Source organism: Acartia tonsa, chromosome 5, assembly GCF_053477335.1.
Source record: "Acartia tonsa isolate MP-2025a chromosome 5, ASM5347733v1, whole genome shotgun sequence".
Taxonomy (NCBI): Eukaryota; Metazoa; Arthropoda; class Copepoda; order Calanoida; family Acartiidae; genus Acartia; species Acartia tonsa.
In genome coordinates this window covers 31060361-31204539 of record NC_137264.1, presented here as the reverse complement: position 1 = coordinate 31204539, position 144179 = coordinate 31060361, and the positions used below count along the sequence as shown (strand labels likewise).

General features: G+C 33.5%; 6 protein-coding genes and 1 long non-coding RNA gene across 15 annotated transcripts; 5 read left to right on the top strand and 2 right to left on the bottom strand.

Annotated features, from left to right (window-relative positions):
- Positions 1 to 33145: 33145 nt before the first annotated feature.
- Positions 33146 to 35711, bottom strand: LOC145320309 (uncharacterized). The gene is made up of 4 exons (XR_013880154.1): positions 35603 to 35711; positions 34809 to 34877; positions 34307 to 34376; positions 33146 to 33506 (listed from the first exon to the last, which is right to left on the bottom strand). It is a non-coding gene; the product is annotated as an uncharacterized LOC145320309 (long non-coding RNA).
- Positions 35712 to 42474: 6763 nt separating this feature from the next.
- Positions 42475 to 71883, top strand: bbc (choline/ethanolaminephosphotransferase 1 bbc). 7 transcript variants are annotated; one of them, XM_080161295.1, is made up of 15 exons: positions 42475 to 42620; positions 42993 to 43161; positions 44738 to 44844; positions 45221 to 45278; positions 46033 to 46087; positions 47674 to 47786; positions 62066 to 62139; positions 62484 to 62541; positions 67770 to 67850; positions 68753 to 68865; positions 69398 to 69488; positions 69646 to 69714; positions 70271 to 70349; positions 71133 to 71306; positions 71541 to 71883. In XM_080161295.1, exons 1-14 carry the CDS (start codon positions 42502 to 42504, stop codon positions 71171 to 71173), a joined length of 1227 nt encoding a protein of 408 aa, XP_080017421.1. In that variant the 5' UTR covers positions 42475 to 42501; the 3' UTR covers positions 71174 to 71306; positions 71541 to 71883. The 7 variants fall into 7 exon arrangements, with proteins under 7 accessions (XP_080017421.1, XP_080017420.1, XP_080017417.1 ...); XM_080161294.1 differs by lacking the exons at positions 62066 to 62139; positions 62484 to 62541 and adding an exon at positions 60876 to 61013 and having other exon boundaries at positions 71853 to 71883; XM_080161291.1 differs by lacking the exons at positions 62066 to 62139; positions 62484 to 62541 and adding an exon at positions 60876 to 61013 and having other exon boundaries at positions 71675 to 71883.
- LOC145319862 (uncharacterized) lies at positions 48604 to 59670 on the bottom strand. The gene is made up of 9 exons (XM_080162266.1): positions 59239 to 59670; positions 58905 to 59023; positions 58732 to 58798; positions 58386 to 58590; positions 49712 to 58182; positions 49378 to 49496; positions 49205 to 49271; positions 48859 to 49063; positions 48604 to 48655 (listed from the first exon to the last, which is right to left on the bottom strand). Exon 5 carries the CDS (start codon positions 58016 to 58018, stop codon positions 50933 to 50935), a length of 7086 nt encoding a protein of 2361 aa, XP_080018392.1. The 5' UTR covers positions 58019 to 58182; positions 58386 to 58590; positions 58732 to 58798; positions 58905 to 59023; positions 59239 to 59670; the 3' UTR covers positions 48604 to 48655; positions 48859 to 49063; positions 49205 to 49271; positions 49378 to 49496; positions 49712 to 50932.
- A 1804-nt stretch (positions 71884 to 73687) lies between the features above and the next one.
- Positions 73688 to 103405, top strand: Pgk (phosphoglycerate kinase). 2 transcript variants are annotated; one of them, XM_080161288.1, is made up of 14 exons: positions 74096 to 76963; positions 77590 to 77692; positions 78170 to 78270; positions 79762 to 79807; positions 79942 to 79991; positions 80681 to 80776; positions 81172 to 81258; positions 98189 to 98285; positions 98844 to 98951; positions 99282 to 99449; positions 99973 to 100061; positions 100666 to 100766; positions 101994 to 102092; positions 102930 to 103405. In XM_080161288.1, exons 1-14 carry the CDS (start codon positions 76899 to 76901, stop codon positions 102968 to 102970), a joined length of 1251 nt encoding a protein of 416 aa, XP_080017414.1. In that variant the 5' UTR covers positions 74096 to 76898; the 3' UTR covers positions 102971 to 103405. The 2 variants fall into 2 exon arrangements, with proteins under 2 accessions (XP_080017413.1, XP_080017414.1); XM_080161287.1 differs by lacking the exon at positions 79942 to 79991 and having other exon boundaries at positions 73688 to 76963; positions 79762 to 79857.
- Positions 103406 to 105966: 2561 nt separating this feature from the next.
- LOC145320308 (uncharacterized) lies at positions 105967 to 112844 on the top strand. The gene is made up of 11 exons (XM_080162722.1): positions 105967 to 106077; positions 107199 to 107262; positions 107838 to 107947; positions 108255 to 108339; positions 108756 to 108822; positions 109182 to 109227; positions 110425 to 110490; positions 111272 to 111310; positions 111526 to 111557; positions 111958 to 112027; positions 112734 to 112844. Exons 1-11 carry the CDS (start codon positions 106000 to 106002, stop codon positions 112836 to 112838), a joined length of 762 nt encoding a protein of 253 aa, XP_080018848.1. The 5' UTR covers positions 105967 to 105999; the 3' UTR covers positions 112839 to 112844.
- Positions 112845 to 113343: 499 nt separating this feature from the next.
- Positions 113344 to 118634, top strand: LOC145320103 (uncharacterized). The gene is made up of 9 exons (XM_080162544.1): positions 113344 to 113390; positions 113565 to 113628; positions 114015 to 114105; positions 114746 to 114787; positions 115253 to 115297; positions 116237 to 116290; positions 116868 to 116925; positions 117983 to 118076; positions 118463 to 118634. The coding sequence occupies exons 1-9, from the start codon at positions 113348 to 113350 to the stop codon at positions 118632 to 118634; spliced, it is 663 nt and encodes a 220-aa protein (XP_080018670.1). The 5' UTR covers positions 113344 to 113347.
- A 3782-nt stretch (positions 118635 to 122416) lies between these two features.
- Positions 122417 to 143744, top strand: LOC145320307 (uncharacterized). Of its 2 annotated transcripts, none has more exons than XM_080162721.1 (14): positions 122417 to 122514; positions 122977 to 123047; positions 135993 to 136071; positions 136487 to 136564; positions 138406 to 138447; positions 138995 to 139052; positions 139594 to 139663; positions 140116 to 140189; positions 140280 to 140390; positions 141380 to 141474; positions 141875 to 141980; positions 142253 to 142300; positions 142386 to 142441; positions 143347 to 143744. In XM_080162721.1, exons 1-14 carry the CDS (start codon positions 122424 to 122426, stop codon positions 143457 to 143459), a joined length of 1092 nt encoding a protein of 363 aa, XP_080018847.1. In that variant the 5' UTR covers positions 122417 to 122423; the 3' UTR covers positions 143460 to 143744. The 2 variants fall into 2 exon arrangements, with proteins under 2 accessions (XP_080018847.1, XP_080018846.1); XM_080162720.1 differs by lacking the exon at positions 143347 to 143744 and adding an exon at positions 143065 to 143292.
- The last annotated feature ends 435 nt before the right edge of the window (positions 143745 to 144179 follow it).

Genomic DNA, 144179 nt, shown 5'->3' with positions numbered 1-144179 from the left:
CGAAGTTATATCAAAATATAGGGATCTATAGACAATGATTGATAAATTGATATACATTTCCAATGATGACACACAAAGTTACCCCTTCTGTAGTCCCCAAAGCTGTTAAGCCATCGCACAAGAAAACGCTATTTTAATCCTAGGGGACTAGTGTAATAAACAGCAAAATGTCCTCTTTCTCTCTCTATGCTGGTTTCCAAAGTCTTATAATAACGTTTTCTTATTCTTTGGCTTAACAACTTTGGGGATTTTCAATTTTGATTGGTTAGTTTAACCACTGCTATTACCTAACCATTCAAAATCCAATAAAAGTCCCCAAAGTTAAAAGCCAGCGAATAAGAAAACATTATCATAAAACTTTGGGGACTAGTGTAATAAACAGCCCATTGTCCCCCTCTCTCTCTGCTAGTTCCCAAAGCTCTATAATAACGTTTTCTTATTCGTTGGCTTAACAACTTTGGGGAATTTTACTGAATTTTCAATTTTGATTGGTTGGTTTAACAACTACTATACTTAATAACCTAACCATTCAAAATCCAATAAAAGTCCCCAAAGTTGTTTAGCCAGCGAATAAGAAAACTTCATCTTAAAACTTTGCAGACTAGTGTAATAAACAGCCCATTGTCCCCCCTTATTCTCTGCTATTTCCTGATAATTCATTTATATTACAAGGAGGGACAGGACACAGAGAGGTAACATAAAATAGATCTTAAAATAGAACTTCAGATAAAGTTGTTATAAAACTTTGGGTGCCAGTAATTTACAGTCCAATGGCACCTTCTTCGTTGTTTTTGCTCAAAGATACACATCATCTAATATATTTTAAGTAATACAGCCCCCCCCCCTCCCCTCCTCCTTATCTAACCTTGCCTAGTTTCAGTGCTCAACAAGGTACTTCAAGTGAAAGCGTTAATGTTTTTTTTTAAGCATTGATGTATGTTTTTTCTTGTTTTTACTTCACATTAGATTTTTTTACCAGGAATCTTAAGGAATAAGACAATGGACGATAAATTGATGAAAATTTTCCCATTTACGAAAGGAAATAAATAAATCATTGGTCAAAAAGTTTTGACACAGGCTCAGCAATTTTTGAACCAAGCAATCAAAATTCGATATAAGTTATTAAGCTGACCAATTGGGCTGTTTATTACACGAAAGTTTTATTATAACGTTCATATTTTTTGAGGACTTTTATTAAAATTTGATTGGTTGGTTTAGCCTATAGGTGTCCCACACCTCAAGAAAATAGTTATAAACCTTCCCGGGAGTCGGGACCTATGAGAAGCTACCCTGTTAAGAAGAACCCGATAGGTTCAGCGGTTAGCGAGATCCTTCGTTACAAACAAACAGACAAACAAACAAACAGACATCGTTCTACGTTGTATGGATAGTGTCCAAACGTGCACCCCTAATTGTAATCTATAGAAGGGGTAATTTTGTTAACCATCATTGAGGATGTACATCAATCAATCTCTCATTGTCTTATCCCTTTAGATTTCTGCGATAATAAAATTTGGGTATGGTCCCATTTGTGGCAAGTGGTGTTTCGTCGTATTTTTAAAAGCAAAGCTCTCTATATTTAGGGTCAGTCAGTCCGTCTGTCCGTCCGTCCATACATACGGAACGGATAGCTTTTTTGTTAATTTGGGCATGTTAGAATTGTCCTATCGATTTCAAACTATGCATGGGGATTTCTGTAATAGTTAGGTACGACTTAGAAAGCGCAGCAACTCTATAATCATTACCAGAACGTCCGTACGTACATTTTAAACATGTTGAGTTTTTTACTTTTTTAACAACAAATTTTTATGTGATCTAATTATCCGATTGATCTGATTTTTGTATATTGATTCCTGGGACAATCCTATTGAATAAAGTAATAAGCGATTTTTGTCTGTCCCGAAGGATCTCGCTAACCGCTGAACCGATATTGTTCTCCTTTACAGTGAAGCTTCTTATAGGTCCTTGGAAGGTTTTAAACTATTTTTTGGGAGGGTGTCTTCAGCCCCCCCCCCAATTTTTTTTTTTACTTTTTTTAAAATCAGATTTATAATGGGATGAGGTCGACTTTTCCTCCTCCTACCTTAAGTGCCCCTAGAGGCTTCTAGGGGGCGTAGCCGCTAGTAGTAAAATAAAGTACAATATCATAAGCGAAGTAACTCTATAATAAAGTCCTAAAAACATAAGTATGTCCATAAACATTATCCTGTATCAAGCAGTTTTTCAACAAGTTTATACATATATTTTCTAATTATCCAGTTTTGACCCTATACAAGTGTTAATGTCCGTTTGTCCTACCATTTTAGTGCTTTGCTTTTATGAATATTGTCATCCTTGTTATATATTAGATTTTGACAGGTTACGTTAGCTAGGTTAAGTTGGGTTAGGTCAGTGGCGCGACAAAAAAAGTTTGAGTATGGGGAATGCTTTTACCTATAATCAGGCACAACTAAGGGATTAATAATGGTGATAAATAAAGTTACCCCTATTGTGGATTTAAATTTTTAATTGAATTGATTGAAGTTTGGGCACAACCAGTTTGAAACGTGCATGGTCTTCTCACTCCTTTTATATAATTTACAGTCCAATGTTCCCTCCTTCCCTGGGTATATATCTAAATAATGCTTTTAATCCAGTTAAAATAAAACAGATCGTGTTAATACCAACTTTTTAAGGATAGTAAAATAAAAAAAAATATTATGAGATTAATTCCAGTATAGTTGGCTTTAAGGTCCGAAGGCCTAGGCTATCAAAACAAGTAAAATGTTTTTTCTTTAAAATTAAACTAGCGGCTTCGCCCAAAGAGGTTTGATCAAACCAATTTTTCGTAATTTAGGTTTTAAAAAATAAATCTAAAAAAATATTTCTTTATTTATAAACCTTCCCGGGACCTATTTGAAGCTACCTTGTAAAGGAGAACCCGATCGGTTCAGCGGTTAGCGAGATCCTTCGCTACAAACAAACAAACAGACAAACAGACACACAGACAAACAGACAGACATCGTTCTACTTTGTATTATAGATATCTATTGAAAGTTGTCTATAAAACGACACTACACATTATTTTATAAGTATGGCTCAGAACCTGCAGAAATTAAAAGTTTACGATGCCATATTGGAATAGTTATTTATTGCATCGTATTATCAACAGCTTTTCAACTAAATTAATATTAATATTGAATCATATAATGTAAAGCCCTACCCTATATCAATTCACCAAGTTGAACAGGTTATAAAACTTTGGGTACAAGTGTAATTTACGGTCCAATGGCACATCCCTTCTTGTTTGCTCAAACAAATGCATCATAAAAACGTTTTGAGAAATAAAGCCAAACATTAACCCATTTACTAATTTAAAACAAGGAAATTTAAATAACAAAATGATTTGCTCATGAAAAAAATTTAAAAGGGTGGGGTCAAAATAGGTAAACAAGGATGACAACATCCATAAAAGCGAAGCTCTGAAAAGGTGTGATAAATGAACATTAACACTTTTAGAGTGTGAGAACTAAATAATCAGAATATAAATGTTTAAAAGTAGAAACAAAATTTTGAGTAAATTTGTTGAAAAACTGCTTAAATACAGAATAATGTTTAATGACATACCTACATTTTTATAGATGCTACGCTTACAAAATTGTACGTTGTTGTCCTAGGAATCAGTATTCCAAAAATCAGATCAATCAAATAATTATACAACACAAAAATTTGCTGTTTAGAATGGACGTACGGACATTCAGGTAACAATTATAGAGTTCCTACGATTTCTAAAGTCTACCTATCTACCACAAGAATCACCATACAAATTTTGAAATTGATAGAAAAATATTGACGTGCCTATTTTAATTTAATTTAATTTAATGCATAATTTAAATTAACACTCAAAATATTCTTAAAAGTATATGTCCGTCTGTCTGTCCGTCAGTTTGTCTGTCTGTGACTGTCCATCTGTTTATGTCTGTATGCCTGTCAATACCTTTTCGTTAATTTAGGCATGTTAGAGTTGTCCTTTAAATTTCAGAGGTTTCCGGGTTTTATTGCTCAACAAGGTACCCTGAGTGAAAGCGCCAATTTTAATTGGGATAAAACAATGAATGTTTAATTGAAATACATCCCCAATGATGATAATAGTTATATATTACATCGTATTATAGACAGCATTCCGCGGATAGTAAATTTAAAAATTAAAAGATTAATTACAGTTTTTTTAACCCTGAGGGGCCGAAGTCCTGGGCTTACAAATCTGGCATTGATTTTATGTTTTTTCATTTTAATATTCATATAAAATTGTCTAGAATACATTACACATTTTTCCAGTATGGCTTTGAACCGGTTCTAATCCCGCGGATATTAATCGGTTTCAAAGTCATACTGAAAATAAAATCACCCCTATTGTAGATTAAAATTATTGATTGGACAATACTTGTCTGGAACCAACCAATCAAAATTAAATAAAAAGTACCCAAAGTTTTTATACTAAATTTAGGCGCGGATGGGAATAAAACTTTGGGTACCTTTGAAAATACAGTCCAGTGTACTCTCCCTCCTTGGATAAAAATGTAATTTACTGCTCAATGATCCCTACATCCCTGGGTTTGGTGTGTCTACAAAAAGTCAGTGTCCAAACTTTTCCACCAATTATTTTAATCTACAAAAGGGGTCCTGTTTTATAATTGTAATTGCGCATATTGTAAACAGTTATCGCGCAAGTAAGTTTATGTTTTTGATAATTGTTTACAATATAATACATTTTTTTTCAGTATGACTCAAGCCTATTAAATCAAGAGGGAAAAATTAGATTCGTAGCCACACTGAAATAGTTATTTATAGCATCGTATTATAAACACTAAACAGCTTCCCGTGGAATTAAAAATGTACAATTGTAAGAGTAAAAATATTATAAAAATAATGCATAGAAAAACTTATATTATACGATATATTAAATGATTTTTCAGTCTGACTTAGAACTGGTTGTAATCCAGCGAATATCAATTGGTTTTGAAGCCATAATGAACAGTATTTTACTAGTCATACTAAACCCCTACCTTATTTATACACATTGCAATTTCCCTCCCTCCCTTGGTATATATAAACAAACAGGGATGGAACAATTGACGAAAATGTTATGAACTTAAATCTGTCAATAATATAATTGGACAGAAAGAAAATGAGAGTAGAAATATCCAAGGAGGGAGGGGTCATTGGGCTGTTTATTTCACTAGTCCCAAAAGTTTTATAATAAAGTTATCTTATTCGTTGGCTTAACAACTTTGGGGACTTTAATGAATTTTGATTAGTTGGTTGCATGATTAAGTTAAGTGTCTAAACGTTTTAAACTCTAGTTGTAATCTACTTGTAAGTTGTAATTTTGTGTATTATCAATGGAGATGTACATCAATTTGTCGGTCATTGTCTTATCCCTTTAGATCCCTGATAAATATCAGAAAAACAAGGATGAAAACATTCATAAAAATCAAAGCTCTGTACTGAACAATTGTAGAGTGTCAGAACTAAATAAGCATGATACTGTTTAAAGACATAATTACATTTTTAGGACTAGATTATAGAGACGCTTGGAAACCGATTAATGTCCGCTGGATTAGAACCGGTTTTCAGTATTACTAAATTATGTATAGAATCGCATTACAGAAATTTTTCCTTTAGATAAACAGTATATATATAAAAAGCTGTTAAATACATATGATAGATAATATAAGAATTACCTTTACCAAAATTAAGTCCAGCTATGCATCATGATGAAAGACAAGGAACAGAGAGGGGCGAAATTTCTGGCTTCTATTTTGAATCTCACTATGAATTTACTTTTGTTTGAAATAAATGCGAATTTATAAACTTTGCCTCTAAAAAAAGATAAATAATATACATGTATTTCATATACATTTATCTTTAATGAAAAGCACCGTTTACAATATATATATATATTGATTATAACTTTATATCTCACATTATATTTAAACTGTACTTGTATTTATATTCACGCAAGAAATCGACGTTCTTTCTTCTTGCAAAGATAAAACGAAACTAAACCATTCAACAGCGCTGGCCGTACCGTGCCGTGTTGTGCTGACCGTAACGGACTGTCCCGCCCTCAAAGCTATTTGCTGCACACCCTTTATACCATCAAACATACGATATATGATACATATTACACAAATTTTTTTGTGGAGGCAAAACTCATAAAAGTAGTCATTTTACGGCATTCTTAAATAAATGTAACTTTGTAAAACTTACCAGACCGGACCATAATTGGCTTTTATGGCATCCGCCTAGGACGCGCCATCAAGGCGGAAGCGGTGTTTTTCTATGGCGAAAAAGACATTTGAACATTTTTAACTTCTAAAAGTGGTCTTGAGCGTCATTTTTCGAACATGACATAAAAATACTTTTTCCCTGAACTTTTAAGGCCCAACAAAAGTTGTCATTAGTAGCATCCACCTAGGACGCACCATTACGGCGGTAGTGGGAGGAACGATTTTTTAGTCTTAAGAAAAAATTAATATAATTTAGAGTAAAAGGCAACCAAATTATTTTTGTGCTTCTAATTGATCTATTTAAAATCTTTCCCTAGTAATCTCTCCCCCCGATTTACACATGAAAAATTAAATTGTTCACCTAATTGTGCCATTTTCTAGGTAAATTACTGATCAGCCATATAAATATAAAATGCTTACTTGTGTCAGCATTCTACAACAATATTGTCTGACCTATCCTTAGACATTTATAGTAAAAGTTGCTCATTTCAAAAGAATTGAAGAACAAGTATTATTTGGTTTATAAGCCAAACAAGCATTAATTTATATAGATTGCCTATATATGATATTCCTATAAAAAAATATGATTTGGTAAATAAGTCAAACAAATATTAATTTGAAATGATGATTATTAGTAATTTATCAATAAACAATATTATTTGGTATATAAGCCAAACAAACAAAATTATCAGGAGGTCTGTGTGTCATTCTGTGACCGTGTGTCAGAGCATTTGAACCAATGTGGTTATCCTTTACAATGAATATTATCAAAGGTTTAGGAAATGTTATAACTAATGGTTATAAAACTTTAGGTACTCATTCCCTACTTTGAGTACTCAACTCAGTGCGACATCAGGATGTAACCACATTAGCGAGGCTGGCCTCATGGACTAAAACAATGATAACCCTGACAGCAGATGACTCAACCGAGAATCTTGCAGGAAAGTACAGAGCAGGATCTTTAAATCATTTAGTGGTGAGCCGGATCAGGGTGCACTAGAGGTGATCCAGATTGGTGCACCCAATATTGATCTTTAAATCAAAATGGTGTTAGCAATCTGGCTTAGCAAGTGGATCACCTCTGGTGCACTGGTTACACTCGTTTGGTATAGCCACTGAGCCGGATCAGGGTGAGCCGTATTTGATAAATTGATATTTTTTCAATTAGTTTTATACTGGTACCCAAAATTTTATTCTGATATCCAAATTTTTATACTGGTACCCAAAGTTTTATACTGGTATCCAAACTTTATTCTTGTACCCAAAGTTTTATACTGGTACCAAAATTTTATACTGCTACCCAAAATTTTATACTGGTACCCAAAGTTTTATACTGGTACCCAAAGTTTTATACTAGTACTCGAAGTTTTATACTGGTACCCAAAGTTTTATACTGGTACCCAAAGTTTTATACTAGTACCCAAAATTTTAGTCTGGTACCCAAAGTTTTTTAATGGTACCCAGAGTTTAGTTTATTGATCATTTGGAGATTTTGGTTTTTTGGGGGTGAGTCAAAAAAAAGTATTTAAAGATCAATATTTTATTGAGTGTCGCCAGCGACCTGGCAACATCGAGCCAAAAATCTTTTAAAGATCAATGTTTTTTAGCAGTGGCTAACCTCCGATCACCTTTGGCGCACCCCGATCTGGCTCACCACTAAAATAATTCAAAAATCCAGCTCATTAAATTTTGTCAGGGAGATAGGGGACATTGGGCTGTTAATTACACTGGCACCAAAGTTTTATAATAACATTTTCTCATTCATTGGTTTAACAACTTTGAAGACTTTTAAAATATTAAGATTGGTTGAGTGTTGAAATGTTTCAACCACTAATTTTAATCTACAGAAGTGGTAATTTTGTGTGCCATCATTGGTTATGTACATATATTTATTGGTCATTGTCTTATCCCCTTGGATCATTTCATATAATGCTATTTTGTTCAGGGATCTAAAGGGATAAGACAAGGGATAATAAATTGTTGCTGTATATCCCCAATGATGATACACAAAATTAACCCATCTTTAGAATGAAATAAGTGGTTGAAATGATTGAACACTCAACTTTATGAACCAACCAATAAAGATACAATAAATATCCCAAAAGTTGGCATGCCAACAAACAAGGAAACGTTATTATGAAACTTTGGGGAGTAGAGTTTTAAAAAGCCCATGGTTCCTTTCCCTCCCTGTTTTTTGTTTTATACTAGCGGCTACTCCCCTAGAAACCTTTAATGGGGAAGGGGTAAACCATATTGTTTCAGCGGTTAAAGATGTTTCTTTGTATTAACAGACAAACTGACACTCTTATATAGACATCCTGTTACTTTTAAAAAGAAGAAACAAATATATGAATTGTTACTTTCAATATAAAGATTACCATTACCATTACCTCATAGGGGCGGGATTCCCCTTTAATTTGAGGGATTATTTAGAGAAAATAGAGCATCATCCACCTGTTATGGGATGCGATACTCTAACACTAAAGAATATTAGGTTAAGTAACATCCATCAGACAACCAACACTTTAATTGCACGCCATTGTCTGAGAATTCCTAACTGTGCATGTTAGTTTGTTGCACCTGTTTATGAGCCAAGGCATTCTCCCTGCTCTTACTATTTATGTTCTGCACCTGACAGAGCAGCTGTAGGAACCATTTTAAATGTCTATAGTTATGTTGGCCTGAGATTCAAACCTATCACCTCCCCAGTGGAAAGCAGAAGTGCTATTTGTTGAGCCACAATTGCAGTTACTTCAATAGATAGATAGTAAAGTTTAAGTTTTAAAAGGAAAACTAAAAATTTATATAGTTGGAGAAAAAAATGTTGCATTGTATCTTTTTAGATTTTTCTATTTTTTTAGATTTTTTTAGATATTCACATTTGTGATTATACGAGCATTTTGATAGGTTTGCCATTATTGTGGTTTAAAATAAACAATAAAGATTTTAAGCTTTCATACTAAAACACCAAATTTTAGAGTAGCTGCGTGAAAAATGCTGTTTGAGTAAAACTGATTTTTCAAGAGAAAGAACTTTTGAAATACATATTTAAAGCTTGGCCAACAAAAAATTGTGAAAAAGAAAAACGGGGAAAATCAACCCGCCTAAATGTACAATTTCTAAAAACGAATTATTTGGATAAAGCATTCTTTTTAGGCACAGAAAACATAGAATTTTACCATAATTATCTCTAATACAAAAAAATATAAATATTTTGGTGATAACACTTTTGCCTTTAGGAAGAAGTGTTTTGAAAGAGAGAGAGAGAGAAAGAGAGAGGAAGAGAAGTAAGGGGGGAGGATTAATTTAATACATAAGTATTGCTTTGAAACCAACAAATATCCTGTTGATTGGAACCAGCTCTAAGCCATCATGAATAATTATGTAAGGCATTGTTTAATATCCAGGTTTGCTATAATTAAGATTTAGCCCATGCCTTTAATCTTATAATTGCACATTTATATTTGAAGAAATCTGTTGTAATCAGTGCGATAATTGAATAATACAAACTTGATACAAAAAAAGATTTACTACTACTAGATAATCAATCCCATAATAAGTAGATTTTAGACATCGTAATATCCCTAAACAACCTTAATCTTCAGCTAAATTCCAATATTCAAAGTTGTATTAATGAAATATTGTAAAAATACCTGGCAAATTGATTACTCTCAATTTAATTTTTATTGTGGTATGATTGTGTCTACATTTTATTCCTATTCCTCAAATTAAGTGATTGGGGATTTAGACATCCTACATTTATTATCACATTAAACCTTTGAATATGCAACAGATAAAATATAAGGAATCAATGAAAGATTTTGCTTATTTGGCTTATATACCAAATCATGCTATTTTTGATAAATTACTTATAAGCAATCAATGAAAGTTCACAGTGGGATCAAATGACAAATACCTGGACATTAAGAGTAGACAAAAGTAAACTTCAATAAATAGGCTTGTTTTTGAAGTAATGATGTAATTTCTTTTGCTTTAACTCGTAAATAACTTAAATTTTGCTCCTGTTAACTTCTAATTTGCATTTGGTAAGTATGTCTGGCTGTTTTGGGGGAGCGAAGCTACCCTATTTTTAGAAAATCTATAAACCTTCATAACTTAAGTTAGGATAGGAATATTTTAACAAAATCAACGTCTATGTAAATATTTCTTCAATGCAAACAATGTTTGTAAACAAGAATATAGCGCCAGGTGCACCCAGTTTGAGTCCCGGCATTTCTAGGTAGGTCCAGAATAAGTAAAATAGGAGACTTGTAAGGCATGTTTTCAAATATTTTTTTTACAGATATAAACAACAAAAACATAATTTTCAAAACACTATTGATTTTGTACTAATACCTTATTTCTAAGTGTAATTATGTTCATTTAAAGTTTGTATAAGAATATACACATAATTACTTATATTATTTTCTCTCAGAAAACGTATATTGCTCTCTCTCTCTCTCACGCATATATTAGGTTTTGCAAGTATTATAAAAAATCCCCCAAATTGAATTTCTGCTGGAACAAAATGAAAACATGAAATTTAGCAAATTTAATTGCTAAAATAAAAGATTTATAGGTCATGTTTATCTAACAACTTCTTTATTCCTTAAATGTCCATTAAAACCGTAGGAACGGCAAAAATAGTTAAAAATCATGCTATTGGCGGCAAATAACGGCAAAACGGTTCACCAGAGGCAACTAATGCAGAAATAAAGAAAGATCCGCCTCAAAAATATTGCAGAGATGGCTTTGGGCTCTAAAATGACTCCTTCCCCCTCTAACAGGGATAATTTAAAGTTAACAAGAACAAAATTGTTCAAGTCATGCAAAATAAAATGCTTAAACTGTTTTTAACCTATTTTTTTATCATATATCAAAAATATACTATGACACCAGTAGAATCAGACTGCAGAGCCCAAATTTGAATTAAGTCCCCAATAAACTTTTTTTGGGGGATTTAAAAATCAATTTTATATGTTGCTGTGATCATTTTGATGGAAGCAAAAGCATTTTTTAGTTTGGGGTTAAATTGTTTCTTACAGAACAATTTGATGTGATTCAGATTATATCAATACAATAATAAAAACTCTACTCTGTTCGATGCAAATAATTTTTTTCTAAAACAATAATTTATATAGAAGAAATTTAACATTAAAATAAAACATATTATTCTGAAGTCTGAACCAATTAAAAGTCTTGTTTCATTTCAGTTTTTTACAATTCAAAAAAGAGTGTTTTCACAAAGTGACTTATTTCCAATGTAGTTAAATAATTTTTATTTAATTAAAATGAAAAGAATGAAAACTATACACATAAAAGATACATGCTTTTTAAAAATATTTTAAAAAATAAGTTTGAATAATCTTATATTTTATCATATTTGTATATTTTACAAAAAAAAATTTGTTGTATTGCGTAAACGTTTGTTGTCATCTTTTACTATTTAACCCTTTTCAGCCAATTTTTTTGTGTTTTAAATAAGTGATGGAAAACAAGCACGATAAAGTTAATTCATTGATATATTGTAAAGAATTAAGTTTTTAATGAATTAATTTAGATAAAATCAAAAGACCTAATTTTACTCTATACCAGAATACTATATATATGAAGCAAAACACTCTAAAAGCTACGAATTTTACTCAAATAAAAAAAGACCTTTTGCTCTGATCAAAAAAGACCACAGCAACAGTAAAATTAATTTTTAAATCCCCTCAAAAAAGTTTATTGGGGACTTAATTCAAATTTAGGCTCTGCAGTTTAATTCTACTGGTGTCATAGTATATTTTTGATATATGTTTTAAAAATAGGTTAAAAACAGTTTAATTACTCAAAAACAGCCGGGAGGGCGCACATAGTGAAAACTGTTTTATACACAATACATGTTGCATATTAATATTATTATTGCAAAAACCGCGCCCTACTGGCCGTTTTTGGTTAAATGGAGAAATCTGATTTTTTGGGGTTAAAAAACTGTATATTTTTGTTGAAATTTTCTCACAAAATGTCAATTTACACCCCCAAAAAAATATTTGTGAAAATTTTTTCTTTAATTAGAGATTTGTACAGGTATCTGAAAAGTACCTTAACCAAAAAATATCTTTATAAGATGAACATAAATGTATTTTTTATGGCTTTTAAAAAAGTGGGTAAAAAAATCTGGAAAATCATGAAAACTGACAAGAAGTTTTTCACTACCCTTTTTAAAAATGGCATAAATCCACCAAAAATTAATATTTTTAATTTATAATTTTATGTTTCCAAAATACTAAATTATCGTCAATAAGTAAGACGAATGGTTAATGGACCCAACATGTAAAATCCTCAGAATGAAAAACTCAAGGCATCAAACTTTTAAATTTATTAAACGTTTCGAGGGCAAAACTGCCCTCATCATCAGGAACTAAACAAAAAAATAGCAATTAAAATTTATCAAAATATGCATTTTAAGTCAATTATTACTTAATATATGTTTTATAGGCATTTTTACATATAAAAAAAAGAATTAAAATTCCCTATGGTTACACATTAATAACAAATAAAGTGAATAAATAAGATATATGTTTATACAAGGTTAATTAAATGCAAAGTAGGGCAGTTTAAATATCAAAATAGAATTAAATTTTATATAAAATCTTACTTTTTTTCGTCCATGTACATTATTAACAAAACACAAATTGAAACTGGCAAATTTTTGATTGATTTTTTGTAAATTTTTTGAAAGTTGGACTGTCAAATTAAACAAGTTATTAAATCATTTGCTCTAGAAAAAACTTCAGTATAGGTGCAGCTTTGCAGATCAGTCTTTAAGTAAAAGTTTGACCAAGAAAATTTTTTTAAAAAAAGATGAGCAAATGTAACCAAACAAAACAAAAAAAAAATTTTATTGCAACTAGCAAAAAGGTACATAAAATTGTCATGAATTTATATTTAAACCATGTTCAACTGTCTCCTTTTCTCTTATCCAATATTTTTCTCTGATATCCAACAGAGTTTTATCTTTTTTGTGGAGTTTTTCAAAAGGGGTAAAAACCATGTCTGACCATGAATGGTTTCTACTGTTAAAATGTTTGGCAACTGGCTTTGAGATTTTTTTGTTTAAAATATCCGAAGAATGAGCATTAAATCTAACCGAGGCAGCATTAGAAGTTTGTCCAACATATTGCATTGGACATTGTTTACACTGAATAGAATAAATTACAAAATTATCTGAACATTTAATATTTGACTTGATTGGGTACTTTTTTTTAGAAAAACTGGCAACATGTTCAGAAATATTTTGACTACGATTACACAGGTTACAACCAATATCTCTTATGCTACATTTAAAGAATCCATTTCTTTCTCTTAAGTTGTATCTCTGAGTAGGATATAACTTGGCTCGAATTAGGTGTTCACCTAAATTTCTTGCTCTTTTATATCCTATCATTGGCATCAGAGGAAAAGTTTTTTTAAAAACTGGATCTTTACTTGCTAAAGAGAAATGTTTTTTCATAGAATTAGATACAGAATCAATACAAGGGTCATATGTTAAACAAAACACAGGTCTACTGTTACTTTTTACATGAACAACTTTTTGTAAGGCTTGTGTGCGAGAAATAATCTTTACTTTCTCAAAAGCATGTTTTATAACTTTAGAGTTATATCCACGAATTAATAAATTACATTCAAGTTCTTTTAATCTAATTACAAAGTTATCATTTGAAGAACAAATTCGTTTTAGTCTATAGGCTAAGCTGTAAGGAATATTTTTGGTAACAAATGGTGCATGTGCACTTTGAGGCTTTAAATAGGTTACACGATCTGATCCCTTTACAAAAAGGTCAGTTTCAAATTTATTATTTTCATTTATCCAAATATTACAGTCTAAAAAATCAACAGATCTGGGCCTAATATTTAAAATAGGAAAATTTTCAACAATAAATTGGCCATTTAAATTATCGTCAAGTAGTACATATTTATATAAAATAAAGGTGCCAATTCTTTCCTTCCTGTAAGCAGTTTATGAAAAAAAGAAAAGATTTGGCTGATATAAGCCAAATAAGCAATAAATGTGATAGATTGCTTATAAGTTATTAATAAAAAAATTGCATGATTTGGTATATAAGCCAAATGAACCATAATTTTCATTAATTACTTACAAGTAGTTTATAAAAAAATAGCATGATTTGGTATATAAGCCAAATAAGCATTTATTGTGATTGATTGCTTGTAAGTGATCTATGAAAAAATAGCATGATTTGGTATATAAGCCAAATAAGCAATAAATGTGATTGATTGCTTATAAGTAATTTATTAATATATTGGATGATTTGGTATATAAGCCAAATAAGCAATAAATGTGATTGATTGCTTATAAGTAATTTATCAAAAAAATGCATGATTTGGTATATAAGCCAAATAATAAATAATTTTCATTGATTACTTATAAGTAGTTTGTTAAAAAATTGCATGATTTGATATATAAGCCAAATAAGCAATAAATGTGATTGATTGCTTGAAAGTAATTTATCAAGAAATTGCATGATTTGGTTTATAAGCCAAATAAGCATTCATTGTGATTGATAGCTTATAAGATATTTATCAAAAAATGCATGATTTGGTATATAAGTCAAATAAGCAATAATTTTCATTGATTACTTATAAGTAATTTATAACAAAATTGCATGATTTGGTATATAAGCCAAATAAGCAATAAATGTGATTGATTGCTTGTAAGTAATTTATCAAAAAATTGCATGATTTGGTATATAAGCCAAATAAGCATTTATTGTGATTGATTGCTTGTAAGTGATATATGAAAAAATAGCATGATTTGGTACATAAGCCAAATAAGCAATAATTTTCATTGATTACTTATAAGTAATTTATCAAAAATTTGGATGATTTGATACATAAACAAATAAGCATTTATTGTAGTTGATTGCTTATAAGAAATTTATCAAAAACTAGCAAGATTTGATACATAAGCCGAATAAGAAATAATTTTCATTGATTAGTAGTTTGTTAAAAAAATGCATTATTTGGTATATAAGCCAAATAAGCAATAAATGTGATTGATTGCTTATAGGTTATTCATTTTAAAAATGCAAGATTTGGTATTTAAGCTAAATAAGCATTTATTGGATTAATTACTTATTTATTACATTTATTGCTTATTTGGCTTATATACCAAATCATCCAATTTCTTTATAAATATCTTATAAGCAATCAATCACAATAAATGCTTATTTGGCTTATATACTAAATCATACAATTTTTTGATAAATTACTTACAAGCAATCAATGAAAATGATTGCTTATTTGGCTTATATACCAAATCATGCAATTTTTTGATAAATTGCTTATAAGTAATCAATCACAATAAATGCTTATTTGGCTTATATACCAAATCATGCAATTTTTTGATAGATTACTTACAAGCAATCAATGAAAATGATTGCTTATTTGGCTTATATACCAAATCATGCTATTTTTTCATAAATTACTTATAAGCAATCAATGAAAATGATTGCTTATTTGGCTTATATACCAAATCATGCTATTTTTTCATAAATTACTTATAGGCAATCAATGAAAATGATTGCTTATTTGGCTTATATACCAAATCATGCTATTTTTTTATAAATTACTTACAAGCAGTCAATCACAATAAATGCTTATTTTGCTTATATACAAAATCATCCTATTTTTTGATAAATTACTTATAAGTAATTATTCACAATAAATGCTTATTTGGCTTGTATACCAAATAATGCAATTTATTGATAGATTACTTATAAGCAATCAATCACAACAAATCTTTATTTGGCTTGTATACCAAATTATGCAATTTTTTGATAGATTACTTATAAGCAATCAATCACATTTAGTGCGTATTTGGCTTATATACCTAATCATGCAATTTTTTGAAAAATTACTTACAAGCAATTAATTACAATAAATGCTTATTTGGCTTATATACCAAATCATGCTATTTTTTCATAAATCACTTACAAGCAATCAATCACAATAAATGCTTATTTGGCTTATATACCAAATCATACAATTTTTTGATATATTACTTAAAAGCAATCAATGAAAATGCAAATTACTTATAAGTAATCAATCACAATAAATGCTTATTTGGCTTATATACCAAATCATGCAATTTTTTGATAGATTACTTATAAGCAATTGATCACAATAAATGCTTATTTGGCTTATATACCAAATCATGCAATTTTTTGATAGATTACTTATAAGCAATCAATCACATTTATTGCTTATTTGGCTTATATACCAAATCATACAATTTTTTGATAGATTACTTATAAGCAATCAATCACAATAAATGCTTATTTGGCTTATATACCAAATCATCCAATTTGTTGATAAATTACTTACAAGCAATCAATTACAATAAATGCTTATTTGGCTTATCTACCAAATCATGCAATTTTTGGATAAATTACTTATAAGCAATCAATCACATTTGTTGCTTATTTGGCTTATATCAGCCAAATCTTCTCTTTTTTTCATAAACTGCTTACAGGAAGGAAGGGATTAATTATTACTCCTCCTTCTTTTTCTTCACTTCAACTTATATAAGCCACTTTTACTGTAAATGACTGAGTATTTATTTACTCCACCCTCTTTTATCTCACAAGTAAGACCAAATTGTTGTAGAATGCTGATATAAGTAAGCAATTAGTATTCGTTATGGCTTATCAGTAATTTACCACAAAAATGGCACAATGGCACATTTAAGTAAGCCAAAAAAAATGTTAATTGCTTACTTACACGTTTTGAGATTACTAGGGAAGAATTGTTTTTAGTAAGAAACACATCTCACACACAATGCCTTTATTTAAAAAAATGAATGTCCTTCCTTTACATGAATCAGCTAATTATTTGAAATTATTATTTATGTATGATTTTATAAACAGTAAGCTACCAAGTTCCTTTCAAGGTACATGGCTTCGCCGTAATCAATTACATACCAGAAATCTTAGAAACTCTAATATGTTTGATGTTAAAAAACCGAAGTTTAAATCTATTGAAAGATTTCCTAAGTATCATTTTCAAGAATTATGGAATAACCATTGTAATAATGATTTATTAACCCACAATCAATCAAGAAAAAAATTTATAAAAAATCTAAAAGAATCTTTGTTATCAAGCTTAACTTTAGTGTGTAACAACCCATTATGTCAAGAATGTAGATAAAATTTTATTTCTTTTCAATATTGTTTGAAATCTGATAAATCAATCAAAATCTATTTGTTGAAATGTTTTTTTAAAATTTCTATTATTGCAATAATGGTGTGAGACTTGTATGCCCTAATCAATCCTTCCTATTATCATTCTTTCCTCTCCAATATGATTTTATTTATTGCTTATTATCTTTTTTCTATTTTTTTGTCTTATCTATATGGCCTGTATGAAAACAATGTGTGAATACACATTACTGCATACTTCCTAGTTTTTAGGAAACTGCCATTTAGGAAGAAATTTTTTTTTATAAATTAACCATATCAATAAAATTTGACTGTATATATAAATGTATATAATATTCATTTAATTCATTTATTATTTTGTTGTTTTTTTTTCTATGTATGTACACCCAAGAATAATAAATCTAATCTAAAAGATTAATAGTCGAAGATAGGTCGATGGAAGAAAAAAAGATTAATAGTCGGGGATAGGTCAATGGAAGAAAAAAAGGTTAATAGTGGGGGATAGGTCAATGGAAGAAAAAAAGGTTAATAGTGGGGGATAGGTCAATGGAAGAAAAAAAGGTTAATATTCAGAGATATGTCAATGGAAGAAAAAAGTTTAATATTCAGGGATAAGACAATGGAAGAATAGGGTTAATATTCAAGGATGAGATGAGGTAGAATATAATTTTTTAGGTGGTGCCTGCACCACCGATTCACTAGTTATATCAATACCAAGAACATACTACACAGAAAAAGTAAACATTTTAACCACAATTAAAATCAATAAAACAAGGATGACATTTGACAACATCCATAAAAGCAAAACTCTGAAACGATATGACCTACGAACATTAACTCTTGTAGAGTGTCAGAACTGAATATACAAAATATAAATATATAAGTTTTGACAAAATTTTACGTAAATTTGTTGCAAAACTTCTTAAATACAGAATTCTGTTTAAGGACATACTGACATTTTAAGAACTTTATTATAGAGATGCTTCGCTCATAATATTGTTCCTTATGTAATGGGAATCACTACTCTAAAAATCAGATCAATCGGATGATTATATCACATAAAAGATTATTGTTAAAAAAGTTTAAAAATCAAGATGTTTAAAATCGACGTACGAACATTCTGAAAACGATTATAGAGTTGCTACGCTTTCTAAACCTTACTACTACAGGAATTATAATGCAAGGTTTGAAATCGAGTAAATTTAGACACCCCTCATAAACCAAAATCGAAGGGGTTGTGAGCTTTACAGACAACTATAGGGGTTTTATTTTATTTTCAGGGAGGTGTATAAAACCCACTACAAGAGTCCTTTGATTGGTATATCAACGCGCGAATCGCACAATTCTTAATGCAAGTTTGAAATTGAAAACCCCCTTATATTAAGGAGGTAAATATAGGGGGCTGGACTGGACACCTTAATTTTGCCGGTTGTGTGGAAATCTACCTATTAGAATTTTTTCTGTTGTTTTCATAGGAATAATGCACAGGGGGAGATCTAATTACTACTTCTCAGATATAAAAACACGACAATTCCTTATAATAAAGGGATACTGTACCTTTAAATTTCATCTGACTATATATCATAATCCTAATCATTGATTTAAAAAAAAAACTTTGAATAATTTTTTTTATAAATTATGTATATTCCAAACCTAAAATGTTAAACCATTAAAATTTTGACTTAACTACTAACAAACCGGATATAATAAAATTATTTACATAAAAGTGTTATTTTACTGTACAATTATCAATTTTATGTATATCTTGCTTACGCCCCTAATTGGAAAATTGCTGAGTAAAGCAAATATTGTAAAACAATATATTTTTGGCATTACAAGACCTCAAGCAATCATAATAATAGTTGTTTATCGGATCGTATTATAAACAGCTTTCTGCTGATATAAAAATGTAAAATTAAAGATTAAAATAAAGTTTTTTTAGTCTCAAGATGCCCGAGGCTCGGTCTGAAAAAACTGGTTTGAATCATACGATTGATGAACATTTCTATATTCGTAGAAAACTGGATATAATACGATGGTATACATAATTTTTCAGTATGGCTGAGAACCGGTTCTAATCCACCGGATATTAATCGGTTTCGAAGCGATACTGGAATATACATTATATGCAAAATAGAAAATATTATTAAATTTGTAAAACATCTTTATACAGCACATTTACATTATTAAAAGCGAGGCTACTCTTCATTTAAGGGCAAACTTCCATACGTTCACAATTGATCATTGATTTAGCCATGTTAGAATTGTCAAATCGATTTAAAAATTAGCATAATGTCAGTCTTAAATATCATTTTTATTTGGCATTTTTAAAACAATTTTAAATGCTAAAACTATCCTAATCCATTGATTTTTGAAATATTGACTCCTAGAACTATTAGGAATAATTTTATATGCAGGGCACGTCTTTAAACAAGTATGGAAATGTCCATATTAAAGTAATTTTAGTGGACTTTTTGTAGTTCTATACAATGTTGAATTAATTATATCGCGTCGATACTCTAGATTTGTTAATGTTCGTCTGTATGACGGTCTTATCTGTTGAACTTCACTTTATTGATGTTATCATCCTTGTTATAAATGGCAATAAGATATTCATTTTCCAATTTTTTTAAGGAAAATAAAAAAGTGTTTAAACCAAGAGCAGTAAGATTTATATCTCAGTTAAAAAGAATTCTCTTTTGTCAATTTTTTTAGAGACAATACAAAGTCATAAAAAGTGCTTTAGATAAATTGTAATTATGCTGTTAATACAATTTATTCTACTTTAATTCTAACACAACAAAGATGACAACAGTGATAAAATCTGTAAAACAGAATGAAGGACAATCGAATAATTCCTCTTGTTGAGTGTCAGAACTTTATAAACAGAATATTAATTTGTAACTCTAAACAAAATTATACATAAATTTGTTGCAACATTGAGTAAATACAGAACTCACTCAAAAGGTCATAGATAATCTATATTGATGCTTCGCTCATAATACTGTACCTTGTTGTCCTAAGAATCATTATTTTAAAAATCAGATAAATAGGAAGATTATACCATACAAAAAAATGTTGAAAAATTGACTTTCTGGTGACGATTATAGAGGTACTACGGTTCCTAAATCCTATTTTACTGTTAAAGGAATCATCATGCAAAGTTTGAAATCGATAGAACAATTCTAACATGTTAAAATTAACGAAAAGAAATAACCGTTACGTAATGAACTACTCCAATTATAGAAAAGCTTCGCTTATAGTAATTCCTGCTGTCAAAACAACTTAAAGTTTATTCTGAAATATGCTTTTCAAACTTTGTTATGCATCACACTGAATTAATTACCCAATAACTTGGTTCTTTTAATGGATTTATAATTACTTGGATCTTACACCAGATTATCATGTACTCCAATAAAATGAAACTTGTAGCGGGCTATTATAAAACGTAAACCGGGCCCCACCACCAAATCCCCTGCCCTCCAACTGGATGAACGAACTGGCCAATAAATGACAGAGGAAATAACTACCTAAATCGGCGACTATATTTCACCTGAAAATATATCCACGCATATTCTATATCCATTGTTCAGTTTTGATTCAAAATGAATAAATTTTCTTTAAATTTTAGTTGGATGATCTCTCATTCTCTTTTCATGAATATTATATTATAAAATTACAGTTTTTTTTAAATAGAGGAATAGTTTCTTTAACGAAGAAGCATTTAACATCCAAGAACTAAACATGATATAAAATAATCTTCTTGCTGTAGTTATTAAATGTATCAAAATGTTATTCAAATTTGAAATAGAGAATAAGTAAAAATTTAAATATTTCATTTTTCATACATATTCTTCATTCGTTCGTCGATGATTTGCAATAAATAAAAATTTAAAAGATTATGAGCCATCAAGAAAAACATATTCCAAGTAAGTTTTACATACAATTGAAAGCGAATTTTTAGAAAGAAATAGTATTTTTATCATTTTATGGCTTTGGTCAATAAAAAAGATGCTCTAAATATATTGCTGGCATTTATTTACATTCGCTTTGGAAATTTCTACATATAAACTAAAAGAAGACAATGCAGCTCAAACATAACTTTTTTTTTTGTATATCAAGCAAATATAAAGCAGATTTAGATTATTGATTTCAAATTATCAATTATAATGATGTAAATATAACTATTTAAATTACAATGCATGTTGATATTATAAATGTGCTATTTATAAATTTTGCATGCGCGCAGTAATAAAGGTTCGCTTGATATGAGTTATACAATATAAAATTTTTAAAATTAAAGAATTCCAAAGAATAAATTAATTAATTTGAAAGTATACTCTGTTGTTTTCACTACTACAGCGATTACTAATGATTACTATAGTAACTAAAACACAATATACCAAAATAAGCGAGTAATATGTACAGCTTCTTTTGTGTGTTTGTGTGTGTGTGTGTGTGTGTGTGAGAGAGAGAGACTGTGAATATTAGTGTATGTGTGTGTGTGTGAGTTTAAAAAACCTCCGACGTATCAACGGAGTGTGGAGAGTAAAATACTAATTCCACATTGGTCTGGACCGATTTTCAACGTTGGTTCAAATGGTTGCGGTGCCGCCGCGTTATAAAAAGGTCGCGTGGCATAAAATGTAAATTTATTCCGGGATACAGGGATAAGGAAATGTAAGAGAAACATTTTTCTTACCAATTATCCTAATATATAAAGTCCTAATATTAAGGAAGTAAGGGTTCTTATTTTTTGTCAGGATAAAATTTCAAAAATTTAAATCACTACACCGAACTGATTGAGTTATCCTTTGTATGGAAGCTTCATATAGGTCCCAAAATGATTAAGGCTATTTCATTTTGAAAATTATCCTTAGGATGGTTAGAGGCTATTTTTCTGCTCCCTTCTTATTACTTTCAAACACATCCCCTAGAGGCTAGGGGCGCGACTGCTAGTAATTTTAAAGAAATCTCCCCTTTTTAATATTTGTAACACTGCACTGCACTGGGGGAAAATGGAGGGAAATATGAAATATCTGCTATGGCCTCCCCCCTGCATCCTTGGTATAAAAAGATTGGTTTAAAAGTTGTTTCATGAAAAAATGTCACAGTCCACTTTTAAATTTGAATGTATTGTTATATCTAAGCTGTAGAAGACTATAAAATCTTCTTTTGATGTTTATATTGTGTATATATTTAAACAAAAGAAGGTTAAATATACATTATATGTTTAGTTCAGCTCATATAATTGGTTTTATTTAAAGATATAGGACAATAGGATATTTAACCTTTTATGTTATCAAGCCCACATATAAAAGAACTTTTATAAATTTTTACAAAATGGGGTAGGGAGTATATTAATCTATCTTTTAAGTGATCTTAAGGATAAGACAATCTTTGCATAAAAGAAGCAGGATGTCTATCTGTACCTTAAGATCTCGTTAATTGCTGGACCTTTAGGTTCTCTTTGTAGTACAGTTTTTGTCCAGGAAATATTTGATGTTTAATGGGAGGGTACCTCCACCCTACCCTGACAAATTTATTTTTATATCTCCTCTTAAAACTAACTTCAAGTGCCCCTATAGGGCTCTAGAGGCGTTGCTGGTAGTCCTTATATTAAAGTAAAAGGATCTTTGTCTGTGCGTCTGTCTGTACCGAAGGATCTCGCTAACCGCTTAACCGATATGGCCACTCCTAAACGAAAAATTTATATTAATCCACAATCATGATACACAAATTTTCCCCTACCATAGATTTAAATTATTGGCAAAAGAAGTTTAGAAATTCCGTAGTAACAAAATGTATTTTTAGATGATAACTGTTTTAAATAGAATTAAACAAATCATCAAACATTTTTCCCTTTTAGCTATTTCATTATCTAAGTTGTTTTTTAGAAACAAAGTTATTGGAATTTTGGAAATTTAATATTATTTTTTTTTTACAAACAATGCTAGGCTCGGCAGCTGCTGACTGTACTTCTCCTATGACGGATGGGGACTGACTATGGCTGCAGCAACAAATTCTGAAATCGATTACAAATGAATTAATTTACTTTAGCAATTTAATTTACGCGCTTAATAAGCAATAATTAGTGCAATACAAAAGAGAGTAAGAGAAGAAAATTGGCAAATCTTCTATTTACTTAGTAATAGCTTATTTAACTACTAGCAGAAACGCTCCTTGCATCTAGGAGATCTGTATGTGAAGGAGTAAGGTGAGTAGGAAATTAACCTAAAAATAAACTTAGATAAAAGTTAAATACCCTTAAACCATCCATTGAGCTTTAAGAAGCTTTCATAAAATGGAAAACTCAATTTGTTCAGTAGTTATCAAAATCTTAAGCTACTGACAAATAAACCTTACTACTTTATATATCAGGATACTCACGGGCATATGATCAAGGGGTAAAATACCCTCCCCCCCCCCCCCCAAGATTGAAATGAAGTAAACCCCTGCAGATAAGTGATGAAAAGTGCTATTAATATAAAATCCTTCTTTATTAAAAAATTCTTAAGATTTAAAGATATTTACATCATACATGTAGCATACTTGTCTCTTTTTACCCAGGGAACTTAAGGGTTAAGACAATGGACGATTAGTTGATGTACATATTTAATGATGATAAACAAAAGTACCCCTTCTGTAGACTAATTCTATTTTTCATACATATACATATTTACACATTTATTGAAAAGTTTGGACATTGTTAGTTTAAACAAATGAATCAAGCTAATTTTGCTTTATCCCCTTCACTAAGAAATGCAATTGACAATGAGTATTTAAAAAAAATATATTTCAGAATTATACAGTAGACTTTTTCCTTTTAAATTGAGGTGAGAATGATTCCTTATTGAATGTTTTTTTTTATATATTTAATAATTTTCTTAGGGTAACCAATTAGATGTAACTATTAAAAGACTTTGGTTACCAGTTTAAAGTGATCGCGAATTTAATTTTTCAAAATGCATTTTCGTTTACCTTTTCGTATTTTTAAAGTAATTTTCAAAGTATAATGCCTTAAAAGTTCAACTAAGTTAGAAAAAAATCAGTTTAAAATGCAAAGAGTATTTCCACATGAAAATAATGTTAAAATTCGAGCATCAATTAAACTAAGAGAAAATAAACCATTTCTTCGCTTGCAGATAAAAACAAAAAAAATGATACTTAGAAAATATTTTTGTAATATATCTTTATTAATATTTGTCTTCAAACTTTCTTTAAAATGTAATGAAAAAGTTTGGTTTATTTTATAAAATCATTAACAAAATACCGCTGTGTTTATGCAGATATAGTGACAAAAGAAAAGTTGTTTAAATCTCTAGAATCAATAACATTTAAGAATTCATTTGTTTAAAAACCAAAGATCTATTATATTTGCTTTACACTTACAGCAAAAAGTTGAGTCATTTTAATAAAATATTTTCATAAAAACGACCATTCTTTTGTTCTCCCGATCATCGGAAACAAACCAAATTTTCCCAACAAAATTTACTATATTTAATCCCTAGATATTCAAAATATATTTTTTAATTTAAATTTTTGTAAAGCCTAAAATTTATATCTTTATAATTCTAATAAATGTTTTTCACTTGTTTTTGACAAAACTTTAATTTTAAAAGAAAATTGAGATATAAAATGAAAATCCAGGGCCCAAGGACTTTATTTACATTATAAACCATATGGGCATTTGTTATTGTTATTTGTTTGTACACGCGTCTGCAAAAGGTTGAAAATTTATCTAAAAACATTTCAAGGCTTAAGTTTAAAAATAAAATTGCTTAAAACTGTCCCTGGGCCTGTGTTAAACTTCCCTTCAAAGGAGAACTTAAAATAGGTTTAATAAAAATTTATAAGCTTCCGACAAAAAAAAACTTATTTCTTATTTAGTATTTAGTAGGATTATTATAATATAAAATGATGGTTGTATGCAATGTATTCTTTTACCACGGCTTCTAAGTAAACTTTTTATGATACTCTGTATAAATAACGGGAGAATGTATTCTATAACCCTAAGTACACTTTTATAAGAAAATGCTGAAACCAATTACGTCAAAACGAGATATTTTTGGGGGAGAGTGAGTGTAACGGGATGACATATAAAACTTTAAATAAATATTCAATATTTAACAAAACTACAATTTGATTTTAGAAACAAAATGAAAATGTACGACGTTTTAGCCAAGAATGTGAATCCCTTTCGAGGTACATTTTTTATTGATTAATCATATCAAATTAACTAACTATTTACGTTGCGCATCTGACACAGCAGTAGTGGGAACCATTTTTAATGTCTTTAGTTATGACGAAGTGTCAGACCGAGATTCGAACCTATTACCTTCTCAACGACGAGCAGTTGCGCTACGTGTTGAGCCACGGTTGCGGGTTATTTACGTCAAACATGTTTAAAATGAATTGACAAAACCTCTTATTTAGTGGCGTACACAGGCTTTTTTTTAGGTTCTGAGCTTATTTTTAGAGATAATGAGATGATTTTTTTTCAGAAAACTTTTTTAACATAACCAAACAAAGTAATCATTACAAATTTCAATTTGGGACTTTCCTTCTAGTGGCTAGTGGAGCAAAAGACCCCCAAACACTAAAACTTTGAGTTTTGAGCTTATTTTTTAAGATATCAACCTGTTTTTTTAAGTAAACTTTTCCAACATAACCGTACTAAGTATTCATTACAAATTTCATTTCCTTCTAGGGGCTAGTGGAGCAAAATACCCCAAAACACTAAAAATTTAGTTCTGACCTTCTTTTTAGAGATATTGAGATGATTTTTCTTCAGAAACCTTTTTAAAAATAACCAAACTAAGTAATCATTACAAATTTCATATTGGGACTTTCCTTCTAGTGGCTAGTGGAGCAAAAGACCCCCAAACACTAAAACTTTAAGTTTTGAGCTTATATTTAAAGATATCAACCTGTTTTTTTAAGTAAACTTTTCCAACAGTCTTATTTAGTGGCGTGCACAGGCTTTTTTTAGGTTCTGAGCTTATTTTTAGAGATATTGAGATGATTTTTTTTCAGAAAACTTTATTAACATAACCAAACTAAGTAATCCTTACATATTTCATTTTGGGACTCTCCTTCTAGGGGCTAGTGGAGCAAAATACCCCCAAACACTAAAAATTTAGGTTCCGAGCTTATTTTTAGAGATATTGAGATGATTTTTCTTCAGAAACCTTTTTAAAAATAACGAAACTAAGTAATCATTACAGATTTCATCTCAATATCTCTAAAAATAAGCTCAGAACTTAAATTTTTAGTGTTTGGGGGATTCTTGCCCCACTAGCCCCTAGAGGGAAAGCCCCAAAATTCAATTTTCAGACCATTGTCAAGGAGGGGAGGTGTATCCGTCCACCTTAGTTTTTTCAGGGAGTGTATCCCACTTTATTTAAAATCGGCCCAAAATTGACATTTATGTTGTTTTTAAACTATATAAATAATATTATTTTTTTTATTTAGATGATCTTGTTGACTGTGATTTCATAAAACAAACTGAAGCTTATTATTCAAAATCTAGAAGAAATAAAAACAAAGTGAGAAGTTGGAAGTGTCACTTTTTGAAAAACAAACTTTTACATCTTACGTTTCTTAGTTTCAAGTAGCGAGGGGGGGGGGGGGGGGGAGTTTTGACACATTTGCATAAACCTGGTACCTAGGCTTTATCTTTGGACTGAGAGGATAAGTTATTAGAGATAAAATCATTCTTATATGATGAATTACACGAAGTTTTAAGATTTTTTGGATAGACCTCCAGGTTCCGGAGCTGCAGGCCTCCAGGTGGTCTCTGTACAGGTAAAAATGAAAAAAAAATATTTTTTTTTTAAAGTTACAGGTCAACTTTTAAAACAAAATATGCATCTGTTTTAATATTATTTACATATTTGAAGAAAAAACATGCACATTTTGTTTTATAAGTTGATTTGTAACTTAAAAAAAAAAAAATCCATTTTTACCTGAAAAGAGACCACCTGGAGGCCTGCAGCTCCGGAACCTGGAGGTCTACCCAAAAAATCTTAAAACTTCGATAAATTTATCATATAAGAATGATTTTATCATTAATAACCTATCCTCTCAGACCAAAGATAAAGCCTAGGTACCAGGTTTACGCAAATGTGTCAAAACTTCCCCCCCCCCTTGCATGCCTATGCTTTCAGGAATTTCTCGTATTCATTCGAATCCGGTGGCTAGGAACCGGTTCTCATCAATACGAAAAAAAACTATGTCTAGCATCGTATTATAAACCGCTTTCTACGAATTTAGAAATGTACAATCATAAGATTAAAACCATTTTTTTTATCCCGTGCATTCGGCACCTTGGGGCTAAAAAAACTGGTTTTAATCTAATAATTGTACATTCTATATCAGCGGAAAGCGGTTTATAATACGATGATAGAAACAACTATTATGAACGAGAGCAATTAATTTTAAGCACATTTCTTTTTCAGTTAAATATACTAGGTTTCTTTTGGATATAGGTGAAGGGGGGGGGGGATGTTGTGACTCATACCACGACCGCCGCCATTTTTTTAAAGATACCAAAACTTGGAATAATTAGTGACCTAGCCCAAAAGATTTTACCCAATTATTCAAGGAAGTCCAAGGGGAGGGGGGTAAAGTGGTGATAACTCTCCCCCCCCCCCGAAACAAATTTGGGGTTGCCGTAGGCACCCCCAAAATTTTTTCCATTTTGCCCCCCACATTAAAAATTCATCCCTACCCTGGGGGTGCCGTAGGCACCCCCAACCATTTAGGAGGGGGTATTTATCCACCCCGAAAATTTTTTTGGGGGGGAAATACCCACCCCCATAAAAAAAATCTCAACCAAAAAAAATTTAGCGAGCTTCGCGCGCAATTTCCCTACTAAATATTTCATAATTAGCTAGGTACCTTTATAAAATTATTAAATTACCCCCCCCCCCCAAAAAAAAAAAAATTTAACCCGGGGGTAAGTTTTTTTTTTGGGGGGGGGGGGGTTGTAAATATTTACCCCTGCCATCAGATTTCAGCGGGGGGTAATTACCCCCCTCCCCAAGCAAATTTTACCCCCGTGGTAAAAATTTTGGGGGGGTAAACAAATTTTGCGGAACGCAAATATCTCTAAAACTAAGGGAGTAGCACCCAAAATAAAATTGCTGGTATGTCGTGGCATGAGTAACCACATCCCCCCCCCCCCTTTAACAAAACAAGGATGACAACATATATAAAAGCGAAGCTCAAAAATGAACATTAACATTAGTATGTCAGTTTCAGTACTTAAAGAGCAAGTTATTAATTGTATGTATAGGACATACTTACATTTTTATGACTTGACTGTAAGAACCTCCTCTTAAAACGCTGTACCTTGTTGTCATGGGAATTGTTAATCCAAAAATCAGAAAATAATTATTTAAACTAATAAGCTTTTTTGTTTGTAGCAAATAATCTTGGTCCTTTTTACAATGAAGCTTTTTATAGGGCTCGGGATAGTTTTGGGCTATTTTATTATCGTAAAAAGTCTGGATATGGTTTATGGCATTAGACTATTTTTTGGCCTACAAATATATATTGTTGCTAAAAAAAATGTTCCCAAAATTACATATTTTTATTGGACATATTATGTTTCTGGTAAGGATAATCTGAATCATACCTTACAGTTAAAGGAATCATCATGGCAATTCTCAATCAATAAGACAATTATTACATGCCTAAATGAACTATAAGATGCTAAGAGCTATCTATTACAAAGAGCTTCGTTATTGAAAAAAAATTTAAGTTTACACTAAAGATGATTTAATTCTTTGATACTAACTTTTGTGATTTATTTGTTATAGATGTATTATGTACTTATATTGGTTGATATTTTGCAGAGATTTATGTATACATATTGAACTAAGCAAAACTAAATATATCATCATTTTTTACTTTGTCAAGCCTATATGTTATTAACTAGCGGCTACCCCCCCCCCCCTAGAGGCCTCTAGTGGCACTTTAAATGTTTTTGTTTGTTAAAGTCTCTATGTTACCTCTTTATTCTTTAGTCTCCCATAAATTTTAAAAATTTTCGACTTTTTTGTCGTTTCTCTTGGGAGTGTGGTTGTACCCTCTTCCAAAATAGTTATAAACCTTCCCAGAACCCATAAGAATCTACCATGTTAAGGAGAACCCGATCGGTTCAGCGGTTAGCGAGATCTTTTGGTACAGACACACAGAAAACAAACAGACAAACAACCTGTTACTTTAGTATAAGGATTACCCAGAGAGAGAGAGAAGAGACTGTTGACTGATTATTACACTAGTCCCCGTCGTTTTAAAATTATGTTTTCCTATTTGTTAGTTTACCAACTTTGGGGACATTAGTGAATTTTAATTGTCTGGTTCATATAGTTGCGTGTTCAAATGATTTAACCAATAATTTTAATCTACAGAAGGGATAATTTTGTGAATCATCATTGGGAATTTTCATCAATTTATCAGACATTGTCTTCTCCCTTAAGATCCTTGCTCTTACATCTTTCTTTCATATGTATTTCAGTTGAGTCGATTCCCTTTTTCTAGTAAATCCTTATAATAAAGTAACAGAATGTTTGTCTGTGTGTTTGTATGTTTGTACTGAAGGATCTAGCTAACCGCTGAACTGATCGGGTTCTCCTTAACAGGGTAGCTTCTCATAGGTCCCGGGAAGGTTTTTAACTATTTTGGGGGAGTGTACCACCACCCTCTCAAGAGAAATAATTCGAAATTTTTATTTTAAGTATAGAGACTCCTACGTGTCATTGCGAGGTATCGTAGAAACTTGAACGCAACAAAAAACCAAACATTTGAAGTGCCACTAGAGGCTTCTAATGCGTAGCCGCTAGTATTTCAATAATTCATTTTGACCATGTTTGCTATTTATTTTATTAATGTTGTAATTCGTGTCATTCTATCTATTTAAAACATTAATGCAATGTTAAATGGCTTTCATCATATTTTTTTTGTTCTATTTCTAACGTAGTTTTTTAAATCTAATTTTTATCTCCAGAAACAATATCAGTATTTATATATATAAAAAAAAGTTTTAAAACACTTTACAGTGAAAACTAATTTCTTTAAATTTCTATGGATTTGATCTTTCTTTTAATTTCACCTGAAAATATCATTGAATGACTCCTTTAAATTTTGTAAACCCTAAGCTTTTGTAATTGATTTTGTTTGTATTTTTAGTGAAGATTAAAATTCCTTTCATATACATATATATTGAGTTTTTGTGTTTTGATCAATAAAATACTTAATTTGGAAAAGATTTTCTTGGTCTATACATTCTACAGTTAGGGAGTTGAATCCATTTTTATAGAAGCAGAAATATAATCTATGATTATGGTTTGGACCCTCTAAAACTGTAATCTACCCTTCCACTTTCCCCTCTCTTGGTGAAGATATCTTCAACGCCGATACGTTTTTTGAAATATAAGATTCCACTTTTGTCTCTCTTGTTGAAGATATCTTCACCAAGAGAGGCAAAAGTGGAATCTTAAATTTCAAAAATCGTATCGGCGTTGAAGATATCTTCACCAAGAGAGGGGAAAGTGGAATCTTACATTTCAAAAATCCTATCGGCGTTGAAGATATCTTCACCAAGAGAAGGGAAAGTAGAATCTTACATTTCAAAAATCGTATCGGCATTAAAGATATCTTCAACAAGAGAGGGGAAAGTGGAAAGGTAGATTACAGTTTTAGAGGGTCCAAACCATAATCATAAATTATATTTCTGCTTCTATAAAAATGGATTCAACTCCCTAACTGTTCTATACGTCAAGTTTAATATGTTGGATTAAACCTATCCAACTTCTAACTTATTAGACGTTAATAACAAGGATGAAAATATCCATAAGCAGCGTAGGAGAACAAGGATGAAAATCCATAAATGCAAAGCTCTAAAATCTGAAGGAAGGAAAAACGAACAATAACTCTTGTAGAATTTAAGAACTTACTAAGCAGAACATTAATTTCTAAGACTAAACAAAAATGTTCATAAAGGGAGGGGGAGCCTATAAGAATTCCGTAAAGGTGAGAAAAAAATTTCTCTTATATTTTCACTTGACACTTGTAAGATTTTACACTTACAATTTTTTTTTAATATTGACATGTCTGAAATATAACAAGTTTCACGTGAAAATATAAGTGAAATTTTTTTGAGAAAAAAAGTTTATCTCAGATGATTGTGAACTGTCTAATTTGGCGAAAAAAGGCAACAAAAAAAATTCAGCGGGAAACGGCGGTTTTCGGCTAGAGCGGCGGTTCCGCCGCCGTTTCTTCACGATTCCATATTGTTCTCAACAAAAGCAACTGCTGTGCCAAATTTTAGTTCTATTATTTTAAAGTCTTTAAACACACACCTTTAGGGAATTCCGTGAAAAATACAGACTTTTTGGTAAAGATTATAGAGTTTCTACGCTTTTTAGATTGTACTTAACGGATATAGGAATCGGCATGCAGAGTTTGAAATCGATAGGACAATTAAATTTCGTAAATCCTATTACATACAGTAGACAGGTTTTGTTGTCTGTTGAAAGGGATCTCAATAAAAGCTGAAAAGATTTGGTTCTCCTTTACCATTTAGCTTCTCTTAGGTCCTGGGATGGCTTATAACTTTTTTGGAGGAATGTACTACCACCCACCCAAATAAATCAGTCCTAGAAAATATTACAACCCACTGAAAATTTATTTAATTTTCATGAAAATGAGTTGAGGGGGTCGACTTATCCAAACTTACCTCAAGGGCCCTAGGGGCATAGCCGTTAGTACAGGGTAAATATAAAGGACATACTATGGTTTTAAAGATTTGATTACAGATTCCTTGCTTATAATATTATACCTTGCTGTCTTAAGAATCTTTATTCAAAAAAATAAGAAGAATAGATTAGCTAATTATATCATAAAAAAGTTTTTGTCAAAAAAGTTTAAAGTCAGCATGTACGGACTTTCTGGTAACAATTGCAATGCTTCCTAAATTGTACCTAACTGTTATATGAATCAGCATGCAAAGTTTTAAATCAACGGGACAGTTATGACATGTCTAAATTAATGAAAAGAGCTAACCATTACAGACAAATGGATGTATGACCCTTATAGAAAAGCTTTGTTTCACTTCGTATTATAGTATAAACTATCTCAACATGTCATTGAAATCTACACTGCAAATTTTAGATGAATCTTCAATAGCAGGCGAGAAAATCACATATCCTCAATAGTGCAGTGTAATGGACTGACCTTACTGATGGACAAGAAAATTAATTGCTACTTCTAAACTCGAATTCTAATATACCTGACAGGACACGTAACTTCAAAAGGCTTTTAAAAAATAAAATTCAATACAATAAAATGTATGAAAAAAGTATGTAACCCTAAACTTGATTAATCTTCTTTACTTCATCCTAAATAGTTATAAGGTGAGAAAAAAAACTAGAAAAGCAAACAACGTATAAGTACAAAATAATACTTAGAAATCAATACAAAAGGGATAGTTACACGAAATTCATTTTTATAAAAATCATTATCTTATAATAACAACGACTTTTATCTTGTCCCTTGAACAACAATGGGTATTTCTAATCATAGAGTAGCTTTGCTAATCAAAAAATAATACATCATGAGGGGTAAATGTCATAAAAAAAGTCAATGTTTTGGGAATGTTATATTTATTTTAAATTCAACTAGAACAATGCACATTCTTATTTTTGAAATTTTAAAATGGTACAATACTAGTTATTTCTTGCGTCGTATTATAAATAGCTTTTCGTGCCTTCAGCATCTCAGGGATAAAAAAAACTGGTAACCTTATAATTGTACATTTTTTTATTCATAGAAAACTGGATATAATACAATGCTGGACATAATTTTTAGTATGGCTGAGAACCGGTTCTAATCCACTAGATATTAATCGGTTTTGTATGAATACGAGAAATATCATTGATTTTAATGATTAAATTTGTTATTTCTTAAGTTCTCATCGCGCTCAAAGTAGGTAGGTACTTCTCAACACCTGAAACATTAATAATAAAGAAATTTTTATATATCTGTTTAAAAAGATCTTGCTAACCGATAAAAAATTCTTTTTGAATCAAAGCTTACAAAAAGCCTGGATAGGTTTTAAGCATTTTAATGAATTAAAAACCCAAACAAGCCGCACATACAACAAACTACTATTCACAAATATAATTATAAATTCAATAACTGCCTAGAATAGCTTGAAATTATTTTCTTTATAAAAACTTTATCCATTTTAAATTCTGAAGAAACAAATCTATAAATATTAACCTTCAAGGAGAATTGCGCCATGAAAATTTTTTATGTCATTTTACTTTTTCTTTTTAAAACTAAATTGAAAAGCTAATAGGTTGAATTCCCCCACCTGGCTTAAATGCTCCTAGAGGCCTTTAAGGGGGTAGCCGCCAGTTTTGATAAATTGTAATTTTTTGACAATCTTTGTATGTATATTCTTATAAAAATATCTGTCCGTGTGTAGTGAAGAAAACACTGAACCACTGAACCGATGTGATTCTCCTAAACAATTTAGCTTCTCATAGGCAAGTTTTATGATTATTTTGTGGGGACGGGGAGTTACCAACACCATACAAATAGAAATCGCCACTAGAAAAAAATTACCCCCCTCCCATTTTTTTTAAATTTTCTTTTTAAATCTAATATTAGAACTACAATTGAAAAGGGGGGGGGGGGCGGTCATAAAATTATTACTTCTAAACTGAAATTTAAAGAGAATGGTAAATCCTATTTTCCAGTGCATATATAGTTTGTTCTGTATTTTGAAACCATTAATTTTACCTGTTTTATAATTTTAGAAATTTTAGGCTCTTGCTCTCTGTCAGGTGTATCGGGGCAGAAATTTTTCTAACTAAAAAATAATCAAATAAAGTTTATAATCATTTGAAATGAATTTCTTATGAATGAGCTATCTTTATTATCAGACATAAAAAGTTATAAAATGATTCTTTTTGGAAAATAATGTAATTGTAGCATTAACAGAGGGGGCGGTGAAAGGAATGTTTTTTTTGTTTGTTTTCTATAATTAGGGTCGGTTCGTCCTTTCGTCCATCTGGCGAATATATCTTTTTTGTTAAGTTAGCCATCTCAATTATCAAGTCCTAAATATGTAATTACGATCTTAAACAGTATACTGTATTTTATCAGTTTTAAAAGCAATTTACTAACTTTTTTGTTTTGACTTTTTTTATTCTGCTTATTCAGTTTTTAATGTTCTTTTGGCCACCAGTTTCAAAGCTTCGCTTTTGTGGATGTTGTCATCCTTGATTTGAACTTAAATTACCTTTAAGAAACGAATCAGTATTTCTGCAAAACATAGAAATAAAGGAACATTCACATCAAACAATTCAACCTAAACAAATAAAACATAATACATTTATAGATAGACATTTTGCGTGATAAATGAGGAATTAGAATTTAAGGTTTGAATTTTGCTGTAGAAATTATCATTGGGATTCTTTTATGAGTTGCAAGCTAGCCACAAGTAACTTTTTGGGTAATTTCCTTCAACAAATTTGATGATTACCCCACCCTTTCCCTATATATTTTTACTCCAACGTAAATTTCTTCCTAGCCCCTGCAGGGCTAATCTGTTCTTTACTTAACATTTACGAAATTTAATATACTTAATGCTATTAGACGTTTTTTAAAAGTTCTAAAACATTGTTGAATACCTAGCTATAATATTAATTTATCATCATCAGGCAAAAAGGGGATATTAGACTGTAAATTATAATAGTAACAAAGATGACAAAGCGAAGCCCTGTAACGGTAGGACAAACGGACATTAACATCTGTATAGTGTCAAAACTGAAAAATCTAAATATAAATGAATAAGAGTCAAAGCATAATTGTGAGTAAATGTGTTGAAAAACTTCTTGATACAGGATAATGTTTATGGACATACTTAAATTTTTAGGACTTGATTATATAGTTGCTTTGCTTATGATATTGTACTTTGTTGTCCTAGGAATCAGTATACCAATAACAGAAAAGATTATGCAACACATTATACGCAAGAAAATTTTCGGCAGAAATCTTTCAATTAGATTGATTTTGTTCAATAAAAAAAAATACCTTTCATGGGTCACTCTGCTGGTGTCGTGCCCTCGCTGCGGGTTCGTTTGAATGGACATTTTTAAAGATTGCAAGATAGGATGGCTGATACTCTAAATCATGTTAATCTGAAATGGATAATATTCATGAGAATTTTACATAATAATGTATATAAAATTGAGAATATATTTGTAAAAAATTGGTCAAACATTAAATAAATCCAAATAAATAGTAAACAAATAATAAGGTAACGAAATATATGGCTTACAGGCCAAACATGATAATAATTGTTGTATGGTATGTAGTGTGTAATAGTTAAGCATGTACTAGATTTCTTAAAATATAATGACTATGAAACCTAACTTGATTTATATTTTACAAAATGACATATTGACAGTAAGAAATATTCCGTGATACTGACTCAAAATTGCACAAAAAACTATTTATATATAAAATACTTTGGTCCAAAATAACTAGTTTTTCGCCTAAAATTCGACTAGTGTCAAAAAATCCAATAAACTCTTTTTTTTGTAGGTAAACCAAAAGTATCACAGTGAGATTTTCAAAAATCAAAAAACCGAAAACGAACTCGTCACAAAGAAGGGAAGATCTTAAAAAGTTTTCTATTAATATTTTTTTTTACTTTATATAGGATAGGATATTATATATTACATTGATTATTTAGAAAGCTGAAACTTAGTTATAGATAGATGGGCAGACCTTTCATGTATAAAAAAGCCTTGCTTTTAAGTAATATAAATAATCACATAATTTAAGTTATATTATTTTTTAAAAAAACTTATATTAAATTATTTTAACCAACTCTCAACAAACAGACAGCTGTTGTTTTGTTTTGTTTTTATTGCACTCTTTAATGCTTTCCTTACCCCCTTTCTCAATGAAGAATGGTGCCGAGATTTTTCATTTTTAATTGTGCATTCATAATATTTCAGAATTGTGTATATTTATCTTTATAGTTATCTTACATTTTTTCATATATGTACAAAGCAAATAACTGATTTCTAATGATTTTTAACATCATTTATCTATAGATATTTAGGTATTTAAATTAATTTTAAAATAAATGAAAAAATGAAATTTCAGGGTCCATAATCAAAAATGTTTTTTGGCATTTTTTACCATATAAGGGTGTATTTTTTCGATCATCGGGAGAATTTTTAATCACCCCCAGAAAGCTATATACTACCTATTCTGGTTAGTTTAATATGTATGTAACAAAACCTTACATATTTTACTATGTATCCACGAGTAAACTTCAAGAAAAATATGTGTTATTTGTCAATTTGATAGGTTTTAAGATATGTATAATAAAACACACAAAAAACATAAATGTTTTAATGTGAAAATATTAATTTTTTTAAAGTTTGATAATTTTTTTAATGTGAAGTATATAAGACTTAATTTTTAAAAATATACTCTTAAAAAACATTAATCTGTAACATATATCAACTCTTTTCCAGCTTCGTGATCACTTTAATTCAAAGTTTAATTAATCACCCCTTCCCTTCCTCTTTGTCACATGTTAGAACAACAGTTTTGAAGATTGTATACAAAAACGGCAGTTAACTTTGACCTATTAAGGAAATGGCCAGGTCCTACTGTTTTTATTTTCTAATAAATTACATCTTATGCCTTGTAATGGCATTGTATCAATACAAGGATAAGTAGTAGCAAAGCACTTTAACACTTTAGTAGCATGAAGAAAAATTTGAAAGGTGTTCAAACAAGATAAAGTAGATGCAGGAGAATCTTCAATTGAAATTTCTGAAGCTTAGCTCAGTAAGAAGCAGTACAAATTAAAATAAATTAATCAGATTTCCTTGCAAAGGGTCAGGATTCAAGGAATGATGGTCAAATTAAGTTAGTTATTAGATGCTTAATTACTTAACTTCAACAATAGTTTTTATAGTTGCATTTTTATGCATAAATTTGTCTTTAGTTGCTAACTTTATGTAAAACTTTAATTAATTTCAAAAGAATAAGAAAAAATCAAAATCAACAAAAATTAGAATTTTGGGAAGTGCACAAGAACATAATAATTTGATACCCATAATACAAAGTAGAATGATGTCTGTTAGACCGTCCGAATAAAGTTTAAGATCTTGCTAACCACTGGAAAATTAATTTCTGCTTTTCAGGGAATATACTTATTTGTCATACAAAGGTTTTATGAACCATTAAACGCCATTTCATCTTATACTATACTACCCCTTAAGTAAGCAACCGCAAGAGACCATGTTCGAAGCAATCCTTTTATTGTGCGTTCCTTAAAATCTCTAAAAATGTTATGTCTGTTTGAAATGGTCCCAGGCGTTTTAATAGGCGAGGAAAAGGGAAAGATAGGACAACAAATAATTTTTTCAAATAATTATGCTGCACGGAGGCAAAATAGTTATTTTTCTTCTCAGGCTTGTTACTTGCCCAATAAGGAAAAGTTGTTGTGCCAAGAATAGAACTTTAACTCTGTTATTTTGTCAAAACAAATCCATAAAACAGCAAAGAGAATTTGAGCTTTCCAAATGGTAAAATTGCTTACTAATCTGATTTACAGATAGAAATAAGAGAATACTTAGACTTGATTTTGTCTTTGAAAAAAAAGAACATAGCATTAATCCATCAGTCTTAATAAACACATTAAAAAACAAGGATGACAACATCCATAAAAGCGAAGTTCTGAAACGGTAGGACAAACGGACATTAACACTTGTATAATGTCAGAGCTGAATAATCAGAATGCGAATGTATAAGAGTCAAAGCAAAATTGTAAGTAAATTTGTTGAAAAACTGCTTGATACAGGATAATGATTATGGACATACTTACATTTTTAGGACTTGATTATAGAGATGCTTCGCTTATACTATTGTACTTTGTTGTCCCAGGATTCAGTATACCAAAAATCAAACCAATCGGATAATTAGGTCACATACAAATTTGTTGTTAAAAATGTAAAAAAAATCAACATGTTTAAAATGGACGTACGGACATTCTGGTAATTATTATAGAGTTGCTACGCTTTCTAACCGGTACCTAACTATTACAGGAATCACCATGCAAAATTTGAAATTGATAGGACAATTCTAACATGCCTAAATTAACAAAAAAAAAACTATTTAAAAAAGTAAAAAAAATCAACATGTTTAAAATGGACGTACGGACATTTTGGTAATGATTATAGAGTTGCTACGCTTTCTAAATCGTACCTAACTACTTAAGGAATCACCATGCAAAATTTGAAATCGATAGGACAATTCTAACATGTCTAAATTAACGAAAAAAGCTATCCGTGACGGACGGACGGACGGACCGACCCTAATTATAGAAAAGCTTCGCTTTTAATAAGGGGCTTCCCTTTCCGTACTTAGATTTTTTAAATGAAAATAAATAATTGGGAGAGGAGAAAATTTTCAACAGGCCAATGCCTTCAGAGGGTTCTCCCATTAGTAGGTAACAAACCACCAAAACAATATGAAGCTTTGGAGCCAAATTGCAGCAGGCGAGATCTTAAGGTACTGATATATACAGAAAGATGAACATACAGACATATATATTTTATGTATTTCTTATATAATGTTTAAATTGTTTTGTTATGCTGGTTTAATTGCACACTGCAGTGTTGTGCTATTTATAGAACTCTCTTTAAGGTTGGCAATCTCTTGTTTAATCTTCATATTAGTTTCTGGTTTGGTTGTGTATTTGTGTGTGTAGGTAGGTGTATATATTTGTGGGAACATGTTTTGTTACTTGTGCTGCTATCTATAATTTACTTTGTCTAACTGTCCGCCCATCCTTCATTCTCTAAGGTCGTAAAACCATGGTCAATATGTGATTTTCTTAGTTGTTATTTTAGATAGTCTGCTGCTTTTTTTTTATGTGAATATAACTCTTACAAGAGTATTCAGTATATATAACTGAATAGGTATACAAACTACAAACTACGTTAACTACTTATATATATAAGTCAACTAAACCTAGGGAGGGAGGAGACATAGAAAAGTAAATAATAATGATGTTTGTATGAACATGTTTTCTCATCTTAAATTTTGATTGACTAGGGTACAAATTTGTAGAGTTCAAATTCAACAATAATTTTATTCTATAAAAGGAGCAACTTTGTTTCTCATTCTCAAAATCTTCCATTTTCTTATTATCTAAGGTCCCCGACTCAATCACCTTCAATTGAAAATATGTCTTCCATTCTAATATTAGCTTAGAAATCTAAAATAATCCGATTTTTAGAATTTAGTTTATGTATGGATGTTCTCATCCTTGTTATTTATTACATATATGACAAATAAATAAATTTTATTTGAATATATTATTATATTTTAGAAAAATAAGCATGACAACATCCATAAAAGCGAAGCTCTGAAACGGTAGGACAAGCGGACATTAACACTTGTATAATGTCAGAACTGAATAATCAGAATGTAAATGTATAAGAGTCAAAGCAAAATTGTAAGTAAATTTGTTAAAAAACTGCTTGATACAGGATAATGTTTATGGACATACTTACATTTTTAGGACTTGATTATAGAGTTGCTTCGCTTACAATATTGTACTTTGTTGTCCCAGGAATCAGTATACCAAAAATCAGACCAATCGGATAATTAGGTCACTTACAAATTTGTTGTTTAAAATGGACGTACGGACATTCTGGTAATGATTATAGAGTTGCTACGCTTTCTAACTCGTACCTAACTTCTACAGGAATTACAATGCAAAGTTTGAAATCGATAAGACAATTCTAACATGCCTAAATTAACGAAAAAAGCTATCCGTTACGGACGGACGGACGGACGTAAGAACGGACCGACCCTAATTATAGAAAAGCTTCGCTTTTAAAAACATCTAAGAATCATTAAACTGTACATTGAAAGTGTACATTACGTAATAAATTGTACATACATGATATTTTGTTTTCTTTTAATTCTTTCTCAGCCAAATGTATTCATTGACCTTTACAAAATGTTTAACTCCCCTAAAACTTTCAAGATTTTTAATGGTAAAGTCTAGGTTAATTTATCGATCTTTTTAATTAAACTATAGATTTAAAAAAATATTGTTTTGAACCAAAACCATAAAAATCCTTTTAAAAATCCCTATCATAAAATGACCTGTTGTTTAAAAAGTACCGCGGGATCTGATCTCACTACGCATATTATTTGATTGATTGATTGCTACCTCTGTCCTTCCTGAACGAACAGCTGATGATAGGGAAGGAAGAGAGAGTGAAAAAAAACTGCTAGAGAGAGAGAAAGAGGAGAGACTCGAGAGCAAGAGCATGAGAAAATCAAAGGAGAGAGAGAAAAAGTGAGATTTTGGGGGCCGGGTCATTTTGGAGAGCAAAATAGATAGATACATTTTATTTGTTATCAAAATCATTTCATAACTTTTGAGTTTGAAATTCAGAATCAAAAATGTTTAAACTGAATTTTTTGATAACGAAACTTTGAGAGATTTTGTTTAAATTTGTGATGTTATGTTAATTGTTTGTTTTCTAAATATTGCCTAGGTAGGTATTAATTTTTATTTAAGTTTTTTTGTATACTTTTATATTTTACTCCCGTAGATTTATTAAATTTAGGAGGGGAGGGGATATTATACTGGTGTAGGGAATTGAATTAAATTGATTGGTTGGTTCATACTGGACGTGTCCAAACTTATCAATATATATTCAGGTTACGTTTAACACTTACCTACAGAAGGGATAATTTTGTTTAAAATTATTGAAGTCTGAAGATGTAGATCAATGTACAATTAATTAAACCGAAGCTTTCCAAGTCTGTCTCAAAGAACATTGCAAAAGAAAGTGCTAAGAAATCTTTTTTTTCAACGTACCTCAGCTCGCCCAAAGCCATAAGGAAAAAGGATAAGAGGATGAATACTCACCCCTTTTTCATGGTAAAATACTACTTCCCCATCACTAAATTTAGAAGCAGACGAAAATCAAAAACCGCCCAGGGCTTTTTGTAAGTCAATCATAAATAATAATGTGAATAAAAAGAAAAGCGATATTTAGCAAACAGCCGTGGGCGGTCAGAATCAGCTGAATGTTCATTATGAAAAAAATTTCCCCCTTTTTAGAAATAGAAGGATTCATCTTTCATGAACAAATTTTTTTAAATAAAAATAAAATTCTATGTAATTTTTAATTAAAACATTAAAACGAAAATATCTAATCTAATATTCTTGCCCTAAATATGGAAATAGTAAAAAGTAAAAAAATATTTTTTTAAAATAATTTTTAATCCTCCCATTTGAAAAGTAGTAGAATAGCAATAAATTTTAGCGCGGCAACAGCGCTGAGTAGGCCTCTAGGCCCACTGCCTATTTTCGTCTTCTAGTTGCTTCGATTCCTCTCTTTTATTTTTTTCTCTATGCCCAAAGCAAACCCCCCCCCCCCCCCTACCTTGATCTTATGTATAAATTGAAAGCTTGCAATTAAAATATTTGTATTATATAATAGTAATTAAAATATGTTATCTTTTTGTATAAAAGTATTTTTAATTGTACTTTGCACCTAAAAAGATAAGAAACTAGGTAATATTAAAAGTAAAGCTATAGATAGTATTTTCATTTTCAATATTTTGAAGGTCAGTCAATATTAAATTATCATTTATTTATTACAAGGTATGTTTTCATGTGTATGTATGTCTTTAGTCAGTTTTTTTAACTCCAAAATATGCTTTATTTCACACCTATTAACTTTTTTTCTTTCTAGATTTAGATATTTTGTGTCCTTGTTTTTTTTTTTCGATCAATTATAAGGATTTTATTGTTCTGTTAATTTTACGAGATTCCGACGGGGGGTGGGAGGAAGGGGGGGGGGGGGAGTGGTACATCCCAACCCTAACTTTAACAATCCTTTAAAAAGTTTCAGACAAAAAAAATCCTAAGAATGTTATTATATTCTGAACGAGTGTTATCTGACCGAGAGTTGAAAAAGTTGGGTGAGCACAAATACAGCTCCTCATGCCAGTCACTACTCGACCCAGCAATGCAAAAATTTTGGAATTGGTAAGGATTTAAAACCATTGAGGTGATAGGTTTCATTATTGACTCAACCAGAATATTAAAGATTATAAAGACGTTAATAATATTGTCACTGTTCAAGACGTGATATATCTTAGTTAGATAATATGAGGTACTAGGGAGGGAGTTGACACTGGACTGTAAATTATGTTTGTGCCCAAAGGGGAAGGATAATTATTATCCTCACTAAAAACTAACATCTTAGGTGTTAAATGTAAAGATACCTGAATGATGATAACTCAAGATGAATTTAAGTTAGTCCCAACTTGGATGTAAAATTATAGTTTTATGGGCAGGGTTGGTGGGGTTATACTCACCCTGGATAGCTATGCTGGTGTAAGATTTAATCTTTTTAAGGTTTATCACATTGGTGCCGCTGTGGATAGCCCCTAACCTGATCACAATGGTTGGTCTGATGGTGAACATAATAACCACATTGATCCTGGTGGCGTATTGTCCAACAGCAACAGAGATACCTCCCTGGTGGACAACTGCGCTTTGTGCCGCAGGACTTTTTATTTATCAGGTACTTAGAATAGGACTTGTAGCAAATTTTGTTGTTGTTGTATTTGTTAAAGTTTTCGCATTTAAAGAGAAACATTGGTCAATTACCCTTAAAACTCATATGGACTAAAAAAGAATATAGCTCATGTTAGGACGAGGGCCAGAAATATTTTTATTTTTATGATAAAAAATAGAGGGGTGGGGAAAAGTTCGGAGGTCCAAAAATAGGAGTGAAAAGCGAAAGAACGAACCATTGATTGAAATGTATTTAGTGAGTCCATATACTGAGCCTCAAGCAAGTTCTATAACCATTTACCTAATGTAATGCCCTGCAAAAATAAAAGTTTATATGATTATGCACGATAATTTAATTAGGTATAATACTTTCCTTATTTAAAGTGGTTTTTTTTATAAGAATATTTTTGAAAGCAATTTTACCCCACTTATAGTTATCATATTTTAATGATCAATGCTTATTTTCTTCGTTTTTTAATACCATTTAAGGAAAATCAAAAAAATATTTCAGTTTAAGTTTGAAGGCCATATCCCAACCAGGGAGGGAGTACTGGCCCCCCACAGTAGACTACTGAAAATCCAATTTTTTAGGAAGATTGATTGGAAGATTTGAGCATTAGGAAAATGCGCTAAAACCATTTTTAGGTGTTGACACCTAAGTTTGGAATTTTTTATTTTGCTGTATGTTTAAAATAAAAACTAAAATATTATTTTGATTAAAAAACGAAAAAATAAGATATTAATCATTAAATTCTGATAACTATAAGTGGGGTAAAATTTCTTTTTAAAAAGTTCTCATAAAAAAATACACTGTAGTAATAACACCTGCGCCCCCAGCATCTAATAGCTTTGTATTAGAAGTTGGGGCTACAATTTAGCCTAAAACCATCCCATTCACAAAACTGAATTAGGGTTGGCAATCCGAATCTGGAATCTGCTCAATTTTTGGCCAATTTTTGAATCCGGAATTTTTTTTTTAATATTGGATTCGGATTCTTAATTGTTAGGCTAAGATTAGCGTCTTGAGTTTTTTCTTTCAACCCCCCCTCTTTGAAGGCAAAGGGTTAGAAAATGGCCGCTGCAGGGTCTAGAAAAAGGGGAAAAGCTTCTGTGAAAATATGAAAAAACGCAGCTTTAGATTCTTCCCAGTACCCGGTAAAATTTAATCCCTTAATTTTTTTAAAAGCCTTTTAAAATATTGCAAGAATCAGAAATCCGTCACAAAAATAAGAATCCGGAATCTGCGGAGAATCCGTTTTATTTTTGGACGGATTCTTGTAAGAATCCGAATCCAGTCCAAAAATTAGACGGATTGTCAACCCTAAAAAAATATTTGTTTACACTACCTAGTTATATGGGGACAATGAAATCGAAAAATTGTAAAATAGTGTAAAACTATAGGTAGGTATCCTGACTTCATCTATTAATGAAATAAAGAATATTAGAAACAATCTCCGTACCTTTGTCAGGTTTCCATAAAATGTTAAACCTTAATAGGTTTAGTGGTTAGCGATTTGTTAAAAGACAAACACAAAAATCTTAGGTAGGTACTACTTTATTTATTCGGAAAACTAATACTTTAGACGTTAGACGCTATAGACGGTAAACAGGCACGACGAACAAATACTTCAACACCTTTGGGAGAACTTTTTGATCATGGATGTGATAGTATAAGCACAGTTGTTGTCAGGTAAAAAATAAGAATAAGGTATACCTAACCAAATAAATATAAAATAATTTTTTGGGGCAGATAAAAAGGTCGTCAATTCCACTAAGTGTTGCCCCCCGACGACAGCTGAAAATCATGTACCTATAGGTTTCATGATTTTTTCCCGAATTAATTTCATTGTTGGTATAGTCTGGGTATAAAGGGATACCAACTTCATCAGGACTATGCTAAAAAGTTTGTGGAGGAATTTTATATTAATTTTAAAAGATTGTAAATAGTCAATGAAGATGATATGAAATTGCACAAACCTATAAAAAAATTCTTTAAGATATAATTTAAAATTTTTTTTTTGATCGATTGTCTTATGTTTCTTGCTATTGATCTTTTATATATTCAGTGTTGCATCTTGTTGTGCTGTACAGTTAGGTATCCATCCTGGCTGGATGTTATTCCAGGTAATTTTTTTTGTATAAATTATCTTATGTTTCTTTTAATAGATTAGGAAAAATGCTTTTCGCAAATGCTAAATGTAATTTGATGCAATATTTAAATACTAGTGGTATGGTCTACCCCTCACATTTTCAATTTTAGTTTCGAAAGAAAACGTAAAAAGAATCGGTTCAGCGGTTAGCGAGATTCTTCGGTACACAAAGACAGACAGACACAGATCCTGTTACTTTTATCTATAATACAAAGTAGAACGATGGCTGTTTGTTTGTCTGTCTGTTTGTTTGTCTGTCTGTCTGTCTGTTTGTAGCGAAGGATCTTGCTAAACGCTTAACCGATCGGGTTCTCCTTTACAGGGTAGCTTTTCATAGGTCCCGGGAAGGTTTATAACTATTGTCTTGGGGGGTGGGACACCCCCAACCCCCTCCAAAAAATGAAAAATACCCCCCCCCCCCCAAAAAAAGAAGTTTTTTTTTCTTTTTAAAACTAAAATTAAAATAGTGGGGTCGACTATACCCACCCCCAAATAAAAAAATTTCCCCCCCCTAAAATTTTTTTTCTTTTAATTTTTCTTTTAAATCTAAAATACGAAAAATTGGTTTGATTAAACCTCTTGGGGCACAGCCCCTAGAGGCTAGGGGCGAAGCCGCTAGTATAAGGCTATGGAGTTAAACTTCAATTCAACCTTTTTTAAGTACATAGTTATTATTCTGATTTTTGTATTCTCGTACTACCTATTAATGTAATTGTTGTTTTGTTTAGTGTGTTACAGCTTCTACATTGTTTTATTGTGCACATTGGCAAACTTATGTATCAGGTTAGTTTTAAGCATTAAATACAAGCATACAGACACGGATAGATATACAGAAATTACACGCAGTATGAAAAACTTATTGACAGTCGCACTTACATTCACTTAGTCTTTTATATTTGTGATAACTAGGTATATAAGATATAGATAGACAAACAGAAAGTTAGCTATGTTAATTTGACAGACAGACACAAACGATGCTTATAGAAATAATGAAAAGTTTAGACAGACAGACAGAGAAACATACACAGACACACCTAATACAGACTTAATACATCAATACATAATGGCAAAGCACAAAATTTAGTCTTAATCTGTCAATATTTTACCCTCATAATCGTATATCTTTTTATAGTAAGGCAGTATTCATCTTAGTTGCTAATCTTTGAATTATATTTTTTCACTCTTTATTAGTAGCGAAGCTACTCTGTAATTCAAAACTTCCGTCCGTCCGTCTGAGACAGAAAGGGGAAAACGTGACTTTCTCGGCTCCATAAGAGATAGAGAGCTGGAATTTTCAGGGATTAAATTTGTTACCATTCTTCATATTTGCACCAAGTTTCATTAAGATTCGTCAATTGGTTGAGGTGCTAGATCGAATCCTACATTTTTAAGTTTTCATGATTTTCTCAACTCCTATTCAAGATAGACGGCTGAAATTTTCAGGGATTGAATACTTTCATATTCTGCATGCTTTTATCAAGTTTAATTAAGATTTGCTTATTGGTTGGGGTGCTAGTTCGATTCCTAGATTTTTAGGTTTTCATGATTTTCTTTAATCCTATTCAAGACAGACGGCTGATATTTATAGGGATCATATAAGTTAACGATTTACATATCCCCACAAAGTTTCATTAAGATTTGCTGATTGGTTGAGGTGCTAGATTGATTCTTAGATTTTCAAGATATAAATACTAGGTTTCGTGATTTTTTAGTTTAATGATTTTTTATGAAACTGCAACATAGTTTATTTTCGCCGGATATCTATCTATAATTTTTGTGCATCGCTACTTATGGATGTTGTCATTCTTGTTTTTTGGTAATATCTTGAGTTTCTATGATGTTGTGCATTTTTACAAATGCTCAATGTTCTCACGTATAGGAATTAGATTTATAAATAAAGTGTTATTTTGCATAAGCGCCATTCACTAGTATCAGATGACAAATTAACATCAGTTGGGAGACTCGACTTCCTAAACTGAGCTTACTTATTATTAGCATTATTTCTCATTATTCAATTTAAAACCACACAGTGACATCATTGTGAATAGACGTAACCCGTCTATCCCTAGATCGGAAAGCAAACTCCCCAAATTCTTACCCTCTAAACCAGGGGTATTTGTTGTCTAGCAAAGTTAAATTTCTTTTTCCCCTCCCCTCCCGTCTTTTATTGCTTTGCACATTTTATGTTATAATAATAGCATGTATGTGTCGACATTTTCCATTCTAGTTAAATTTTTCCCCCCAATTTGTTTTGTAAAAATATGGAAAATATATACCCTGAAAAATTGGTAATAACACCCTTTCACTGAATTGCTATAAGTTTATTTATCAATCTATTATTTATATGTTTCTAAATAAATTCTATCTAGGTACCTTACAGTTTGGAACAATAGACGTGACAGAAGGACAGATAGTTGTTATGGGGGTTATGCTGCTCTCCTCACTTTCCTCGGCCCTTGGTATTCCATTTTGGACTTCCGAGGTAAGCTTCAGCTTGGATTTTTTACACCAACTTCCTAGCACCAGTACCGATATTTTTTCATTTTACACACATCTACTAAAAATTAATTTTGACCTAGGACAATCAAATTAAATATTGGAAACCCTAAGAAAATGGCGTAATTTGTTATGTGAATAAGTCATAAAGAAGTTTGTTGGGGGGGGGGGGGGGGGTATATTAGTGTAGTAAGATATCCCACAAAATACTGTTTTGTACATTTTAGAAACATCTAAAGTACCTAATATACATAGTATTTTACGTGATATCTTAATTTTAAAAGATAGGAGTCTGTATTGTTTTGATGGGGCTTTTATTATTAGGTAGTTAATTAAGAGTCTTTTCTAATTTCTTATGTACTGTTAAAAATCCTCTTGAAATACGTAATTTATATACTTGAGATAGATAGGTAAGTCAAGTAATAAGTCAATAGAATGTTAGGTAGGTATGTAATTAAGCTTATTTTAAATTTTTGAAGTGGTGATTATCCACTTAAATATTTTTCATAATTCATTAATCAAGAAAGTTTTTGGTATTATTCCTTAAGATAGATTAAAATTATTATCATTAAATATAAAAAATGTAAATAATAGAATGACTGTCTGTCTAGGTGTATTTTGCCTGGGATATCTTTAACCACTTAAACGATATGTTTCTCCTTTATAGTAAAGCATCTCATAGGTCTAAGGAATTTTTAAAACTATTTGGGGGAGGATACATCCACTGTACTACAACCCACTAGTTAGAGATGTAGCAGTGCGGCAGGTGTCCCAGAATGAACAACTGCCATTAAAACAATCAATGAAGCTTTCAATACTCGTTTATTCAGGTAGAATACAGCGGTTTTAAACAACCTAAAATAAAATCACAGAATTAGGTTGTTATAAATGAACTACAAAATAGAACAATAAAGTATAATACAGAGTTAAAATACTAAAATTTGCATTGCTTTCTTAGTTTCTTTTAAAAGTCTTTTATTTTGATTTCGGGCTTTTCAGAATAGTGCATTTCAATAAAACAATCCAATGGTTCATTAGTCAAAGAATGTAAAACTTACTTCTCGAATCCAGCTCTTTCCACTTAATAATTTCCAGAGCTACAGGCTTATCAGATCATCTCATCAACATAACCACCAGCAAATATCCACAGCAGCAATCAATACAGAACAATTCCACGGCAGTCAAGGACTTAATACTTCAGACCACAAGCCAGATTTGAGGATAACTCCATATGAATCGGTGTTACAGTGGCAGAATTTCAGTCTAAAAACATCAATCATATACTTTATGTTAGAAGGAGCACCATTTATAGAATAATCAAGGGTAACTCTGTGTTTTTAAGCTTTGACTTTGAGGCTTTCTAATTAATTTGAAGGAATTAATATAAAGGTGAGTATTCTGTACCTTAATTTTAGCGAAGGATCTCCTTTTTCGCTATTGGTTCCAAGTTCTTTGTTCCACTTGGTGAATCCTGTAACAAAAAACCATAATTAGGTGATATTTGGATAGGCAGCAATCTACACTATAACTTTGATTCCAAATTTCATTAGGTAGTTATTCAATCAACAACATTTTACCTATGGTTCTTTGTGCTCAAGCTTTCCCTCTGATCCGTCACGAGGGGCACCAACAAGCTTCTCCACTAGAGATAAAAAGAGGGCAGATCCACTCTCAACAGGCTCAGCTAATTCCAGGCCTTAATAATATCAAATTAAGCCCAAACTTTTAATGGACTACAATGCTTTTAAAGTTAACTTGGAGGCCGTTACGGTACTCATTTATTGGTTCTTTACAATTAAATAGGGGCAGTGAATTCAATAGATTTATATCTTCAACTTTGGTTTAAATGAAATCTTTGCATATACGGCTTCGCTGGGTGAATGAATTGACTATTTTTAATATTTGTTTTACCTTGTATCTCAGCAGAGACAATTTATTATTACATTTTGAGAACTTTTTCACTCGTTAGCACTTTCTGAAATGGATTAGCCCATATTATTTGATGTAGATATAGGTTTCTTTATCACTTTTTACATATATATATAATACAATTTTAACGATAGTAAAATTAACCAATTTTTGCTTAAAAGAAACAAAATAAGTTGTTAAAAACTAATAAACTTGGAAGTAAAAAGCTCAAATTAATTTTATAAATGCTTTGAATTGATTTAAATGTGTATTTTGTACCAAAAAATAACAATTTTCTTTAAACTTTTAGATAGACTATTTTCCCTTGCTGGTATTAAGATGGCTGACGTTAGACTGATACAACGAATATAGAGATTTGAACGCTTGCGCGTCATAGATTAATCACATACATAGATTGGATAAAATTTCATATTATATTTTTTTTTTTTACAAAATTAAATATTCTTTGCTAAAAAATGAATTTGAAAATAAATGGCTTTTGCATTAAACAATTACAGTTTAATATAAATTTAAGTTTTGTAAGTAATTAGCATTATTTCCGATACATATTTTTTTCTCTATGGTGAAGAAATAGGTTGCGTGAATTTAATTTAACATATTTTAAATTACTAAACTTTGGCCTTGTTAGGGAAGCCTTCTCTCAGTCTTCGTGGGGTGATTTGACTGGATTCCTTCTAAATATAAAACACTCCCCCAGGCAAAAATCCACGAAAATCATCCCAGGTGTCTTCAGTTCCGGCCCTTACGGAGCTCACAGAACCAGTTTGAACTTTGAACTTTGAACTTTGACAAATATTATTTGAACTTTCACTTTGACTATAGTTTTAACTTTGAACTTTGACAAAATAAAATTTGAACTTTTACTTTGAACTTTGACAGAAATAAATCTTTGAACTTTTACTTTGAACTATAGTTTTAACTTTGAACTTTGACAGAAAATAAAATTTGAACTTTTACTTTGAACTATAGTTTTAATTGAACATTAGATAATTTTAAAATCAGGTAAAACTTTGTACTTTACTAAAACTTTGATAAAATTTGGCATTGTTTAATTAATAACACAGAGCAATTGTCTTATGTTTTACTTTGGTCACGGAGCACTTGTCGCGTGATTTTACAATTTAATAGATTGATAAATTGATAGATTGAGAGTTTGAAAATTTGAAAACATGATAAATTGAAAGATTGAGAGAAAGGATAGAACTATGTGCTGTACTTACGGACCCATTGGAGATGGACTGCCTCAACATCTGCCTCCGCTAGCTGTCCTCCAAGCTCTAACTCGTGCTCCTGGTGCACCACCGCCAGGCCTCTCACCGCTCGCTTGGTTGTCCTCATATCCTTCTCCCCGTGGTTTCTATACTCTATCGTCACCTCTCGTACGTGCCCATCCCTAGATACGTGCACTTCTCTGGCTCTGCCAATCCTCCATATACACGTACCTAGGGGGCTACTGCCATCTCTACGGAACAGGACTATGTCTCCTGCCCCAACCTCTCCAACATTTTTACTCCACTTCTTGGGCTTTGGTACATACTCACCAACTTTCAACTCTTTCCACGCTTCCCACCAGGATCTCTCCACATCCTCCATGGCTTCCAACATCTTGCCAGGCCTTTCCACCGTTAACTGGCCCCCAGGTGCTCTGTTATTATTCCTGCCCAACAATAACCTGGATGGAGTTATCAAATCCAGTTGATCTATGTTCTGATACCTCGATCCTAAACACAAAGGCATCGAGTTCAAATCGTTACAACAGAACGACAACGCTGTCTCAAACTCCAACGGCGTGAACTTCAGCCCCTTGAACGCCACATTGAGAATCTCCTTGATGGACCGTATCGACCTCTCTACCACTCCTTGGTAATTCGAACTCTTAACGGGAGCAAGCTCAACCGTTAATTTGGCGCCCTTCTCCTGGTTCAACAGGTTCTGCACACTGGCTACACATATGTCAGCTGTCTCGAAAGCTCTCACTAGCTGGGTGCCATTATCTATCTTGACTAGACATGGGATGCCATACCGATTAATGTGGCGGGTAAGGGTTAACAAAAAACTTTCTGTGTCATACCCAGTCATACTATACGCCGCCACAGCCAGCGTCGCCGGACACTTGTACACCGCCGCCCACAATTTCATCGGAAATCTATGTGTGCCATAACTGCATCTTCCTTCTACAGGCCCAAACAAGTCAATCATACAAGTTGTGTATGCCGGCGCTATCTTCAACCGGCACGGGTCTACAGCACCAAACTCTCTCTCTATCTCCTTGGCCTTGTATCGCCGACAAAAGAAACAGTTCTTTTTTACCTCAATCGCCAAAGAGTTGCCCTCTAAGATAAAGGCGTGTTCTCTGCTCCTTCTCAATGTTGCAATGGATCCTCCATGGTGCGTCACATTCTCATGGCAGTGACGCATGATACTGTACGCCACCGGACTGTACCTGTCCAGCACAGGCTTGGCAAAGGCCAACTTCTCTAGATCCAGCATATTTTCCGCCAATGCATCGTTGCCTCCCGGTAAGATCCTCCCATGGTGGTACATAATGCCATCCTTAACTGTGCCAATGCTTTTTAACTTGTCTCGACTGTTGAATTTAGTTACCTCTGCCGTAGTCTTGCTAAAAACATATTTTTCCGCTCTCTTCAAAACATGCTCATCAACATCCACCAACACAGTGCCAGACACAACACTAAACTTGTTGCTGCTCCTCCGCCGCCAAATATCAACAATCTTCAAACATACAGCAATCAGCCGGACATACCTATCCCACGGGACCTTACTCGGGTTAACCAAGTAATGTGAAAACTCGTACCTCTCAACCATCCTCGCCGAAAAATTAGCCAGCACCAGCCCACGGCTTTCTTTGTTCCTCATCTCCTTCAGCGCCGCAACTTTCGTGTCCTGGTCAAGGGTAATCTCATCAATACTTCTCGTTGGCCACTCTGACTCTGGCCTGCTCATCCAAGCCTTTCCATCCTGCCACTCCGATCCAGGCCCAATCTCTGGGGATCCATCAGGTCTAGTCAATATATCAGCTATGTTCTGTGCTGACTCAACGTGGCGCCAACTCGTCACGTCACAGAATCGCCTTACCTCAATCGCCAGGTTGCGGATGCCAGTCTGCAGTGGTCGTGTATCACAGTGGATCCAGTATAGCGCAACCATTGAATCTGTAACATAGGTGATCTTCTTGACATAATTCTCAAAATTAAGTTTAACTAGGTGAGCCAATACACATCCCATGGCACATGCTGTCATCTCAGCTTTGGGGATGGTTAGTTTGGTGGTCAGCTTTGACTTGGACGCCACCATTCTGGTTACAAACCCGCCTGACAACAACTTCATTCTTGCGTGGACGACGCTACCAGCTAGCACCTGACTTGCATCTGTAGACACAATCAATTCAACCCCATGCTCTACATCCACAGGGTTACAGAACACACTACGTGTGAATCGTATGTTCCTTAGTTGCTGGACCATCATCAAATTTTCCACCCAAGTGTCTAGGTAGTTGTCCGGCAGGATCTCGTCCCACTCTGTCCCCAGTGAACAGATGGAACACATGTCAATTTTTAGTTTATTGGACCTCGGTGACACTAACCCGAGAGGGTCCCAGCACTCCATGGTTTTGCCCAACAGAATCCTTTTTGTGAACATGACCCGCAGCGCTTCCTTCAGGTCACCGGTCACTTCTTCTGGCACTTTACCTCGCTTCTTTTTGCCCAAGAACAAAGGTTTCACCTCGAGGGATATTGTGTCTTCCTTCGGCCGCCAACAATACCCAACGAGCCCAACACTTTCTCCATCTACAGACACTTGTTCATCCGGGTCGTGACCACTCCTCGTGACCGCTTTGACCGACTGCTGGCCCATTTCTAATACCTTTACCAGCTGCTCTCCTGCTAAGTCGCGTGTCTTCTCATCACGGTGGGCAGAAACAATATCATCCATGTAGGCTTTCTTTCGGATCACAGCTGCTCCAATCCGAAGCTCTGGTTGTTTGGCTTCAGCTATGTCCGCAACCATCTTAAAACCGTGGATGGTTTGGTTTCCTGAACTCTTGATCCCATAAATAATTGTTCTGACCACGTAAACAATGACTGCTCCAAGCAGGGACAATCCATCAATCCACAGGAACTTGTGATATCTATAATGCTGCGGCTGCAAGAACACGGAATTGTATGCCATCCGGATGTCGGCGCTAAGGGCAGCCCCTCCGCATCTGAATCCAATCAACAAGTGCAACAAATTAGCCAGCTGGTTACTTCCCTTACATAATATGTCATTTAGGCTCTTGCCTGTCTTGGTCTTGGAACTGCCGTCAAACACAAGCCGAACCGGGGTAGATATACTGTGGCTGTTATGGACAATGCGCCACGGAATCACATATCCAGCTTTTCTGGCCTCCACCTGTTCCTCTGGCGGCAGCGCCGCTAATGGTGCTACAAACCCATTATCCGCCAACTTGTTAAAACTCCGCAGGATCTCCTCTCTGGCAACTTCACTCTTGTTGGCTAACTTGACCTGAGTGCCCAATATCTTTTCGGCAACGTAGGTATTATCTGCCAAAGCTGATTCAGGATTCTCAGTAAATGGCAGGTAAGCAAATAACCTCCTCTGCTCGGCATCATAGCTGACACTTTGCTCTATATCATGTTGTTCACGTTCTTCCAACAATGATTCTTTCTCCACTCGCTCACCTTTCTTGCACTCGGAACAGACGCGGCACTTGACACAACGGTATGACATATCTGCACCTATCTGGTCTATCATCTGGTATTCCTTGAGCATCTTACTTGGTCCGGCGGCAAAAACGTGGTGGACAAACACATCATCCTCATCCATTAAGGGGTTCTCGGCTCCAGCATAATGCGAACATACCTCATGATGGTGATCAATGGTTGTGGCACTTTCATGAATCATCCCATTGTTGGAAAACAAACAGTCTCTCTGATATCTATATGCTTTAAACTCTGCAGTTAAAAATGCAGCAGGTCCCATCAGATGAGCGCGGCTCATAACATTTTTCCAAATTTCATGTGGTCCAGCTAATATCCCGTTGTGGCCTCCATATCCAGCCAACCTGGATTTCATAATGCAGAGTCCACCTGGCAAGGTAAGTACCACCTGTGGGTAATATAAGTTGTATTGAATGCCAATCATGATATCAACCGGCTGTCCTCCAATTTCAGGTTCAGTTGTCGGCATCTTTGCGGCAGGATGGCTCTTAGTAAAGACGGCATTAAGTTCTTCCCATACCTGTTTCAGCGGCCACTCTGGGAAACGTGTGCTAACTTTGTCCATTTGCAGGCCTTCAATGGTCGCAACCCGTCTTTTACCATCTTCACTTACCATCGGCAGCCAGAAACGCTCAATGCCATAGGGGATCTCAACCCTCTGGCCGCCAGCTACCTCAAGGGCGGTGGGGCCAGGCCGCTGCGTCTCTGTATCCAACGACGCACATGCCCGTGTGCTCAGGCAGGCTCCATAGCAACCGTTGTCGTAGAACAGGAGCAGCTTCTCACCGTTGGTTCCTTTTACATACTGCAACATGTATATGGGCTGGTTCTGTATACTTGGCTCCACTATGACGTCGTCAACTTTACCTCGGCCGCCGCTGGCGGCGAAACTCGCGTATACATCTCTGTCACCTTTGTCGGGCAAAGCATGATAACTGGCAAAGAAAAACCTGACATCGGTTGGTAGCAGCTTCTCGTCCAGGGAACGTTTAAATTCTGCCTCCTTCTCCATGTTGGCTTCCAGGTGATAGGTGCAGATGGCGATATGGTTCTTCCACACATCTGGCTTGTCCTTACAGGTTCCTTCATTGCAGATCCACTTGCTGTCACAGTACGGTTCGTGTTCTTTGAACCAGGCCTCCCTATTCTTCATGTCAAACTTGGCATCTAATCTCAGACATCTGTAGCATGCCTCTGCTTTCACCGTCCTACCGAACCTTCTCTTGACACGAGTTTCTTGGAACACTTCACAATACGCCAGGGATGTATGTGAACCTGGGCACAATCTACACTTAACTTGTTTCGCCTGTCTGCTTTTGTTCATCATAATGGCGGCAACAGCATCTCCACTTGTCTTCTTGTCTTTATCTTTAGCCTTCTTCTTTTCCTTGTTGTTGGCGTGGGACACGGACCCGTTGTTGGCCGCAGCCGGATCGGCACCAGCTGAACTTGCTTCAGCGGTAACGTAGCTTTTTGCGGAACCGGCGGAACTTTCAATAGCTTGGGCGGCCGTATTAACAACTCCTTCTCCATCACTGCTCAACTCACAATCTGCTGGCATCACACTGTACTTGGATGTGACTTGTTTCCTTGACTTGCTGCTGTCATAGTAACGTGTGCCAGACGTCACCATGATATCTATTTTAGCCGTGACCTCCCACAACATGGTCTGCAGAAATTGTGTCAGGGTCTTGATCATCATAGACTTGGTCTGTCTGGTACCAGGGTCAGTTCTTTTCTCAGCCAACAGAATCTTGTGAAATTCAATGAGGTCATCTTTCAACAACGCACCTGACAGGACAGCCAATACCGGTGACGACTCATACATATCCAGGATCTTATGTTGTGTAGCTAGCTTGGTGAGTGCTACAAGCTTCTGCTCAACTTTTATCAGCCAGCTGCGTTTTTCAAACAAGTTATCCGGGCAGGATCCACAGGCTTTGATTTCGCTTGATTTTGCGGAAAATAACAGTTCAGGCTTGCCGTACACTACCTTCAGGTGATCCATGGCTTCCTTGTACGTCTCTAGGTTGAGGATACAGTCCTTTGCGATACCAACCACGCATTCAAATTTAAGCTTTAGGTATTTCTCGTGCTCGTTGAATCCACCCATTGTTTCAAAGAATAGCTCCATCTGTGTTTGGAAGCTATAAAAGTCGAGGTTGCCGTGACCCGACTCGCCACTAAAAGTGGGAGGTTTGAGCTTGACCTTGTTGACACCAGCATCGTTAGTTCCAGGCGCAAGTCCAGCTTCGTCATACAGCACATCAAGGTGGGCTCTGGCCATTCGTTGGGCATTTATGCAGCTCTGCTCAGCTTCGTCCAACATCTCTACGGCACTGCAATCTCCGCAACTCGTTGCACACTTCAACAGGTCACTTATCTTCTTTTGGAAGTCTCTGTGTTGCTCCGAAGCCTGCTTGAACAAGGTTTCCCCTCCTTTGATCTCATTGGTGGCCCTCGTCTTTAACTTCATCAGCTGTTTGTATGCGCTGGTCACATACATAGTGTTGTCACTCAAATTCTTCAAACCATAATCTAAGCGTTGCCGGTGTACAGAGGACGCCTGATTTCCCGCGGCGGCACTCTCAGATGGCGGCGGCGGCTGGGGCGGCTGTATCCTTGCATCCTCCTTCCTCCTTAACTCCTGGGCTTCCCACAGTTGCTTCCTGAGGCCGTTTAAGTGTGCCAGACATTCGCTTGAGTTGATACTGTCATCCTCGGTGAACTCATCACAAGGGTTGCTTTTGAAGAACACTACAGCATTTGATAACTCATTCACTAATGTATGAACTTCACTGTTTATTGTTTCAGCCTGGGCTGTTGGGACATGAGCTGGGTTTATAAACACCAGATTATTGTCCCAGGTGAAAGTCACTCTTTCAATAACATCAATATGTTTCTTTATTTGAGCCTTTGCCATTTTACTGCGGCGTTTATCACTGGCTTTCGGCGGCGGCTGTTGCTGCTCCGGCGGCGGCAAAGGTTGCAGGCCTGCCTGCAGCTGTACCGGCGGTGGTGGCTCTCTAGCTGGCGATGTCGGCACTCTAACCGGCGGTGTCGGCACTCTTGGCGGCGGGGTTGGCGTCCTTGGTGGCACCAACGGCTGTGTTGGGTCACACGCCGCTACAACAGTTGCTTGACTTATACGTGACTCCGGCCGTTCCTCGTCACCAGTCGCAAACACCTCGCAGTCACAGGCTTGTCCTGGCGGGCACTGACATTCGCTGGTTCTTCGAAGGTTGTGGTGCTGACTAAACACCGTTGCCAAACTGTCGTTTCTAAACACTGATTGCTCTGTGGAAGTTCGCAGCTGTTGAATACCAGCCACACTCAGGTCTCCATAACTCCAATTCGTGTCTCTATCAACATCGTTCTGGTGGCGTTGGTCAGTATATGATCTTCTGTCCCTGATCCCGTTGATCAAATCGTTTACTCTGGAGTCTGTCTCCTCGTACACTCCCTCAGCTCGTGCTATACTCGAACTGCGGTAACCATGGAATTCCGGCGGCGATGAGGAGGCTTCTCTGGGGCTCGTGTAGCTCATAGGTTGCTCTGGGTAGCGAACTCTTGTTTAAAACTGTACTACAACCCACTAGTTAGAGATGTAGCAGTGCGGCAGGTGTCCCAGAATGAACAACTGCCATTAAAACAATCAATGAAGCTTTCAATACTCGTTTATTCAGGTAGAATACAGCGGTTTTAAACAACCTAAAATAAAATCACAGAATTAGGTTGTTATAAATGAACTACAAAATAGAACAATAAAGTATAATACAGAGTTAAAATACTAAAATTTGCATTGCTTTCTTAGTTTCTTTTAAAAGTCTTTTATTTTGATTTCGGGCTTTTCAGAATAGTGCATTTCAATAAAACAATCCAATGGTTCATTAGTCAAAGAATGTAAAACTTACTTCTCGAATCCAGCTCTTTCCACTTAATAATTTCCAGAGCTACAGGCTTATCAGATCATCTCATCAACATAACCACCAGCAAATATCCACAGCAGCAATCAATACAGAACAATTCCACGGCAGTCAAGGACTTAATACTTCAGACCACAAGCCAGATTTGAGGATAACTCCATATGAATCGGTGTTACAGTGGCAGAATTTCAGTCTAAAAACATCAATCATATACTTTATGTTAGAAGGAGCACCATTTATAGAATAATCAAGGGTAACTCTGTGTTTTTAAGCTTTGACTTTGAGGCTTTCTAATTAATTTGAAGGAATTAATATAAAGGTGAGTATTCTGTACCTTAATTTTAGCGAAGGATCTCCTTTTTCGCTATTGGTTCCAAGTTCTTTGTTCCACTTGGTGAATCCTGTAACAAAAAACCATAATTAGGTGATATTTGGATAGGCAGCAATCTACACTATAACTTTGATTCCAAATTTCATTAGGTAGTTATTCAATCAACAACATTTTACCTATGGTTCTTTGTGCTCAAGCTTTCCCTCTGATCCGTCACGAGGGGCACCAACAAGCTTCTCCACTAGAGATAAAAAGAGGGCAGATCCACTCTCAACAGGCTCAGCTAATTCCAGGCCTTAATAATATCAAATTAAGCCCAAACTTTTAATGGACTACAATGCTTTTAAAGTTAACTTGGAGGCCGTTACGGTACTCATTTATTGGTTCTTTACAATTAAATAGGGGCAGTGAATTCAATAGATTTATATCTTCAACTTTGGTTTAAATGAAATCTTTGCATATACGGCTTCGCTGGGTGAATGAATTGACTATTTTTAATATTTGTTTTACCTTGTATCTCAGCAGAGACAATTTATTATTACATTTTGAGAACTTTTTCACTCGTTAGCACTTTCTGAAATGGATTAGCCCATATTATTTGATGTAGATATAGGTTTCTTTATCACTTTTTACATATATATATAATACAATTTTAACGATAGTAAAATTAACCAATTTTTGCTTAAAAGAAACAAAATAAGTTGTTAAAAACTAATAAACTTGGAAGTAAAAAGCTCAAATTAATTTTATAAATGCTTTGAATTGATTTAAATGTGTATTTTGTACCAAAAAATAACAATTTTCTTTAAACTTTTAGATAGACTATTTTCCCTTGCTGGTATTAAGATGGCTGACGTTAGACTGATACAACGAATATAGAGATTTGAACGCTTGCGCGTCATAGATTAATCACATACATAGATTGGATAAAATTTCATATTATATTTTTTTTTTTTACAAAATTAAATATTCTTTGCTAAAAAATGAATTTGAAAATAAATGGCTTTTGCATTAAACAATTACAGTTTAATATAAATTTAAGTTTTGTAAGTAATTAGCATTATTTCCGATACATATTTTTTTCTCTATGGTGAAGAAATAGGTTGCGTGAATTTAATTTAACATATTTTAAATTACTAAACTTTGGCCTTGTTAGGGAAGCCTTCTCTCAGTCTTCGTGGGGTGATTTGACTGGATTCCTTCTAAATATAAAACATCCACCTTCCTTGCTCCTAGAAAACAACACCCAAAAAAAGATTTTTTTCTTTACTTTTAGAACTAAAATTAAAATTGGGGGATTGACTAACGGACATAGAAGAGCTGCGCTGCCAAAACTATCAACTTTCTAAAAAAACATCCTATTTATGTAAATATTTGCAAGACAGCTAAGTTAATATAACAACTATCATTATTATATCCTATATATTATATAACTTAAGTAAATATTTTTATCATTTTTACTTCATTAGTGTTAGCTTAATGTTTACTTTATTTGTAGCACAGCTATTATAAACCTAAGATATGTCATTACTTTCATAATTATGTCTGTACGTCTCTTAAAGGCAAAGCACATATTCTTATTTCTATGCTAACTATTACGTCATGCCTTTGCCAGGTAGTCTAGAAGCTATTTAATATTTATGGTTAAGAGGAAGGACTAGTAAACATTTACTAAAATCAATTTCAATATACATCAATGTTTATTTTTTCATTTCCTAATAGTACTGCTGAATTAAAACTTATTTGTCCTTGTTATATTATTATTAATATTCGAGTCTTTTGTATTATTTTATTCGGCAAATATTAATTTTAAGTACAAATATCAATTTTATAAAAAAAAATTAGCAACTTAAATTTAAATTGTTTGAATGAAATTTAAGAACTGGTACTGATATCATATGGGTATCTAATGTGTTTGAACAAAAATTGCATATAACAAGCATAATTACCCCCAAAAGCTTATTGGTTACCTTAAAAGTTTAGGTCTTGCGATACTACAAACCACAAAAGAGCTTTATAGACAGACTTTATATAAACAGAACTTGTAGAGTATCCTTAATTTATTATGAACAAATGATTTTAAATGTTAATATGAAATATTGTTTTAAATGTTCTTAATAATAATTTTAATTGATTGCTTGCTTCAGCTGTTGTTAGTTCTGTCGCCGTGTCAGCTGTTGACCTGTTTTGGCGCCACTTGCGGATTTATCTCTCTGCTGACACCTGGCGGAACTATTGATAATATTTTGAACGCGGGAGCAGGCAAAAGCGGTTCCACTGTGGCTGTAAGTTATACAAACTTCTAGTAAAACTCATCTTTTCTTTTTTCCTTCCTAATCTTTTTCCTAAATATTTCCCATTATGCCCTCAACGTTTTTATCCTTTTTCCTTTAGGATCATTTTTATCTTTTTAGGTTATTGAGATCTTTTTAGAACTATGTTAACAGAAACTATATTTTGAATGGGTATTTTTAAGGTGCATGGAATGTTTGATATAGTTTGCATGTCATCTAATGATTTTTTTACATGCATGCATCTTTTCTTCAATCATTGTGTGTTTGTTAGCTTAGGTTATAGAGATAGGCCAATTCGAGACAATTTAGTACTCCTTGTTAACAACAAGATACAAATTATGATAGATTCACTAAAGTAAACGTGAAGTAAAAGTAATTTTTTCATAGATTTATTTAGAAATATATTTGGGTGAACATGGCACCCTCTTCAGTCTAATGCAGTGTAGGTGGATGTAAATTATGTTTTGCTAAATTCACTTAGAACTGGATATTTATTTATCCAAAGTGGAAATATACTATCTATTTAAATGATCTACATCAAGACTAATAAGGTATAATATTTTAGCTTGCATACCTAAATAAGGGAGATTATTCATTTTCCATAGACCTATCCGTGTATATTTTGTTTGCTATGCATGATTTAGATTTTTTATAAGAAACATGTGACTAAGGTGGTATGAGCCTCAAAGTATGGCAAGTTTTTCAGTGATTTGAGAATTCTAAGAATTAATTTAAATTGCTTGTTTAGCCGGAAAAGTTAACTTTTTTAGATTTAGTTGAAAGGCCAAATGAAAATGATTGTCTATTAAATTTAGGTTTTTTTTTAATTACAGTTTCAGTCATTACAGATAACTAGAAACTTCAGATTTTAATTCAGAAGCTCAGAAACCTACCCGGAAAAAAACAACTTTTGAAATCTTGATTGATGGAAAAGTAAGAGACACGTCAATTTTTTCTTGCGTGCTAGATCCAAATCTTCAAATGGCATCACCAGGCAGTAAACAAAAAAGCTGATTGATATTTTTGATTTATTTGGTTTTCAGCTGCCTGTAGTCGGTATCAGTGCTCTCAGCTTGTACATTACAACTGCCATTATTATTGGAGTCATTCATATCAGGAAAATTTACACTAAAATATCAATTTTCCAAACTAAGTGTCTATATAATCCCTTAATTTTTTATTCAATTTATAAGAATCAATTCCAAGAGAACCAAAACTTTTTATATTATAGATTTTTAATGCCTTTAGAACTTTAGAATAAACGAGATTATTGACATCTTAGATCCTATTGTTTTACTTTTTACTCTTATCTTATTATATGATAGAAAATTAGCACAAACTTAGATCATTTCTTTTCCCATTTTTACTCTTTAAAACTATACATAGATTTTTTTTGAAAATCATTTAACATAATGAAAGCCACTTAATTCAATTGTTGACTAAATTTATTTTGCTGAATAGTAACACCCTGCCTGCCTGTATGACTGGTGGTGCTGGCAAAAATGGCAGCACTGTGGCGGTGAGTCACCCTACCTGGAATATCTTAGCTTCCCTATTATTAATGCTTTTTTGTAGATAGAAACCTGTTGCTTAGTGGCTAGTAATTTATATACAACATTTTAAATACCTATTTAAAATTGAATGCATTCTTAAAATATTACAACAAAATTTGTATGCCCAAATATGATTTATATATTTAAAAGTATTTTTGTCATGTCATTTTAAGATTTAAAACCACTTTTTGAACGAACAGAAGGTAGGTACTATTTTGTATTTTCTGAGTTTTAAAGTTTTTGCAAATTAAAATTAGACTGTGTTTTGCCTTTTTTACAATTAGCAATAAATCAATGCTGAACCCCAACCCCCCGAAAAAAAAATAAAAAAGATTACATTTATCAAGTTTCATGCTGTTTTAATACATTAATTAACATTTGTCTTAATTATAACCAAATCTATGTACTGTACGGCAATGTATTGTTTGTTTTAGATATATTTAAAATATTTTACAATTAAATGTTTTGTCTTTGAGGTTGATTTATGGTTCTTATTTTTTTTTTTTTTTTTACAAATTTTGATGTAGTTTGTTGAATGGGAATCGTGTTAGGTAGATGATTTCATTCAAGAGCAGTGTATTATTAATTAGGGATCTAAAGAGATAAGATAATGGCCAATTATTTGGACACTCAATGAACCAACCAATACAAGAAATATGTTAAAACTCCCCCAAAGTTGTTAAGCCAACGAATAAGAAAATATTATTATAAAACTTTGGGGACTAGTATAATAAACAGCCATATGTCCCCTCCCTCCCTGATTTATAATACTTGTATTTGTATGAATATGGAAAACAGGACTATCCACGAACCAGAGCAAGTGATTCTAAGCATCTTCCAGCATTGACCCATAGTATTTTTTAGTGAATATACTAGGTTTATGTTTAATATTTGCTTTATTGACTAAAAAGTTAGGTTTTACCATGGTTTTATATGAAAAAAACTTTAATATGTAAAGCAATTTTTAAAGCAATATCAACAAATGTTTTGTTGAGTTCAAATGACAAAATAAAATAACACTGCAGAAAAGCATTAAATGTTGTAAATTGCAAAAGTACATTAATTAAACTGTTTACAAGTTACCAACCCTTTTTCTAAATATACATTTTTAATCACAATAATTTATTTTGTGTCAAAGCTTTTAAACAACAGTTTGAACTCATCAAAACATTCGATGATATTGCACCAAACAATGCTTAACATTTCAAAGTTTTTTTCATATAAAACCATGGTGAAACCTTACTTTTTAGTCGATAAAGCAAATATTAAACATAAACCTAGTATATTTACTAAATAAATACCATGGGTCAATGCTGGAAGATGCATAGAATCTTGTTCGTGGATAGTCCTCTTAAAGGTTATTTATACAAAATTAAATTACAATAAGATTTTCCTACCTCTCTGTTCGGAGAATCAAGGAAATGGAAGATGAATAGTATGTAGGGTAATCAAATTATGCATTTTAAAATTATAAGGGAAAATAACAGGGAGGGACGGAACATTGGACAGGAAATTATACTGGTACCCAAAGTTTTATTAAAATTCATACCTGTTTTCTGAAAAACTTTGTGAACTTTTCCTAAACTTTAATTGGTTGGTAAACAATTAAATCTTTCCACTTAAAATTTTAAGTGTAAATTTGTTTATCATCATTAGGGTGGTTTACATGAATTTATCGCCCATTGTCTAATCCCCTAACATCCCTTAAAAACATCATTACGTTCTTAATAAACATAAGGACAAATATTGTTTTTGATTAGGTGTAAGTTATAATTTATAATCAATAATCCTAATCCCGTGTTCCTGCTTTATATTTGCATGATCTGTGGGTGGAAACTTTGATTATTAATATTGTAATGTAATAGTAATTGGAAGTAAAATATGATTAATATAGGGTCAAGCGGGGCATTAACCGGTAAGGGGCATTACCGGTAATTTTTACCCACCTTCAGAAAATGACATTTTTCTCCATGTTTTAATCGACTGACAGAAAAAAACATAACACCAAATTTGTTCCTTATTAAATTGCCTACAAAAAAGTATAAAATGAAATTTTTGTGAGATGAATTTTAAGGGTACTTTTTGGGTGTCAAAGTCGGACAAAAATTTATTTTTTTCAAAATTTTTTTCACCTAGGTGTATAAAGATCGACCTACACAAAAATTGGTAAGACCTAGAACTGATCCGTAAAAACCTTTTGAACTAAGAATTGTCCGCTCTTTCCAAATCCGCTGAGAGCTTAAATGTAGAGTTAATATTTTTTTCAAAAATGACCAAAGTTCGCGCGGGGTATTTTTCGGTAACGTCGAAAAAAAAATTTAAATTTGATTTTTAAGATTAATTTTCAGGTTTTCTTTGGTAAAATCTAGAATCCAATATGGGCTTTTTAAGAATTAGGCCAAAAAATAAATAGAACAGGTTTTTTTATATAAAAAAAAATTAAATTTTATTTTTTAAGAAAATTTTTGTGAAAAAAAATCGAAATTTCTCATCTTTTACAAAAAATGATTTTTGACATAGAAGGAATAGTCCGATCTTTATGAAAATTTTTGTGGATAATCCCAATAACCTATACTAATTATGATTATTTATGTTTGACTGGCCGTTTGGCCGTTTTTCATCGATTTTTTTTAGGTTGAAAAGACGTTACCCACAATGCCCCACCATGGGGCATTTATCGGTAATTTCTTTGAGTCCAATTATGACAAACTTCTAGAAGTCCTAGGATAACGTCCTATTAGGACCCGATAGTCCTTTCCGTAAGCTTTCTAATGGTCTTGGTCCCATTTAAAAATATTAATATTTACCCCATTTTTTTTTCAAAAAACCGAAAAAATTACCGGTAATGCCCTGCCTCACCCTATAAGATTAAATACAGGGAAAGATAACCTAAATTTTTTTTGTTTGATTATGATGTATTCTATTACTAAGGAGGAGGTAGGTTATGCTAAAATTCCGTAAAGCTGTGAGTTTTAAGGATTGAAAACAGTAGTAGAACGATAATATTCACTAAATATAGATATATAATTTTTTTGCCTATGGTTCTATTCAATAAGGAATTGTTTTTAAGCCTTAAAACGCACACTTTTACGGAATTTCAGCACAACGTACCTCCCCTTATTTCAACTAATTGAGAGACAGAAATGTTTTACGGGTTGCGGCACATAAATCGGGACATTTTTGAAACGGCCATGGCGCGAAAACTACTTGACCAATCAGGACGTTTGACCCCACTATAGAAAGCTTTTGTATTGACCTTTTAGCACAAAAAAAAAATCTTGGGACGAAGATGGTCGTGTACACCGAGCTGGCAGTGGCCGCGCATATGTTCAACAAGGCAGATTCCAAATGCGCCGGTGGTTTAATCTGGATTCCCGACTAGGGCCCACTAAATCTGACCTCAGCCCATCTGTAGGTGAGGTAGAGTTATGCAACTTGCTGGGGATACTGTTAGATACATAAGTAAGACACTAGAAAAGACTAGAGCTCTCTATCTGAAATGGCTTGGCCTTAGTACTCCAGCAAAGTGAAACGGGGCAGATTTTGAGATGTAAAAAAAGTCAAAAACCGTGAAAATTTCTCGGTTCTTGACTTTAGGGACCCATATTGAACTTTAAAACTCATTTTAGACTATGTGTTGCGCTGACAACTCTAGCTGAAACTTCATGCCATTTCCAAAAAGGTAAAGAACGTCGTTCTAGCTCAACTGTGGTCCAAATAAGAGCCTCCGTGTCTAAGGGTAGCTTGAAAGTTAGGCGAATTTGGATCCTGCGGTTACTAATGTTCCTAAGGAAATGTGGCCTCCCAGCAGTCCGATCTTAATTTAATGGACTTTTGGACATAGGGCTACTTTGAAGCATGCACCAATAGACATGCCCATACCACAAAGACCTCCCTCATTGCCACTATCAAGGAGAACTACGCCAGCTTGGACAGGTACATTTTGACCTGGAGTGGACATGCCGGCGGCTGAGGAGTGGGGTAGAGGCGGTGATTGAGGCTGGCGGCGATTATATTGAATAATCTACTAGTCATATACCTATTTTGCTTCTTAGTTTTTAGAATTCAATAAAATCTTTAAAATTGACGATTTTATGTTCAATTTCTTTAAAAATTACAAAATGTCCCGATTTATTTGCCGCACCTTGTACTTTCATTTTGATAAGATTTTGTTTATTTTTTAAATGCCTACTTATTTAGTTTAGAAAATGTACTAGCTAATGTAGTTATTAATTTTTATGGATCATGGAACGAAAACGAAGTAGTGGGTTTCTTCGTACTTTTACAGTAGCTTTTGATAGTTTATCTAGGTTAGTTAAATTTTATTGTTTTCCCCGCAGGGGCTAGGAATTGGAGTAAAGCTACTGTGAAAATACGTCGAAACCTGCGACTTCGTTTTCTTTTCAAGATCCATTTTTATCATTGTCTGTTAGAAATATGTTCAAATCTTTAATGTAGTTTAATACCTATGAAAATTGGTTTAAGAAACAAATTAAAAGACCTTTAAACATAATATGATATAAATAGAATGAAATTAGTGTTCATTTTTTCTGTTGTACTTTGTAGATAGTTCTAAAAAGATCTCAATAATGTACGGGTATTAACAACTTTTATATGTATAATTTCCTTGCTAAATCCTGTTTTTAAAACATGTATCCCTATTATTAGAGGTGCAGCTACTCTAATGGAAATGTCCGTAAGTCCGTTTAAATGTCAATCCATCTGGGTATATTTGTATGCCTGTATGTTAACAGCTTACTACCGCTTTGTCCCGCACACAGTGCCAAATCTATAGACTATTAAACACACTTTAGTGGTTGTTATATACTGTCAGATAATTATGTAGTGATTATTTGATATAAAAATTTCTTATTACCGTATCATTGCTGCGCTACTTTTGGCCAAACTTATCCTTGAACTTTGACTAAATCTTTTTTTACTTTAAATCGTCTCTTTGTTGAATCTTTATCAGGGTTTAGGGTAATGAAAGATTTATTCCAAATTTAGAGAAGGGAACTAAATTATAGACTTCAAAATATATTATTATTTAACTGTCCATTGACCAATCCCTGCAAATTTGTAATAGTAGTTTAAAAATATTTGGGTGATCAATTTAACTTTCAATTTTACATTCATCAATCTTTTTAGCCATTCTGAACTGATGGCTTAAAATTGATTTAATTTTAAAATTTAGGACACAAGTGTTCTCTCTCCTTCACTTCCATTATTACTGGTTATTGTTCCCGCATGGGTCATTGCATATAAATCAGATCAGGTAGCTATTATTTGTTATAAATTATCTATCTATCCATCGGCCCCTACATTTTATTTTTCTTTTCTCGTTTTCATTCGAATCCGGTGGATAGGAACCGGTTCTCATCCATACGAAAAAACTATGTCTAGCATCGTATTATAAACCGCTTTTTACGAATATAAAAATGTACAATCATAAGATTAAAACCAGTTTTTTAGCCCCGTAGTGCTTCGGCACTACGGGGCTAAAAAACTGGTTTTAATCTTATAATTGTACATTCTATATCCGCGGAGAGCGGTTTATAATACGATGAAAGAAATAACTATTAACAAGAAAATAAACTTTATTTTATTTCTATTTTAATTACTAGCAACTGCTTCCCTAAAAGCTAGGTATATTCAAAATGAGGGTTTAGAAAATTAGCATAAATCCATACCAAGACTTTAATTAAAAATCATAATAGCTCAAAGCTATTTTGACTTTAATTTAAAATCAAAATAGCTCAAGTCTATTCTGAAACATATTTGAAGCTTTCATAAAATAAAGTATTCAGTTATTACCGATATCTTAACGGTAAACGGACAAACATACCTTTACAATATAGTCAACACATCATATTCAGCGATCTAAAGGGATAATCCAATGGTAGATAAATTGACGTAATCTCCAATAATAACAAACAAAATTACCACTTCTGTAGTTTAAAATTAATGTTGCAACCTTTGAACGCTTAACTTAATTAACAAACAATCAAAGTTCACTGATGTCTTCCAAAGTTGTTAGTCAAACGAATAAAACGTTATTATGACATTTGGGGACAAGTATAATAAATTGCCCATTTTTCCCTCTCTCTCTCTGCATCATTTTACATGTTGTTTATCTTTCCTATACATAACTAGTCATAACAGTGTCTTTCTATTCAGGCCATTTATCACAGTCACCCAATCTTGTATGTGCTGATGTTTGGGTTGATAGCCGCCAAGATGACCAACAGGCTGGTGGTTGCTCACATGTGCAAGAGTGAAATACATCACAGGTTGGTCCCTGGAATTGACGGAATCACGTTTATTGTACGGACACCTTATAGCTACTATTTATAATTAATTTTTTAAGGCCCCTTACATATTTTCCTGAAAAAAGAGTTGAAATCGTGTCTATTGTTTGCTGAGCAACTATTTTTATCTCTTCTTAAAAATACTCCTTTGTTTTGCAGGACCCATTATTTCTCGCTACTATTATTATTTTGGGGCAGCTTATACCAACATTGAAATTAAAACGATAAAAAATCACGAAACCTAAATAATACGTAATTTTTTGCTGTCGATGGGGGATAACACTTATCAGAATTGACGATCTTTTTATCTGCCCCCAAATATTATTAAAATTTATTTCGCTTGTTGGCTATATCTTATTCCTGAATTTGGGGTCTTTCATCGTTATAGAACAAAGTATAGCTTGTCCATTAGAAGCTTTTTTGCTTGCATTGCGGGCCCCATTAGCTCTCTTCCTTAATCAATTAAATCAGTTTTATCAGTATTGCGAGGCCCTTAATCTATATTCTATTTCAGGGACCCAGTTTTGCTGGCCCCATTGGCTCTCTTCCTAAATCAATATTTTAATACATTCTTCCCAGAAGATTGGTTGTTAAAGATTTCAATGGTGAGCTTCATTTTTATGTTTGTTTTTAAACAATACTTTAAATGATTGTCATTTAGTAAGACTTTCATATAAAAACTATAATATGATATTTTAGATTATAAAGTAATTTTGATAGACAGTGAACTATTTCATTAAATTGTATAATAATTCAATTTAGGCATGGGTCATGTTTGATCTTGTCAGATATTGCAGTTTAGTCTGTTTAGAAATTTGTGATTTTCTTAAGGTAAGTTTTGTATGTTAGATTTTAGTTATAAAATAATTGAAGCTAAAAATTTAGTTTGTCATTACATGAATATGTACTTTTTGAATTGTTCTGGCGAAATTGCATCTTTTGTATTTTTGCTGGATATCCAAATGGATAGCAGTCCCATTTGTGACAAAAATTTTAATTATGGACAGGTGTCCCACATTTAGTGAGTAGTACAGAAACGTGGAGGGAGGGGACAATTGACTATTCACTAATGTTTTAAACATTGATATATTATTCTGTTGCTTTCAACTTTGGGGACTTTTATTAAGTTTTAATTACCTAGTTGTTTTACAACACATCAGTTTCCAACTTTTCAACTAATGAATTAATCTACAGAAGGGACAATTTTTAGAAATACAATTGTATAATGGATTATATGTATAATGATTCAACACACCTTATTTAAGGTTTGAATGATATAAGGTTTCTTTTCTAAAATTGCCAAAAGCAAGGGGGGGGGGGGAGAATTTGTAATCAATGAGAAGTTTTAGGTTAAAGTACCTACTAATTATTGCTTTTTTTATTCTAGGTGGATCTGTTCAAGATCCCATATCCACCTCCCTCATCACCTGTTCAAGTGCCAAGTAGTCAAACTAAACCAGTTCAAGGTAAAATATACCAGCTTATACCAACAACGAAATTAATTCGAATAAAAAATCACGAAACTTGTACGTGTTTTCAGCTGTTGTTGAGGGGTCAACACATAGTAGAATTGACGACCTTTACATCTGTCTCCCCAAATATTATTTTAGACTTATTTCGCTTGTTGGTTAGGTATACCTTATTCCTGAAAATATTCAGCAGCAGCCTTTTTTGGATTTTTGTTGTCTGTATGTCGGACTACACTTGATTCAATACTGTCTGTAGTGAACTTTATACAATACAGTAGTAGCTAGTCTAGAGCACCTGAATACAAAATCCGTTAAATATAATAGAAAATATATAGAAAATAGCTTAAGGTTTTTTTTTGAATATATGTAACCAATAATGAAATTATTAGACTGTCTAAAACAGTGAGGAAAATCTATGTTTTGTTAAATTATATATGGGCTAGTGACTTCGTCCTTAGCATATTGGGGCTCTGTTTTCGAAACGGAAGGTTTGATGCTGAAAAAAAAAATGCTTAAACCTATCCCGGGACCTAAAGCTTTCTTATAATAGTAGGTATACCTCTTTTGTACAGTTATTTTCGAGATCTTAATTGTCAAACAAAACTGTTAATACTTTACACATTAGGACAACATTGAAGAAATTTTAATTCTTTAAGTTATCCTGGGCTAAAGGTAATTCATAAGAAAAAAAACATCTTTTTCTCACTTATTTGTTGATAATTTAATTGTCCCTTTAATGCAATGTTAATTGAATCATTTCACTATAAAATAAAATTTTAGGTCCTATGACGAGAAACAGAAAGAAAACTTCAAAGAGTTGAATATAGAACTCCCGCTCCGAAGACTGAACAAAAATACATACAATGTTACTGTAACTTAAAAGCTACACAAATAAATCACATACAACTCTTCTTAATCAAAGTTAAGACAGTTGAGACGTTGAAATCAATACGGGTATGATAAAGTGGCTTTGAAAATGTATATTATAAAATTATTCTATTTAGAATAATTTTAGTAACATAACTTTAAACTAATTTTCTTTTTTAGGAGATTATAAAAAGCAAATAAAAAAATCATTGAAACGTTAAGTTTTAATTCCAATGCAAATGATAGGTAACATTACAGTTTCGTAAACTAATGTGATACCAGTGTGTAGTCACTTTTATTATATTCCTATTCATTTCAAAGTCCCAACTGGTTTATGTTTATATAATCTTTGTTTACTAAAGAAGTGGGATGAAAATATAATATTGAAAATTAAATGAAGGGGTGAAGAAATAAAATGTAGGACAAAATTAATCTTAATTATACTTTTTTTTAAGGTAATAAATTTACATTATCGCACAAAATTAAATAACTATATAGCAATGGATAAAAATGTATGAAAAATATTTTTATTTAACAATTGTTACCAGAAAACATATTCTTTAATCAAACAGAATTTGAGTTTTTTCTCCAATACCTCCGTTTCTGCTACTTAGTTCATGTGTTTATTTATAGATTATATGGTTTTTATTATTGAAGCACAAAGGAGTGTACATTTATGTTGAGATCCCGTAAAAAATTTATATATTTTGAATCGATTAAGAAAGCTAAAAGATGATGTATATTGTAAAGTTTTCCATAAAAGGGTATTAGGAATAGGATTACTTGTTTGAAAATAGCACAAAGTTTGTAAAAAAAATTGTTTTGTCAAATTTGCCAATTTTAAAGTATATTTAAACTCTATATGTTAGATTAGCGGCTTCGCCCCTAGCCTCTAGAGGTTTTGCCCCAAGAGGTGATCAAAAAAAAATAAGTGAAATTCGTAAAAGGACGAAGAAAATCTCCTGCAAAAAAAAGGACCAAGGAAATCTTCTGCAATAAAATAAAAATGGGGGGGGGGGGATTTTTTTGTTTTTGGGGGGGTTGAAAAGAAAATAGCTTAAAACCATCACAGGACCAGTAGGTTTAATCCCTGAAAAATAGAGCCCAATCCGTTTAGCGGTTACTGATATCATAAGCTTCAGACGGACAGACATCGTTCTACTTTGTATTATAGATAACCCAACAACTTTGAATGGGATGTTTCACTTGAATTTGTAGTCTTTCATTATAGTTTTCCCTATTATATACAATACTTTGTTTTACAGAATCTCTACATAAATGACCAACCTATTTATTGAATTAAAATACCTATGTCAATTGAAACCAGTTTATTTGTAAGAAATTTTAATGAATCTAGGTATTACTCAATATTTCATATGCCTCGGAGCTTAAGCTATATATTATATACTGTATGTAAAAATATACCTAATACTTTTTAAAACTACGGTGTTGTCGCTCAAAGTGCCTTGTCCTTCTTATTTTGAAATAAATCAAGAAAAAGGGAGAGGGAATGTTAGATTTTTGTATGTTTGTGTTTTTTTAAGGTCAGGTAAGGTATGCTGAAAGTAAGTTTTTTGTTTTTAATTACTAAAGTTTTGGTTAAGTTATAATGGGTACTTGGTAGTCCCGCAGGGTTAGGAACTCAGTTTATTATTAGGAAAAATCTAGTTCCCCCTTGTTTTTAATTTAAAAAAATAATGCTTGATAGGCACTTTGAGGGAAAAATTAAATAATACTTCTATAGGTTGAAACTATTGTAGTTGTAAATGTTTTTTTTTATTTGATGTTATTAATATATGTATGTTTATTAAATATTTTATTATTTTTATTCAGCCGGTTTTTCTTTTGATATCAAAGAAAGTGCATTAATTTTAGTTTACTTATTTCACTAAGGGGGGGGGGGGGGGGGTTTAATGCAACCATCTCGTAATCAGTGAGCAAATGGCACTTAGAATTCGAATTTCCATCTGAAATTTTGCATGAGTAATCCTTGGTAGGTCTATTTTTTCCCTAAATCGAACAAAAAGTTGGAAAAGTAACGGCTAACGGCTGGCGGCTCAGCTGTTTTGTCATTTTTTTGATATCTATATTGCAAATCAGTCACGAAACCTCTCTCAACATAATACTCTTTTCTACTCCAAAACGCTATCAAACGGTTCTACACGGTAGCTGTTGGTGCTAGAAGTTTTAAAAATGGTTATTGCTATCATTTAACATGAATTAAACCAAAAATATGTTTTAAAAAGTTGATTCCTACGTAATTGATGATGGATTTACCCTGAAAATAGGCTAAAAACGGCTAAACGGCTGAGCCGCTAGCCGTTACTTTTCCAACTTTTTGTTCGATTTAGGGAAAATAGACCTACCAAGGATTACTCATGCAGAAGTTCAGATCGAAATTCGAATTCTAAGTGTCATTTGCTCACTGATTACGAGATGGTTGAATTAACCCCCCCCCCCCCCTTTATTATGTAAACAAATATATATGAGTTTATTTTTGTTATATTTTTGTAGTGTTTACTATTTAAAGTGGTGAAGTCATAAGTCTTCTAAAATTTTAAGATTAACATGATTTTAACCTAAATAATTGTGTAATACTTAGTAGTATAATAGCATTTTTTATTGTTTTGTAGCTTAGAGCATTTTATTATGAAATTAAAAAGAACTGAATCACAAATAATACTGAACCACAAAAGCATAATTTTATTCCACATTTTGTGAATTAAATTTTTCCATAAAACTTATAATTACCCAAGCAAAATTTAAAATAAATTTTAGTTAAAAAAATTAATTTTAATAAAATCTTTTCATATTGATTAATTTCTGTCGGGAATTTGTGTATTTGTGTACATATCTAAGTTTTTACTGACTAATAAAATTTTCAGGTTAGGTAGAAAATTGTATATATCATTTGAATATTTTTTTTATATGAATCAAAGCAGGGTTGTATATTATCCAAAAGAAATTCAAAATAATATTAATGAATTGAGGAAAGAAATAGAGAAGAGTAGGGGGAAAGAAATTCAATAAACCTCTGAATTAAATTTATCTAGACCAAACTTAAAATGGCATCTACGAAGTAGCTAAACCCTTCATATGTACATTATGGATCTATCTCTTTGGAATAACAACTGCAATTAGTGGCCAATCTCCTAACTTCTAGACCTAGTTCATGAATAGTCCTCCTTTAATTGTATGGAGTTCATTATACACTTTATTGAAAAGAGTTTTTTTTTAATATTTAATATATTGTATGGCCTACTTTATCTAATTTAAGTGCTCTGACAGAGAAATAAAAAATTTAAAATTTGATTTGGTAAAAATATGTGTGTTGACTAAAATCTATGATATACTTTTCTTTAATTGAATTTTCTTTATCAAGTAAAAAAATTAAATGATAACCTTCAACCTAATTCTTAATAAACAAATAAAGGATTTTGCCTTTTTTTAATTGGATGGAAGATTAACTTAACTTTGTTCTTTAGTTTGAGTGTATGTAACAATGTATTTATTTAATTACTTTATTTCAGAAATATATTTTTTGTTGTATGTTTGAATATTTTTATGCTACCTATTCCAAAAAAATGCTTTAAATTAGGTACCTACAAATGCAATGTTAAAATATATATCATTCGGTCTGTTGTTTTGATTAGTATCTTGTGTATATTGAGAAATATGTACAGTACGCCCAGTGATGATGAACAAAATTATCCCTTCTCTAGATGAAAATTCTCAATAAATTCACTTCCTTCTTAAGATTCCAATTAATAGTGGAAAAGATTGGACACTGCTAGTTTTCCCACCAATTAAGATTCAATTACCCCCATAAAAGACTTAAATTTCTGGAAGGGTAATATCAATGGCATACAAAATTAAGCTTCCACTTTTCATCCATCCTTAACCCACAGACAACGACATTCCTTCACAGATCTGTTTAAGTTCTTACATAAATTCTTAAGTCATATGTTTAAGATAAACTATGCATAGCATACATGATAGAAAGTATGTGAGTTTTTTTTTTGTCTGCTGAAAATGTCTACTTTCCCTAAAATTTACCCTTTAGTGTTTTCACTTTTCAGCAAGTTAGAAAAGATTGCAAAACAGTTATTAAATTTTAATACCTGTGTTTTTTTAGTTGTATCTTGTATTACATGTGGGTGGATCCAGGGTGGAAGGGGACATTGGGCTGTTTATTACACTGGTCCCCAAAGTTTTTTAGTAGCGTTTCTTATTCGTTGGCTTAACAACTTTGGGGACTTTTTAATGAATTTTGATTGGTTGATTCAACAAGTTAAGTGTCCAAACGTTTCAACCAATAATTGTAATCTACAGGAGAGGGAATTTTGTGCATCATCATTGTGGATGTACATCAATTTATCGGCCAATGCCCTGGAGTATATTAGATTGAGCTGTTGAACAGTTGGCTGTTTTAATTCAAAATATGTACTTTTGGTTGGTTTGTAATGACACCACTTTCCATCATACGGCACAAACGTGATTTTAGTTTGACTACTTAGTAACACCAACGCCACACTAACGTCAGTCATTTAGGAATAAAAAGTTACCTTTTTAAATTTTTATTTTTAATACAAATGTCATCCTTTAACTTATACATCACTAGGTATTTTTGTTTCAATATTGATATTGTAATTTGTATACACGCCAAAATATTAAATTGTTTAAAAAACTATTTAACTATTTAACTTTCCAAAATTAAAGATAAACTAAGTATGACTTAAACTCTGGTTTTATAAACGTGATATAAATCTGATTTATCTAGATTTATTTAAAATTAAGGAGGACTATAATATTATTCAGTAAATAAGTTGTTCGTGAATTCCTATAGACTTAGTTTTTAAAACAATTCATGAAAAAACAGATTGCATAAAAAAACGGCCATTGTGTGCTTTTTTGACCGCTAAGCTGCGGCGCAGTTAATCACGTGTGTGACGTCATTGTGTCTTATATGTTACATAACAGCTGTTATAGGTTGTCAAGTTGTATGTTAGTTAATGTCTGCTTCTTTATGAGTCGGGTTTCAGGACTGACTGGATAGAGTCATAAAGTTAATGAAGTTTCTGGTTTACTGTATAAACCTACATACTTTTTTTAATGTTTATTCTTAAATACCTACTTTATTAAACTAGTCCTAAACTACAGAAAATTATAAAATTTGTGTAAATATCCTTAATGGAAATATCCTATAACAACGTCATCGCTTGTTACAGCAAAGAAGCATCCACGAAGAAAATGTAACCTGCCTCCGTGACTGAAAAAAGAAGATTGAGAAAAGTTACAGTGTTATGTAGACAATCGTCAGCACATTCTTAACTGGCCCAGTAGGAAAAAAAAGAACCTACAGAAAATCTACGAAGATACAGAAGTTTTAGTTTCAGTGTAAACAATAAATTCTATTCTATTAAAAGAGACCATAATATTCTATTTTGTAGTATTAAAAGTTAAAATAGTTATGAATTTACATTTTCAAATGCTTAATCCTAAACTCAAATTGGGTGTTAGTTTGTAACTATTTACACCAAAGATTGCTTGAAATTACGCTCGAATTTGCTTAATTTACTTGCTCTTGTTCTTTTGTGTGTAATTTTTTCACATGGTTGCTTTAAAGGGAAGGTAACTATATTTTGATTCCATTTTTTTCAGAGTGAAATATCTTTTAAAATGGATCTGAGAAAGAAATTAACCATCAACCTTCTGCCCATTGCTTCTGAACGTGTCTTTATGAGGTAGTTGTTTTTAGGGAATACATTCCTCTTATTTGAAATAGATTGATAATAATTTTTTTTTATTTTTTTTTACGTCAGATCAGGTAGCTTTGCAGCTAGGGTCAGGAAACCGCAGGTCTAGGATCTGCAGGGTTTAGTCATTTGTAAATACACCCTTACCCAAACACCCGCTTATTTTAAAGTTATTTAAAAAATAATTGGTTGGGATTCTGTAACACTAAACTTCTCTACATTAAGTGTCGGTAATTTGGGCATGTTACGGTCATCCTATCGATTATAATCTTGGAAGCTGATTTTTGGCAACAATAAGATTCAATTGAGGAAGCGATGCAACTCTTTAATCGTGACCAGAAAGTCTGTTATTTCATTTGTAATCTGTGTTTCTTATTTTTTCTATCGTCAATTTTTACATAATTTTGATTTTTTCAATGGTGATTCCTAGAAAGATCAGACACAATGCCTACCTAAGTTATCTATACAAAACATTACAAAGGATATGAAAGTTGGCAAAAACATGTATTTTTGTAAAATCTAGAAACTTGAAAAATGTAACTTCCTTGCACATTGTTTTCTATAGGGCAATGGAAAGTATTTCATTAAAGCAAATTTTAAACCTTTTATTTTAGATGCGACTTCAATGTGCCCCAGAAGGATGGAAAGATCACAAACAACGCAAGAATTGTTGCTGCGCTACCTTCTATCCAGTACTGCCTTGACAACGGAGCTAAGGTAATTCAAAATATTTTTTATTCCTAGATTATAAAGTGAGGGCGGTTATGCCATTTTTTGCAAAGATATATACAGCAAAGTTACTTTAGTTGGCAGTTGTAAATAGTATGCGGCCGCTGAAACCGACATATCTGTTGAAAATCAGGAAATCATATAGTAGGAAATTGTATGTAGTTTAAGATAGTTTTCAAATCCCCCCCCCCCCCTAGAGTTTGAAAGTGACTGAAAATAAGTGGGTTAATTTTTTGTGTTTTTGTTTTCCTTAGGTTAGGTTATATTGGTATAGGGTTCCCCAGGGCTAGGATTCCACGCAGGGGTTAGGCATAAGGGAAAAAATCAAACCATCACCCACCACTTTTTTTCAATTTATTTTTAAAAAGTAGAAGTGAGGGTGTTCTTAGCTCGCTTGGAAGTTAAGGGGAAATCAATGCTTAATAAAATAATGTATGGGTAGTTAATAATATCTATTATATTTAGAGTGTTGTTTTGTGCTCTCATTTGGGACGTCCTGATGGACAAGTAAACATGAAATACACCCTCGCTCCTGTTGCTGAGGAATTGAAAAAACTTCTGAACAAGTAAGTAACCATTAGCTTTAGCGTGGGTAGGTATGTTTTCAGATTGCAAACTTAACCTTACTTCTTTATTTTTGTACTTTTGTACTTTGTATTTTTTATATTGACCTAGGTATGTAAAGCTTTTTAGTAGCGAAGCTACTCTATAATTCACTTTGTCCGTCCGTCAGTCCGTCAGTCAGTCCGTCAGTCCGTAACGCTATGGGGGAAATGGGATTTACTCAGCTCCTATAAAAGATAGAATGCTGAAATTTTTTGACAACATTCTCATTATTAAGGAGCACAATTGACTATAAAACATCATTTGCGGTCGGACCGATTTTTAGCAGGTTTTAGGCTATTTTTATATTTTTCACATTTTTCTCCATATCTTCAGTGTTTATGGTCCGATTTTCAAAATTTTTTCAGTTACAGATATCAAAATTAAATTTCCTGTCGTTTAAAAAAACAATCATGAAGGCCAGACTGCCTTTTTAGCAGGTTTTAGGCTATTTTTATATTTTTCACATTTTTCTCCATATCTTCAGTGTATGGTCCGATTTTCAAAATTTTTTCAGTTATAGATATCAAAATTAAATTTCCCGTCTTTTAAAGAAGACAACCATGACGGCCAGACTGCCTTTTCAGCAGGTTTTAGGCTGTTTTTTTTTTATATTTTTAACATTTTTCTCCATATCTTCAGTGTTTATAGTCCGATTTTCAAAATTTTTTCAGTTGTAGATATCAAAATTAAATTTCCCGTCTTAAAAGGAAATACCCATGACGGCCAGACTGCCTTTTTGGCAGGTTTTAGGCTATTTATAAATATATTTAACACTTTTTTCCATATCTTCAGTGTATATGGTCCGATTTTCCAAATTTTTAAAGTTTTTAAGGATTTAAAAATTAAATTTTTTGTCGTTTCAAGAAAACAACCATGGCAGCCAGACTGCCTTTTATCAGGTTTTTGGCTATTTTTATATGTTTTACATATTTCCCAAGATCTTTGTTTATTTTGATCCAATTTTCAAACTTTTATGGGATATCAGTATCAAAATAATTTTTCCCATTGTTATGAGCATCTTTAATATAATTTACTTTGATCATAGTCATCATACAAAATAAAACAAGGTTTTATATTTATCTTATCCAATAAATCTATTCTTGATTTTAGTAAAAACCTTTTAAATCTACCTGTACGTATTCCCATCTACGATTTTTTGTGCTTCGCTACTTATGGATGTTGTCATCCTTGTTTATTTTAGTATCTACTTTATTATTGTTAGTATCTTCCAGAACATTAATCACATCTATTTATTTTCTGTCCTTTCTATCTTGTCAACAACCATACACTCTCTATGGATTTATTTTGTATTACAATATCTACACCTCTAAGGTCACGTTCGAGAAAAGTAGGTGACCAACTAAAAAAAAATCATAAAATTCGATCCCGCGGATAGCGAGACAGACGCAAAGACATCCTTTAACTTAATTACAAACAATTTCTCTATCTAGGGATGTCCAGTTCCTTTCCGACTGTGTAGGAGAGGAGGTTGAGAAGGTTTGTGCTGACCCCCCACAGGGCTCTGTCATCCTTCTGGAGAATCTCAGGTATAAATATTGAGAAGGTGTGTGCTGACCCCCCACAGGGCTCTGTCATCCTTCTGGAGAATCTCAGGTATAAATATTGAGAAGGTGTGTGCTGACCCCCCACAGGGCTCTGTCATCCTTCTAGAGAATCTCAGGTATAAATATTGAGAAGGTGTGTGCTGACCCCCCACGGGGCTCGTCATACTTCTAGAGAATCTCAGGTATAAATATTGAGAAGGTTTGTGCTGACCACCCACAGGGCTCTGTCATCCTTCTAGAGAATCGCAGGTATAAATATTGAGAAGGGAGAAGGTGTGTGCTGACCCCCCAAGGGCTCTGTCATACTTCTAGAGAATCTCAGGTATAAATATGTTATGAGTGTCCTACATTTCCAAAGATGATAAACAAAATGACACCTTCTTTAACGAAAAATGAAACTAAAATGATTTTTTATTTTACTATCCACGGAAGGCTGTCTATAACAGGAAAATTAACTAATTCTTATAATGAGCTTTTCAGATAATAGGTACCTACTAAATACCTATTGCTTTCTTATGGTTAAATATCCTTATTTAATGAAAAATTACAAGTATGTCGAGATTATACTAAGAAAATAAGTAGTTTTTACCACCGAAACCTCTCCCCCTTCAAAAAATATCTCTAGCCCCTGCAAAGTCCTAACTTCTCTGTGGGGATCCTCCAACCTTTACCTAGCCTAAACAAAAATAAGCAATGGACTGGACATATTTTTTCTTTTAAAAACCTTTGGTTTATTTTGTGTGTTTTGTAAGAGAAACCACCAGAAATACCTACCTACCTAGTTAGTTAATATTATAAAATTTAGATTCCATGTAGAAGAAGAGGGCAAGGGTGTTGACGCTAGCGGAGCCAAGGTCAAGGCTGACAAGGACAAAGTCACTGCATTTAGAGCTTCTCTTAGGTAACTATTTTGCAAATGATTGCATGTCGAGCACTTATTCCCCCCCTCACCCCCCTTTATTAGATTTATAGAATGGGGTTAGTTTTTCTTATTCCCAAGGCCACTGCCCTTCGGGGCGTTTACCTTCTGTGCCCTAACCCTTTGACGCTACCCAGTACCCTAAATAACCTAACCTAACATGACTTGAAGTAATAAACAAATAAACGCAATACATTTATTTGATAAATAAGGGGGAAGAGGTTATCTGTGCTCAATAAGGCCAGGCACATAAAAAATGTGTAGGGGAGGGGGGGGGGGGGGTGTAGGGTTCCCTCTCACCGAAGTCCTTACTGTAACTTTTAATTAAACTTACCTAACATAAATTATGACGTTAATCGACCAGATTTTTTTTTTAGGAAGCTTGCTGACGTGTATGTCAACGATGCTTTTGGTACCGCCCACCGCGCACATTCAAGCATGCTTGGTGAGGGTTATGAGCGCAGGCATGTTCATACAAAACTTAATTGATTCAATAGTGTAGCTGATAGTGACATATAATTACCTCAATATTAAATCAACAATACACCAAGTCTATACTAGCCAATCATTATAAATCTGGAATAAAACAGATTAAACTTAAAGCAAATTATCTTAAAACCTTAAATAGCTATTCACTACTAAAGTATCTGCAATGTAATAAAGACGTCCAAGCTTCGATAAATGATAAATAAATACACAGCATCAAAACATTTAAGATATTTATTAAATAACAAATCTTCATAGGTGAATAAATATCTTGACAGCAAACAAACTGATATAAATAAACAGATCATAAATAAATAACACAAATATAAAACTGACATTCATTATATATCATTCTTCCGTCTTCTCTCTCTCTACTCCTTCCTCCTCTTTTTCTCGTCCTTCTTCTTCTCGCCCTCCACCCACCGTTCCCAAATCCCCAATTGAATCTCGAGGACCTGGTATCTCTCCTTCTCCCTCTGCAGCTTCTGCTTGTACTCCTCCACCTCCTTGGTCAACTCCTCTGCCTCCCAGCGCAGGTCATATACGTCCTTCTCAAGGGTCTCTCTCCTCACGCCAGTCCATCATGTCTTGGTACGTGGATTCATCCAGTTTTCTATATTTCCTGGAAGTCCGGCAGCTCTCTTCCTTGTAACGGTCCCTCTCCGCCTTGGCCCCCTTCAGCTCCTTAATCTCCGTCATAAGCTTGGTCACATGCGCTTCAGTATCTTTGAGGCCACTTTCTAAGAGTTTCAGGTCGCTACGCAATTCGCAGTTTTCCCTGAAAACTCTTTTGAAAGTGCCCTCATCGATACTTATGACGGAGATGGGCTTAGGGGCAGCATAGGTGACCACACCAGCTTTACCTTCCCCCTTGGATATCTCCCCTTTACCTTTCTTCCCCCTCTTGTTCGTCGCTCGGGGCTTGAGCTCGCATCCAAATCCCTGCAATATTTCAGCGGTCTCAGGCTTCTCCACATATGACCACGTCTGGTACAGGGGTAGGGGTACCACCGGGCTGGACACTTGACACGGGGGTTCCTGGCGATGGAGGCTAGCATGGAACCGGAGCAATCGGCTAGAATACCTATATTTGGCATTCACCGTAAGGGTATGGCCAAGCCCGGTATCTGTGATGTATTCTAAATACATCTGCGGGCAAACTACCCACTTATTTTGCTGCCTGGATAAGAAACTCTTATGCAATAAGAGTATAGGGATGGCCATCTCCACGTGTCTACGCCAGATGTGCTCGTTGATGCGCTCCACCTCTGGCCATACCATAAACTTATCAGGTATAAACCTGAGGGACGGCACACTAATAACGTGGCAGTAGCCACGCACGGCGTCAATGATTTGATCAATGGCTCTGATCAAATCCTCCGGGGGGAGTACACCGACGAAGGCCTGCAGGACGGGCAGTGTCACTCTCACCGGCATCTTGTGCTCCATCTCAGCCATCACCATCTCCGTGAGCTGCTCAATATCTTGAGATTCAAAGTGAACCCAGGATATTTCCTCGGGGCAAATCATCGGGCAGTCATGATCGCTGAAGATCACATGGTGGGTATCCTTCTCCAGCTGCAGGACTAGGTTGTTGGAGGCGGTGGCCATGCTCTTCTTCGGGAACATCGTGCTGGACAAAAAAATGAATTATGTTTAACTTTTATTTCATTTTTTTTAAGTTGAAGATTATAAACTGACTTATCTTTCCAAGATTACTTTTTGAATAAATTCAACTAAGAAATTGATTTAGGTAAATAACATGTAAAGAAATTAAGTCAGATTGAGTATATGAAAATACATGACCAAAATAATTATCATTTTTAAGGATAATCTTAGTCATTATTTTTCATGAAGTGATAGTTATCATTATATAAACTAATGCTGTAGACTTGCTAGAAGTATTTTTGAAACCAATTTTAATATTTTTCTGTTAATCAAAACAGTATCATTGTTAATTAGATAAGGTTCTGATAACTCGAAAATAAATTATATTACGTGAAGCTGGACATTTCTAAAATACTAGGTACTAAAACATTCTTTAAAAGTTTCATAAAAACTATAAAACAGAAAAATATGATATTGTATACGAAGAAAAAAACTCTTTCACTGTTAAAAACTACTAAGCACTATTCTTAGTTATGCGTGGATAGTTGTTGATTGTTTTTACATGGTTCAAAACCCATTCTGAAAAAATTTGTTGATTATTCTTATAAAATAAAAGGAATTTACCTTGAGTAATGCAAAAGAATGATTAATGTCCGAAAGCAATAAAAGGCAAAACTGTAATGATAAACTATGTAAAAACAACCAAAAAAGTAAACTTATCCTATTTAATACGCATTTTCTTCACATTTTTAACATGGAATATTATTTCCGTAAATTTCTCAACAGGACGGCAGCCATGTTTGTTGTTTACATCTTTGCGCATATTTGCCGCGTTCAATTATGCTGAAATTACGACAGCGTTGACAACACAAAAATGTTTAGTGAATACCCAAAATTTTCAATATTATTGGAAGTTGTCATCTTATCCTTGGTGGGTTGTGACGATGTGGTAAATCATGCAACAATTTAAAATTATTGCTGTTGTTATCACTAATACCTAATTATATTTATTAGAAAAATTAATTTCTAAGCACAAATTAACTACATAAAATGGATTGTATATGAATTTATTTACAAGATAGGTTATGTACACGTGTCTGACATGGATTTAACCTCTTAGGCTTTGATTACAGCCATGATCTCCCTTGGGATCTTTCCTTCTTGCATGACCTTGCTTAAGATTTCTCCATTGGCTCCCAGTTTGGTTAGTGGATCCGCCAATTGAAATTGACCGGGTGCCCAAATCAACTGCTCAAGTTCTTTGTCTTTGAGCATTTGCTTCACCACTCCAATCTCCCTGCGAAGTTTTCGCTCAGCAACATCCGTGGTTGAATGGACACTCTCATAGGTGTCCTTGTTGTCTATAATTGCTCTCACAGGCAGATTACCTTCTTCTCCCAGCAATTGTTGGAGGGTCCATTTGAATGCTATTGCTGCATCCAAACCTTTGGTCAAGCTAACTGCTTCAGCTGCCAGAGTTGAAGTCACCACTCTGTCAATCTTGTTTGCTCTCCAGTCAATCGGTGCACACCTTCCATCCTCCGGTCTGACCAAGAATAAGACGTATCCTTGCGTACTGTCAGTACCTCCATTCAAGTTGCCATATGACGCATCTGTAAACAACCAGATTTCCGCTTTCTTGAGGTCATTGAGGTTAGAAAACCTTAGAATCGCCTTGTTGTCCTTCAGATTCTGTAAGGTCTTCTTGGCAAATTTCAAATCTGCCACAGATCCACCTTTGAAGTGGGTGGAACATGCAATCATACTGAAAGAAAGCTCAGGTCTTGTGGACCTAACTGTCCAATTCAGCTGACCTGTCATCTTTCTCAGCATTGACAGCTCTTCGTATGTCATTTCTTCATTGGACTGCCTTAATCTTATCTTATCTATCTCAGGAACAGTTAGACTTTCAATGTAGTCAGACTGATCCAAGGAAACTCCATCCTTATCTTGGTTGAGTTGAAAGCCAGTATACATGAAGCTTCCCCTTTCTGACTTTCCAACCTTGAAGGTTGCCAGAATCTGTGGTAGAATGACTTTGTGAAAATGTTCACCTCCAGCGTTCAAGAAATCATCCACATGCAATCCTACTAGAGCCTCTAACTGACCATTGACCTTCAGGTAAAAAAATCCTGAATCATACGTGCACTTCTGGAATCCAAGTTTCTCCAGCACATTCTCCACTCTAGTGTACCATTGTCTGCTGGCATCTCTGAGTCCATACAGACACTTGTTCAAAAGCCACAAAGTGTTCAGAACATTTGCTTCCTTGGGTGGTCTGACATAGACCTTCCTCTTTAGCGTAGTACCTTGGAGAAATGCACTCTTTACATCTACAGTCTCTATAGGCCAACCCTTTGCTGCTGCAATAGCAAGTAGTGTGCGTAAGGAGTATTTCTGCAATGTTGGGGACTCCTTGGGATGTTCATCCTCTTCCTGAAATCCTCTCGCTGTCAATCTAGCCTTGATTTCTGGTCCTTTTTGGGTAAGTACCCAAGTAGTTGTTATGAAGGGTTGCCCCTCATCCTCCACTACTCTGTAAGTATCAAAATCTTTCAGCTTCTGCAGTTCAAGTTCTTTGGCTGCATCGCATTCAGGAGTATTCCTTTTCTCCTTTGGTAACATCACGGCCAAAACTTCCTCATGTAACCATGTTGCTAAAGCCTGATCATTGTCCAGTACAATCAAGTTCTCCTCGTCTCTGATGGTAATCACTTTACCACTGTCAAGTCTGATGTCTACTCCCTCAATGAGAAGGAGTTCCTCCTCTGTTGTTGGAGCTTCTTCTTCTGTGGTTTCTTTCCTGACTTCCTGTTGAGCGAAGTCTGCAGAGAACTTTTTACCGCTGTCTAGCTGCACATTGTACCAGTGCTTGTACTTGCCAACTTTCTTCCCAGCTTGACCTAGGATGATTCCTCTCTCCCATCTTCCATTGTCCTTAAGCTCAATGCGCTGATGTTTAACAAATTTCTCTGGACTCTTTCTCTCCTTGCCATCCAATATATCATCGGTTGGTGGAACTTCAGCTGCTTGTTGCTCATTAGACTCTTCTTGGGATTGAGCTCCTTCTGTTTCAGTTTCTTGCTCTACGCTTTCAGGCTCATTGATTTCTTCTCTTGCTTCATGGAAATCATCTTCATCTTCTGGATCTACTTCCATTTTGGAAGTTTTCTGTTCTTCTTTCTTTCCCTGTTTGTCTTTATCAGACCTTTTCTTCTTCATCTCTTCTATCTGAGCCTCTTCATCTCTTAGTCGCTCTGACAGGGTCTGACCAGCTGGCCAAAGTCTGTTAGCACTCACTCTAACATATCCAGAGCTTGTACGTATTCCAATCACTTTGTTGTCTTGGAAAATGACTTTAGCAGGCCCTAGCCATTTGTCATCCTTGTCTCTCCTGTAATATACTAGATCACCTGGATTATAATCTCTGTTTACTGCTCTCATCTTTCTGTTGAGAGCCAGTTTAAATTTCTCGCACTTCTCTGCTTTAGCAAAGGCTTCTCTTGTTTCGTGTAGAGTTTCTAGATTCTTTACTAGCTCTTGGCTTCTGGGTTCAATCTGAGAAGCTGGGATTGGATCGGTCATGATGTTGGGTAGCCTTGGTACCCTACCAAATGTGAGTTGAAATGAAGAATATCCATAGACATTAGTCAAGGAATTCTTTACTGCACATGACCAAGCTACTGCTTGTTCCAGTGACATCTTTGGATAATCTCGTCTTAAACACCCTATTACACAATCACATAGTGCATGGTGCTTTTCACATGTGCCATTTTGCCAAGGCGAGTTGGCGGCAGTTGTCATGTGATAGACATTAAGCACGCTGCACACTTCTTTCATTGCTTCATTGATGAACTCTCCTCCATTATCTGTTAGGATGATATCTGGCACTGTGAAGTATCTAATCCAATTTTCAAAAAGCTTTGCTACAATGGTCTCTGGCTTCTTGTCTTGTATAACTACTCCTACAGTGTATTTTGTGAATAGATCTACAAAATATAATATGTAATTCCTATCATCCCATTTCTTCAAATCCATTGCCAATATGTGATTGAAGTCTTTAGCCATTGGCAAGGCTACTGCTGGTTTGTCTGGGCTACGTTTTCGGGGTATGCATCCCTCACAGCCATCTATGATGAGGTCAATCATTTTACTGAACTTGGGATCCCATTGTTCAGCAGATTTTATGAGTTCAATAAACACTCTCTTAGGCCTGTGTCCGAATTGCTTGTGAAGCTTATGAAGTAGTTGCATTTGCACCTCTTCACTTTCTTTAACATGTTCACAGCACAGATTTCCTGCATCATGTTGTTGTCTTGGTGCTCATTGTCACCAAAGAGATTGAGTATAAAATGACCAGCACTTGTAGTGTCCACTCTGATCAATTTACCATCAATTGATGCTGTATCGTCTACCATATTGAGAGTTATTCCAAGCTGTTTCATATGAGTTTTAGACATCAGAAGTGGAATGTCTGACTCTATGACATCCACTTCAATAAGATGTCTTTTCCCAGCTACAACAATAGGAATCATGTATGCTTCTAGGGTTGGTAAAATCCCTTGATTTCCAAATTGGAAAGTTCTCTTGCTCTTGTATGGTCCTTTAACATATTCTTGGAGCTCGACGGGCATTGATGACTGTCTCAACCATGACACTTTGGTTGAGCTTGACTTCCGAATTAGCGGGAAGTTCACGAGATCAGTTGGCGAACATACAAACCCCCAATACCAGGAACCATCAAGTTTCAACAGCAGGTTTGAATATAGATTTATTGATGAAATTATTTCAAAGACCTGAAATTACAAGATCAATTAATAAACAGAATAAAATATTATTCGTTATCTTAAAACTTTGAGCACTAAAAAAAATCTTTTTCTTTTCTTATGGTTAAAGAATCTTTGGAATCTTTGGCTTTAAAGGAAAATTATTTGGTTTAATAAATCATTGTTAAATGCAACAATAAGGCACATAAAAATTACTAAAACATATATTAATCATAATTAAGTTTCATGCTTAGCTGGCTAAAGCCTTTTTAAAACTACATATAATCGTCCTATACACCATACTTCTTAATCAAATTAACAAATTCTACCTGAAGCTCTTATGGTTTCAAATCCCTGATATACTAGGGTCGTTCACACTCAATGAGACCAATGATAGGCCCAATTTTGTTCTCCGAAATCTTCACACTCTCATATCTCATTCAAAAGTAAGAACGTGCGCATCCAAAATAAACAAACACTCTATGCCGCGCCACATTATGAAAGGAAAGCCCTAAAAGACGACATTTGCGCTTTGTTTTTGGTTTAATGATAAGGAATTTAATTTCGAACTTGATAAACACAAAGCTTCCTCGAAAAGAGGTTAAGACACACCCCCCGTTTGAAAGTCAAATTAACTTCCTTAACGAGATTCAAGGTTTTTTTCGCGCTGAGCACTAGCAACATTTCTCACTAAACTCAACTCGCCATAATTACATGAGAATGGCCACATCCCGAAAACGTGACAATTTTGCTCCTAACTAAATGAAACCCCGTGAAATGCATACACAATATTATACTCCTCACTAGGACTCATAATACCTCACATTTTAGGATAGAAGGATGGGGATTGGTTTGTACCATACAACATTCCATGCACATGACAATCACAAGATCACATACACAAATCCTAAAATAGATAATCCTATTAATCATGATGTTGTAAATATAACAACTACACTAATAATAATCATTTCATAATCAATAGGTAATAAATCATTATTAATAAATCAATAAGTACCTACGAAATCAGGTTGAAATGTAAATGTAAACAATAATGGTAAAAATAAAACGAAATAAATCTTAGACAAGAAAATTAAGATTTATAGGTACTTAAAACTAAATTTGTTAAGCATCAAAAAGAGTAGTAAGAAAAAATTTTTCAAAATCCTTGGGCAGAAAGTTTTTCAAACCTAATGAATAAGAACTGTAATATCTTAATCAACAATAAAACTTTTTAATACTTAAAGAATAGCAAAATAATATCTTCGTTAGAATTTTCATTGAAATTATGAAAAAATACCAATTTTTCTTTGTAAAAAATATGAGACTTTAAATATGAATTTTCAATCATTCCTTGATCTAAATAAAATGTTTTACTTGATTGAAATTCATATATAATTTAAAAAAAATCTGCTAAAAAAATACTTGATTTTTTTTCTTAGAATAAATATCGAATCACGCAACCTCGACACTTTTATTCCTTTTTGTTAAACTTTTCAGGTAAGTTTTAAAATGAATTGAACTTTTGAAAAGAAATTAAACTCAATAAAATTAAATTTGAGCATATGAAATAGAAGAATATTTAATCGCATTTCATTTGATTCTTATTTTAGGCATAAAAATAGGCATATGAAAATGTGGCTTTTTACTAAAAAAAATCTCAATTTCCATAAAATAAGAATCAATTATTAATCATAATTTTTAACAACTGCCTGACTGATACAGCATGTTCTTCTAGGGGAGATTTATCTGTCAGTCTGAACAAGACTCTTGCCGTCTTTCTTCCATCCTCAATTCTCGTCACTCGGCCCATCCTCAAACATCTCATCAGCGGATTGGTACTCGTAACCAGAACTACATCTCCATCAGCTAGTGGCTCTGCCATCTCATCCTTCCACTTGGACATCCGTAATATCTTCGGTAGGATCTCCTGGCGGTAGGCAGTCCAAAACTGGGCAGATAAATCTTCCAACAACTTCAACCTGGAGGAAATTTGGTCCTCCGGTTTCATCGCCACATTGCACAACGGCTGGCGGTCAACATTTCCCAGCAGCTGGCCAGGGGTAATCAGCCGCCAATTCTCCACGTCGTTCGCAGCTTCAATCGTCAGTGGTCTGCTATTCATAATTTTGCTGACCTCCGCCAACAGCACCAGGAGCTCGTTGAAATTAACAGAACTATTCACCAACTTCTTGGACAGCAATCTCTTGGTTAATCCCACCATTTTCTCAGCCTGCCCAATATAATGGTGGGCTCGGGCCGGGATCTGAGACCAAGAAAACTCTACCTGGCTGCCCAACTTCTGCTCTAAAACCTTGCGAGCACCGGATAATTGTGTGCCCATGTCGCTTACTATGATCTTCGGCAGACAATGAACAGCTTCCAACTTGCGCAGGGACAACAGGATACTGCTGGTATCATACTTTTCCAAGGCATCTAACCACAACGCCCCTGAGAATCTGCAGACCACCACGAACACCCACACCTTCTTCGTTGCTGTCTGACTCCTCGTTTTGGCGGCAGCTCTCCTCGTAACCAGCGGACCCATCAGGTCGACTTGCACAGCTTCAAAAGGCCTGCTCGGGACCAACTTGTCAGGTAACACCTCCTTCATGGTAGCACGACATTCCTTAGCCCTCTCAACACTGCAGGGCCAACATTTCTTCACTTCCATGATGGCCAACCTCCTTGCCTTCACAATCCAGCACCAACGGCGGCTCTCAGCTAAAGTTCCACGGACACCAGAGTGAAGCTCAACATGCGCTTCTCTCATAAAAACAGCAGCTAACCAATTACCAGGCTCCAAAATTATTAAACCTGGCATGTCTTCAAATATCATTTTACGGCCGCCAGTAATGGCGTCAATGACTGGCTGTCCTCGACCAACCATTTTAAGAATCCTCATCTCCCTGGTCACATAATTTCCACCGGGACCAACGACAGGCCAGGTCAATGATACTTCATGCACTAATGGATTTAATGACGCATAATTGCCTTTAGCGTCATTTATCCACTCATCTTCTTGGCTTCGTGACACAATGAAAAGTTCCGCCGCCGCCATAAAATTGTACAAAGACGGCTTGTACACAGAATCTGCGGCTGCTACATGACTACCAGCGGCTGTAGTCTTACCTTCTTGTCTGCTCTTTAGCTTCTTCAACCAGGTGTTCGCAACTTGCAGGACAGCTGCCATAATACGTTTGGCCTGTCCAAATGATCTCCTGTGCTTAAACCTAAAGACATCTTCAGCGGCTTCTCCGGCAACTTTCATTGAACATAACTTAACCATTTTGGTATTCAACTCCTCTGGGGGTAAAACCTGCTTGACTTCTTCGGCAGTTTTCACCGGCCACGCACTTTCATCCTGGCGCAACCATTCTGGGCCCAATCTGTACCTGGAACCTGGTCCCAAATCTGATACCTTGCAGGTGCTTCTGGTGCCCAAATCTGCAACGTTTTGCGTCCCGGGGACCCACCTCCAGTCATCCTTGTTGGTTGCAGATTGAATTTCTCCAATACGATGAGAATTAAATGTGTTCAGCATAGCACTGTTGGAAACTATTTGTGATAAAACACACGATGAATCAGTAAAGTACATCACTCTGATAATATCAAAGGGCAGGGCATCTCTGACGGACTTTGCCAACCTTGTGGACATTTGGCATCCCATCAACTCAAGGCGTGGAATTGACTCACACTTGACCGGCGCAACTCTTGACTTAGTGGCTAGCAGAAACGTTTCAAATCCTTGTCTAGTTGGCCACCTCAAATACGCATTAGATGCATAAGCCTCTGATGACCCATCCGAAAACATCATCAAGGATGGAAGGCCAGTTGGTTCATCCGGGACCACACAACGGTCAAACTCCAATTTAGCGACCTCAGCTCTGTCCTCCAGCGACTGAACAAGTTCATCCCGTAGACTTTTTGGAATGAAATCTTGCCAGCCCAAATTCAGCAAACATGTTTTCCGCAGGACAAGTTTAATTCTCAACAGAATAGGGCTGCAAAGCCCGATCGGGTCGAAGGTTTGGGCGGCGAACCTGTGAACCATCTTTTTTGTCAGATTCTCGTCCAAGGCGTCCTGGAGGTTGTACAAATCAGCATCCTCTTTCACCTTCCTTCCCTTGACTTTACCATCTTGATTGACTCTTGTGGCGATGGACAACACATCGGTGGCTGGCTTCCATATCAGCCCGAGAACCTTGGTAGGCTGGCAATCATCTCCAGAATAAATGACTTGTTTGAAGGAAAAACTACCTTTGCCGATAATCCTGTCGGCCTCTTTCATCATCTCCTTGGCTTCTGGCTTCGATCCTGCTCCCGAAATAACGTCATCTATGAAGCTGTGCTTCTCAAGCTTGACTGCAACTGGAATCTGAGGTAACTTGAACTCCTCATCAGGGTAGGTAGGTATTTGTGGCTCCTTCCATAATTCAGGTTTGGCAACAATTTCACTACCGTTTATTTGTCCCTCTCCATACATCTCCTTGACCTCTGCTTCACTCTTTCCGCCGAACAGGCGGGACGTCAACTTCAGGGCTGTAACTGCCAAATTTCCCGCAGCTAACTCGCCGAAATTTACAACTTTGGTCAGGTAAATTTCAAGTGGACCATCTGGCGTCGGGGAAAATAAAACTCTCTTCATCTGGCTGTCGAACTCTGTGGCCAGGATGGAGTTATAAAACTTGGAGATATCCGCGGTTATACCAACCTTGTAACCGCGGAAAAGCATCAAATGATAAAATATCTTCTGCATTGGCGGCGGGCCTCCCAGCATTATGTTATTAAAACTGGTACCCTTGAACGTCAGAGAACTATTTGCACACAATCGCATGGGTGTGGAACTTGAATCCTCCTTGAAAGCAACCACTATTGATGAACAAGACTTAGGTCCTTCATACTGCAATTCTTCAGGCGTGGCTTTTTGAAAAACGCCTCTTCTTATGGCGTCGTTGAATACCTCCACATACATTCCATAGGTACCTTCCTTGACCATCCTGGCACGATCCTTTTCAGCAATTTTGCGGGCTAAACTCTCATTGTAGGGTAAAGTGTGAGGATCTTCAATATAAGCATATTGACCTGTCCACTTGTTGGACTGCAAGTCTAGTGTTAAACCTGCCTCAATTATCCTCTGCCTCTCACGCTGGTCCCAGGTAGTGCCGTCGGCCATAGCCTTACACTCTTGACAAGCTGTACATCCTGGACAAAGCGCCTGCGGCTGTACGCCAAACGATTCAGACGTCAGAAAGTCTGGCAAAGTGCCTCCACTGACACTGACAGCCTTATAAGCCGACTTTTGATCTCCAGCTCCACCATCAGCACTCGTACAGATAAAACCACTACCAAAAATGGTTCGCCACAACATAGACTGGCCCACTTTTTGGTAGGTAGAAGGAAACACGTCAGGATGTGTATTTCCAATGATGATATCTAAGCCTCCACTAATATATGTAAACCTTTCTGGCGGCATTTTAAATATCTCGGCGGCAGTTTCGGGGTGGACCGAGCGCATCTCGTTGGCCCCGCCGAGGGTAGGCATGACAGCTGCCTCAAACTCCCTCATATTGCCGTCCCTATCCTTCAGATAAAACACAACATTGCGGCAGGAAGACTCACTGCCATCAGCTACAGAAATAGTTGTATATCTGCCAGTAGATTTCAGCTTCAACTTGTTGGATAACTTCTCAGACACAAGTGGCAAATTTGCCCCGGAGTCAAACATTACCGTGGCGTGGCAGGTGCCGCCGCCAGGTGCTACAACAGGAACTAACTGAAGTAAGAAGGTACAGGGGCTGGGTGCAGAACTTGACTTGTAGACTGTATTCACACCAGCACTAGCCTCATGGAGTAACCTGGAATGGTATCTGTCGCAATTATTGGTACCACAAACACCAAGCTTATCAGATTTATTACACTTGTCAGCAGTATGGCCGTCACACAAGCAGAGTTCACATAACTTCTTCTGCTGGACAACTTTCTTGCGGTCAACCACATCCATCTTCTTAAACGTGAGGCAACGGAAAATCGGGTGCTTCTCCTTGCAGCTCTCCACAGGACATGCACTGTTCCACTTGGAAGCCTTGTCCTTCCCAGCCTTTCCATTCTTATTGTCGCTGCGGCCAGATACTTGCGCGGCGGCAGCTCTGTCACGATTTCTCTTGCCGGCGCCACTGTCATAGGACATATCACCGGCCAACATGGCACCCCTGGTCCTCTCCAGCAGTTCAACAATCTTCGGGATGTTTGGTTGGTTCATGCTACCTAGCTCCATCATAATTTTGTCTCTCAAATTTTCAGGGCACTTGTCTTTAAAAATATGAATGAGAGTTAGGTGGTTGTAATCCTTAGCTGCAGAACCAACGATGGCTTCTACCTCCTGCATCATGCTCTTGAAGGTAGCAATTGCGCTAACCACGTCCACAGGTTTATCCACAGGTTTCATCTTGTTCAACTTAGTTAAAATCCTCATGAACCGGCGAGTGTTTGATAAAAACATCTGGTCAAGAAACGCCCATTGTTCATTGTGATCTCTAATCGCTGACACTTGCTTGCGTAGTTCCGGGTTGGTTATCACCTTCTCCATACACAACATCAGACTTAACCTCTGGTCAGCAAATCCATAACCAGAGCATAGATCCTTAAAGACCTGTTTAAAGTTTGGGTAATCCGTGTCAGTACCGTCGAACGACGGCAACAAACTGTTGTCCCAGCGCCCATACTGCGGGTTGGAACTCCGAATATCCACAGCAGACATACTTCTGGAGAGCATGGCAGGTGTCCCACTCTCATCCAGATTAGATGAACGACGTTCCATCTCTCTAAGCCTTCGGTACATATCACGTACTTCTTGGCGCAACTCCACGGAAATTTTAAGCACTCCCATGTCCATCTTCACCTTCTCAATGACGTCAAGGTTCCTGGCGACAGTGCTTGACCTCGCGTCATCTGAATCATTGTCAAGCCAGTACAGAATTTTTGTACACTGCTCCAACGACGCATAAACTTTATCTGCAACAGTTTTCTGCTCACTAGCTTCATCCAAATCACGCTTGAACTCGCGCAGCTCACTAGTCTCCACGGCAGGTTTTAGACTTTTTATTAGGTCAGATTGGTCCTTGACCTCACTAAAAATGTCACGAATTGATTTTACAGTCACATTTTCACATGAACTAAAACTTTGGCAGGCTTTTAGATTGTCATAAAACAATTTTAACTGTTCATCAAAAACTTCTAGCCTTTCACTGCCAATAGCGATAGCTCGCTCAATTTTCTGCTTTTTGGTTAGTGGCATATTGATTCACTAGGTACTTATTTCACAGAAAAATTGTCACAGTTTATTGCATCAATAATTCACTGGATGCTATTGATCTCTTGATGAATGCTAACGCCTATTCATCAGATACTTTGAAATTGTCTCAACCATGACACTTTGGTTGAGCTTGACTTCCGAATTAGCGGGAAGTTCACGAGATCAGTTGGCGAACATACAAACCCCCAATACCAGGAACCATCAAGTTTCAACAGCAGGTTTGAATATAGATTTATTGATGAAATTATTTCAAAGACCTGAAATTACAAGATCAATTAATAAACAGAATAAAATATTATTCGTTATCTTAAAACTTTGAGCACTAAAAAAAATCTTTTTCTTTTCTTATGGTTAAAGAATCTTTGGAATCTTTGGCTTTAAAGGAAAATTATTTGGTTTAATAAATCATTGTTAAATGCAACAATAAGGCACATAAAAATTACTAAAACATATATTAATCATAATTAAGTTTCATGCTTAGCTGGCTAAAGCCTTTTTAAAACTACATATAATCGTCCTATACACCATACTTCTTAATCAAATTAACAAATTCTACCTGAAGCTCTTATGGTTTCAAATCCCTGATATACTAGGGTCGTTCACACTCAATGAGACCAATGATAGGCCCAATTTTGTTCTCCGAAATCTTCACACTCTCATATCTCATTCAAAAGTAAGAACGTGCGCATCCAAAATAAACAAACACTCTATGCCGCGCCACATTATGAAAGGAAAGCCCTAAAAGACGACATTTGCGCTTTGTTTTTGGTTTAATGATAAGGAATTTAATTTCGAACTTGATAAACACAAAGCTTCCTCGAAAAGAGGTTAAGACAATGACAGAAAAATGTTCATCCATTTTCGCCCTGTTACAGACGAAGTGCAACAAGAATCCAATGCAGCACAGTTGATGGATTCAGCTGTGAATTTGCTCAGTTCTTCTTTGTTAGAAGTGAACAGGACTTTCTCAACCTGATCTTCATCTTGTTTATCTTTTACCTCATCTGTTTCTGGTTGTCCTCTGTCGAAGTGGGCTAGTAGCGCCTCTTCTTCATCAGAGTTTTGGGTCTGTATCATAAAGATTTTTCCTCTCTTTTTGGATGAATTCGTGCCGCTATTGTTGTTGTTACTGTTCTTGTTATAGGGACATTCTCTATTAAAATGCCTAAACGAGCCACATGTCTTACACTTGAAAGGTTTTCCCGAAATAGGGTCGATCGGATTCATTGGGTTGGCATCCCTGTTCTTGGGAACAGAACGAGCGCCATTCGAGGAAAAATTGGACGACGACTTTCGGTTATTGTTATAATTCGCAGTATAATTCTTCTTATATGAATTATTTTTCTGCCAATTAGCGAATGCTTCTTGATGTTCGGCAGCAAAGGCTTCGGCGCTAGTTGAATTTTCGCCTTTAGAAACGATGTTGCCTAACGAATCAGATAGCATATCCTTTAATTTTCGCTTAACGGCCTTGTAGGTCTTTCCTGTTTCCTTTTCCAAATCGAGAACCCCTTTTACTAATTCAGCTTGTGTATTATTAAGCTTCGCCCCTAACATTACAATAAAGGCGCTGCATGTGTCGGTAAAGGTTTTCCCTAACTGTTTACATTTGTTGTAATGCCTTTCATGCTCCTTCAAATACTCTAAAATAGACTGATCTTGTGTCCTTCTGTATGACCATATCTTCTCAAAAGCTTCCAATTCAGTAATCCTAGCCTCTTTGCCTATGTGTGTATCCAGAAAGTTTAAGACCTTGGTCACCCCTTCCGCATCATTTAAAAGTTCGGATACGGGGTGAACATTGAAGAAATCTCGCTGGATAAAATCGCCGAACTCTACAGATTTGTTCGGTAAGGCATATGCTAGCATAGATCCTAAGCGTTCTTTCTTATAGTCCTTGAGACCGGCCCATAATTGAACGTTGTTTTTAAAATCTTCATAGGATTCAAAATTGTTCAAATTTGGGGCATCTGCCCCTATTTTACAGTTCGAATTTTCCGTCATGGTTCACTATTTAAGGTTGACACCCTAGGGCTAGATTAATTTGCCTTTAACAATTCTTACTGTTAGCACCACTGTTTTATTGTGGTTACGCTACTTATGGATATATCACCCTTCTCGGGCTATAATAAAATAACACTATTTGATTTTATTACACCTAGTATGATTTTCTTTTATTAAATGGAAAAACATAAGGCTATAGTTAGATATTTTTACTATACAAAAATCTTTATATCTTAATCTAAAGATTTTACATTTTTCTTCTCCAGCAACGTTGACAGTTCTTCATGTTTGAACATTTTTCACCTTTAAGGCTCAATAAGAATTTCTGTTTATTAGAACACTATTACAATTATCAATAGTTCAGATTGCAAATAATTAGCTCAGAATAGATGTATGGTTAAGGTATTAATTATATGTCAAGTCACAGTGTGCCGTAGATCTTTTAGGCCATGTTTCCCTCTTTTAATCGGAAAACAAAGCTTGTAGCTCTACTACTGATAGTGACATATAATTACCTCAATATTAAATCAACAATACACCAAGTCTATACTAGCCAATCATTATAAATCTGGAATAAAACAGATTAAACTTAAAGCAAATTATCTTAAAACCTTAAATAGCTATTCACTACTAAAGTATCTGCAATGTAATAAAGACGTCCAAGCTTCGATAAATGATAAATAAATACACAGCATCAAAACATTTAAGATATTTATTAAATAACAAATCTTCATAGGTGAATAAATATCTTGACAGCAAACAAACTGAAATAAATAAACAGATCATAAATAAATAACACAAATATAAAACTGACAGTAGCTACTACATACCTTGAGTTATGCGTCCTCACCTTTGTCTGTCGTCTATTTGACAATGACATCTTTAATATGTCTAGCTTGAAAATCCTATTGAGGATGGAATACACCATGAGATCTTTTTTTCTGAACCAAATCTTGCTTAATGATGTGCATGATCGTACGGCCAAACTTCGCTTCAGACAACCAACTCTTTGATTGCACAATCCTTGTTTAGAAGACCTAACAATGCGCCTGTTTTCGGCCACTGCCTTTACTATAACTTTTAATGTCGCTCACCTGTGAAAGCAACAGTAGGGACAAATTTTAACGTCTTTAGTTCTGACGCAGTGTTGGGCTAAGTTTATAATCTTTCTATCATCTTCCAAACAACCAATTATTGAATGAACACTACCAACAGAGCCGCTGGTTTCCTCATGAAGAAGGAGTTGGATTATTTCGCCAAAGCCCTCTGCAAACCTGAGAGGCCATTCCTGGCAATCCTCGGAGGAGCTAAGGTATTCTTTTGCCAGCTTTATTAATAAATCTCATAGAGGAAGGGAACATTGCACTAGTACCAAAATTATTATAATAATGGTTTTTTTTATTCGTTGGCCTAACAAACTTGGGGACTTTTATTGAATTTGATTATTTGGTTCATTTAGTTGAGTATCCAAACCACTAATTATAATCTACATAAGGGATAATTTTGTGTATCAACATTGGAGTTGTACATCCATTTATCAGGGCTAAATACATACACTAAAGGGCAGATTGAATGAATTATCTGTAGGAATAATACAAGGCCAATAATAAGATCTAGACTGATACAAATACTGGCGTGTACTGACATGATTGTCGTAATAGTGGCCATTAAATACAGTATTTTTGGCCATAAAACGACTGTCTTAATAATGGTTGATTATAATATTGGGCTTAACTTGGGTCTACTTTACAGGTACTTATCCCAAGGTCTTCCATCCATTGTATTATGTCACTGTATATCCAACGCTGTACAAAATTTTAGATATTTGAAAATATTAAAATAATTTGTCCTCTAATGACCTTTCTTGCAGGTAGCAGACAAGATCCAGTTGATCGAGAACATGTTGGACAAGGTTGATGAGATGATCATCTGCGGAGGCATGGCCTTCACGTTCAGAAAGATTATTGATAACATGCAGGTCAGCTTTATTTTTTTTGAGAAGCTTCTCTAAATTTTGAAATGTCCTTAAAAATTTATCTTTTATTTTTCAGCTGTTATTTAAAATAGATGACTGCTTTTTTTTGTGCAAATAAGCATTCAGTCTACAATAGATTTCACATGTTCCGTTGTTCTGTCACTTTTTTTCCGTTGGTAAGGATTTGTAGGACATGGCTTTTATATACAACTATAAAATGTTTTCATTATGTATTATAATAAAACGTCATTCGTTTTTTTCTGCCAAAAGTTTTTTAAATCTTGTAATTGCATATAAAAATAATTATCCTTGTGTTCATTAACTCTCATTTAGATCGGTACATCTCTGTATGACGAGGAGGGAGCCAAGATTGTGCCCAAGCTTGTTGAGAAAGCCAAGACCAACAATGTTACTCTCCACTTCCCTGTTGACTTTGTGACTGCTGACAAGTTTGCTGAGGATGCCGCCACTGGTGAAGCTACTGTCGAGTCTGGCATACCTGTAAGTAGTATTTGTTAATCAAAGGATTTATTTTTGATTAATTTTTCTCTTTATAAGTAAGGTTAAGTTTCAAAACAAAGTTACTTTATAATTCACTTTGTCTGTCCGTCTTTAACGTTACTAAAATGATGTAAAATTAGTAGCATCCAGTGAATACTTACTTAATCGTGTTTTTTATTTATGATTTATCCTATATTCTCTCTTTTTCTTTGAACATCTGCTACAATCTGTCCATCCATGAATTTTGGTGCTATGCTAATTTTGGAGGTTGAATCGAACAAAAACTTGGAGAAGTAACGGCTAATGGCTGGCGTTTCAGCCGTTAATCCATTTTTTTGGCTATTTTCCAGGCAAATCCGCCACAAGCCAGCTGGAACCATCAACTGAATTAATTCGGGAAACATCGGCGTGGGCAAGGCACCAGAGTATTGGCGAACTTTTTTTTGACTCCCCAAATATTATTTTAGATTTTTGAAAACGTACTCTGGATTTTTTGGTATGATTATGATGAACTCTTTTTTAGGATAACTGGATGGGTCTTGATTGTGGCCCCAAGTCCAATGATCTGTTTGCTGCCGCAGTTGCCAAGGCTAAAGTTGTTGTTTGGAATGGGTAAGTCGTCTTCCTTATTATATTTTCCAGTTATAAATAGAATTGAATGAAAATACACAAATTCTGCATATTGATTATACCAATTCTTTGACATTCTCACTTGCTAAATCCTATGTATGGGTAATATCCCAATAGGATTTTCAAGTAGCTTTAATATTCTTAAATAAAGATGGATTTTTTGCAATGAAATCAGGTAGGGAGGAGACATTTGACGATTTAATACATTAGTCCCCCAAATGTTTACAATATTTTTTTCTTATTCGCTGGCTTTACTTCTTTGGAGAATTATATTGAATTTTTATTGGTTGGTTCATTAAGTTGAGTTTTCAACATTTCAACTAATAATTGTTATCTAGAGAAGTGGTAATTTTGTGTATCATCATTAGGGATATACATCAAATTATCGTTCAATGTCTTATCCCTTTATATCCCTGCACTGAAATTACATTATCATCAGGTCAGGGACATAAAAATCACCGTTTGACAATATTCTCTGCTTGACAAGCATGACAAATTATATATAACGTAATGCAAGTTAAAATAAGGTTTCTTTTTTCCTTTTGCATAGAAATAAAAATAAAAAGCTAAACTTAAAATATTCTAGACCTGCTGGCGTTTTTGAGTTTGACAAGTTCGCGAACGGCACCAAGGCCCTGATGAATGCAGTTGTCAAGCTCACAGAAGATGGCGGTTGCACCATCATTGGTACGTTTATTTTGATATTGGCGATACTCCATAATTCAGGAGTGTCTTGTCTATTAGAATGGTTCTTTTACACGTCTATGTATTATTTATTTGTATTCAACAGCATCCCCTTCCAAATCGTTATTTATTGTAGCTCTTTTATACTTAGGATTTACACTAACCCCCCCCCCCCCCTCCCCTCCCTCCACTGTTTAGTAGCCCAACAACTCTATAACTAAACTCTGCCCGTCCGTATAAATAACAAAGTAAGTTGACAAAAATTACATTTTCTAAGATGCTGTAAAAGATAAAGGTAAAATTTAAATGATTGGCCACAATGATTTCGAAGGTGCTTTGACTTTAGTGTCAGAACCTAAATTAAGACATAGTGCATTTCATTTCCCTAGGTTAGGTAACTTCATTTCACTTTTCAATAAAATCTAAAATGCAGCGGTTTTTTGAGAAAATTAGATTTGAAAATTTCAAGTTAAATTTTCATTCTCTAGGAGTTATCGCATAATCATGACAAGCAAAGATTATTTATTTAAAATTTTGAACAACTTTGCTTTTATAAAGTCTTTCATAAAACATCTCTTTATATGATTTATTTAAGGCTGAATTTCCGTGACCTTAGCAAAGCAACTGATAAAAATGGCCATTAATTAACTCCCTTCGGGAGTGGTTTTATGAAGAACTTTATAAAAGCAAATTTGTTCAAAATTCTTGTCATGATTATGCGATAACTCCTACCTAGAGGATGAAAATCTAACTTGAAATTTTCAAATCTAATTTTCTCAAAAACCGCTGCATTTTAGATTTTATTGAAAAGTGAAATGAAGTTACCTAACCTAGGGTAATGAAATGCACTATGTCCCAATTTAGGTTCTGACACTAAAGTCAAAGCACCTTCGAAATCATTGTGTGGCCATTTAAATTCATAACATTGGCAGCTATTGTCTCCTTCACGTTTTTATTTTCTATTTCTAAGAGTTTATCAATGATATCTACCTAAACTACCGTTTAGATTCCCCTAATATATATAATTGTCCTTGTTAAATTAAAGTTTAATTTATAGGAGAAAAGTTTCAGCTGATAGCAACAACGAAATAAATTTGGTAAAAAAATCACGAAACCTACACATAGTAAAATTGACAATTTTATCTGCCAACCAAATATCATTTTAGAATTATTTCGCTTATTGTCTATACCTTATTACTTGAAAAGTTTTGAAAAAAATGATAATTGTAGGTGGTGGTGACACTGCGACCTGCGCCGCCAAGTACGGAACCGAGGACAAGGTGAGCCATGTGTCCACAGGCGGTGGAGCCAGCTTGGAGCTTCTAGAAGGTAACTAATACAGTCGCTCTGCTACCAAATAAACAGATAGATACTGCGTTAAAATGAGGAAGGGAGGGTCTGGAAATTAAATTGTTCTGGCCCCCATTTTTTATTAATATGTTATTGCAGGAAACTAAAGGGATAAGATAATTCAAATTGCCTATAAATTGATTTACTGTTATTTGATGACAGTGGCACACAAAATTACCCATTCTGTACATTACAATTATTAGTTCAAACGTTTTGACACTAAACTAAATGAATCAACCAATCAAATTCATTTAAAGTCCCTAAGGTTGTTAAGCCAACGATTAAGAAAACGTTAATTTAAGACTTTGGGGACTAAACAGCTGATTGACCTATCCCTCCCTTTATCAGTTGGGAGGGACTTCATAAACATTCTTTAGGTTTCTTGAAACGCAGGGATCTTAAGGGATAAGACTATGGACGCGACTTTAAACTGATGTTCAGACTCCATTATTAAAACAAATCAGAAGTGGATTGTTTAAAAAAAGGGCCGTTGGTAAGGCAAAATTGTTTTTGTAAAAAATCCTCCAAAATCACATAAGAAATCTCCAATAATTGAATAAAATCATTGAAGGGTTATTAACATAATATTTTATTTCATTTTTGTTGGTTTTTTGTGATTTTTGAGGATTTATCTCAAAAACAATTTTGCCTCACCAGTGATGCAGCGTCCTAATTTTTGTTGTTGTAAAGAATCCACCTCTGTTCTGCTGATTTAAATTACCAGTATAATCGGCCTCCCTTATACTAAACTCAGAAAATCTACGATTGTTATATTAGGATAATTATTAACTGTAATTTTTATTATTAATATTTCAGGTAAAATTCTGCCTGGTGTGGCAGCCATCTCAGATCTGTAATTATTTATCCAACATCCTGCAAATTGTATTCCACAATGCCAACTTATACAACGTTTAATTTTACTAATGTAAAAACTTATCTGACTTTCCTAATGCTAAAATTTTTTAGTGAAATGAGGAATTTTTTTAACATTTGTATGAAATAAAAAACGTTGTATTTTATTAAATTCTCTTGTAACGTTTTAGATTAGTTTCTAAGGTATTTATAAGTGTACCAAAAATTTTGTTTTTCATTTAAAATTTTTAAAAATCTTCTCTAAATAACTATACCTAATGCAAATCAAAATATGAAATTTTAGAAATGAAAACAAATATTTTTAAATAAAAATGATTGTAAACCTGACCTGGTGTAGAATTAGGTGCTTCCGATAATTTTTAATTGTTATCAATGTATTTTGCTTTTTATTAGAGAAAATAAAATGCTAGATTTTTAAATCTTTTTTTTATATTTAGAATGAATAGCCAAATATATCCATAAGTTGCGCAAAAATACAAGTTTTAATGCTGTTAGAACAACAAATATTAGACAATTAAAAAATGTAATTGCTATAAGGGTAAAAGACGGCGTTGAGTACATTAAGAAAGCTAAAAAAGGGGCAATGTTGGTTGTGCTAAAATTATGAGTAAGTTTCCAATCAAAAGCGATTATTAAGTCTTAACTGTTATTAAGTATGCGTTTAATTCTACTATGCGTTTTTTCATTATTAAGAACGACAAAGCCCAATCTGTACCACTTTTTATGAGGGATCTCTTTTTTAGGGGTTTTCTTTCCCACTTCTCCTCTCGTCTTCCTCATTTTATGACGTCACAGGAATCAAAAGAGGTACAGATTGGGCTTCGTTCTAAGAACAGTTAGACCTAATAATTACTTTTGACTGGAGGCTTACTCACACCTTTACGGAATTTTAGCACAACCTAACTCCCACTTTATAAGTGTAAAGTGAAGCTCCAATCATTGAGACAATATTAGTAAAATTACATTACGTATAAAATAGATGACAAAATACTTTTAAACAATCAGTATTCAGATGTTTTAAAGAGATAGGACTATTCTTACAAGCCTAAATTAACGATTAGAGTCAGCTTCAGTGAAATCGTCATATAATAACTATAAAATTAGCTGTATGTCTAAACCTGTTTCAACACTAACAATCCATACTTTCGCAATTTATCTTTTTGCACAAATTAGCAGGTTTTAAGTCGCGGCTGCCGAGCCCTGATTAGATTATTTGTTACAACCAAACTGTAGAATGCATAGATTTTGTAAACCATAGGCGTAGAGTAGCTACGATACTAACAATATGGTCACTTAAAATTAGACAATGATAGGTCAACGGGAAATAAATAATCGTCCAACTTTCTCTTATAAATTATTCTGTAAGAACTCTGGATCATTAAGCAGGAACTTGGGCGTTTTATTTCATCAGCGGAATGGAAAGTACAGAAATATAGCCTAAAACCATACAATGACTTAGTTCAACTTCCCTTAATTGCGAACTAATTGGTTAAGGATTAATCGAAATCTTAACGGACAAACAAAAAACCCTTTCTTTTAATAAAATGACATGTTTTAGTTATTGATCTAACAAAAGTTAAAATATCCCTTTATGTTATACTGAAGAAAATAACTAGGAATTTCCCTTCTACATCAATGTTCCGTGTTAGTCAACAATAAACGTTATTACGGAAAGGGTCTACAAAGTAGCTACGATACTAACAATGTGGTCACTTAAAATTAGACAATGATAGGTCAACGGGAAATAAATAATCGTCCAACTTTCTCTTATAAATTATTCTGTAAGAACTCTGGATCATTAAGCAGGAACTTGGGCGTTTTATTCCATCAGCGGAATGGAGAGTTTAGAAATATAGCCTAAAACCATACAATGACTTAGTTCAACTTCCCTTAATTGCGAACTAATTGGTTAAGGATTAATCGAAATCTTAACGGACAAACAAAAAACCCTTTCTTTTAATAAAATGACATGTTTTAGTTATTGATCTAACAAAAGTTAAAATATCCCTTTATGTTATACTGAAGAAAATAACTAGGAATTTCCCTTCTACATCAATGTTCCGTGTTAGTCAACAATAAACGTTATTACGGAAAGGGAATAAGCAATTTTAAAAGCAAAGTTTGTCTTCTAAAAGAACTGTTAGACGTAACACTTAAGACGTCGATAAAATTGTAACATTTATATGAAACTTCAAATAATTGTTTTTTTGTGTGTGTGATTTTCGTCCATTTTTTAAAAGCAAAGCTACTCTACAATTTTATTATTAGAAAGTAAACTTTGTTATTTGCCTTTAATGGTTTAATATCTTCCTGTTTATTAATGACTAGCGGCTGCGCCCCTTAGAGGCCTCTAGGGGCACTTTAGAAGGGGGGGGGGGGTTGAATTCGGTAACCAAATTTTTTTTCGGGAGGTGGGGGATTTTACTTTGTGGATTTCACCTGGGAGGGTGGTCGTACCCTCCCTCAAAATAGTTATAAACCTTCCCAGGACTTATGAGAAGTTAACCTTTGAGGAGAACCATATACATTATACATACTAACAAAGATCCTGTTATTTATTATAAGGATTTTTATTTGTGATTTAATCGGTCAACATTTTTCTCTAACTTTTTCACCAATTAGATTATTGAATGCTGTGGCAGTATTTGTACGGCCCTAAAGACCACTAAAACAATAATGGATTTATTATTACTTGGATTTTACATCAAACCCGCTCCTACTGGATAAACGAACTGACCAACAAATGACAGGAAAAATAGCAACCTAAATTGACGACAATTTTTTCCCTGTCATGATAGCCACGTATATTCTACTTCCATTGAGTTTTTCTACAACGACTGTAATTTTAAAATTTACCTTATAATTGCAATGATTTCCACAAAAGACTTCTCTTAATTAAGTACTTTTTTCGGTTGTGTTCTTGTGTTTGTGTTGTGTATGCCTATGTAGTTTTTAAGTGCATTTCTGACGGACGGATTGAAGTTTATAGAGTTTATTTATCCATAGATTTAAAATGCAGAGTGGTCGTAGTTCAGTGAGTGGAGCTAGCCAGCCTGGGTCAGGCTCTGCTGTACAGGCTCCAGAGTTACAGGTATATTACTAGTATAGTTTAGTAGGTGGAGCTATAGCTAGCATGGGTTAGGTATATTACTACTACATATAGTTAAGTAGGTGGAGCTATATCTACCTTCGTTCTAGCTTTGCTGTACAGGCTTCAGAGTTACAGGTATATTATTAGTATAGTTGAGTAGGTGGAGCTTTAGCTAGCCTGGTTCTAGCTCTGCTGTACAGGCTCCAGAGTTACAGATATGTTACTAGTATAGTTGAGTAGGTGGAGCTTTAGCTATCTTGGTTCTAGCTCTGCTGTACAGGCTCCAGAGTTACAGGTATATTATTAGTATAGTTGAGTAGATGGAGCTATAGCTAGCCTGGTTCTAGGTCTGCTGTACAGGCTCCAGAGTTACAGGTATATTATTAGTATAGTTGAGTAAGTGCAGCTATAGCTAGCCTGGTTCTCGCTCTGCTGTACAGGCTCCAGAGTTACAAGTATATTTCTGTATAGTTGAGTAGGTGAAGCTATAGCTAGCCTGGTTCTAGCTCTGCTGTACAGGCTCCAGAGTTACAGGTATATTATTAGTATAGTTGAGTAGGTGGAGCTATAGCTAGCCTGGTTCTAGCTCTGCTGTACAGGCTCCAGAGTTACAAGTATATTTCTGTATAGTTGAGTAGGTGAAGCTATAGCTAGCCTGGTTCTAGCTCTGCTGTACAGGCTCCAGAGTTACAGGTATATTACTGTATATTTGAGTAGGTGGAGCTATAGCTAGCCTGGTTCTAGCTCTGCTGTACAGGCTCCAGAGTTACAGGTATATTATTAGTATAGTTGAGTAGGTGGAGCTATAGCTAGCCTGGTTTTAGCTCTGCTGCACAGGCTCCAGAGTTACAGGTATATTATTAGTATAGTTGAGTAAGTGGAGCTATAGCTAGCCTGGTTCTAGTCTGCTGTACAGGCTCCAGAGTTACAGGTATATTATTAGTATAGTTGAGTAGCTATAGCTAGCCTGGTTCTAGTCTGCTGTACAGGCTCCAGAGTTACAGGTATATTATTAGTATAGTTGAGTAGGTGGAGCTATAGCTAGCCTGGTTCAGGCTCTGCTTTTTTAAGATAGAGCATTTTTAGATCCTAATGTATATTAATTTTTGAAATTTATAAAGGTTAACCTTGATGATATGACCATAGAACAAATAAACAGTCTAATAGAAGAGAGTCGACAATCAGGTAGTTATTATTAATTTACTATACAATCATTTATCTATCTATCTAATAACTAACTACCTGAATACAAAATTAGAAACTTTCAAGTAAGATGTTTTCCATTTTTCTGATAATTTATCTATCTAATATTTAGAAATACACAATATATCAACAAGACTATACAAATCATTAAAAGTAAAGCTTTACTATTATAAGAGTCGGCCCATTCGTCCGGAATGGATAGATTTTGTCGTTAATTTAGGCATAATAGACTTGTCCTTTTTTAACAACAAATTTTTATGTGATATGATTATCCTATTGATTTGATTTTTTGAATACTGATTCCTAGAATAACAAAACATAATGTTATAAAAAGTATGTTCTTAAACTTTATCCTGAATCCAGTTTCACAACAAATTTACCTACAATTTGTTTCGACTTATACATTTATATTCTGATTATTCAGTTTGACGCTCTACAAGTGTTAATGTTCCATTGTCTTACCGTTTCAGAGCTTCTCTTTTATGGATGTTGTCATCCTTGTTTATCAATAAATCTACATATATATCATGTAATTATCTAATTATACATCTATTTAGTAAACCGTCTGACCCATGAGACTACGATGCTGGAAGTGTTCTACAACAAGTTGACCGCCAACGGAGCAGATGATAAAATACAGGACATTGCGGAAAAATCCGAGTCACAGGTTTAGTCATCATTCGACTTTTAAGTACATATCCATTTTTTTGTGATCCAATTGTTTTATTTATTAATCTTTCCATTTTCTATCCATCTTTTTATTAGTAGTGAATTTATTAATTTCAACTAATATGACAAACAATAATTGTTCAACATATTTATTGACTTTCAGAGTTTAATGTTGTATTTAACTAACTCCATCTTAAATTTTAACCCCAATCCCATTGAAATTGGGAAGGCTTCACAAGTTCACACCCCCCTGATAAATTACTGTACACACCACTAACTTCAACTTTGTATGTATATGTATTAAGGCTAGCTCAGGTGGGACACCAGATACTTCTCAGCCTCCAACAGCAAGTGGATCTGTTATTGATATTCCCTCAGCCACAATGTCAAGTAAGCAAGGTTCTCATTGGATAATATTTTGACCAATAAGGTTTCAGAATAGCAGTTATATGTTAAGTAAGCAAGGTTCACATTGGATAATATTTTGACCAATAACGGTTCAGAATATATATTGTTATAGTCATATGTTAAGTAAGCAAGGTTTTCGTTGGATAGTATTTTGACCAATAAGGTTTCAGAATATATATTGTTTTAGGTATATGAAAAGTAAGAAAGGTTCTGATTTGATATTGTTTTGACCAACAAATTTTCAAAATACAATTTAACAAGTTTTTCATTGGTTATCAAAGACAACCAACTACTTAATTGCATGAATTTATTCTGGATGTCTTTACTGTTTATGAAGCTAAGTTGCGCCTGTCTTATGACCATTTCCCCTACTATTACAATCATATGTCTACATGCAGGACGACGTAGTACAGTTGGGGGGAAAAGAAGACGGTCCTCTGGCTCCAGAACTGAACCTAGGGGAAGGTAATTGTTTATTTAGAGGCTGAAAAAATGGAGGTTTGTTGCAATTTTGATGAAATATTAAAGAATTTATCTTGAAATAACAAATTTTACTTTTATTTGAATTTTTCATTAATTGATAAATTTACATAGAAAAGATTTTTAAGTTGTACAGAACACATAAAACAGCTTATAGTATCTCCAAAAAAGGGCAAATTTTACAACGCTTGGCCGAACTATCCGATTGTCGTCATATTAGAAGGGAATATGAAGTCTATCTGCATAATTCGGCCAAAAGTTGGAACATTTTTCCCCCTTTCGTGGAGACACTATAAGCTGCTTCGAAGAAAATTAGCATTTTGATTAAAACTTTTTTACATTAGGCAGATTCGTTTAACAATGGATCAAAAGTGTGGCATTGCAAGAAAGGTAACTTTGTTAATTTAAGGATAAAGGAATTTAAAAATAATAAAATGTTGTAATTTTATCTATAAATATAATGATAAAGAAGTCAATTTAAGGGTTTAACTCCAAGGCTTGCTTATTCTTGCCATGCAATTTATGATTAATTGTATCATTCAAATTGATTTTGAAATGTATTGAATTCATGTTAGTTGGACCTACATATTCATTAGATTAACTTTTTGGTCATGCTAGATCTGAATTTACTCTATAGTTCAAATATTTGTCTGTCTTTCCGTTTAAAACATTTTGGAGAATCCATGATTTTCCATTTAAGTAGAGTAAGTGAGGGTAGCTAGCTTCTGAAATTAATTTAGATTATTTCTCTGATTTAAGATCATCTACTCTGTAAATTTTTTTGATTATCTGTTTGTTTTCTTTATATCGTTAATTATTTTATACTTCGCTACTTACCTATGATGTTGTTGTCCTTGTTTAAATAGTATTTAATTAGGCTAATGGATGTATTATTAATTTCAAATTAAAACAAGGATGACAACATCCATAAGTAACGAAGCAAAAATTTGTGAAATAGACAAACGGATAAAGTGAGTTATAGAGCAGACTATCTGTTATCATAACAAAGAAGAGAAAGAAAGATAATATGCAAAAACTTAAAATCCCGAAACCTTAAAAAAAGATTACTTTATTTGTAAGTTGTAAAAAGACAAGCAGCTAAAAAGCTGCTTAAAAGCAGTCAGACTAACATTGATTTTTATACCTAATTATGGTGCATAACGAAGGGGAATGCTGGCAAGAAATTCTGATGTGTATCTTTTGTTAGATCCGAAGAAATATGTTGTGAAAAATAAAAGCGACTAAAAAGCTGCTTAAAAGCAGTCCGACAGCTACGGATGTTTTATACTTAATTATGCTCCATTTTGATGGGAATATTGACAAAAAGTCTCAGCCTTCTTTCATTACAGGAGCCGAGAAAATCAGTTGTGAAAAATAAAAGCTGCTTATAAGTAGTCCGACCGCTACTGATGTTTTATACTTAATTATGCTCCATTTCGATGGAAATGTTGACAAAAAGTTTCCGCCTTCTATCTTTTGCTTCCCCCGAAACGTTTCATACATATTTACAGACGGACATTACAAATTATAGAGTAGCTTTGCTACTAAAAATTATATAGTAGATTCGCTAAAAGTTTAATTGTTCAGGAAGTATCTCAAAATCAACATTCATTTATGAGAGAGAAACAGAGAAATAGGATTATGCTGGAAAAGGTAAACAGAGTGCCATTTTTTTCGCAATATTCCGTAAAATAGAAAGAAAGCTTCCAGTCAAATGCGCTTATTAGGTTAAACTGTGCCTAATTATAAGTTAAATTACATATTCAAAATTAAGTAGTTTGACCTAATAAGCGCATTTGACTGGAAAATTACACCCAATTTTACGGATAATTACAAAAACAATTACGATCTTTGTCATAATCATCCTTTAACCAGTACAGAACTCATACATTTTTTTGTAAATTTTATTAAGAGACTGAAAGCTCCCCCACAGTGTTCAAAAAAAGTTTTGTAAAAATGTAAAGTAAAAAGAGTAAATATGGAGTGTTTTGATGTTTTATAAAGGTTTACTTCCCTTCTTCATGGGATTATCAGGGAAAAGGGAATGTGATTCTGACAAACAATTCTAAAGGAACATTTCCCCAAAAACCCCTTTTCTTTTTTCTCCCCTTCTTACCCACTCCCCTTCAGTTACGCAAAAATATAAGCGTTATATAGTGGAAATGGCTCACCTAAATGATCTTGTAATTTGTAAAGATTCCTATGTACAAGTTGGCTAAGGATAATGTATTCTTGATGTTTGGCAGTCAGATCTCGATCTGGTTAGGGACATCAGTTGTCTGATTCAGATTCCTGAAATGATATGCCATTTATGGAAGTTGTAATCTAACGAATGATATAATGAAAATCGGGTGATAAATCCTCCTTTGATTTTGTCATGGGGTATTCAAAACCCCTTACATTCGATTTGCTTAACTATACGATTTTATTCTAGGGAAAAGCAAGTTTGTTAGAACGAGATATGAGATTAGCTGTAAGTATTTTTATTTAAATATCATTGCTTAAAGCGTCACAGATAACCCTTACAGCCAAAGATGAATTAAAAATTTCTTTCGCAATTAAAGATAATATATACAATCAAATTCAAATTAATTGGCCTTCAAGATATAATTTAAATAATGATCAATCTTTTCTCATTTTTTTTATATTGCATATTTTGTTCATTTCAAATGAAAAAATGTATTATAGGATGTAAAGAAGCATTTAGAAGATTTCAATGAGTAAGTTAGATTTATTTTTTCCAATACTGCATCAATTATATGCGTTCGTCATACTTTTATCTAGTTTATCTAGCTATACGTGAAAGTTAATATTTGATAAGTTAAAATTATAGCTTTGAGGGTCGCGAATCCAATTTGTTATGGATTAGAACAATACTTTTTAGTGAACAAAAAAATAATTTTTAAAGAAGCTACGTGAGTCTTGAAAATCTGCAGAGGTTTTTAAAAAGTATCAAAAACTTTTTTTTACTTCAAAAAATCTAAATTTGCTATTTTGAAAACTATACGTAAAAGTAGTAGTATACCTGGCCATAGTTTAGTAGGTTGTAAATATTATTTTTATTTGCATCACTGTGATTTTAATTTCATAAAATATACCCCGTTAATTAAAATAATTTAGGTGTATAACAAAGGGAGCAATACACCCCATGACCGGGTACTACATGGCAGAAAAATTGGTTGCTTGGATGGTAAATTTTTATCAAATTGACAAATAGATAACCTTTTTGGGTATAGTCCCTTTCGTGGCAACGCCTCTTAAGGGGCGTTTTGTCGTTTTTTCACAGTAGCTTTCCCCCTATTTCTAGGCTCTTAACCTGTAGGGCCAATGACCTAACCATACTGGGCAATCCCCTAACCCAACTTAACCTAACCTAACCCAAAATAACCTATAACAAATAATGTGAAAATAAGACAAAACGCCCCTTAAGAGGCGATGCCATGAAAAGGACTATACCTATACTTTTCTTATTGATTAATTCTATCTTGAAATGAACCGAAAAAAAGAAATGTTTAAAATTACTAAATATAGGATTTAATAAATGTATTTGTGATATCAGCAAAGCATAAAAATTAGGAGATGAGAAACCATCTTAAAGTTAGTGGAAGATTTATTGTTCCTTCATTCTCTGTGATTTTTAAGGCATTGGACAGTGACGATAAATTGATATACATGACCAATGATGACAAACAAATTAATCTATCTTATATTACAATTATTGGTTAAAAAGTTTGGACACTGCTCACTCAAACCAACCAATTGAATTAACATTACATATAAGCACTCAAAGTTTTTAATCCCATCAAGAACAAATTTGAAACCTATGGGTACAGCATAATTTTCTTCTATTGTCTTCTCCCTCCCTATGCATACAATTAAAAAAAAATATTTTTTAGGATAAACAATTGAAAGAAAGAACAAATGAAATTGAAGTGTTGAGAATAAATACGACTACACTCAGGAATAATTATACATTTCAATATAAATACAATTTTATGTAAAAAATGACTTAGTTACAAATTATGTAAAAACTAAGCTAACAAAATAAGTACAAAAAAGTACTAGGCTTTTTAGGCGGTTTATTTTGAAACCAAAAAATGGAAGGAGTTTTGTTTGTTTAGTTCAGATTAGTTTATATTGGGTACTAAGTAACCTTGCAGGTTAGGACCCCCGCGGTGATTAGGCATAGGAAATCTCATTATTTTCAATTTTATATTCAAAAAAAGAGGGAAGGAGGGTTCAGTGCTCGAAAGACACTTCAAAAGAAAGCATCACTATCTATTTTGGATTACTATGATCATTATAATTGGCAATTTCTGTTCGGTTTTTTTTCAGGTAAGCTTCATGTGTACCTTGAAGTGGAATAGGGCTTAATAAAGCTTCCTCCTTCCCATAAAGAAGCAAAGCTTGCCCCTTTTCACCTCTTAAGGCTTCAACTCCCCATCTGCCAAAACTCTATTCACGCCACAGAATGTAGTAATATAAAAATATAAAAAATAATAGAAACACAATGAAGAAGACATCTCTGGCTGTTCAACAAATGTCAGAAACAGGTAGAAACCAACCAATCTAACCAATTTAGTGGAACCTTGTGGGTTTTTAACAATACTGACATTGAAAAGAAAGGAAATTGAAAAAAAGTTTGACACCCAGAAGTCTAAATGCAGTAAATTTGATTACAAGTATCAAATGAATATGACCATTCCATCACGACCAAAGGTTTTTAGGTGATGAGGATGTGGAAGGTGGACCTGAAGAGTTGAACTTGCAACAGCAGGAGCTCATCAATAGGTATAGTGCATCCTTACCCATGGATCTAAAGAAATAAGACAATAGTAAATTTATGACCTTTAAGACCTTATTTTTAGTAGCGAAGATACTCTATAATTTGAAATGTATGTCAGTCTGCTTGTATGTCAATAAGTAATGGTATGGGAGGAAACGTGATTTTTTTCAGCTGCTATTTTAGATAGACAGCTTTGTGAAGATTCCTTTACTGATGAGCATCCAGCATAGATCTTACTTGGTCTGTCTGTCTGTCGGCAATTCTACAAAAGACCAATGCACAGTTTTTTACTAAACAGTTATACATATTTGAACTCATTTTATCCATTGGCCCATCCACAATTTTTTGTGCTTCGCTATAATATATATTGTCATCCTTGCTTTTATTTCAGATTGGATAAAACTCAGCAAGAATTAATCAAAACTAAGAACCAACTGTCAGATGCCCAGAGGTGTCGGTACAACAATCAAAAGATCCTACAGGTGAGGGAATTGTAGCCTACTTGCGCCCAATCGATGTCAGGGTTCAAGTACCATCCCATTCAGAGACTAAATTCAGTCATTCATAATTATGATTTCTACTGCTGTTTTGTTGGATTCGAGACAATTTTAGTATTCCAACAAGTTATAGCATGCAACTTACTCCTCGTTAGAATCTAGGAAAGGGTAGGAGAGGTCAGGAAAATAGCCTAAAACCAACTCAACATATCTATAACTCTTCCCTGGAAAATAGAACCAATTCGGACCAATATTTTCTGAGTAGTAAGGCTTCAGACAAAAAACCTTACTACTTTAAATTATTACCATTTGAAACTTCTTAAAGAGGAAAACTAGAAAAGATCAGTAGTTATTGAGATTTTAAGCTTTGGACAACAAACCTAAAGACTTTATATTATACTAGCGGCTTAGCCAATAGCCTCCAGGGGATTCCTCCCAAGAGGTGGTGTATTGGGAAGCCCCCCTCCTATACAGAATCGTTCGTTTGTCAATTGTAAAAAAAAATATTTTTGAGGGGTAAGGGTTATTTTTTAGGATAAACATTTCTTTCTCTTAACTTATTATTTTATAAACTTTTGCTATTTAAACTAATCTTTGATATTAAAATATTCATATTTATGTTTAGATTGAGATTGAGAAACAGAAAAAGTTGAAAGCCAGCATTGAGGTAAAACTGAAGATCTAAAAAAGGACGTTTTAGTCCATAGATGCAGATAATACAAAAAATAGAAACAACTTTAATTATGAAAATATTAGGAAAAATCGTATAAATCTAGGCTAGCCTTCGTTTTCTCAGCCTCACATAGATATAAAATAATGTTGCTAGCCTAAAAAAATACTAAGGATTTGGTCTACAAACAGATATAAACAAACTCATTTGGTTAGGGTTGAAGAAATTGTAGTTAAAAATTAAAACAAGCCACATAAAAAATAATATGGTATAGATGGAGGGAAAAAAATTTGTACAAAAAAGTTGTTGGGGAAGGAAAGTATACATAAAACTAGAAAATAAGAGCATTACGGACCAATCTATATAGATAAGACTCAAAACAAACTTGCAATAAATTACGTTGATATTATTTTGTAACCAAAAAACATTAATATATGTAAACCTTTTTTTTATTAAAATTAGACTAAAGAAGCAATGTTACAGACAATGGAAGATGAGGTCGGAAAGGTAAATTGTATTTTTTACGATTTTTTGCCCCTTGCCTATAGAGCTTCCCAAAGTTGTACATTGCTTTAGTTGTATCCCTATACTACACGCTTTTAATTTAAGATTTAAAAATTCTTAGGTACAAAACAAAGCTTAAGCAAAACGTTGGCTGTTTATTACACCAGTTTCTATGGTCTTAATTAAAATAACTTTTTTTTTCGTTGGCTTAACAACCTTGGGGACTTTTATTGAATTTTGATTAGTTGGTTCATTTAGTTGAGTGTCTAAATGTTTTAAGTTTTAACCAATAATTATAAAATACAGAAGGGGTAATTTTGTGTATCCTCGTTGGGGATGTATATCAATTTAAAGGATATTGTCTTATTCCTTTATTTGGATCTATCACTGCTGCTGTTTTAGATATAGGTCTAAAACAATACGTCATACCAACCTAAATTCAAATTAGATTTTTGTTCGTTAGAAAACTCTTGTTCCCCGTACCCAGTTTATCCTCTTATATGAATTATTAAAAGCGAAGCTTTTCTATAATTAGGGTCGGTCCGTTCGTACGTTCGTAACGTTTATCTTTTCCCGTTGGTTTAGGTATGTTGGAATTGTCCTATCGATTTTAAAAAAGGTACGATTTAGAAAGCGTATCAACTTTATAATCGTTACCAGAATGCCCGTACATAAGTATTTAGTATTAATATACATACATCTAATTTTGGATAACTGATTCCTAGGACAACAAAGTACAAAGTTATAATCAAAGCATATCTAATCTACATATAATTGAGTCCAAAATATGTATAAACAGTATCCTGTCTTAAACAAGTTTGCAACAAGTTTACCTACAATTTTGTTTAGACTTATACACTAATATTGTGCTTATTCAGTTCTGACACTCTACAAGTGTTAATGTTCGTTTGTCCTTCTATTCTAATTTCTATGTCTTGATAGGTAAAAACAAATGTTGAGGAAAAAGAAAAGACAATTGAGAAACTTGAAGAAAAGGTAAATTTTGTCTGGAATTAATTAAATAAAACATGCCATTGCCCTAATTTAAGGCCCATATTATCTAGGCTTCATAGTTATGATGATCTGTCTTTTTATATAGGAGCTGCGCCCCTAGTATCTAGAGCCTTTGTATTCAAAGGGGGAAATAAAGGGCAGAATATTCTAAAACCATTCCAAGGCTTGAATCTAAAAATGAGATAGCTTAAAACTATCCTGGGACCTATGAGAAGCTTTCCTGAAAGGGAGATTTCAATCTGTTCAGTAGTTATTGAAATTTAAGCTTCATTCAATAAAACTTTAATATTTTATATAGAAGGATATCAAATTATTTAAAGATCTATTTACCAACTTATTAAAAATCTAATCTTTCAATGGATTTATTATTACTTGGATCTTACACCAGATTATCATGTACTCTAAAAGTGAAACTTGCGACCGCCTAAAATAACGACCCTCTTCACCCCTTTTATCCCATCCCTTTCTCCTCTACTGTATAAAAGAACTGACGAACTGAATGGCCTCATAGTCTATGCTGATAATACTCAATAATCAGTAAAGTTTGAATCTATTTTAGATGGAGAAATATCATGTACCCTCAGTTGAAGAATATATGAAATTAAAACAGCTTGTTGGTAATAATCTGGGTAGAGTCCCTTTCGTGGCAACGCACCTTAAGGGGCGATTCTTCGTATTTTTCACAGTAGCTTCTATTTATAGCCCCTGCGGGGGACTCTATTCCTGCGGGGCCAATTGCCTAACTATGTGGGAAAATCACCTAACCCAATATAACCTAACCAAACCTAAAATAACCTGTAAAAAGCCATTTTAAAAATACTACGAATCGCCCCTTAATGGGCGTTGCCACGAAAGGGACTATTTCCAATAATCCTTAAGTCCGTCCGTAGCGGATACCTCTTGTTAGGCATGCTAAAATTGTCTCTTCTATTGCAAACTTGGTATGGTAATTCCTGTACATTTCAGAAAGCGTAACAACTCATTAATCATTACCAGAAAATCCGTATATATATTTTAAGCATTAGATATAGCTTTTTTTACAAGGAATAATGATAAATCAAATCATCCCATTCAATTGATTTCAAGGAACATTATTTGTACTGTTATGAGCGAAGCATCTCTAAATTTAAGTTTCAAAATGTAGGCATATTTATATTAAGCATCCTGTTTTCAAAGAGTTTTTAAAACTTTTTTAAAACTTCCAAATATTGTTGATGTTTGTTTGTTTGTCTTGTCTGGCTGATTTGTTAATCTTAGCTTTTAATGATGTTGTAATCCTTGTAAGTTAATTATAATATTTGCTTTTCAACTACATAAACTGTGGAATTAACAGATCTATAGTATAGATGTATATACAGACAACTACCTCCCTTTCTTTTTTAAAGACCTCTTTCGTCTGCTTCTAAATCATTTTCTGCTACTTTGCTGTGTTAATATAAGAAACACCATTGGTTGATTTTAATGATTAAATAGAAGGGTTGCACAAGGTAGTTGCAATGGGGAGATACAGTTATTTCACCCTTTCTCCCTCTAATGTGGGATTTGATTTATCATCTCCCAATATTTCAAATAAACTTAAAATTATGCCTCTGTATATAAATAAATATTTTCTGTGAGGCTTTATGAACCCTCCATTCCCCGCTTCTATTTGAATATTTGTTCTTGTTTGTTAAGAAAGTGAGAGATGGAACCAAAAGGTGCTGAACCGTAAAATCAACATCAAGAGACTGGAAAATAAAACATCAGGAAAAGATTTAACTTTAAACTGGTGCTTTCACTCAAAACCACTTTTAGACCTTTCTTTTCAAAGGACTATCCCTGTGGGGCCCATCTAACCTATATGTAACCTAACCTAAACATAAACATAAAAAAAATACTTTTTTTCTTAAAAAAAGAAACCTTAAAGAACTGTACATAAACTTTGAATTCTTTTTAATTTTTTTTATAGCGACGTTTTTCTACATTTATAGTCCGTCCGCATATCTGTTTGTTTGTAACTGATAGCTCTAATTGCTTTTTTAGGCTCGTAGAATTAATTTTATGGATTTCAAACTTTATTTGATGATTCTTGAAATACATAGTAAATTATAAACTGACAGATTGGCCTGTGTTAATTTTGAAATAGCCTCTTAATTGAAAATTTTAAAAAGTTAGTCAATCATTTAAAACAGGATTCCGGCCTATGCACATGAGTACTCCGCCTCAGTTTGCCAGAAAGTATCCGCCGGGAGGCGGGAAATTCGGCATCGGAAACGGCGGTGGCATAGCCTATGGTCAAGATGCTGAGGGACTCTCCATAGGAGCGCTTAATATTGGCGGGATTTAATATTTGGGCGCCATTTTTATTATTGTTTTTTACGCCATTTTTATTGCTGTTTTTTTGCGCCATTTTTATTGTTGTTTTTTACGCCATTTTTATTGCTGTTTTTTTGTGCCATTTTTATTGTTATTTTTAAGATTTTTTTGTGAGTTTAAATTGTTTTGTAATCTTATAAAAATAAAGATTTTATTTTTTTATACCTTTTTAGTAGCTCGCTTAACCTATAATTAATTATGGTAAGTTTGTCTATCCGTCCAACCCAGCTTTTACCAACAACGAAAATAATTCGAAAATATTCACAAAACATACACGGATTTTTAGCTGTCGTCGGGGGGGGGGGACGGGGCGCAACAAATATTAGAATTGACAACCTTTTAATCTGCCCCCAAATATCATTTCAGATTTATTTAGCTTGATGGCTATATCTTATTCCTGCTTCCAACCGAGCGAACACTATTTTTTTTTTGACTCGGAGTATATTAAGACTGACTTTATTTCCTTTCAAGGTTAGTTCTTTAAAAAATCTTTAAAAATAAGCTTTGTACGGAGGGACAGAACCTAATTGTGAAAAAACTTCGTTTTGGAAAAAAATTGTTATTGCTGAATTTCTTTAGCTGATATTTTTCTTATTTTTTTAGATTTAGAAAGAAATTGAATAATAATAAAATTATGAAATAAAGGATGAACATTCACATCCGCACAAAACAAACAACCGTAAAGAATCGCTAAAATCCAAATAGGAAAGCAAAACAAGCTCATTAAAATGAATCACCCAAGATACATCTCATTTTATCCTCTCAATTTAAAATACACCTCTTTTGATGTCTGTAATACACATCCCAAAAGATTACCGCCCACTCGATTTTGGTTTTATGAGGATGTCAAAATTTTCGAGTGTACTTCGCGCATACCCCTGGCAAGATCATCTGCATGCCACTGATAACAATTAAAGGTGTTGATATTTATGCGGATGTTATGTCACACTGAGCAGTCACACTTAAACAGTATAGAATTATATAACAAAACATTTTGACTAAAAAGTCAATTTACGGTGTTAACGAGAAACCGTTTATTTTAGATAATCTATTTCAAATAAAAATGTTATTAGTAAAGAGTAGTGTTTTTTCTTATTCGTTGGCTTAAAAACTTTGGGGACTTTTAATGAATATTAATTGCTTGGTTTATCCATTGCAGTCTCCATACGTAATTTTGTGTATTAACATTGGGATGTACATCAATTAGTCGGCCTTATCCCTTTAGATCACTGGTGTTTTACACTTGGCGATGGTGTCCCATCTTTATAGGCTACAGACAGACAACCTCTTAATCCTTGAAACCTTCTTTGCACTGTAGCATCCGAAAGGTCCAGGAACGAGTTATAATTATTTTGGGTATTTTGTTTCTCCACCCTCACAAGAGAAATATTTGACACATATTTTTAAATGCGAATCTTTTCTATAATTAGGTTTGGTCCGTATGTCTGTTTTTTTCGTGTAACGGTTAGCTCTTTTCGTTAATTTAGCCATAATAGAATTTTTCTACCAATTTCAACATTACATTATGTAGGAATCTTATATATACCAATTAGGTACAGTTTAGGAAGTGTAGCCAGATAGTCCTTACGTCCATTTAAAACATGTATAATCAAGTCCAAAAGTGTAAGAATGTCCTTCATTAATATCCTATATTTAAGCAATTTTGGCAAAAAAAAAACTTACAATTATGTTTAGACTTCTACCGTTCTAGAGATTTTAAGTAAATATGTTGTCATCATTGTTAAATTATTACTCGAAACCAGTTTTATCCAGCGGAAAATAATCTGATTCCGGCCCAAGGATGGCAACATCTATAAAAGAGAAGCTCTGAAGTGGTAGGACAAACGGACATTAACTCTTGTATAGTGTCAGAACTGAATAATCAGAATATAAATGAATAAGAGTCAAAGCAAAATTGTGAGTAAATTTGTTGAAAAACTTCTTGATACAGGATAATGTTTATGGACATACTTACATTTTTAGGACTTGATTATAGAGTTGCTTGGCTTATGATATTGTACTTTGTTGTCCCAGGAATCAGTATTCCAAAAATCAGAACAATCGGATAACTAGATCACATAAAAATTTTTTGCCATAAAAGTAAAAAATCAACATGTTTAAAATGGACGTACGGACATTCTGGTAGAGTTGCTACGCTTCCTAAATCGTACCTAACTACTACAAAAATCACCATGCAAAGTTTTAAATTCTAACAATTCTAACATGCCAAAATTAACGAAAAAAGCTATCTGTATCGGACGGACGGACTGACCCTAATTATAGAAAAGCTTCGCTTTTAAAAGGCACATTTAAAAACACGTTAGCAATAAAACTTAAATGATTAAAGTATAACAAATTAGCTATTTGTGTGGCATAATCAGCATAATTTTTGCTGCATTTGTATAAACACACAACAAAAATGTTTTGAGTATTTTTATCCATTTCAAATTGACATGTCAAGTAGACAAGTCTAAGCTTAAATCTAAAAGAAAATATTTTCTATTGAACTAGAAAGCTTATATAAATAGTTAAAATGATGTAATTTTAAGTATTTTTCAATTGAAGAAGATTTTGTGACATAAGGACTTTTAAAATAAGCCCTGAAAGAAATTTAAATTCACTTTAATTTTAGTTATTTTGTGATATATATATATATATGAGGCATGCTTGAATCGTCCTATTGCTTTTAAACCATTCGGGATGATTGCTTATTACATATAGGATTACCCGTGTGGTAACTCTATTATTACTACCAGAAAGTACGTCCATTTAATTAAATAATCCTATTATATAAAGTATTATATATATGAATAAGCTTTTTTGTCTGAAGGATCTCGCTAACCGCTGAACCGATATGGTTCTCCTTCATATTGAAGCTTCTTATTGGTCCTGGGATGTTTTTGGCTATTTTATTTTTATAAATAAATTTAGGTATTGGTTTATTCTATTTTCTGTCCTTCCATATTCCTCCAAATATAGAGCCTCTAGAAATGTTTCATTTACTTGATTTTCGTTGAATCCTAGGACGAAAAAGTCTCTTTTTTATGATCATATCATATTTCAACCGTCCATATTAATCATCTTAAATTTTTACAATTTTAGGACAGCTTAATTATTGTTTCTTCAAGCTAATTTACTCTGTACGATGCAAGTAAATTTTTTTACCTCGTTAGGACGGGATTCTCCTTTTAACTGATTTAACTGTATTTCCATAGAATCCAGAGCATAAGCTGCTTGTAATCGAATATAAGCACCCAAATATAATAGGTTAAGTAACATCCAACAGACAACCAACCCTTTGATTGAACAATATTTGTCTGGATATCCCAACTGTGCATGGTAGTGAGTTGTTTATTAACCAAGGCATTCCTACTACTCTAACAATTAGTGTCACGTGCCAGGCATAGCAGCAGTAGGTACAATTTTTAATATCTCTAATACGACGCGGTGTGGATCAGATTCGAACCCGACACCTCTCCAACAGCAAGCAAATACGCTATCCGCTATCGACGAAGCCCAAACTGTCCTAGTTTTGATTCCTGTGACGTCATAAAAATGATCCATCTCTTTTTTAGGGGTTATCTTTCCCACTTCTCCTCTTATCTCCCTCATTTGTATGACGTCGCAGGAATCAAAAGCAGGACAGATTGTTCTCCGTCACGCTATCATTTACGCAAATGCAGCGGATTTGCATGTTAATTTTGTCTGCATTACTTTCATGGATATTATCATCCTTGTTGTTTTTCCAGGTAATATTAGAATGGAGGGTGACAAAGAAACTGAGATAAAGTCTGGCCGACATATTGTTCTGGGGACAATATTTATTTTCATCTGTAATCTAATTTATCTAGGTAAGTTAGTTTTATATTATATGCATAGCTACTCTATTAGTAACCGGTAGGTCATTTTAATTGTAACATTCACTCCCTTTTCTTTTTTCCAATCTTCTTTGGCCAATCTTACTTTTGTTTTTTCAAAAACGCTATCACGAATGATTCTGTTTCTGGAAATAAAAAATCTAACCTGAAACTAATGTTTCTGTTTTATTTGAAGCTGAAAGCTATTTACTGCATCCTGATTGTATCTCTTTGAATCTTATTGACCAACAATATTTTAGTTAGAAAAGCAAAAAAATGTTGATGGGGGGATTTTTTTCTAGGGGAGATTTATCTTAGGAGAGTGGCTGTACCCTCCCCCAAATAGGCAAAACCTTCCAGTACCTATTAGGAGGTACATTGTAAAGGAGAACCATATCGGTTTAGCGTTTAGCCTAATCCTATTACTTTTATACATAAGATTGGTTTAACTTTCAGGAAATAATTATCTGATCAAATGGGCGGAGTTATCAGCAAGTGAAGTCGGCCTGGTTAGGGCAATATTTCAGGTAACAATAATCAGACAACCAACTCTTTAATTAAAATGCCCTGTCATAAATAGATACCCTGAAAAAATTATGACAAAACAAGAATGACAAAATCCAAAAAAGCAAATCTTTGAAACGGTAGGACAAACGAACGACACACAGAAAACTGTCCCGAATTTGTATAAATTTTGAGGAACAAGACTCCAGTGACGTCATATTTTTCTTTCCCGAAAAAGGGAAGTGGGGAAGAAAATCTCTTCAAAAGAGATGGGGAAAACCCCCTTTTCTCCCATCTCTTTTTTCTTCCCCCCTCCCCTTTTTTTTCTTTCCCCCTTCCCTCTTTCGAGAAAGGAAAATATGACGTAACTGGAGTCTTGTTCCTCAAAATTAATACAAATTCGGGACAGTTTTCTGTGTGTCCAAACGAACAGTAACAATTGTAGAGTTTCAGAGCAGAATAAATGTATAAGAGTCGAATCAAAATTTTAAGTAGATTTATTGAAAAACTGTAAGCTGTTGAAGGACATGCTTACATTTTCAGAGCTTGATTATTGAGATGCTTCGCTTATAACATTGTATTTTGTTGTCCTAGGAATCAGTAAATCAAAAATCAGATCAATCGAATAATTTTATCACATAAAAATTACCTATTAAAAAAATAACATGTTTAAAATGAACGTACGAACATTCTGGTAACGATTAAAGTGTTGCTACGCTTTCTAAATCGTAATTAACTACTTTAGAAATCACCATGCAAAGTTTGAAATCGATAGGACAATTATAGCATGCTTAAATTAACGAAAAGAGCTAAGTGTTACAGACGGACGGTCCGACCCTAATTATAGAAAAGCTTCGCTTTTAACAAGCATGTACGGTTAACATGTCATTAGAGTAGCGATATGTATGGCCACCAATAATATAAACAATATGGTCTTCGTTAATATTGAAAATTGAAAAAAATAGTAAGTCGATATTAGTGAGAATCACAAACGAAGATAAGTGTCCCTAATGGTATTTTGTTATGTCAGGCTTATGTAAGCTTTTAGTTAAGTATACCTTTGGAGTTTCTTAGTTATTGTTAAGTATTCCTAAATGTAGTAATGTCAAGTAAGACTTAGGAAAGGTTTAAGGTACCTTATAAAGTTTACTAGGGATTCCTATTTTGTTCTTAGTTACATTAAGCTATGTCAAGAAAAAGCAGGTTTGATGATTTACGAGTACCTTTTGGGTTATGTCTTAAAACAGCCAATTGTTTTTCTAACTAAAATTTTGGAAAAATATTCCTATCTTTTTTAAGTTTTTGAGCACGGTTCCTTGTAAATTCCGCCACATACATCCTATCTGTGTTATAAATAATAGCAAGTAACCATCTAAGGCCTCTTTAAAGATATTTTTGATTTTTCTAATTATAAAGAATGGTTACTTAAAAATATTTTTATAGGGTGATTTTTTTAATAGAAAATATGGTAAATTAACCTCCCCCAATATATATAAAAAACACAAATCATATTCAAATATTGGAAATGGGCAGGTGTCCTAAACATTTGCAAATTATTTTTTTCGTTAAAACGAATGAACAACAAAATATATGTGATCATTTCATTCTACATTTAAAGAGGCATAATTCAAAATTTATTACAATGAGTACACTTTTAGTTATCTATAATATTTCTTTTTTTCTATTTATGTAGACATAAAAAACTTTGCTCTAATTAAGACTTGTCTTTCATATTTTTTTAAATTTTATTTCTTAATTATTTAATTAGGGTTACATAAAATTACTTAGGTATACTTAAAATATAAAAGGTATCTTATCTAGTTAAGTCAGGTAGAAAGCAAGTACACATTCTCATTCAATCCAGGAAGGGAGGGGTCATTGGGCTTTCTAAAATATTACATTAGTCCCCAAAGTTTTATTATAACGTTTTCTTATTCAATAGCTTAATAACTGTTGGGACTTTTTTTCAAAATTTTAAGTGGTATGTTTACTAATCTTAATATCCAACCGTTTCAATAACTAATTGTACAGGACAATGACGTCCAAGCTTTTTTATGTTGGGGGGGGGGGGAGGGGTGTAAAAATTAAAATGCAAAAATTTTGCCTAGGCATCCCCAAATTCAATTTGGACGGAATATCAATCTATCTACTATTGTCTTATCCCTTTAGATCCCTGATTTCCTCTACTTACAAATGAAAGATATGTTCATAGATGTTCCTTAATATACGCCAAAATTTAAAAATAAAGTAAAGTGTAAAAAATTCAAGGGCCATTAAAAAGAGATATAATAAAGGGTGTCTAAAATATCTAGCTAGCTTCTGGAATAAATCGGTTTCTTTTCATGGAAGCTTCTTATATTTGTTATATTTGTAAAAAAAGGAAACTGTTATTCTTGCTTTAAAAAAACTTTTTAAAATAAAACAAACTGTTTTCATGCGCAGTTCTTAGTCCAGACACACACAGACATACATTCTATCTTTCGGCTCTAAAGATACATAAACCCCTCTAAAGATAGTAGATTTATAAGAATTGCTTCAAAATATTTTGTAAAGGATAATTTTTTTTATTCGCAATTTGCTTAGCATGGTCCGAATCATGAATTATAATCAAATGGGCAGATGCTAAACATTTAAAAAACCTTTTTGGTTAAAATGTATAAACAACAAAAAAGATTATTAAGATTAAATTTTACAAAGAGACATATAAAAAAACTTATTACAATGAGTATAATACTATTAATTCATGATCTTTCTTAAATCATTTTTTTTTACTTTAGTAAACTTGAAAAATCTTTGGTCCATAAAACATTAATTTTATGATTTTTATTTTAATTTTAATTTACTTTATAAGGCTTACCTAAATTTTACATTGAGAAAGGCTACATACACTTTAGTTAAGCTTAGCCATACATATAAAACTAGGAAACGTTTTTATAAATAAGCCAAAACAAAATTTCTTAACTGCAATACACAATTTTCAAAATTTCAAAAATTCAAGGAAAGCAGGTTCTCAAAGCTGCCTAAAGTTTCCATGCATAAAAAAACTTCAGCATAAACTTTCTAAATTAACTTCATTATTTAACCAAAAAAATTCAAAATGAAGAAACGCTAGGAGAGGCTTACATAAAAAGATAGGGTATACTAAAAGGGTTCTTAATTGGAGAGAAAGCAGGTAGACAATAAAGAAAGGAAGGGGGGTAGACAAGGGTTACTTAGAAATTAATGTAAGTATAACTTTAAGGAAGGCTTACATAAAGAAATAGGTATACTTAAAGTGTTCTTAAATGGAGAGAAAGCAGGTAAAAATTCAAAAAGAAGAAATGTTAGGAGAAGGGAAGGGGGGTTGACAAGAAGTACTTACAAATTAATGTACGGTTTTCATGACAAGTACAACTTTACATAAAAAAAAAGCAATCTTAAAGCAAAACAAATAGAATTTAATTGGTTATTTTTAAAAACAGCAAATTAATTGTTCTTTTAGCTTAAAAAATTTTTTTAAAAAAATTTTAGGACAAAATACAACTTTTTGGGAGGAATATTTTCCACCCCCCCCCCCCCCACAGAAAATGGGAGGTGGGTCACAAACTCCCAAAATGCTAACTTTTTTGTTTATGGTCGGAATTAAAAAATCTTTTCAAAAAACCTTAGAGTAGAGTTCAAAAGGTTTTTTTCAACTCCTAGTTATATGCCGTAGCCATATTTAAAAACACCTAAATTTATTGGGGGGAAGGTGGGGAGGGGGGGTTTACATCCCCTCCCCCCCATTTGGACGTCCCAGCTCACAGACAAACATCCTAATTTTGTTATTTAAAATAGCAGCTACCCCTCAAACTTAAAAGTTATTAGATTCACAAAGAAAGGTTAAAAAAACAGGCATCCAAAGGGATAAGACAAAAGCCAATAAATTGATGTGCAACCCCAATGATGATACACAAAAATACCCCTACTGTAAATTAAAATTTATGGTTGAAACGTTTTAACAATCAACTTAATGAAACAACCAATCAAATTTTACTAGTCCCAAAAGTTATTAAGCCAACGAATAAGAAAACATTATTTTAAAATGTTGGGTACAAATGAAATAAATCAGAGCTGGATCTTTAAATCATTTCAATGGTGCGCTAAACCACCCCGTGCACCATTGAAATGATTTAAAGATCAAGCTCAGGTATAAAGTTAGCAGGGATAAGACAAAAGCCAGTAGACTAATGTACAGCCCCAATGATGATACACAAAAATACACCTACTGTAAATTAAAATTGAGTGTTGAAACGTTTGAACACTCAACTTAATGAAACAACCAATCAAATTTTCAAAATGTTGTTATTCCAACAAATAAGAAATTGTTATTTTGAAATGTTGGGGACAAATGTAATAAAGCTGAAAACCATGTTTGTGATTTTAAAAAAAATAATTTCGTTATTGGTATAAGCTAGTAATAAATAGCCCATTGTCCCCTCTTTCTCTATTAAAATAAAACATGTGATGTTTTATTAGCAATTTTCTTAGCATAGTAAAAAAAGTTTTCAGTGTTCTTTTCCCTAAATCAACACTTAATAATAGATAGGCGAAGCATTGCCAAAAAATACTTTAATCAAAAATAAGTCATTTAAAGCTGTCATTCAAGTTTTGAAGAAATAAAGGAACACCAATAAAGAAATTATCAAGTAAGAATTATTAAAAGGTATAATATAGATACATACTCCCAAATTCAGCCAATAGGAATACAGGGGAGGATCAATCTGCCATATATTGGTTAGAAAGTAAACAGAATTTGGTTAGAAAGAGCAATTATCCTTTCATATCATTCGCAAAATGAATCAGCTATAAATAGTCTTTCTTAGGATAAGCCTTTGCTTAGGTTAATCATATGGTTAAAAAATTTCTTCCCTCACATGATGTAAAGCATACAACATAACATATATAAGAAATCATCTTTAAATAGTTAACTTTTTTTGGGATAAAGATAACTCTTTGGAAATTACTTATTAAGTTGGGCCCGATTTACCATCTAGATCTACTATATCTATTGGTTCATTATACTATACTTTTGTACTTTCTCTGTAGAATATTTTTTTAAAGGTTATTATCTAAAACAGCTAATTGTTCTTTTAGCTTAAAAATTAAAAAAAAGTATTATAGCCTTCATTAGTTTTTAAGAAGTCCCACACACACAGACACACATCCTGTTTTTGTTATACATGATAGCTACAACCCCTCTAATATTTAAAGATGTTAGATTTTTAAGTTAGGTTAAAAAACGTTTTTTAAAATCGAAGCTTTTCTATAATTAGGGTCGGTCCGTCCGTACGTTCGTCACAGAGAGTTAGCTCTTTTCGTTAGTTTAAACAGGTTAGAATTGTCCTATCGATTCCAAACTTTGCATGATGATTCCTGTAGTAGTTAGGTACAATTTAGAAACTCTATAATCAATAGCAGAATGTCCGTACGTCCATTTGAAACATGTCGATTTTTAACTTTTTTGACAACAAATTTTTGTATATTAAAATTATCCGATTCTTCAGATTTTTTTGAAAACTGATTTCTTATGCAACAAGGTAAAATGTTATAAGTAAAGCATCTCTATAAACAAGTCCCAAAAATGTTAGTATGTCCTTAAACAGTATCATCCATTTAGGCAGTTTGCAACAAATTTACTTACAATATTCTTTGTACTGATGCATTAATATTCTGCTAATTAAGTTCTGACAATCTACAAGTGTTAAAGTTTGTTTGTCCTTCCATTTCAGAGCTTCGCTTTTATGGATGTTGTCATCCTTGTTATATAGTGATTTCTTACCTTGGTATAGGCACCATGTGAAATATAGGTAAAACACATGACACATAATCGAATATTAGAAATAAGCAAGTGTTGAATCTATGTACTTTTTTGTTAAAATGAATGAACATCTATATAGATGTTAAAATTAAAATCTACAAAGAGTCACATATTATCAAATTTGATATGTTTGTTACAAAGAGTAGCTTTTATTTCTATAAGATCTTGCCTTATAATTTTTTTCTATTGTAGTAAAATTAAAAATAATCCACACAAAGTCGACATCAAATTGTCTGCATATGAAAGAATTTTAATTCTTATTATTTTAAAATTAATTAAGGTAACCTTTATTTTTCATAAGTAAGGCTTGGAGAAGTGGATCAAAAGGGTTGATATATGAGTTAGGGGCATTGAAAAGGGGGAGGGGATTAGACTAGCTTTACATAAAGAGTTAGGTATAGCTAAAGGGTACTTAATTGGAAAGAAAGCAGGTAGAGGAGAGAAGAGAGGGGAAGGGGGGGGGTTGATAAAGGTTACTTAGGAAACTTATGTAAGGTTTTTAGTAAAACTTTAAGGTAGGCTTACATTAAAAGTTAGGGACACCTAAATAAATTAAGGTATTCTTAAAGGTATGAGAAAGCAGGTAATTTTTCTTTCTTCTCTAACTTGTTTTAAAACACCTTTGACAACCAATGAATAGATATTTAAGATCTAGATGGTCTATCTGGCATCAAATTCTGTTATACATATAAAGCGGTTCCTATAAGACAAACCCCTTTGTTAATTTTTCAACTTTTTTATTTCATGGGTGGGTGATCTCCAACACCACCTTAAATTTTTTAAAAAATACTTTTCTTTTATTTTATATTTTTTGGGGGTTGAGTACCCTCCCACACCCCCTTAAATTAAAAAAAAATTAACTTCCATTTTCGAACCCAGTAATAGTGTTGATAAAGGTTACTTAGGAAACTTATGTAAGGTTTTTAGTAAAACTTTAAGGTAGGCTTACATTAAAAGTTAGGGACACCTAAATAAATTAAGGTATTCTTAAAGGTATGAGAAAGCAGGTAATTTTTCTTTCTTCTCTAACTTGTTTTAAAACACCTTTGACAACCAATGAATAGATATTTAAGATCTAGATGGTCTATCTGGCATCAAATTCTGTTATACATATAAAGCGGTTCCTATAAGACAAACCCCTTTGTTAATTTTTCAACTTTTTTATTTCATGGGTGGGTGATCTCCAACACCACCTTAAATTTTTTAAAAAATACTTTTCTTTTATTTTATATTTTTTGGGGGTTGAGTACCCTCCCACACCCCCTTAAATTAAAAAAAAATTAACTTCCATTTTCGAACCCAGTAATAGTGTTGATAAAGGTTACTTAGGAAACTTATGTAAGGTTTTTAGTAAAACTTTAAGGTAGGCTTACATTAAAAGTTAGGGACACCTAAATAAATTAAGGTATTCTTAAAGGTATGAGAAAGCAGGTAATTTTTCTTTCTTCTCTAACTTGTTTTAAAACACCTTTGACAACCAATGAATAGATATTTAAGATCTAGATGGTCTATCTGGCATCAAATTCTGTTATACATATAAAGCGGTTCCTATAAGACAAACCCCTTTGTTAATTTTTCAACTTTTTTATTTCATGGGTGGGTGATCTCCAACACCACCTTAAATTTTTTAAAAAATACTTTTCTTTTATTTTTGAATTTTTTTGGGGGTGAGGTGACCTCTCACACCCCCGTAAAAAAAATTTTATCTAAAATTTTTTTATCTTCCATTTTAAAATTTTTCTTCCATGAAATGGGGTGACTTCCCACACCCCCCCGGTACAAATATTTTTTTCTTCCACTTTTCATTTTTCTGGGGATGGGGTGACCCTCTTAAAAAATGTTTTGTCTTCAATTTCAAATTAATTTTTTTTTTGGAAAAGGGGTGACCTTCCACACTCACTAAAAAGATTTTTCTTGTCAAAGGGGGAAAAAATGGCGTGCGAAGCGTGCCGCAAATTTTTTTTAACCTTAAAATTTTTACCCTGGGGGTAAAATTTGCTTGGGGGGGTAATTACCCCAACTGAAATCTGTTTGCAGGGGTAAATTTTGTTTACCCCCCCCCCCCCCCCAAATTTACTCCTGGGGTAAAATTTTTTGGGGGGTAATTTAAATTTTATTAAATATTTAGTACTAAAAATGCACTGGAAGCACGCCAAAAATTTTTTTGTTAGAGATTTTTTATTTTGGGGGGGGGGGGTTATTTATCCCTCCTCAAATTGTTTCTCCTCCTAAATGTCCATTAGAACCTCGGAAACGGCAAAAATCGCCAAAAATCACGCCTTCGGCGGCAAATACCGGCTAAACGGTCAGCCGGAGGCGAATGAAACATAAATTAAGAAATGTCCGCCTCAAAAAGTTGTTCAACATCAAAAAGATGCTTGAAGTCTCTAAAACGACTCCTTCCCCTCCTTTAAGGGGAAAAACTGAAAAAAGTATGCCCACTTCGGGGGTGTGGGGGGCACTGAACCCGTCACCCCAGGGTCACCAAATATAAAGTCTAGGCAGCCCACAATGCTGAATTTTCACCAAGTGAAAGTCTTGTGTCATTATCTCTTATGAGAAAAAAGTTATTAATTAATTAAAATTTCAAATTGTGATTTTTTGATGGATTTCTTTGATGAAATGACAGGCTGGTCAATTTTTAGGCCATTTTTTGCTGTTTTCGGCCCGCCACGCCCAAACGGTTTGAGATAATCTCACGGGACCTTTTGCCCGACCTAAGCCTGGTTATTTGTGAGGTCTAAGAAAAAAAAATCCTGGATTGGATGAAGCACGACGTCGCTGCGCGCCGTCTAAAATCGCTGGTCGGCTCATTTTGGCCCCTAATCTTTTGCGTAAGTCTGATTTTTTTTCCTAGACCTCACAAATAACCAGACTTAGGTTGGGCAAAAGGTCCCGTGAGATTATCTCAAACCGTTTGGGTGTGACGGCCCAAAAACTGCAAAAAATGGCCTAAAAATTGACCGGCCTGTCATTTCATCAAAGAAATCCATCAAAAAATCACAATTTGAAATTTTAATTAATTAATAACTTTTTTCTCATAAGAGATAATGACACAAGACTTTCACTTGGTGAAAATTCAGCATTGTGGGCCGTTTCCGAGGTTTTAATGGACATTTAGGAGGGGAAAGAGTTGTTCAATCAAGTTGATGATGAAGTACATTTTTGTAGGCAATCGCATTGGCTAAATTTCATGTGATGTAAAATTTTTTGTACCTCCAACTGGTTTTGCTCCAGCTGAATCGATTTACAGATACCCACTAAAAACCGGGAAAAAACCGGTTTTTCATAAAATTCACGGCCGGTTTTGGCCGGATCCGGCTCAAATTTTGCATGAAGTTATCCTTTGATATTCCCAACAGTTGATACTTGACACAGCAAGATCCCAGAAAAGTGTGGTATTCTAGGGGTGCCCCCCCCATCATCATTTTTAATTTTAGTTAAAAAATTTAAAAAAAAAAATTGTGGGGGGGGTATTTTTCATTTTTGGGGGCGTTGGGGTTATCCCACCCCCCAAGAAAATAGTTATAAACCTTCCTGGGACTTATGAGAAGCTACCTTGTTAAGGAGAACCCAATCGGTTCAGCGGTTAGCGCGATCCTTCGGTAAAGATACACAGACAGACACACAAACTTCCTGTTACTTTAGTATAAGGATGAGGATGTACTACTACAGGTTTGGGGGGATGTTTTATGGGGTTCAGGAAACCCTCCCCCAAATAAAATAAAATTGGAGGGGATGAAAAATATATCTCCCAAAAAGCTGTATTTTGTCCAAAGTTTTTTTTATGTTTTTTTTGGTGATCCCCCCCCCCCCCCTAAGTAAAAAAGGATGTAAAAACAAAGGTTGTTGAATAAAAGTGTGGAGGAAGCGAAAATTCATTATCAAATAGGGGACATGCACAATTTATTTAGCCCTCTAGCTTTAATAGGAGCTGAGATAATGGGGGGGGGGGGCATTGAACTACTGATAAAGGTGGGGCAAGGGGCCCAACTGTTAAGGGTTAAGTCTCACAAATTATGGATCCCGATTGACCATTTAGTTCTATTATATCTATTGGTTAATTATACTGTAGTACTGCTGTACTTCCTTATTATTTTTTTGGTTATTTTTAAAAACAGCAAATCGTTCTTTTAGCTTGAATTAAAAAAAAATATTATGGCCTTAAATAGCTTCAAAGTTTCTATTTAATTCCCATGCACACACAGACATACATCCTATATTTGTTATACATAATTGCGGCTACTTTTCTAAACTTTAAAGATGTAAGATTTATAAAGAAAGATTTTAAATTTTTTTTGTACAGAGTGATTTCTTTGCTTGGTATACAGGCACTACATGAAATATAGATAAATCACATGACTCATAATCAAATATTTGAAATGGAAAAAGTGCTGAATCTTTGATCCTTTTTTGTTAAATTGAATGAACAACTATGGCGACGTGAAAATTAAATTCTACAAAGAGTTATATTTAAAACTTATTACAAAGAGTATGCTTTTAGCTCTATATGAATCTATAAGATTTTTTTCTATTGTATTAAAGTTTAATTTAATCCACAAAATTTTTTGTTAAAAAAATATATCAAATTGTTAAGCTAAGAAACAATTTTATTCATTATTTTTTTTAAATAAATTAACGACACCCTTAGGTAAACCTAGGTGGAGAATTATATGAAAAGGGAGGATTTATAAGGCTGGGGCATCATAAAGGGAGAGGGGTTTATGATAAGGATTCCTAAATCTTTTACTTAAAAGATAGGAAGAGTTTTTATTAATCAGCTAAAAAATCTCTTAATTAGTAAAAACAAGATTAAGATTAAGGAAAAAAATGTAGAAAACTTAAAATAGAATATACAGCCTCATGATAATTTTTAACGCCTCTAAGTCTAATAAAACTTTTCTTATATAACCCCAATTGAAAGAACACTAAGGGACGGGGGGGGGGGGGAATGGTGAGTGTTATGGCGGATATTCATTGGGGGGGAATCGTTTGAAAAGGGTAGATGTGGAGGGGGGCTGGCAAAGGAAGACAACTTAGAGTACCTTATATTGATATGATAGGTTTATGTAAGGCTAAAGTATTCCTATCAAAATCTTTACCTAAGCTTGACATTACTAAATTTAAGGGTAGACTATCTCCCCTAAACTAAAGTAAGGCTAAAGATACCCTTATTTTTAAGGGGTCCCTAATAAACCGTTTGTGATTAGCTTTATTAAGTCATTAGCATACATATCATGGCCTTGTAGTCTTTTAGTTTTGCTGAGAAATTGACGTACTCATCTTCTAGATTTTATAGAGTAGCTTTACTACAAGAATATATTTCACAAAACTTTATGATCAAGTTTCCTGGCAAAGTTACACATTTACGAACAGATTATAATTACAGAAAAGATTCGCTATGTTTATAACTAAAGTACAAAAAAGTCCTGTTAAAAATGTGAAATTGACATGTGTGGCATATTTCTTTCTTTTCTCGTGCAAATTTTATGTAACAAAGCTACTATATAAATCAAGTTTGTCTGTTCGTCAGTCAGTCTGTAACGCTATTGGGAAATGTGTTGTTAATGACTGCTATTTTGCTAAAAAAGTCATTAGTTCCAATATACCTATGTATTATAGAAAGGATTTAAAAATTGGTAATAGTTATTTCTTGAATCGTATTATAAACAGCTTTCCGCGGATAGAAAATGTACAATTATAAGATTAAAACCATTTTTTAACCCGGGGTGCCGAAGACACAGCCTAAAAACTGGTTTTAATCTTATGATTGTACATTTTTTTATTCGTAGAAAACTGGATATAATACGATGCTAGACATAATTTTTCAGTATGGCTGAGAACAGGTTCTAATCCACCGGATATTAATCGGTTTCGAAGCGATACTTGAAATGTCTTTAAATGCTTTAAACCATAAAATTGAATACATCATACATATGATATAAATATTTTAAAATAAAAAAAAAACTTTATACTAAATTATTATATCTACGTTACTTATGGTTGTTGTCATCCTTGTTTTTATTTTTATAACTTGATAGCTATGCACAAACTAAGTCTTGTTTTTTTTGACATATTAATTTGATGTGTTTATATAATTAATTGATTATGACATATTTCTATTAAATAATTCATCAAAACAATAATATTTTTTACAATAAAATTTTCGGCGCATTCCCAAAACAACAGACCCCCCCCCTTCTCGCTTATTTTCAAAATAAATTTAAATAAAGGCAGTTGGGTATATTTGATTTTATTTGTGCCAAACCCCAGCGGAGCCCAATATAACCTAGCCTAACCTGAGATAAAACTAACACTCGAAAATTCATTTCACAAATGAGTGGTAAGGGGGGGGGGAGAATAGAATATTAATTATTATTATTATTAGTGTTAATTTGGAATATCATTCTTGTTACTTCATAGCGCAGCGCAAATAAATGCGCAAGAAGACATGTCTCCCGCATGTCTTTTTTAGCTAGGAGTTCCATGTGCATTATTAGATCTAATGTGAATTCTTAAAAAAACTTTTGCCTCACTAAAATCAGTTTGCCCCACTAAAATTCTAGTGGGGCAAAATTATCCCCTCTAAACTTTTAGTGAGCCTCACTGATTTTATTGAGGCAAATTTTTAAAAAGAATTTGTGGTAGTGGCCGCGGTTTGTCAGCCGCTTCCCAAGTTCGGGTATTACGGCAGTGTGAACAGACGTGGACAAGTATAATTATAGAGAAGCTGGGCTTCTATATGTAGTCGGGAGCAGGGTTGCCATAAAACCATGGCCTAGGGTTGCCGAATACCACAAATTCACTTCTGAACTATTAAAATTATGTGTAGACCTTCTTTTTGCATTTTTCCATCCATATCAATGTACGTTAAGCCATTGGCCGCTACGATAACAACATTTTATTGCATTTCTGCATTCTCTTCAAACTCATCAAAGTATTGTTATTGCTGCGAAACTTATGTACAAAATATCAGCGCTCGGCAGCTGCGCGTCAGCCTCTATGAAATCGTCACATTATAACTTTAAAATTCAGCTGGATGTCTAAACTTGTTCCTAACTTGGTTGATTGTGCTTAAAATGATTTATGTAACAAAACCACTATAAAAGGTATATTTGTTTTTCTTTAGATAATTGTTTTTTCTTCTCTGTTAATTCGAAAAGAAAAAAATCTTCGGAAATCTCTAAGCTTTGAAACAAAAATAAAAGGTAATAGTATTATACTATTTTACTTCATTTTTTCATACAATATTGGCTTAAATGCAAACGATATGTTTTTAGCAGCAAAGCTACTCTATCATTAGAAATGTCTACCAGAATTTTAATCTTAAACTCACTTTGTCTGTTAGTCCGTTGGTCACAGCCGAGCAAAACATATTACTATTTAAGACAGACAAATGCAAATTAAGATGTAGAGTAGTTTCGCAACTGATGAAGCAGCGTATAGTCCGTAATAAAAAATGACGTACATCCAATACAAATGACTAATGACAGGCCAGTATACATTTTACCATTGGTTAATAACAATGTATACTGGCGTATCATTGGTCATTTGTATTGTATGAGGTCATTTTTCATTAGGCACAATAAATTGCTTCGATTTATGTTCATTTTTCTTTTTTAGTTTATCTGTGCATTTATTCCTTTTTGACAGCAAGTGCTACTATAGCGCTCCTGGGATCATTACCATATCTACCTATAGGTAAGCTCCTTGTTGACAGCAAGTGCTACTATAGCCCTCCTGGGATCATTACCATATCTACCTATAGGTAAGCTTCTTGTTGACAGCAAGTGCTACTATAGCCCTCCTGGGATCATTACCATATCTACCTATAGGTAAGCTCCTTGTTGACAGCAAGTGCTACTATAGCCCTCCTGGGATCATTACCATATCTACCTATAGGTAAGCTCCTTGTTGACAGCAAGTGCTACTATAGCCCTCCTGGGATCATTACCATATCTACCTATAGGTAAGCTCCTTGTTGACAGCAAGTACTACTATAGCCCTCCTGGGATCTTTACCATACCTACCTATAGGTAAGCTCCTTGTTGACAGCAAGTGCTACTATAGCCCTCCTGGGATCTTTACTATATCTACCTATAGGTAAGCTTCTTGTTGACAGCAAGTGCTACTATAGCCCTCCTGGGATCTTTACCATACCTACCTATAGGTAAGCTCCTTGTTGACAGCAAGTACTACTATAGCCCTCCTGGGATCTTTACCATATCTACCTATAGGTAAGCTTCTTGTTGACAGCAAGTGCTACTATAGCCCTCCTGGGATCATTACCATATCTACCTATAGGTAAGCTCCTTGTTGACAGCAAGTGCTACTATAGCCCTCCTGGGATCTTTACCATACCTACCTATAGGTAAGCTCCTTGTTGACAGCAAGTGCTACTATAGCCCTCCTGGGATCATTACCATATCTACCTATAGGTAAGCTTCTTGTTGACAGCAAGTGCTACTATAGCCCTCCTGGGATCATTACCATATCTACCTATAGGTAAGCTCCTTGTTGACAGCAAGTGCTACTATAGCCCTCCTGGGATCATTACCATATCTACCTATAGGTAAGCTCCTTGTTGACAGCAAGTGCTACTATAGCCCTCCTGGGATCATTACCATATCTACCTATAGGTAAGCTTCTTGTTGACAGCAAGTGCTACTATAGCCCTCCTGGGATCATTACCATATCTACCTATAGGTAAGCTCCTTGTTGACAGCAAGTGCTACTATAGCCCTCCTGGGATCTTTACCATACCTACCTATAGGTAAGCTCCTTGTTGACAGCAAGTACTACTATAGCCCTCCTGGGATCTTTACCATATCTACCTATAGGTAAGCTTCTTGTTGACAGCAAGTGCTACTATAATCCTCATGGGATCTTTACCATATCTAACTATAGGTAAGCTTCTTGTTGACAGCAAGTGCTACTATAACCCTCATGGGATCTTTACCATACCTACCTATAGGTAAGCTTCTTGTTGACAGCAAGTGCTACTATAGCCCTCCTGGGATCATTACCATATCTACCTGTAGGTAAGCTTTTTTGTTGACAGTGTTCTGCAAGTAATAGCACAGAGGGCTTAAAAATTGGGGAAATCAAATGTCCTGTTTTTTTAGACATGTCATCTTCTATATAGAAATAAAATAAATATTTAAGAAAAGGACACTCCTCTTAGTATTTTTATTTCAACAAGGATAACAACATCCATAGAAGCAAGATAGTGGATTGGGTAATGAGTGAGAGTTCTGTTTCCAACTAGAAAGTTTAAGGGAAACTGCCATAAGCATAAATCAATCAAAGCTAAGCCTTTAATTTGCAGAATTAAATATGCCATTGTTTATAATTTTGAGCGTAGCAACTTTATTTTCTGCACTGGTATGTTTATTTAACGCATATATTTTTTTCCTATTTTGAGACCAAATTATTGAAAGAACGTAACACAAATTTAAAGCATCCTAATTTTATCGCAAATCTTGTCCTATTACGTCTATTTAAAGCAACACGGTTGTCAATAACAATTGCATTGTTTTAAGGTGATGTTGTTGTGATAGCATTTACAAACCCAGTTTTCACAGGTGATTTATTTTCAAAAGCGAAGCTTTTCTTTTAGAAGGGTCTGTAGCTCTTTTCGTTAATTTATTCATGTTAGAATTTTCCTTTGATCATTCCTAAAACATCTAGGTACGATATAAAAACTAAAGTCCATTCGTCTATTTCAAACATGCTAATTTTTAACTTTTTTTTGTATGATATAATTATCATATTTATCGAAATTTTGTATCAATGATGCTAGGATAACATTAACCAGGTACAATACCTTAAGCGAAGCATCTCTATAATCAAGTCGTAAAAATGTAAGTATGTTCTGATAAAGAATTTTGAATACTCATACCTTCGATTTAATACTCCAGCTTTTAAGCTTTGACATTCTACAAGTGTTAATTTTCGATTGTTGTTCCGTTTGATTTCAGAGCTTCGCTTTTATGGATGTTGTCATCCTTGAAAAGTTTTACAAAGCAAGTGATCTTTTTTTACATTTCATAAAACAAATACAAATGTTTACCTGACCTAATATTCAAGGCGAGGGGAGGAATTAACATGTAACAATTAAATTTTTTTCAGTATTTTTTTCTTACTGCATCCTCAAAAATGAAATAACACCACTGAAGCTAATTCTCAGGTTATCATTCATAATTTTGTGCAACAAAGCTATTCTATATAGAGGGTCAGTTTGTCCGTCTGAGAAGTTCAATAAAAGTTGTCACACCGTCTGTCTGGTGATTTGTAAATAAATGTTTTCACAAATGTTTCACTCTTCTCTATATTTTCTCTTCCGTTTCTTCTCTAACAGGCGGGCATCGGTAACTTTAAAATCATGATGTTTTAAATTTTAATATATATTTTTGACAGTATTGACTGTATGCCTTGACTTATTTACTGACATACACGCAGACAATCTAATTACAAGTCAAAGCATGTTGCCATGATGACAAATTTAGTAAATGGATACATAGAAAAAGTGGATATATTATTTTTGACATGGGATAATTGTTGTCCATTTAAGATGCTAATATGGACCTCTTTCATCCAGTAGAAGGGGAGGGGATGGTTTAAAGAGGTGAATTGGAGAAATCGTTAGTTTAGCCAGCTGGTAGTATCAGTTTATTAGGGTACATGAAAATCTGGTGCAACATCCTAGTAATTATATATCTATTATTTAGTGCGAGTATAATAGTTGGAGATGCCTTGGTAGTGCAACCTCCGTTCATTTTTGGACATAAACATTTTAAGGTTATTTTTTTTAAATCTTAAGCTTGTCTACGAGTACGAGTAGTCTGTTAGGATCTTTCTTCAGGGATCTAAAGGCATTCGACAATGAACGATGAATTGATGTGTGGCCCCTATGATGGCAGACAAATTTGCACCTACAGTAGATTAAACATTTAGTTGAAAAGTTTGGACACTTAATGAACCAACCAATCAAAATTCCCCAAAGTTGTTAAGCCAACGAGTAAGAAAGCGTTAATATAAAACTTTGGGGACTAGTGTAATAAACAGCCCAATGTCCCCTCCCTCCATGGCTCCCCCCCCCCTTATTTTCGTAAAAAATAGAGTCAGGGGAGAGGAAAAGGGAAGTGAGTGAATGCCTTCAAACCTCCTTAAAAGTCAGTATAATCTTGAATCGAATAGTTACAAAGTGAATTAATATCATCATTTTTGTTAATATTTGTAATGTCTTTTAGGAAGATGAATATTTTGAGATAAAATCAGATTCTAATGACGATGTTTTAAATTCAACATCTATCGAAGTACTAAGGTATTTTTTTTGAAAAACACATTATTTATTTTATACACTTTAATATACATCTTTGCTACTTAAATCATATTCTTTATTTTTTTCATTTAGAAAAGAAGAAATTATGAAAAATGAAATTGATTATTACATTGGTGTTGGATTGTGCCTATATGGAGCTATTACAATATCTCTAGCAAGTGTTCTATCAACTAAATTATCCAGGTAAATAATATTAGAACTTTATATCCTTGTATAAAAGTAACAGGATGTGTGTATGTAGCTTAAGATCTCGCTAACGGCCGGAACAATATGGTTTTAATTTATAGTGAAGCTTCTTGTGGGTCCAGGAAAGGATTAAATCTTTATATCCTTGTTTAAAAGTAACAGGATATCTGCCTGTAGATTGAGATATCCAGGGAGTAAGGGAGGGGACAATGGGCAATTAATTAAAATTAAGAGTTTTCGCTGAAAAGCAATGAAAACCAGATTTATCCAGAAAACTTGAACAAAATTGTAAAGGGATCATGGTAATGTAATTTAGAACCAAAAAATCATTTACTTGAAAATTAAATTACCAGTACATCACAATGTAGTAAACATTCTGTAATTAATCACTAGAAAAATCACCCTTAGAACTTTGTCAACCCTTCTCATATATTTTTAACTGTCACAAATTTAAGGGGTTCTTAGATTGTTTAATACATAAATATCACAGTAGAGTTTCTATACATGAAATGACATTTTCTTGGGAAAAATATTTGTTAAAAACCAGTCATCTAATAACAAATTTTTATGTCTGCTATATTCAAAACTAACTCAGCTAGTTAACAGGGCATTGATGCGCTAGTAACCAAAGTCAGTCAGAACCTGCTGAATTCTTGCACATTTCCTTTAGGCCAGTACCCAAAGTCTGAGTCTCTTACAAATTGAATATTCGATCCATTGTCCCCTCCCTTACTCCCTGGAGATATCGCTAATAGCCAGAATAACATGTATCTACAAAAAGCTTCTTATGGGTCCAGGAAAGGTTTATAACTATTATGGGATAGGTTACCTCTAACCACACAAGAGAAATCGCCTCTGGAAAAAAATACCCTTTCAAAAAATTAAAAACTGAAAGTCCTCAGGTGCTTCTTGAGGCCTTTAGGGGCATATCCGATAGTAGTTGTATAAGTAAACAGAAGATTTTATAATTATTGTTTTTATTCTAGTGCTGGAATAAGTAATAACATTCTGATGATTTCTTCTGGCTGTTTTGGTCTTATGCTGTCCCTTGCTTTAGTTCCAATTTTACCCAACAGATTGTGTAAGTAATTTTAAATTCAGAGCTTTTTTTACACAAATTAGGTTATTTTATATGTCTTTACAATTAGAACTTCAAAGGTTTTCCTTGTCTACCATTTGGCTGCTTTCAATATTTATTATTTAGTTATCAGTTAGCAACTGGGTTACATAGGTTTCTCTTGTCTATTATTGGCTGATTTCAATATTTACTATTTAGTGATTGGTAAGCAGCTTAGTTAATTCTGTCACTCTTGTCTGCTATTGGCTGCTTTCAATATTCACTATTTAGTGATTGGCGTACAGCTGGGTTATATTAGTTACTCTTGTCTACCATTGGCTGCTTTCAATATCTACTATTTAGTTATCAGTTAGCAGCTGGGTTACATTGATTACTCTTGTCTGATCATAATATATACTTTTAGTGATTGGTGAGCAGCTGAGTTTCATTGGATACTCTTGTCTGCCATTAGCTGCTTTTAATACTGTACTGGCCTTTTGGTTCCTTACTCAAAGTCTTGCATATCTGAGGTTAGAATTTAGATTTTAACAAAATGTTTTGATAATTTGTACTTTCAATACCAATATTGAGGTATTGTATAAAAGAAGGTTAGAAATACTAACTTTCAAAAAATGCTCTAAATTCTTCACTTGAAAGTTTGCATTTTAAAAACCTTTCAGATTTTCTATTAAAAAGCTAGTAGTCTAGATTATTTTTGGCTTTAATTCTCTTTTCTCAAAAGTATATAATTCCTTCTCTCTTACCCTTTTTTAACCTTCTTATATTTCAATTTTCTTTTTAGAAACCCAACCCTGGTTGGTATGTTAAGAAGTACTGAAATTTTGTTCAGGTATTATTTTAAATGTTAATTTTAATACCTACTATTGGTTGAATTGAAAAATTTACAATTGTTTTAATAATTTTTAAAATTTCAGTTTAGTTTCTGAATCTCTTGTAAATCAAATGATTCCTGCTCCTCTTAGCATTATAGGTAATGTATTTAAATATCTATTAATCTATCAATTTAATCAACTATCTATTTTTTATGATTTTGATAACTTTCTGTCTTTCAAACTTTAAATGATGATTCCTGAAACATAAGGTACGACAAGGAAAGCGTAGCAACTCTATAATTGTTACCAGAAAGTCTGTGCGTCCATTTAAAACATGATGATTTTCAGCTCTTTGAGCTTAATTTTTTGATTGATACAATTATCCTGTTCATATGATTTTTGGAACAATGATTCTTAGGACAACAAAATTAAAGACAAAGCATCTTTATAATCAAGTTCTAAAAAGTACAGAATTATGTGCTTGCGCAATTTTGCCACAATTTTATTTTTAAAAATCATACTTTTAAATTAACATTCTGCTTTTTAACTTTTGACACTCTAAAAGTGTACATTTGGTTACCGTTTGATTTAAGAACTTCGCTTTCATGGATGTTGTCTTAATTGTTATATCCTGAATTAATCTACTTTTTATTTATCAATCTACCTAATCTATCTATCTATCTCTAGGTTTTCTGTTGGTTGTGACAAGTGTCTGCTGTATGTCCCTACATGACTGGGTAGTCAGTATTCTTGTTACAGCTATCTATCTATCTATCTCTAGGTTCTCTGTTGGTTGTGACAAGTGTCTGCTGTATGTCCCTACATGACTGGGTGGTCAGTATTCTTGTTACAGCTATCTATCTATCTATCTCTAGGTTCTCTGTTGGTTGTGACAAGTGTCTGCTGTATGTCCCTACATGACTGGGTGGTCAGTATTCTTGTTACAGCTATCTATCTATCTATCTCTAGGTTCTCTGTTGGTTGTGACAAGTGTCTGCTGTATGTCCCTACATGACTGGGTGGTCAGTATTCTTGTTACAGCTATCTATCTATCTATCTCTAGGTTCTCTGTTGGTTGTGACAAGTGTCTGCTGTATGTCCCTACATGACTGGGTCGTCCGTGTGCTTGTTACAGCTATCAAACATAATAGAAGAACCATAACAGCACCTGTATAAAACTATATCTATATTGTAAATCAAATGGATATATTATTACCTGTATAATGTTACACCAGATTTTCAGTTTCTCTAATAAAATGAAAAATGCAGCGGGCTAAAATAACGATGTCCCCCCTTTACTTTATCCCCTCCTTCTTGATTAACGAACTGACTAATAAATGAGTTCCATGTTAGCAACCTAAATTGAAGACAATTTTTCAACTGTTATAATAACCACGTATAAAATATATCCATTGTAAATAACTAATAAAAATCTATTCATCTTAATATATTTTATTATAAGAGCTAGGTATATTAATGTTGATACAAGGTAAATAACATACATTAGTAGCTAAGTCGTCATTGTAGAACCTCTCACCCCTTTTTAAAAAGAAAATAAAGGGGTGGTTTATCGGTGCACGATAGAAACTTAGTAGAAAAGTCCGCCCACTAAATTCTGCATAAAATCTCAGACAACTAGCGAACAAAAAATTCATGTTTGCGAGTAGTTATATTTACTATTTTTTAAAAGTGAAGCTTATTTTTAATTACGGTGATTTTTTTGTTAATTTGGGCATTTTAAAATTGTCTTATCGATTTCAAACTTCGCATGGCGATTACTGTTGTGGTTAGGTACATTTAAGAAAGCGTAGTAACTCTATAATCGTTGCCAGAATGACTGTACGTCCATTTTAAACATGCTGATTTTAACAATCTTTTTGTGTGTTATTTACGCAG

What these genes read in the sequence shown, in the direction of transcription:
- LOC145320307 (XM_080162720.1), top strand. Translation starts at nt 122,424, where the DNA reads ATGGAGGGTGACAAAGAAACTGAGATAAAGTCTGGCCGACATATTGTT. An exon ending in CCACTGAAGCTAATTCTCAG is followed by an intron (nt 139,053 to 139,593) that starts GTTATCATTCAT and finishes TCTATTATTTAG; the next exon opens with TGCGAGTATAATAGTTGGAG. An exon ending in TTGGACATAAACATTTTAAG is followed by an intron (nt 139,664 to 140,115) that starts GTTATTTTTTTT and finishes AATGTCTTTTAG; the next exon opens with GAAGATGAATATTTTGAGAT.
- LOC145320103 (XM_080162544.1), top strand. Translation starts at nt 113,348, where the DNA reads ATGAAGAAGACATCTCTGGCTGTTCAACAAATGTCAGAAACAG. An exon ending in TCAACAAATGTCAGAAACAG is followed by an intron (nt 113,391 to 113,564) that starts GTAGAAACCAAC and finishes AAAGGTTTTTAG; the next exon opens with GTGATGAGGATGTGGAAGGT. An exon ending in GAAATTAAAACAGCTTGTTG is followed by an intron (nt 116,926 to 117,982) that starts GTAATAATCTGG and finishes TTGTTTGTTAAG; the next exon opens with AAAGTGAGAGATGGAACCAA.
- LOC145319862 (XM_080162266.1), bottom strand. Translation starts at nt 58,018, where the DNA reads ATGAGCTACACGAGCCCCAGAGAAGCCTCCTCATCGCCGCCGGAATTC.
- bbc (XM_080161294.1), top strand. Translation starts at nt 42,502, where the DNA reads ATGTTATTATATTCTGAACGAGTGTTATCTGACCGAGAGTTGAAAAAG. An exon ending in TTGGCAAACTTATGTATCAG is followed by an intron (nt 46,088 to 47,673) that starts GTTAGTTTTAAG and finishes AATTCTATCTAG; the next exon opens with GTACCTTACAGTTTGGAACA. An exon ending in GGTTGTTAAAGATTTCAATG is followed by an intron (nt 69,489 to 69,645) that starts GTGAGCTTCATT and finishes AATTCAATTTAG; the next exon opens with GCATGGGTCATGTTTGATCT.
- LOC145320308 (XM_080162722.1), top strand. Translation starts at nt 106,000, where the DNA reads ATGCAGAGTGGTCGTAGTTCAGTGAGTGGAGCTAGCCAGCCTGGGTCA. An exon ending in AGAACTGAACCTAGGGGAAG is followed by an intron (nt 108,823 to 109,181) that starts GTAATTGTTTAT and finishes TTTTTACATTAG; the next exon opens with GCAGATTCGTTTAACAATGG. An exon ending in AACGAGATATGAGATTAGCT is followed by an intron (nt 111,311 to 111,525) that starts GTAAGTATTTTT and finishes AATGTATTATAG; the next exon opens with GATGTAAAGAAGCATTTAGA.
- Pgk (XM_080161287.1), top strand. Translation starts at nt 76,899, where the DNA reads ATGGATCTGAGAAAGAAATTAACCATCAACCTTCTGCCCATTGCTTCT. An exon ending in GCCTTGACAACGGAGCTAAG is followed by an intron (nt 77,693 to 78,169) that starts GTAATTCAAAAT and finishes TATTATATTTAG; the next exon opens with AGTGTTGTTTTGTGCTCTCA. An exon ending in AAAGTTGTTGTTTGGAATGG is followed by an intron (nt 100,062 to 100,665) that starts GTAAGTCGTCTT and finishes AAAATATTCTAG; the next exon opens with ACCTGCTGGCGTTTTTGAGT.